This window comes from Amblyraja radiata, chromosome 12 (genome assembly GCF_010909765.2).
Source record: "Amblyraja radiata isolate CabotCenter1 chromosome 12, sAmbRad1.1.pri, whole genome shotgun sequence".
Lineage (NCBI taxonomy): Eukaryota > Metazoa > Chordata > Chondrichthyes > Rajiformes > Rajidae > Amblyraja > Amblyraja radiata.
This window is the reverse complement of record NC_045967.1, coordinates 9,878,569-9,983,714: the sequence shown is the minus strand read 5'-3', so window position 1 is coordinate 9,983,714 and position 105,146 is coordinate 9,878,569. Positions and strand designations below refer to the sequence as shown.

Genomic DNA, 105,146 nt, shown 5'->3' with positions numbered 1-105,146 from the left:
AGTAATGAAGATGTGTTACGAAGTCTTAAAGATTGTGTGGAAATATTGCACTGTATTTTTGTAATGCTTTCATGAAGCTTGCATGCCAAATTATTGCAAGCTATGGTGAAAGAAGAAACCATGATTTTTTTTAAATGTTATTGTTTTGAGTTATCTGGGCATCGTCAGATTTATTATCCACCCCTTAAAGCCCTTGACAAGGTGATGATGAGGCACTATCCTCAACCGCTGCAATCCTTCTGCTGCACATCCTCCCACAGTTCCAGAATTTAGACTGGGTGACAATAAAGAACATTTAGTATATGTCGAAGGTAGACACAAAATGCTGGAGTAACTCAGCTGGACAGGCAGTATCTCTGGAGAGATGCTGCCTCACCCGCTGAGTTACTCCAGCATTTTGTGTCTACCTTGTTTTCAAACCAGCATCTGCAGCTCTTTCTTACACATTTAGTATATGTCTATATGTCACTAAGGGAACTTGAAGTCTTGTTGGTCTTAAATATTGAAGTTGTGTGTTTGCGATACATTGCTAAGTAACTGCAATACAATTTATAAATGGAACACAAGGTGCTGATGAAGGGAATGGATGTCAAGGATGGTAATCCAGTGGACGCTTTTGTCTCAGCTGCCTGTATTCTTTGATCTGTATTCATCGAGACAAGTTGAGAACGTGTCATCACGCTCCAGAATTTGTCTTGTAGCAGATTGAGTAGCTTTGGAGGAGTGAGTGGGGAAATTTGCATAGAATCTGACACTTGTATAGCTACAGTATTGAGATGGCTGGTCCTGTAGAGTTCTGAGTCAATGGTGACTCCAGGTTGTTGATAGGGGAAGATTTAATGCCATTGAATTTGTGGGTGGATGGTTAGACACACACTTATTGGAGACTGCCAATGCCTGACCCTGCAGTGGAGTGAATGTTATTTGCCATATCTGCCTATGCCTGTGTTATATGCCTATAGGCTGTTTTATTTGCTAAAGAGTTTCAGATGAGATTGAACATTCTCTAATCATCAGGAAACATCTACAGATGGTTAAACCTTAGATACTGACCTAAGGAACTCCTGTGCAGCAATGGCCTGGGGATGGGATGAGTAGTGATCACCTTTGTGATGTACGACTTTGGCTATTAGAATGTTTTCCTGTCAATGTCCATTAATCTTAGTTGTATAGGGTTCCTTGATGGCACTCGTCAAATGTGCTCAGATATTGAAGGTAGACACAAAATGCTGGAGTAACTCAGCTGGACAGGCTGCATCTCTGGAGAGAAGGAATGGGTGACGTTTCAGGTCGAGACCCTTCTTCGGACTGATGTCAGGGGAGTGGGCGGGAGAAAGACAGAATGTAGTTGGAGACAGTAAGATGAGTGGGAGAACTGGGAAGGGGGAGGGGATAGAGAAGGAAAGCAAGGACTATTTAAAGTTAGAGGAGTCAATGTTCATACCGCTGTGGTGTAAACTACCCAAGCGAAATATGAGGTGCTGTTCCTCCAATTTGCGCTGGGCCTCACTCTGACAATGGAGGAGGCCCAGGACAGAGAGGTCAGATTGGGAATGGGAGGGGCGTTGAAGTGCTGAGCAGCCAGAGGATCAGGTAAGTTATGATGGACTGAGCGGAGGCGTTCAGCGAAACAATCGCCGAGCCTGTGCTTGGTCTCGCCGATGTAGAGAAGTTGACACCTGGAACAGTGGATAGGATACAGTAGATGAGGTTGGAGGAGGTACAAGTGAACCTCTGCCTCACCTGGAAAGACTGGGTCCTTGGATGGAGTCGAGGGGAGGAGGAAAAGGGACAGGTGTTGCATCTCCTGTGGTTACGGGGAAGGATCTGAGCAGTCACCATCACTATACCTCTTAAATTCTCCTTTTTGGTTCACGTTTCACAGTTTGGTTAGTGATGTGGGCACTGAAATCCCCAATCTGCATTCCATTCTGCCTTTGCTAATTTCAATGTTGCTTCATTGAGCACGGAGGAGCACTGATGCACTGAGTGGAGGACAGTGGATACAATCATGAGGTTTCCTTGATTTTGGTTTCAAATTTCCCAAGAACATGGTCCAAAGCTTCTCATCCCAGCACCAGAATTATTTCAGTTATCTCCGAGATAACAATTCACAACTGTGTGTACAAATGTTTATCACATTTTTTTATAATGCAACTTATTTCTGGCAAGGGCTGGGACGTCAGTTATCCTCGTGTAAAGACTAATCTTGCCTGCCCTTTTTTGGCTTCTTAATTAATATCCACGAGTTGATAATGAAAGGGGCTTGTATTTGACTTGTTCTTCGAAAGTACTCTGAAAGGTGAGGTTGTTTACCGTTAGATAACTGTACTCGTCATCTTTGGATCAACATCCATGGCCTATCATTCCGGGTTGGGATCATAGATTGTTCTATAGCAGGAGGAGGAAACAGGAAGCTGTTGAGGGTTAACCCATCTGGCTCAGTTGTAAAAGAAATCTTTAAAATATCCATCAAAGGAACAGGCTATTGAGCCCTTTCTTCAATCTAACTTTTATTCTCCGTCCTCTTTATCAGTCCAAGTCTAGTTTTGTTGTGAATGCCCTTTAATGGCAACCTAGTCCAGTTCCACTCTCCCCACACTGTTTAAACAAGTCTTCATTCTCTATGCTCTTTAATGCTCCTCACTGAAGAAAGTATTGTTTTGGCAAAAACTCAACAGATCATGGCACTAACATAGACCAGCAGTAATTTTGTTTTAAAATTCCCTCACCCATGTTAATTACTTTTAAAGCAGTGCTGGTGGAGGAAAAGATGGAGGTCGATTGTTGTTTGGCCTATTAAAGACGTGAGTAGTTAGATTCACCTGATTTAAAGTAGTCAGAATACCTCAAATGTAAAGACCTTTTGCAGCATGTCCAACTACATTCCAGGTTACTGGCATGTTCTATTATTTCTGCATTAAGTTACGATGGCCCAGTCCAGCTACATTCTTTGTGTTTATTGCCTTTAAAAAATGTCACAATCCCTCACCTATTTGTCCTTTAGTTGCTCTTTTCCGTTTGAAAGCGAAGGTCGGCCTTTTCCTGGTTGAGTTTCCCAATTTAACCAGATCTTTTTATTTTATAGTACAGACTTGCATCTTCTGGTGGCTTTCGTCAAATAACGCAAAATGACCCTTCCCCAATTTTTGCCATCTGTCATTTATCCACATTCCATCAACACTGCCCTGTGAAACACGTTCCTAATCTTCATAAACAGAATCATTTGCCCTTCATTATCCCACAAATATCTCTCTCCATCTGGGCAGTTCTGCTGAACAACGAGGCATTATTTTAGATTGTCTCTGAGGTGGTGGTGTGGTTCGTGTACGGATTTTACATTATTCATATTTACAAATTGCATCGTTAGATTTATTTTGTCATAGCTGGGCTCTTGTTAATTTTCAGCCAGTGTTGCAGGTTTTATATAAAGAGTCAATGAAATGGTCTGGTGTTTGTTGTCATGAATGGAGGTTGTAAATGAAAAACTCAAATCAAATGAAGATGTATTAAATGATGAAATTGTTGCTGTATCTGTCAACATTAAGTTCATGCTGGCTCTGTATCCCATCATCCATTCCCCTGCTCTCCCTGTAATCCTGTAAATTATTCTGTCTCCCTTTTAATTTCGCTTTGCATGCCTTTAATAGTTCTTCATCCACCACTCCTAAATGGCTTTTGGTGATGAAAGTAGCAGTTGTATTCTTAAGAGAGAATGTGTCTGATTAGTGGGGAGGCTACATGGAAAGCTATATCTCCAAGATGACTTTTCTTCTGCTGCTCAATTTCTAATGTAACTTTTAAGTGGTTTTCTAGTTCCCGATCGAAAACACATCATAATCACTCAGGCCTGCTTCATACCAATTGCGCTCCGTAATTTATCGATTGCATTGTATCCAATTAGCTTTGTGGAACCATGCGATATAGCAGTATTTGCCCTATTAAAAACTTTTGTTATCCTGTGCACTTGATTTTATTTATTGACCTATACCTGAGAACCTTGTTCAGCAGATCTAAACCTAAGCCCATTAATGGTGAAATAGCTAATAAATTGCATTTTGTAGCCTGCAATAAGATCTACTGCAGCTTTTCTTTAATTTTGTAAAATTGGACGCATATTTGTTTGCCAAAACCAACCAGAGTTTATCCGGCTATTTACACTCATACAGATCAAGTTTCCGTTTAACAAACATCTAAGTGCCTTAAATTGAAATCCTCTCTCCGTTCTTTCCATTAACATTTCCAATCTGCGGGGGGGGGGGAGGGGATATTATTTCTTGTTGATTTTAATATTGTCCGTAAACTGAAACCATTTCATTGGATGCAAATACTATTCATGTCCAGTGCACTGTATCTCTGCATGAGGATCTTGCCCATTTTTGCTAAGTTTTAACAATTATAGTTACTTGCTGCTATGCTGACGATCTCTCCTTGAAAGGAACAGGTATGCATACTGTTAAAGATTTTGACGATGGTTGTCATACTGATCACTAATCCAAAGTAGTGACTGATAATCGATAAATGCAGTTTAAATCTCACGAGAGAACACTTAGAATGGCATTCAAACTGGATTAGTTCACCAATGTCTGACAGGGAAAGGTTATTCTTTCCTTCTCTGGGTCTATGCCCACAGCCCCACATTAAGGTGGTTGACTCCCTTCTGCCCTCTGACAAAGCTGAGCATAGTTGTATCAACCCACCAGAAAGAATATTGATCCAGAATCAGATTCAGGTGTTGGGTGTATGGAACAAGCTGCCAGATGAGGTAGTTGAGGCTGGGACTATCCCAACGTTTAAGAAACAGACAGGTGCGTGGATAGGACAGGTTTGGAGAGATAAGGACCAACCGCAGGCAGATGGGACTGGTGCAGCTGGGACATGTTGGCCAGTGTTGGGCCGAAGGGCCTGTTTCCACACTATCACTCTATGACCATTTGGACAGACACTGGACTTGGCAACAATGCCTATCACCTAAGCATGAAAGGATATGGTGACAAGGTTTGGGAAGAGTCGTCAGCTATTGACCATGTGTTTGTAAGGCACATTACATCAGATCTTTTTGACATTAAACGTGCAAGTGGCTTTACCAAACTCATGTAAAGTTAATCATTTAAAAACTACTCATTAACTAGAAATCAATGTCACAATTACAATGTTACAGTTTTGGTATAATGCTTAGAGTTGGAGTGCATGGTCTGCCTACCTTTGAACCTCTGTTTAGAGCCACTAGTTTTTCTCATTGTATAATTTATGCGGTGTTTGGAAATTTTCACCTTTGTTCCCAAGACTGTACCGTTTAGCGTCTGTATTAGCTGTAGATCAGAGTTGGAAAACTTTAATTCAATCTCCAGAAAATTTCTCTTTAATAAATGTTTAAGAGTGAATCAGTTTGCATGCAGTGATGGAATGCATAATCAAAATTAGGATTCAAATTGTAAAATGTTCACTAATGTCAGATATTGAAGCGTTGCACCCTTGTTGAGATAAAATTGCCTTTGACATTTGACAAAATGCACCAAAAATATTGTTACATTCCCATTTTTATGTCATTAGTATTTTCAGTTTAAGTATCAGTGTTAATTGTGCCCACATCACTTGTCAGTGAATGTTTTTAATAAAAGTGTTTTGTCTTAAATTTGTTGTGTGCTTGTTAATGAAGTCCAGAATACAGTAACTAAATCCTTAAGGGGCTGTCCCACTTGGGCGACCTAATTGGCGAGTTTAGGAGAGTTTGAAAAAATGTCAGGTTCAAGACCTCCTTCAACTATGTAGAAGACCTCCTTCGACTACCTACGACTTCCCGAAGTTAGTCGGAGGTAGTCGAAGCTGGTCTTCAACATGTCATTTTTTCAAACTCTTAACTCGCCAATTAGGTTGCTCAAGTGGCGCAGCCCACTCACTCGCCCGGCTCCTCCCCCCCCCCCCCCCTCTTCTCATCTCCCTCCCTCTCCCCCCTCCCCTCTCCCCCCTCTCCTCTCTACCCGACCTCCTCTCCGTGTCCGCGGCCCGATCCTCTAACGCTGGCGGAAGCTTTTGGCAGTCCTCAGCAAAGAGGACTGCACTTGGTCTAGTACTTATTAAAACTGTGTGTGTGTGTGCGTGTATATGTGTCATTTCGCCTTTGATTCACATCCCCTCGAAAACCGGACGCCGAAACGGGGACATTTTTACATATTCCGGTAGTGATTTACCTCATGATTTCAAAAATCCCCTCATCTGTAAATTTGGTTCATTATTTCCTGAGTTTTTTTTTACTATAATTCTCAAATCTGACTTTTTTCAAATCTAACCGCTGGCCAGCTGTGACGTCACAATGCCTTTGCTCGTGGCCCACTTGGCTCATGGCCCTCTCCCCCCCTACTCTCCCTCCCACCCCTCTTTCCCCCCCCCCCCCCACTCCTCTTCTCCACCCACCTCTACCCCTCCCCTCTTTCCCCCTCCTCCCCCCCCACTCCTCTACCCCTCCTCTCTCCCCCTCCTTCCCCCCTCTGCCCTCCCACAACTCTACCCCCCTCCACTCCCCCTCCCTTCTCCCCTTCCTCTTCTCTCCCCCTCCCCTCTCCTCCCTCCCCCTCCTCTCTCTCCCCATCTGCTCCATCACCTCTACCCCCTCCAATCCACCACTCCCCCCTCTCCCCCCCCTTCTCTCCCCCCTCTCCTCTCCTCCCTCACCCCTCCTCTCCCTCCCACCCTCTGCCCCCCTCCCAACTAACCTCAACCCCTCTTCCAACCCCTCCTCCCCCCGTCCTCTCCCCTACTCCACCCCTCTCTCCCTTCCTCCAACCCCCCTCCCCTCTACCCCCCTCCTCTCCCTCTCCCCCCCTCCCCTCTACCCCCCCTCCCTCTCCCTTCCACCTTCTGCCCCCTTCCAACTAACCTCAACCCCCCTCTCCCCTCCTCCAACCACTTCTCCCCCCCACTCCTCCCATACCTCCTCTCCCCTCTACTCTCCCTCCCCCTCTGCCCTCCCACACCTCTACCCCCTCCCCCTCTCCACCACCTCCCCTCCCCTCCTCTCTCTCCGCCTCCCCCCTCACCCTCCCAACTACCGTCCTCCACCCCCTCCCCTCCTCCAACCCCCCCCTCCCTTTTCCCCCTTCCCCCTCTTTTCCCTATACCCCATTCCCCTCCATATCCCCTCCCGTCCCCCCCTCATCTTCTCCCCGTCCTCTCTCCCTGCCCGTCCTCTCCCCCTCCCCGTTCTCTCCCCCTGCCCGTCCTCTCCCCCTGCCCGTCCTCTCTCCCTGCCCGTCCTCTCCCCCTGCCCGTCCTCTCCCCCTGCCCGTCCTCTCTCCCTGCCCGTCCTCTCTCCCTGCCCGTCCTCTCTCCCTGCCCGTCCTCTCTCCCTCCCCCCGTCCTCTCTCCCTCCCCCGTCCTCTCTCCCTTCCCCCTTCTCCTCCCCTCCTCCTTCTCCTCCCCTCCTCCTTCTCCTCCCCTCCTCCTTCTCCTCCCCTCCTCTCTCTCCTTCCCCCCGTCCTCTCTCTCTCTCTCCCCCCCTCCCCTCCTCTCTCTCCCTCTCCCCCCCCTCCCCTCTCTGTCCCCCTCCATCCTCTCTCCACATTTAATGGGTGAGGACAGTTCCTGTGGGTTCCCCCGTTTACTGAACCCCACTGATTGCTAGTGTGCAGAGTGGGGGGTCACGGCCATAGTGGGACTGGGGCAGTGCCAGGCTGGGGGAAGGCTAAAGCATCTTCCACTGACAGGAAAATGCCTAACCCTAACCCTACCTCGCCCCGCTTCCAGAGCTGTCCAGGGCTGGAGCTGGAGCCGCTTTGGGACCGGCTGCGGGCTCTGTACGTGTGGCCCCGCAGCGCGTCCACCTCGGCCAACATGTCCTTCTGGATCATCGTGGTGATGATGGTGGGGAGCAGCACTGCCCTGCACGCCGCCCGAGCCGCCTTCAGCACCACCATAGCGCGGCTCCGTCGGACCGCCCGCACACTCGCTGCAACATTGGCCAGCCGACAGCCCGACCGACCACTCTCACCAATCACCGGCGGCCCGACAGCCCGACCGATCTTCCACAACATCCATCGGCCTACCGACAAGCCCGACCGACTGAATAACCGACTGACCCTAATCCTAGCTCTACATTTGTTATTTATCATTTTTATTTAACAGCTCACATCATAAATGATAAGATAAATCAATTGAAAAACAAAATGTTCAGCTAGGTTAGTGTGAGGAAAGAGTTAACAGACATGGTTGATTTAGACTAGGGATAGAAATATAACTTAGAAAGAAATAAGATGTCAGCAGAAGCCAGACTGCTAGTAGAATAGAAAGTAACGATATAAAGAACAGAGAAATTCTAGATAAAAAGTAGCAACAGAAATACTTCAGTAGAAGTTTGGGTGGGCGTTCCACGACGTTCTCGTGGGAATCTGGGTTTTATGTTATGATTGGAAGAAGCTCAATGGGTGTGAAAATAGTGAAAAGAAATGTATAAAGATAGAAGACATCCCGATCCTCGGTGTGCCTCTAGGGGACATCAGTGGAGAGGCACCTATTCTGCAGAATATGAAATTAATAAAAACACTTCTTTGTCTGAATTTGTCTCAAGAGCATTTGTGATTTTTGAATCTCACAACTTGGGGGCTCGTTTCCGAGATCCAATACTCTGGACAGCTGACGGGAGTAGACGGACGAAGGGAAGGTGCACCCTGCTGAGTTCAGCGGTCTCAGACTCATTGCTTGCCGTCAGCTGTTTGAGCAGTAGTATCCGGACCAAATAGAGACTCGGCAAAGAAGTGAGAGTGATAGGAGATCGCGAAAATCGAGTAATTCTCTGCATAGACCCCGGTAAGAAACTTTGACTATTACAGTATTACCTGGGCAATTTGATAAGAGATCGGAGAGGAATTCCAATCGAGAGAATGGGAAATGTAAATGAAAAACCTGAAAGGGAGGGGAAAGGCCGTAAGCCAAATCCCCGCATTCTGCCCAATAGTCCGTTGGGGCGAATGCTGAACCGCTGGGGGGCAGGAAATACTCAGGGGTTGGAGAAGACAACAATGATAAGGTATTGTTATTTTGAATGGCCAAAACACCCGATAAAAGGAGCTTCGGTCTGGTGGCCAGAGGATGGGTCAGATGAGGATTGGGTACAGCAGGCATTGAATGTATATGTGAAAAATAAACCCAATCCAATGATAAAAGAAACCACGTATGGGAAACGGGATGTAATCTGTTGAAATTAAAAGAAGAGGTTGAACAGTCAAATTCCTCTTCACCCTCATGGAATTTACTGGAGAACCTAGCTCCTCCCTATGTACATCAATTACCTGAAGTAGCGCCGCCAATTCAACCCCCGCCCCCACTCGTGGCGACGGGAGTGGAAGAGGTGACACCCGGGTCCGCTCTGGTGGTAAAGAGAAAGGTCAGGGTAAAACAAGAATTTAATGATGATGTTACTGACAGTGATGACACCGATAGTGACCTACCGGACCCCAGAAGTGAGAAAGAAAAGGGAATAAAGAGACAGGAGGCGGTCGGGGTAGATGAATTAAATCTCCCGTCACCAGGAGAGGGAGTCAGAAGGTCAGACAGAGTAAAAAGATCGGTAAAAACTAGACCCCTAAGAGAGGTACCCATGGGAGGACCCCAAGGGGGAATGGGGTTTGTTAATGTCTTTATTTATAGGTCCCTACCTGGTCGGTGTGGCAGCCTTTTTTCAGGGCTGCCCGTCGACCCGTCCTCGTGGCCTACCAGCGGGCTTGGAGCGCCGTTTCTTGGCGGGAACCACCCAGCACCTCGGCCTGGGTGGCGGCACAGCATTGGAGCGCTGGAGCGGGCGATGCCTTGCCTGGGTCGCCGCGCTGGAGCTCTGGCGAGCTGGACCGCCGTGAGCAACATCTCCGGGCTGCGGGTTTGCGGAGCGGAGAGGCGGCATGCGTAGAGGCGGCAAGGCGGCAGTGCGGAGAGCGGGCGCCGACTTTTTCATCTGGAGCCTGGGAGCGCCAAACCGGCGCGGCCTTGTCGGCTTCGGCAGCCGCGGGCTCCAACCAAGAAGCGGCCGTTCCAAGTGGCCCAGCCGCCAAAAGGACTCTCCCGACGCCGGGGCAAGACCACCCGGTGAGAACGGCCAGGGACATCGGGCCTCCGTACAGGCAATTGCGGTGGCCTCAATAGGCCTGACTTTGGGGTGAACATGGGGTGGGGACTGGACATTGTGCCTTCCTCCACAGTGCTATCCACTGTGGGGGGATGATTTTTTTGTCTAATTGTAGTCCTGTAGGTCTGTGTCCAAGATGGCTGCCGTGAAGAGAGAGTGGACGCTGGCGCGCTTTGGTTGCCGCTGCTCTCTTTTCACACTGTGTTTTTGATTTTCTGTTTTTGGATTGAATTCTGTTTTTAATTTGTGTCACTGTGATGTCTTTAATTACTTGTTTTATTCCGATTATATGTTTTTACTATGTAAGGTGTCCTTGAGATGTATGAAAGGCGCCCATTAAATAAAATTTATTATTATTATTATTAATGTCCCCTTAACTAGTACTGAAGTGAGGAATTTCAAGAAAGAAATGAAAAGCATCCTAGGGGATCCTTTAGGTCTGGCAGAGCAGTTAGATCAATTCCTTAGGCCAAACACTTATACATGGGAGGAGTTGATGGCCATTATAGGGAATCTATTCACATCAGAGGAGAGGCAAATGATTAGGGCAGCAGCAATGAAAAAGTGGGACCAGGAGAACCCACCAGGGCAGCAGAATGCGGCGGCAGCAGATAAATTCCCAGTACAAGAGCCAGATTGGGACAAGGGAACAGCAGTAGGACGAGGGAATATGAAGGACCTGCGGGATATAATTATAAAAGGGATAAGAGAGGCAGTACCCAAAGGACAGAATTTCGAACGAGCATTTGAGAATGGACAGCAGAAAGATGAGGCCCCGACAGTGTTCCTTCAGAGACTCAGGAAGAACATGCAACAGTATTCCGGAATAGACCCGGACTCAGGGGCAGGACAACAATTGCTTAGGGCCAATTTCGTGACCAAATCCTGGCCTGATGTAAGGAAGAAATTAGAAAAGATGGATGACTGGAATGAGAAACCACTACCTCAGTTGCTTACAGAGGCCCAGAAAGTGTACGTGCGGAGAGATGAGATAAAACAGAAGGGGAAGGCAATGATTATGTTGCAGGCAGTAGAAAAACAGCAAATAAGGAACAGATAGAGACAGGAAAGTTCCTGAGACAGGATGATAAGGGAGTTACTCCCGAAAGTAGCAGATAAGAAGACGGCAGAGGCCGCGAAAGGGGGATGTGATAGAAGACGGCAAAGGCCGGGGACAAGAGTGCAGGCAGGGAGAAAATATAAATTGAATAATCTATTTGAAGTAAGAATGAAACGAAGTGATTTGTTTGAAAACCGGTTTGGAACAAATGGTTGAAATGAGCAAGTTGTAAAATTGAACACAGACGCCCCCGTGGCGGAGGTGGGAATTCCCACTGTGTTTGGGCCGTAGGGGATTGCGAACAAGCTGCAAAAATGAACTCTTTGTATCCTGGTAACCTGAAAAAGAGAAGTTGTAAAAATCGTTTCTTGATGTTCTTTTAGATTTCTTGTCAGTAAAGTTAACTGGAAATAAGTTAATTGATGAAACATGACCAGCTTTTATGTTGTTTTATGGTAGACATACAAGTTGAGAAACACAGACAGAGAGAGAGAGAGAGAGAGAGACAGAGAGAGACAGAGAGAGACAGAGAGAGACAGAGAGAGAGAGAGAGAGAGAGAGACACAGACACAGTACGAGTAAGACAGTACCCCATTTCGACCGAGGGACGAAAAGGCTTACAACCAATCATTGAGAATTTATTAGAGGACGGGTTATTGGAACCATGAATGTCCCCCTACAATACTCCGATCCTACCAGTCAGAAAGACCGACGGGACGTTTAGACTCGTACAGGACTTGAGGGAACTGAACAAGGTGGTCCAAGCCCGACACCCGGTAGTGCCTAACCCTTACACCATCATGGGACGGATACCCCCAAGCCACAAATGGTTTAGTGTGGTAGATTTAAAGGATGCCTTCTGGAGCTGTCCGCTGGCAACAGAGAGTAGAGACTTATTCGCCTTTGAGTGGGAAAACCTAAAAACCGGGCGAAAGCAACAATTCCGGTGGGCGGTGCTCCCTCAAGGTTTTACAGAATCACCAAATTTATTCGGCCAAATTTTAGAGCAGGTATTGGAGGATTTCCCAGGACACGGGGAAACGCAACTATTACAGTATGTGGATGACCTCCTTTTGTCAGGAGAGAGAGAAGAGGAAGTAAGGGACGCCACAATAAGCCTGTTAAACTTCTTGGGAAGGAAGGGGTTAAGAGTGTCCCGTAACAAGCTTCAATTTATGAAACGAGAGGTAAAATATCTGGGACATCTGATAAGTGGAGGAAAGAGATGAATAAACCCCGAAAGGATAGCTGGGATCACGGGAGTACCACTACCAAAGAATAAGAAAGAGAACCAAAAATTCCTGGGATTGATAGGATACTGTCGACTGTGGATAGATGATTACTCCAGACAAGTGAAATTCCTGTATGATAAATTGGGAGAAGAAAAAGACAAAGTTCAGTGGACCCCAGAACAGGAGTTGGAATTTGGGAAATTAAAGAACAGTTTGATTACTGCTCCCGTGTTGGCTCTGCCCTCAGTAGAACGACCTTTCCACCTGTTTGTAAATTCAGACAAGGGGGTGGCACTAGGGGTACTCACCCAGAAAAGAGGGTGAAATCGACAGCCAGTGGCCTTCCTCTTGAAAATATTAGATCCAGTCTCCAGGGGATGGCCGGGATGCATACAAGCGGTAGCAGCTACCGCAATATTGGTGGAAGAGAATAGGAAATTAACCTTTGGAGGCACTCTGGTTGTTTCTACACCACACACAGTAAGAACCATACTCACTCAGAAATCCAACAGATGGTTAACAGACTAGACTTTTAAAGTATGAGGCCATCCTGATGGAAAAAGACGATTTGATGATAATTACGGATAAGAACCTTAACCCGTCCCAATTCCTGTATCCAGCAGAGAAACAGGGTGACAAGGAAGAGGGCCCAGTACACTGCTGTAGTGAAATAATAGATTTACAGACAAAAAGTAGAGAAGACTTAGAAGAGCAACCTCTGGCTGAGGGCAGCCGGTGGTTCATAGATGGATCCTCCAGGTGCATAGGTGGAAAAAGACATAGTGGGTACGGTATAGTGAACGGGGAAACTATGGAGGAAATTGAAAGCGGCAGGCTGTCTGGTAGTTGGTCAGCTCAATCTTGTGAATTATATGCATTAATGAGAGCTTTAGAATTATTGGAGGGGAAGGAAGGAACAGTATATACCGATTCAAACTACGCTTTTGGAGTAGTACACACCTTTGGGAAGATCTGGAAAGAGCGAGGAATGATAACAACTCGAGGTAAAGAACTAGCGCATGAGCAATTAATTGGTAGGACAGACACTGGAAGCCTTACAAAAACCAGAACGAATAGCCATAGCACATGTGGCAGGGCATCAGAAGGGTAACACCCTGGAGGCCAGAGGAAATAGGGCAGTGGATGAGGTTGCAAAAAGAGCAGCCACAGAACAGATGGTAGAAATGAAGTCACTAATACCGTTAAGGGAACCAGAGGAAAAGATACCTATCTTTAGTGAGAAAGAACAGGAAAACATGAAAGAAATGGGGGCTCAGCGTACTTCAAATGGGAAATGGTGGACACCAAATGGAAAGCAGCTATTGAACAAAGAAAATCATGAGAGCAGTCCCAGGAGGAGGACAACCATTAGCCGTTAGGCCCTTCCAAAGAATACATAGATTTTACCGAGCTGCCCCGGGTACGAACATGGAAGTACCTGTTAGTGGTAGTGGACCATTTCACCAGATGGGTAGAGGCATTCCCCACGGCAACTGCCACCTCACAGGCGGTAGCCAAGATATTATTAGAACAAATTATACCCAGATATGGGATTGTGGAAACAATAGACTCAGATAGAGGGACCCATTTTGCCTCCATAAACACATTAAATGATATGTGAAGCACTGGGAATAGAATGGAAATTGCATACACCATGGCATCCCCAGAGCTCAGGAAAGGTGGAAAGAATGAATGGCACCTTAAAGACCCAAATCACCAAGTTGATAGAGGAAACGAGACTCCCCTGGACTAAGTGCCTCCCGATAGCCCTGTTGAGAATCCGAACGGCACCTCGAAAAGACATAGGGATATCACCATATGAAATGTTATTCGGGCTCCCATACTTAGGGAAGATAGAAGGAGTCCCAACAATACAAGGGAACGATGTGTTCCTGAGGAACTGTTTACTGGCAGTGTCCCAATCTCTTGCAGAACTAAAAATTAAAGGATTGCTGGCCCAGAGCCCACCACTGGACTTCCCGATTCACTCAGTCAAGGCTGGAGACTGGGTATTAATAAAAACGTGGAAAGAAGAAAAGCTGCAACCTAAGTGGACTGGACCCTACCTGGTGTTACTAATCACCGAGACAGCAGTACGAACAAAAGAGAAAGGGTGGACTCACGCAAGTCGAGTTAAGGGTCCTGTGAAGGCCCCACCAGACGATATCAGCCCGTGGACTCTGCGCAAAGGAGAGGAACCATTGACTTTAATATTTACCAAGAACCCGCAGGAAAAATGAAGATTTCGTGTTGGTGGGTCGTGTGATGGGTGGTTACCCAACTTGTAAGTAATGTAACATGCATAAAAATCACAATACCACAGAATAGAAGGTCCACCACCATCCCATTTGATGTATGTAAAGGAAAATGGTGGTGCGGCTATAGAATGTATGTATGCACCCATCCATGTAAAGATTGGCACGTGGTGTTTACTTCATCAAAATATGGGTGGCATCGGACCGCCTATCAAACTGATAGGTGGAGAGTATATCAAAACCCGAACGAGAAATTACCAGGACGCGTATATGTGAGCATACAGAGTGTCCAAATACAGGAAAGTGGTAGGTATTGGATATGTGCAGATAAAACAGGGAAGGATGCATGTCTGAAGTTTGAGATAGAAGTAAAGTGAGATGGGAAGATGGTAAGATACGAGGATAGGGGAGAGGTGTTCAAGATAGATGACAGTCACAATAGGGATCCCGGGGCAACACCAGCACCACCAGTAGTCAGCAATGTCATCAGGGAAAATGAGTCTAAGGATCTGAAGATAATGATAGTAGCAGGAGAAACAGGATTAAGGCAATTGTATGAGAAGGGAATACCAACAGGGGGAAAAGGAGCCAACACCTGGCTTGCCTGGATGATGTACACAGCCAGAAGTATGCAACAAACCAATTGTTACGCCTGCACCGGAGCTAGGCCTCAGCTGGTCCCAGTACCATTTCCCCTGAATTGGGATAGAACACCTAGGGCTATGACATGTATACTACAGCTATTCACGAATCCCCTCTTACCAAAGAATGTGATATGCCAGAGTTATCATTACTTATTTCCGGCCAGCAATAACAATACGAAGGGCCGAAGGGAAGAACCTCGACCTCCTCCATTTACCATTCCTTTTGGGGAGGAGGGGTTTGAGTGCTATACAAGAAATAACCCAGAGGGACAGGACATGGGGGAGGTGCTCAACTGCAATAAGACGTATAACATAACGGCTGAGGTACAGGGGCCACTGTTCAATAGCTCCTGGCTGAAAAAGCAGATAGTCAGTAGAGCCAATGTCTGGTGGTGGTGCGGGGAGAATACCCTGTGGCCCCGGTTGCCAGGGTCATGGACGGGAACCTGTACCCTCATACAACTGATGATGCCCTTCACCATAGCAGTAGAACATGCTGTAGAACTCGATAAAGGAAGCCGACGACAAAAGAGAAAGGTGAGAGGATCATTCGACACACACATCTATATAGATGTGATAGGGGTGCCAAGAGGGGTACCCGATGAATTTAAAGCCAGAAATCAGATAGCTGCGGGCTTTGAGTCCATACTCTTCTGGTGGTCCACCGTTAATAAAAATGTGGACTGGATCAACTACTTATACTACAATCAACAACGCTTTATAAATTACACTTGAGATGCAGTTGAAGGATTAGCGGAACAACTGACAGCTACCAGCCATATGGCCTGGCAAAATCGCATGGCCTTGGACATGCTACTGGCTGAGAAGGGAGGGGTGTGTGTAATGTTTGGCGAACAATGTTGCACATTCATCCCCAACAACACTGCTCCGGATGGGTCAGTGTCAAGAGCCCTAGCAGGCCTCACCTCTCTGTCTATCGAATTGGCTGAGAACTCTGGAGTAGACACCTCCTGGACCGGGTTTCTAGACTCCTGGTTTGGGAAATGGAAGCACATCTTTACATCTGCCCTGACATCAGTAATAGTCATGGTAGGGTTATTGTGTTTGTTCGGATGTTGTATCATTCCCTGCGTACGGGGATTGGCTCAGCGATTGATAGAAACAGCCCTGACGAAGAACAGTGCTGCCACCATAATGGCCTTCAGAACACAGTATGACCAACGAGAGGAGGATAGGGTGGTGAAGGATAGGGTGGTGAAGAATCTGCTGCTAGCATTAGAAAAGGAGGAGATAGTGTAAATCAAGGGTGCGTAGCAAAAAGAAAAGGATGGATTGTGAGGAAAGAGTTAACAGACATGGTTGATTTAGACTAGGGATAGAAATATAACTTAGAAAGAAATAAGATGTCAGCAGAAGCCAGACTGCTCGTAGAATAGAAAGTAACAATATAAAGAACAGAGAGAAATTCTAGATAAAAAGTAGCAACAGAAATACTTCAGTAGAAGTTTGGGTGGACGTTCCACGACGTTCTCGTGGGAATCTGGGTTTTATGTTATGATTGGAAGAAGCTCAATGGGTGTGAAAATAGTGAAAAGAAATGTATAAAGATAGAAGACATCCCGATCCTCGGTGTGCCTCTAGGGGACATCAGTGGAGAGGCACCTATTCTGCAGAATATGAAATTAATAAAAACACTTCTTTGTCTGAATTTGTCTCAAGAGCATTTGTGATTTTTGAATCTCACAACTAGCATTACCTTTATTCCTTGGAAACCTTGCTATTGTTTTGATGTAATTAGGAGGCAGCCATGATCCCAGGTCCTCGCTGCCTAGCGACCATAAAACAAAGCACGGCATTGGTCAATTTGCATCTGACCTCAATGTCAAACGTGCGTTAATTGGACAATTACTACTCGGAAAATTGGAAGTTCTTCTCATATTTTTTTTAAATGTGCAGGTTTTGGTCTTGACGAGTTTCAGGTATGATTTATATAAAATTTTTACACAATATGTTAAAAATGCAGGTAGTTCCATGAGTTGGGTCACGAACTTGAACGAAAAAACTCCTCGGCCCACAGCCTACACCTAGCAAACAGCTAACAATGGCTTGTTTCTTTTAGCTTTTAGTTACTCTTTTGCATATCTTTCATTCATTTGTTCTATATCTCTGCGTCACTGTCTATATCTCTTGTTTCCCTTTTTCCTGACTAGTCTGAAGAGGAGCACAGGAACAGGCCCTTCAGCCCAATGTCTGTTCCAAATATATCAAAACCAACATCTGCCTTCACATATTCCATATCCTGCCACTTTCTGCATATCCATGTGCCTACACAAAGTGTCTTAAATTTCAGAATTGTATGTGCCTCAACTGCCACTCTGGAAATGTGTTCCAGATACCACCCTCCGTGTAAAAAAACAATTCCTTTAAACTTTGCCCCTCTCACCGTAAAGCCATGCCTTCTAGTCTTTGATATTTCCCACGTGGGGAAAAAAAAGTTCTGGCTGTCTGTATCTTTGGCCTATCCTATCAATTCCTGTCATCATTTCAGAGAACATTGAGTGTTCAACCTTCTTGGAGCTAAACAAAATAAAGTGCTGGAGTAACTCAGTGGGTCAGGCAGCATCTCTGAAGATGATGGATAGGTTACATTTCGGGTTGGGATCCTTTTTCAGACTGATTGTGGAGGGGGAGAGAAAGCTGGAGCCATGCTTTGCCTTGCCCCTATCTCTCTTCCAGCTTTCGCCCCTCCCAATTTTTGTTTGGGGTCTGCAGGGAAAGGTCCAGCTGTGGTCCCAAGACCCCAAGTCTCGAGCCGCAGGTGGAACCGCTTCAGGTGGCAGGGCCGGGCCCGGTTATGGCTAAACCGCAGGCGGTTCCCTGCCTGTCAACGGCGGGGACCGGCCTATGGCTCCGAACTCTGGGCCCACCGGAGCGCACAGGTTCCAGGCCCGGCTCCGGCCCGCAGGAGAAGAACCCCCTAACTCGCGGGTCCCATCCCGGACAATGGGCAGCGGCCTGCACCTGCACCCGGTCCTGGTCAAAGATCCCCGGTCGCTGGGGAACCGCGGGCCGGGCCGGGCAGCGACACCTTGGGGCAGCGGCCGGCACCTGCACCCGGTCCTGGTCAAAGATCCCCGGTCGCTGGGGAACCGTTGGCCGCCCCATATCGCGCTGCTGATTGGTCGCCCCGCCGCGGCGGGTCTGTCTGCACCAATGGGAGGCGGCGTGGTTCAGGAAAGCCGCACAGCGATTGGGTGAGAGAAGCTGGCCAACGGTGAGCGCTGTTTGGCTGCTGTGGAGGGCAAAGTCCTTTGGTGGTCGGAACCAAAGATCCGCTATAAGATCTTTGGTCGGAACGCTGGTGCGCAGTGAGGGCGCGATGGCGGCGGCGGCTGCTGCGACGACGAGGGCGGGGTGCGTGGTGGTGAGTGGCGGCTGGGCCCGCGGATGGGGCGAAGGATCGGGCTGTCACTGGGGCCAGGGGCGAAGGATCGGGCTGTCACTGGGGCCAGGGGCGAAGGATCGGGCTGTCACTGGGGCCAGGGGGTTGGCGATGTCCAGGTGTCCTGTGTCGAGCGCAGGGCCCGGTGTCAGGCCGGACCGGGCCGCCCAGAGGTCAGGCAGCCATGTGGAACATGTGTGGGATGGAACTGCAGATGCGGGTTTAGACAGACACAAAGTGCTGGAGTAACTCAGCGGGTCGGGCAGCACCTGTGGAGAGAAGGAACGGGGCTGATGTTTGGGGTCGGGTTCCTTCAGACTGAAGAGATGCTGCCTGTCCCGCTGTTACTCCAGCATCTCGCCGCCCGGGGAGCGGCTGCAGCGTGAGGTCCGACGGCTCGGGCTGTCATTTTTGCCCGGCCTTGGCCCCTGTTCACCGTCGCCGCCTCTGCACTGCCCTGGCTGCGGTGCTCGCAGAGATTCTCTGGGTGAATGAATGTCCAAGGCTAGGAATCGAGGCGTTGGGTGCAGAATGTATTTTTCTTGATGGAGAACGCTGTCTCCATCAAGAGATCCAGCGCGGAAACGCCCTTTGGCCAACCGAGCCTGCAGCGACCAGCGATCCCCACACATTAACACTAGGGGCAATTTACACTTATACCAAGCCAATTACTATATATACAGTCTGAAGAAGGGTTTCGGCCCGAAACGTCGCCTATTTCCTTCGCTCCATAGATGCTGCTGCACCCGCTGAGTTTCCCCAGCAATTTTGTGTACCTTCGATATTCCAGCATCTGCAGTTCCCTTTTGAATACTATATATACTATCTCCGTGTGGTAATCGACTGATGTCACCAATAGGCATTTCAGGAACTGAACCCACTGTAGGTCTTCAGTGTGGGAGGAAACGGAAGATATCGGCGAAAACCAAAAAGGTCACGGGGAGAACTTACAAACTACATACAAACAACACCCGTAGTTAGGATCGAAGGTACACAAAATTGCTGGGGAAACTCAGCGGGTGCAGCAGCATCTATGGAGCGAAGGAAATAGGCGACGTTTCGAGCCGAAACCCTTCTTCAGACTGATGGGGGGTGGGGAAAGAAAGAAGGAAAAGGGGAGGAGGAGGAGGAGCCCGAGGGCGGGCGGATGGGAGGGTGGGAGGAGACAGCTAGAGGGTTAAGGAAGGGGAGGAGACAGCACGGGCTAGCCAAATTGGGAGAATTCAATGTTAATGCCATAAGGACGCAAGGACCCCAGACGGAATATGAGGTGCTGTTCCTCCAATTTCCGCTGTTGCTCACTCTGGCAATGGAGGAGACCCAGGACAGAGAGGTCGCGAGAGGATCGAACCCGGGTCTTTGGCGCCGCAAGGCAGCAACTCTACCGCTGCATCACAGCGCCTGATTTTTAATCTGACTCAGGTCGGGTTCCCTGCAATATTTCCTCTCCTATCCTCGATATAATGCAGCTCCGCGATTCGGGTTCGATTCTGTGGTGCTGACTGTCTGTAGTTGCATCATAACGACGTGTGCTTCTCCGTTGCTTTGGTTTCCTTCCACACCCAATGATCAATTGGCAACTGTAGATTGATGGGATTATCTCACAGGTATGAGTGAACATGCAAGAGGTGACACGAGTAGGTGGCTCGGTGAGCAGGCATTGACTTGATGGGTTTAATAGCCTCTTGGATCAAATGTGAAATATGTTAGTTTTTGCTTAACCTCTTCCTCATCTGTAAAGCTGGAGCAGTGGGTGAGGGGGACGCCAACATGGCGGCGGAGTCGTGAAACTGCGAAGGAGTGCGCCGACGGGCCTGGTTCCGTGCTGTGTCTCGAAACTAAACTTAAAAACAACCAATAATAGTGCAAAAGATGCGGAGGAATTTGGGGTAGAGTGTTTGCAGGAGCAAAGACTTGTTGAGGGGCTTTAGCTGCTGGAGGTCGTTCGAGTCACATCGCAGATTCTAGAGGCCCATGGCTTCAGGGAGTGGTGGGGCTGAGGGTGGTGGGTGGCAGACTGTAGGTAAGGAAAAGGGGAACTCTAAGAGAGAGGCATCGAGCGAAAGACCCGAAATGTCAGGAGACGAAGGAAGTAAAGTTAGGAGAACTAGAATTATTGAAGAATTCGTCGTGCTGTTTAAAGTTAAAGGAACAAATCAAGGAGATGCAGGATTTAGAGCAGTGAATCCATTAAAAATTACCACCGCTTTGGAGAGCCAGATAGGCAGGGATTTTCAGGCCAAGATTCTGTATAATGGGATGTTAAGAGTTTGTTGCAAAGACAGAAAACAGTTTAATGATGCTAGGGGTGTGGGGAAATTGGTGGTCAAGGTGGAGAGTTTGGTCCCTAGAGGAAGACAGCAGGGAATAAAGGGAGTGGTGTATGGGATGTATGATGGCTTGTCTGAGAAGGAGATCTTAGAAAACGTTAAGGGGGCCCAGGTAATTGATGTTGTGAGATTTAAGAGTAGGAATGGAGTTAGGGACCCGCCGGTCCTGCTTACGTTCAAAGATGGAGTACTGCCACAGAGAGTGTTTCTTGGGAGTATGGCGTATCAAGTGAGGGAGTACATTAAACCACCGTTGCGCTGCTATAACTGTCAGAGGTTTGGACATGTTGCTGGGTCTTGTCGGGGTAAAAGAAAGTGCGGTGGAGATCATGCAATACAAAATTGCAAGGCAGAGGCTCCTAAGTGCCCTAAGTGTGATGGGGATCATGCAGCAGGGTTTCATGGTTGTGAGCGCTTTGTTCAGGCGAAGCGAGTGCAGGAAGTGAAGGATCAGAACAACGTGTCATATGCAGAGGCAGCTCAAAGGGTGGCTGGAGAACGCGGAGATGTGAGCGCTGGGACTAGAGTGGTGCTAGGAAGCCAGATCACTGTGCCAAACTTGCCGTCGGCTTTTCCATCTGACATGTTGATTTTTAATGAGTCATTTCTGTCTTTTGTTTCTGATGTGCTGGTAGGAGCTAAGAAAGCAGCTAACCGGTCAGATATCATCAGGTTAGTGGTGGGGGCAGCTGAAAGGTTCCTCAGTGTAAAGCAGTTGCCAGAAAAGTTGCATCAATACATGACGGAGAGTCAGTGTATGGAGAGGTCACAGTTGTCGAGAGCTAGCAGTATGGAGTATGTCAGCGAGGTGGATGATGGTGATCCTCATTAACACCGTAATGTTTTATATACTTCAATGGAACGTCCGGAGTCTGATTGGAAATGGTCAAGAGTTAAAGAGATTTGTTGATGAATTTAAAGAAGCATCAGAATTAATATGTATCCAAGAGACATGGTTAAAGCCCTGTCTAGATTTTGTAATCCCAGGTTATGAATGTGTGCAATTAGATAGGTCTGATAGATCAGGTGGGGGTTGAGCAACTTTTGTTAAGACTGGGTTGCAGTATAGGAAAGTTGACATTAATTCTAATCTTGAGGTTTTGGCTGTGGAGGTTTGGAGCAGCCAGAATTCTATCACTGTGATAAATTATTATAACCCCTGTCAACCCTTGATATTGTCAGATTTTGATGAGATAATGGAGAAGGTAAGGTGTCCTGTTATATGGATTGGAGATTTTAATGCGCATAATCCTTTATGGGGTAGTGATCACAGGGATTAAAATTGTGTTATTGTTGAAGAATTTCTAGACAAGTATGAGTTGGTATTGTTAAATGATGGAAGGCCGTCTAGGTATAATATTGTGAGAAACACCTGCAGCCACATGGATTTATCAATTGCTTCATCAAATTTAGCAAGAATTGGTGAATGGGATGTAATGGATAGATATACACTGGGTTGTGATCATTATCCAATTTTATGTAGGTTTGGTAGGGATTTGAGGAGAGAAGTGGAAAGTAAGTCCCTAGATATAACTTTTCTCAGGCCAAATGGGATAAATTCCAAGAGAAGGCTCTAAGTTTAGTTGGAGAGGTTAATAGTGAGGGTTCTGTAGATAGTTGGAATACTTCCATTAGTCTCATGATTCATGAGGCAGCTTGTTGTACTATTCCTGTGAAGCAGGAACCTAGGTCCCGTATGTCTGTTCCTTGGTGGAATAAAGAATGTGATGAAGCTGTAAGGAATAGGAATATAGCCCATCGAAAATTAAGAAAGTATCCAATTTTGGTCAATGCAATGGAGTACAAGCGGCTAAGGGCAGTAGCAAGACGAGTTGTAAAGGATGCAAAGAGGAATAGTTGGAGGAAGTTTTGTGGTACGCTAGGCCCGGAAACTCCAGTAAGGCATTTGTGGTCAGCTGTGCGTAGAGTGTCAGGAGTATATAAAAGAAGTTTGTTACCAGTGTTGCAGAAGGGTGAGGTGGTAGCAGTATCCAATAAGGAAAAAGCAGACATGTGGGTTGACAGTTTTCAAGCAGTGCATAGATCAGAGAGCATGGGAGTGGAGAGGTGTAGAAAGAGAACCGAGCTGATGGCAGTTAATCAGTGGAAGCTGGAGAGGAGTTTAGTAAATGATAATACCTTTAATCTGTTTTTTACCATAAAAGAGTTGAAGGATGCAATTATGTCTGGGGCAAATACCACCCCGGGGAGAGATAGGTTGTCGTATGAGTTATTTAAACATCTGGATGATACTGTACTTGATGAAATCTTAGCTTTGTTTAATACTGTGTGGGCAGAGGGTTATTTACCAAAGGAATGGAAACATGCAGTTCCTGCAAGTTACAGGACTGTATGTAAGAATTTAGTTCAAACTTTGACCTGTGGAGGGCAGTAATAGCAGCGTCTACACTGCTGGAATCCTACAAGAAGAAGAAGGAGCTGGAGCAGTGAGAACTGGAGTAATGCATTGAATCGTACCAAATTCACTCTTCACCCCCTACTCCCCCCCCCCCCCCCACCCTACATCAGTCTGAAGAAGGGTTTCGGCCCGAAACTTTGCCTATTTCCTTCGCTCCATAGATGCTGCTGCGCCCGCTGAGTTTCTCCAGTACTTTTGTCTACCAAATTCACTAGTTTAGTTTAGAGATACAGCGCGGAAACAGGTCCTTCAGCTTATCGAGTCCGTGCCAACCAGTGATCACCGCACATTAACACTATCCCACACACACTAAGGACAATTTACATTTATATCAATCCAATTAACCTACAAACCTTTGGAGTGTGGGAGGAAACCGAAGATCTGGGAGAAAATCCACGCAGTTACATGGGGAATGTACAAACTGAACAGACAGCACCTGTAGTCAGCAATGAACCCCGGGTCTCTGGCGCTGTAAGGCAGCAACTCTACCGCTGCGCTACCGTGCCGCACTGTACTTGTACAGGGCAGGAACGAGCACTGACGCAACATCCATGCCGACTAAAATATCCATCATGTCATAAAATATGCCGACCAATCTCAAATGTTTTAGACATTTCATTGTTTTGTTAAATTTCCACAATGCTAAGAACTTCAGTTTGTATAAATCTGAAGGATTTTGTTTTTCAGATTAATGATGATGAGCAAGGTTATGACCTCGATCTGTTTTGTATTCCTAAACATTATTCCAATGATCTGGAGCGAGTATTTATTCCTCATGGTTTAATCATGGACCGGTGAGTGGCCTTTCATGTATGTAATGGATCTTCAACTAAATCGTGCAACCAATGGGAAGCTAGTGGGAAGCCCGTTGCAGGATTTGAGCAGGACAGTTAGGGTCCAAAGTGTTCCTGTAAGGAAGAAAAATTCCTTGGACAGTGAGTCTAAAGAACCTTGGGTGTTGATATCGTGGGTTGGTTAAAACAAAAGCATGTGGCAGGGGTTGAGGAGTGGGTAAAATGGGGAATGCCCTCAAAGAGTGCTGGACGTGTAGGGGTTTTTTAAAGAAACTTGGGAGGGCAAAGATTGGGCATGAAATATTACTGTTGGACAAGATTAAGGAAAGTTCCAAAGTATTCATGTACATGGGAAAAGCTCTCCTCCTCTCTACATCCTAGCTGTGCAGCTGAGACATCCACAATGCCATAAACTTGCCTGTTGCTGCCTTCCTCGGAAGTCATGCTTGACATTATATTAATTGGCTTGATCTGTTTGAGAGGAGAATGGTCACGGGGTATACTGCTTATGATTCTTCACTGCTCTCCTGTCCAACACATGGCCTCTGTCTCCTCTTAACACTGGTTATCTTTCCTCTCCACTCTTAATCCTGATGCAGGGTTTCAAACCACGACATTGGGACTTTCCCCCCACAACTGCTGCTGGACCTCCCGCATTCCCTGCCAGCACCAACTGCTTCACCTCATGGTAGCCCCTTGTTTTTCTGTCAGTATAGCCTGTAATTATGAGATGGCTAGCTTGTTTAACATGTTTTGTTTCGGACACAGCAGGGAAACGATCCCTTCGGCCCACCTAGTCCACGCCGACCAGTGATCCCCACACACAAACGCTATCCTACACACACCAGGGCCAATTTACCATTTTAGTAAGCCAATTAACCTACGAACCTGTACATCTTTGGAATGTGGGAGGAAACCGGAGCATCCAGAGAAAACACACGCAGGTCACGGGGAGAACGTACAAACCTCATATTGACAACACCCATAGTCAGTATCGAACCTGGGTCTCTGGCGCTGTAAGGTAGTAACTCCACCGCTGCGCCATCATGATGTCATTATGTTCTCAGCGTCAGAATTCACAACCTTCCTCACAACCCACAATTTTACCAAATTATCTGTCGTCTGTAAACTTACTAATCAGCCTACCTACATTTTTGTTCAAATGATAGGTCCTCTCCCCCTCCTCTCGCCCCCTCTCTCTCTCTCTCTCTCCCCTCTCTCCCCCCCTCTCTCTCTCTCCCCCCTCTCTCTCTGCCCGTCTCTCTCTCCCCGTCTCTCTCTCCCCGTCTCTCTCTCCTCTCTCCTCTCTCTCTCTCCCCTCTCACCCCCTCTCTCTCTCTCTCTCTCTCTCTCCCCCTCTCTCTCTCCACCCTCTCTCTCTCTCCCCCCTCTCTATCCCCTCTCTATCCCCTCTCACCCCCCTCTCTCTCTCCTCTCTCTCTCCCCCCTCTCTCTCTCCCCCCTCTCTCTCTCTCCCCTCTCTCTCTCCCCCTCTCTCTCTCCCCTCTCTCTCTCTCCACCTCTCACTCTCCCCTCTCTCTCTCCATCTCTCTCTCTCCCCCTCTATCTCTCTCTCCCCCCTCTCTCACTCCCCCTGTCTCTCTCCTTACCCTCTCCTCTCTCTTCCCCCTCTCTCTCTCCCCTCTCCCCCTCTCTCTCCCCACCTCTCTCTCTCACCCCCCTCTCTCTCTTTCTCCCCCTCTCTCTCTCCCCCCTCTCTCTCTCTCCCCCTCTCTCTCTCTCTCTCTCTCTCTCTCCCCCCCTCTCTCTCTCCTCTCTCCCTCTCTCTCTCTCTCCCCCCCCTCTCTCTCTCTCTCTCCCTCTCTCACCCTCTCTTCCTCTCTCGCCCCCCTCTCTCTCCGCCCCCTCGCCCCCCCCTCTCTCTCTCTCTCTCTCTCTCTCTCTCTCTCTCTCCCTCTCTCCCCCTCTCTCCCCCTCTCTCTCTCCCTCTATTCTGTCCCCCCTTCTCTCTCTCACCCTCCTTCTCTCTCCCCCCCTTCTCTCTCCCCCCCTTCTCTCTCCCCCCCTTCTCTCCTCTCCCCCCTTCTTTCTTCTCCCCCCTTCTCTTCTCCCCCCTTCTCCGTCTCTCCCCCCCTTCTCTCCTCCATCTCCCTCTCTCTTCTCTCCCCCCTCTCATCTCTCACCCTCCTCTCTCATCTCCGCCCCCTCATCTCTCCTCCCCCCTCTCTCCCCCCCCTCTCTCCCCCCCCCTCTCTCTGCCCCTTTCTCTCAGCCTCTGACCCCTCTCTCTGCCCTCTCCCTCTCTCTACCCCCTCTTGGCCTCTGCCCTCTCTGTCTCTACCCCGGCCCCTCTCTAGCCGCGCCTGTGAGTTGGGGGCTATGCTTGAGTAGATAGGGCAGGGGATGGGGTAAAAGGAGCAAATTAATAATATTAATATAATATCAAGGGGGGTGGTTTGTGTGTGTGTGGGGGGGGGGGTGATTAGTGTGTGTGTGGGGGGGGGGTTAGCGTGTGTGGGGGGTTAGCGTGTGTGTGTGGGGGGTGGTTAGTGTGTGTGGGGTGGTTAGTGTGTGTGTGTGTGTGGTTAGTGTGTGTTGTTGGGGGTGGTTAGTGTGTGGTGAGGGGGGTGGTTTGTGTGTGTGGGGGTGGTTTTGTGTGTTTGTCTGTGGGTGTTGGTTAGTGTGTGTGTTGGGTGGTTAGTGTGTGTGTTGGGGGGGTGGTTAGTGTGTGTGTGTCTGTGGGGGGTGGTTGTGTGTGTGTTTGGGGTGGTGTGTTGTGTGTGTGGGGGTGTGTTTAGTTGGTGTGGGGGTTGGTTTGTTTGTGTGTGGGGGGTGGTTCGTGTGTGTGTGGGGGGTGTGGTTATTTTTTGTGTGTCTGTTGTTGGTTTGTTTGTGTTTTGTGTGTGGGGTGGGTTTAGTGTGTGTGTGGGGGTGTTAGTGTGTTGTTTTGGGGGGTTTTTTGTGTGTTTGGGGGTGTTAGTGGTGTTGTGTCTGTGGGGGGGTGGTTAGTGTGTGTGGTGGGGGGGTGGTTAGTGTGTCTGTGGGGGGTGGTTAGTGTGTGTCTGTGGGGGGTGGTTAGTGCGTGTGTGTCTGTGGGGGGTGGTTAGTGTGTGTGGGGGGTGGTTAGTGTGTGTGGGGGGTGGTTAGTGTGTGTGTGTGTGACGCCGCAGACCGCCCCCGCAACCGCGCGTTGAGAGGACGGGACCCAACAGGTCCCACTTGGTCCAGTGAATAGTTAAAATGGATACATTTGAATATTATTTAAGACCATCTACAATTTCATTTTCCCCGAAGGAGGCAGCGTCTTTCCCATGTAAATGTCCAGTCTATGCAGGGACCTGATCTTGCTCAGGAACTAAATCTTGTCTTTCTTCTCGTGTTGATTTCATGTAGACTGATTTTAGAATGAATCATAAAGTTGTGAATGCAAGTCTGTTTGTGTCCACAGGACTGAGCGTTTGGCAAAAGAAATAATGAAGGCCATGGGAGATCATCACATTGTTGCTCTCTGTGTACTCAAGGGTGGTTATAAGTTTTTTGCTGACCTTTTAGACTACATCAAAGCCTTGAATCGCAACAGTGACCAATCAATCCCAATGACGGTGGACTTCATTCGCTTAAAGAGTTACTGTGTAAGCATTTTTAATCAATTCTTTACTCCATATCTTGGCACAATGTACAACTGATGGGCTTTTTGGTTTTCCAAGTAATTGTGTCTTATTATTCAATAGATGCGAGTGTTACTTCCTGGATATGCGTCTACAGTCCATCACTTACCTGTCTTGCGGGTGGTGGGGATCAGTTTAATCCATGGTGCGGATGTTAAAAGTGGTCTGGGCAAGGAAGTTCAGGGAACTGAACCAGTGATGACATGTCTAAATCAAGCTAGTGTCTGAAATCTGAAGAAGGGTCCCAACTTGCAATGTTGACTGTCCGAGGTAGACACAAAATGCTGGAGTAACTCAGCGGGTGAGGCAGCATCTATGGAGAGAAGGAATGGGCGATGTTTCAGGTCATTGACTCTCCATTTCTGGTGCACATGTTAAGAGCTCTTGGCATTTGTGTTAGCAGAGATTGAAGTTTGGTTATCACATGGAAAAATTAATTGAAGTAAACAAGGTCTCTCGGGTTGTAAGGATTCGACCAGTGGAGTATGCAGAGTTTTAGACTCTCAATTCCTTAGTTACTATTGATGAACTGGATATGGAGGCAGAGTGTAATATGAGGCGATGACAGGAAATGGATGAAGGGAATGTTGCGATGAGGATATTTGTGCTTCCTGGAGAATATATTGTATGTGAATGTTGAGTGAATGGGAGGGTCTTTTAAAATAGACTTTACTGTGGGAAAGTGAGGGGTTATGTGTTTCAATGAGAGGAATCCAAAGACTATTACTTTGAGGGGAAAATGTTGAGGGTGTAAATAGCAAGTCGGCCTTTTTTGGAGTTTCGGATTTGGGTGGTGCTGTAATAATTGTTTGGCTATTGAAGGACCACAGCTAGAATAGAGTCAGAGGTACATAGCATCAAAGGAGGCCTTTCGGCCCACTGTATGCCGACCAACATGCACATCTACAAGTGTAGGAAGGAATTGCAGATGCTGTTTTAAACCGAAGATAGACACAAAATGCTGGAGTAACTTCGCGACAGGCAGCATCTCTGGTTAGAAGTGTATAACTCCATCCCCTTTGTCTCGTTTTCACACCTCACACTTCCTTATCTCTGTATCTCCCTCTCCCCTGACTTCAGTATGAAGAAGGGTCTCGACCCGAAAAGTAACCCATTCCTTCTACTCAGAGATGCTGCGTGTCCCGCTGAGTTACTCCAGCATTTTGTGTCTATGCCCATCTACACTACAGGTAGTTCTGCAATGACACATGTTTCCACTTGTCATGATGCGATTGATGAATTGGGTAATAATTTTTGTGTTATGTGGGGCTGAATTGCCTTTAACGTAATTTCAAAAGGGAACTAGAGAACCACATCAGTTACTTTACAAATTGACGAGGATGAAACCGCTGTTTTAGCTTTTAAAAAATTATAGAAAAAGAAACTGTTTCCATGTAACCTCCCTGCAGTTATCATCTCTTTATTATTATTTCTGTAATTGACAAGAATCACTACTATTGACACGTGAGCAATGATGCACTATTAAAAAAGCCTTTAGTATTTTTAGCTTGCAGTAACAAACAAACTTGTAGCTGTTAAAGAAGACCTTTATTTTTGAAAATCCTGCAAGGAAAACAAATTTAGTATGAGAGTCTGAAACTCTTTTATAAACCTCTGTAGTGGCCATTTGGCTTGTTTAGTGTGTCATTAATGATGGCATGTGTCTTTAAATTTTCGACTGCCCATTATATTGGGGGTGGGATTTATGACTTATTTTAGGGTGTGTTTGGAGCTAAGTTTCTTGCGCAGAAGCTTCGTTTTTAGTTTAGTTTTGGACGAGCATGGGGAACGTTTACCCTTCGACCATGCGAAGTGTAACGGAGACACAAAGAGTTTTCTAACGTTTAATGCGATAAGCTGGAGTTCGATGAAGATTATAGTGTACGAGTCAGAAGAAGTTTGGATGTACCTTATTGTTTTTCATCACCAATAAAGAATTTATTAATCAAAGGACTGTGTTTTGAAGATTTATCTCTGAAGAAGCTCTGAAGGTCCCCGACGGAGAGCTTGCATGCGTATGAAGACATTTCCCTTAACTATGTAGTCCATTTAGCGGCTAGAGGGAGTAATCTCTTGAACAAATCTGCCGCTACAACTTCTGTAAGGTCAACCTTCAACCCCAGCCTCCAAAGCTCGAGGGCTAAAGGGCACTGGTAAAATGTCATCATTGCTCTGGAGGCACAAATGAACAAACATCAGTGTGCTCCCTTGGGCCAGTGTGCTCCCTTGATGCCTAGCATCAAGGCTCTTGTTACATTCAGTAATGATTCATGAATGTGCTCAAAGAATTCTGGAAGAAATGCAAAAACCCCAGTGACTCTGGGGAACCTTTGGCCTGTGACTGCTCACATGACAAGAGCTTGGGTCACCTTGGTCAGCATGAGCCGAGGGGCCTGTTTCCATGCTGTATGACTAATTGGAACCCTTCACGTCATGTATTGGGAGCTTACAAGTCCAGTAAAAGGAGTAGAATATGAACTACTGTACGCACCTGTCCTATAACACAAGCTATCTCACCTTTCCCCAATCAATTGTTAAAACAGTATTCTTACATTTCCATCCAATTTGTTTTAATTTGCAGAATGATCAGTCGACAGGAGCGATCAAAGTGATCGGTGGAGATGACCTCTCGACCTTGACTGGAAAGGTGTGACAATGTTTGCAAGTGACGAGGAGGCGAGTGTGGAGGGAAGCACCTGTGGTGGCTCTCGTTGGCGTTGAAAGTTCTTTTAAATCATGCTAACATGTTAGCGTGTTTTAGATGGTCCATGCACCAGGGTTGTTCATTCATCTTCATAATCCTATAACATGGAATACGGGCCATTCAGCCCATTGTTTCCATGCTGGCACTTGGCCTGCAGTTAGAGCATAGCTTCCCTGCTGTTGTGTTCAGCCAGCACCCCGCTGATGAAAGAGTGCATCTCGGATTTCTTCTCATCTACATTATGCAGCTTTCTGGAACTAAGTCCCATTGAACTCATTCTGTGTGTGGAGATGGGAACATCAGCAGACAGGGTGGATTAGATACACTGATCACCGTCATAAAATGAACCAAGATAAATTAAGCTGACTTTTATTATAAACAACTTGTTGAGGCTGCTGCACTGAATGGACCTATGCTTATGAAATATCAGTTGTCCATGTCTCCAGAGGTGCTGCCTGACCCATTGAGCTACTCTAACACTTGTGACTTCCTGTACATGTGAGGATACTGGTGGAACTGTTGCATGATTAGTGTGCATGTTGCTTGGTCTTGCCTCTGGTGGGAGGTTACATGTCTCTGATATTGTTTACATATGCAAAAAAAAAGAATTTTAAACTATTTTTCTTTCTTGCCCTCTTCATATCCACCCATGGGAGACAGAATGTATTAATTGTTGAGGTCAGTAATTTTCTTTCTATTAAATCTCTGTGTTATTGTTAATGAATGTTTGAGATTGTGTTGCTTCCAGAGTGTACAAATTCTCCCAATGTGTGATCCTGCGCACACTCACACGGAGCTGCATTGATGAACGGAGATAATGTGATTCTGGAAATAGTGGAACAATCGGGGGTAACTTTCTATCTTGCGAATTGCTAGTCTCATGACATTGGGGTTGTGTTCCTGAAGTTACGTATGAGTTAAAGATTAAAATGGTAGAGGGTGCACTTCAAATCCATCCCGGTGAATGCAGACCTGGATCTTCTAAATGGTTTAGAGGAATGGGGACTGTTTGCACTTTTGCTGAAGAGGTAGAGAGCAGATTTAGTGAATGCTTTTGCAGTTTGAGTATTGAGTGAGAAAGCTTGTTTACTGTGAAATCAGTGACCATTGAATGCAGTGAGCAAATAAGCAGAAGCTAATGAGTTGTTTGCATTGTTACCATGCTTTCAACTTTGATTAGTGACCCATGAGACTCCATAGATTCATTCAACACAGAAACAGGCCCTTTGGCCAAACTCGTCCAGGCCGACTAACCAAAATGCCCCATCTAACCTAGTTATATTTGCCTGCGTTTGGTCCCATTTCCTTCTAAATCTTTCCTATATATGTATTTTTTCAATTGCCTGTTGTGTACCTGTTGTTATTGTACCTGCCTCAACTATCCCCTCTGGCAGTTCGTTCTATACACCTATGACCTTCTGAATGTGAAAGTTGCCCCTCATGTTCTTATTAAATCATTCCCTTCTCACCTTAAACTTACAGTGCATTCAGAAAGTATTCAGACCCCTACACGTTTTCCATATTTTGTTACGTTAAAGCCTTATTCTAAAATGGATTAAATTCATTTTCATTATCATCAATCTACACACATAACCCTATAATAAAAAAAAGTGAAAGCAGGTGTTTAGAATTTTTTGCAAAGTAATTAAGAAGAAATAACAAAAATATTACATTTGCATAAGTTTTCAGACCCTTTACTCAGTACTTTGTTGAGGCACTTTTGGCAGCGATTACAGCCTCAAGTCTTCTTGGGTATGACGCTACAAACTTGGCACACCTGTATTTGGGTAATTTCTCCCATTCTTCGCTGCAGATCCTCTCAAGCTCTGGATGAGGAGCGTCGATGCATAGTTATTTTCAGGTCCCTCCAGAGATGTTCGATCGGGTTCAAGTCCAGGCTCTGGCTAGGTCTCTCAAAGACATTCACAGACTTATCACAAAGCCACTCCTGCGTTGTCTTGGCTGTGTGCTTAGGGTCATTGTCCTGTTGGAAGGTTGTCCAGAATGCTCTGGAGCAGGCTTTCATCAAGGATCTCTCTGTACTTTGCTCCGTTCATCTTTCCCTCAATCCTGACTAGTCTCCCAGTTCCCATCGCTGAAAAACATCCCCACAGCATGATGCTGCCACCGCCATGCTTCACCGTAGGTATGGTATTGGCCAGGTGATGAACGGTGCCTGGTTTCCTCCAGACGTGACGCTTGGCATTCAGGCCAAAGAGTTCAATCTTGGTTTCATCAGACCAGAGAATCTTGTTTGTCATGGTCTAAGAGTTCTTTAGGTGCCTTTTGGCAAACTCCAAGCGGGCTGTTATGTGCCTTTTACTGAGGAGTGGCTTCCGTCTGGCCACTCTACCATAAAGGCCTGATTGGTGGAGTGCTGCAAATGTAGTTGTCCTTCTGGAAGGTTCTCCCATCTCCACAAAGGAACTCTGGAGCTCTGTCAGAGTGACCATCGGGTTCTTGGTCACCTCCCTGACCAAGGCTCTTCTCCCCTGATTGCTCAGTTTGGCCGGGCAGCCAGCTCTATGAAGAGTCCTGGTGGTTCTAAAGTTCTTCCATTTAAGAGGCCACTGCTCTTCAGGATCTGCTGCAGAAATTGTTTTATACCCTCCCACAAATTCGTGTCTTGACACAATCCTGTCTCGGAGGTCTACGGACAATTCCTTTGTCTTCATGGCTTGGTTTTTGCTCTACATACACTGTCAACTGTGGGACCTTATATAGACAGGTGTGTGCCTTTCCAAATCATGTCCAATCAATTTAATTTACCACTGGTGGACTCCAATCAATTTGTAGAAACATCTCAAGGATAATCAATGGAAACAGGATGAACCTGCTCAATTTTGAGTGTCATAGCTAAGGATCTGAATACTTATGTAAATGTGATATTTCAGTTATTTATTTTTAATTACTTTGCAAAAAAGTATAAACACCTATTTTCGCTTCTGTGTATTGTGTGTAGATTGATGATTAAAAAAAATAATTTAATCCATTTTAAAATAAGGCTGTAACGTAACAAAATGTGGAAAAAGTGAAGGGGTCTGAATACTTTCTGAATGCATTGTGTGTCCTCTGCTTCTTGATTGCCCTACTCTGGGTAAATGTCCCTGTGCATTCACCCTAACCTGCTAGTTATTTAATACACCTCTATAAGATCACCCCTCAGTCTTTTGCACTCCAAAGAACAAAGTTCTTCCCTGCCCAACTTCTCCCAATAGCTCAGGTCAACAGTCCTGTCAACATTTCCCTAAATCTTCTCTGCACTCTTCCCAGCTTGATGACATCCTTCCTAAAGCGTTGTGATCAAAACTAAACACAATACTCCAAGTGCAGCCTCACCAACGTCTTGTACAATTAAAAACGTAACATCCCAATTTCTATACTCATTATCCTGACTGATGAAGCCCAATGTATCAAAAGCCCTTGACTATCCTATCTACCTGTGATGCCACTTGCAAGGAACTATGTACCTGCACTCCTTGATCCCTCTGATCTACATCACTCCTCAAGGACCTGTGATTCACTGTGAAGGTCCTGTCCTGGTTTGACATTCACAAATGCAACCTCACACCTATCTGCATTAAACTCCATTGACCATTCCTCAGCTCACTTGCCCAGCTAATAAACAACCTGGTGTAATTCTTGATAACCATTTTCACTGTCTACAATGCCACTTAGTTTAGTGTCATCTGTAAACTTACTAATTATGCCTTGTACATTCTCATCCAAATCATTAATATAAACTACTAACAGCACCGATCCCTGAGGCACACCACTAGTCACAGGCCTCGAGTCTGAAAAAGAACCTTCCACCATCACTGTTTCCTTCCATGAAGCCAAAACTGCTGCTCAACAAACGAGGATATTGAGGTAAATACAGAGTCATTATATTGGGTGAACAAAGGTTTGTGTGACCCAATGCGTTACTCCAGTACTGTGTCTTTTTATGTAAACCAGCAGCTGCAGTTCCTTGTTTTAGAATTAGGAGACATTTTGGAGCTTGGGGCGCTCCCACCTGTGGGGGCGTGAAGTGTGAGTGGGCTTTGGTGGTGTGAGGTGGCCACAAGCACGCAGGTGCATTGTAGGCGTTTGCAGGACAGGGAGGGGGCAATGGCGACTAAATCAGTTCTGATGGAGAAAGATCAGTCTCTTCATCCGGGTCATTACATCGAGTTAACTGACTGGAGAGTAATCAGGAAGAGGAGTGGAGTAGTATCAGTGATGCAGGCATGGCAGAGGGACAAGATGGCACGGGTTATTGATTGTGGACGATCAGCCATGATCACAATGAATGGCGGTGCTGGCTCGAAGGGCCGAATGGCCTCCTCCTGCACCTATTTTCTATGTTTCTATGAAGGTGGGTTTTGCTTAGTGTGCATCAGCTCAGACCGCTGCTTTTATTTTCAGGATATTATTGATACGGGCAAAACGATGCAAACTTTGCTGAGCATGTTGCAAGGATACAAACCCAACATGGTGAAGGTGGTGAGGTAAGTTGGGGTTGCGTGAGTGAGCAGCATGGGATAAGGACTCGGTGTTACACTCACCATCTGACTTGGATCCAGGATTGTTATCCTGTACCTAGATCCAGTGAACAACTCATCAGCTAATTACCCCACTCTGCACTCATTAATCCAGAACAGTGCCGAGCACTGTCTTGCCCGTGTAGTGTTCAGCTTTCTGTCGCTCACCGAGCAGATTAAAGACGCTGTTTCACCACATTTATTGTAACAATGATGTGTGTTCCACCGTACATAACAGACAAGCTTCTCATCATTAATTACCTTCCAATGTGGAGAGGGCTGATGTTTATCTTGAAGTGTTCAAACTGGCATGTCATAAATGCTATTATGTACATTTTGCTGGTGTCTGTGGTGTTGAATCAATAATATCTGTCAGTGTTGCTGCATCATTCCAATTACACTCTCCTTTTATTAGTCTGCTGGTTAAACGAACTCCACGAAGCGTCGGGTATCGGCCAGATTGTGAGTATCGTTAAGTCACTGTATCTTGTTTGCTTTAACTGGGATGAAGCACTGGCCCAATTGGAGACACAAACACATACCTCACACCTCAAACCCTGGCTTCAAGCACCAAACGATGAATTCCTGTTTGGAGTCACAACTTACTGATCCAATGTGGGGGAAAAAAAATTTGATTTAAAAATTAATTTGCATCCGTTAAAGATAATGCTAAATGCTATAATATTTCTGGATCAGAGGCTTGGGGAAATAGGGAAACAAAGAACAATAGGTTTGGGAGGTCATGTGACTCTTGGCCTGTTCTGCCAATCGATGTGACAATGGCTAATCTATGATCTTAATTGGTAACAAAAGATAAACAGAGGAAGGAACTAGCCATTTAGAACGTGCCTGCCTCGCTGGGGTCATGCCTGGTTTATCTCCGCATTCCTTCCCCACCTACCACCACTATGTACAGCATTAAATGGAGCCCTCCTCATCTCTGCTCATTCAGCAGGGACCAGGTTAGGATGAATTTTACAGAGGAACATTTAATAAGCGAGTTCGATATTTCATCTGCGCATGCCCAGGTCATAGGTCACTCAAGATAAACATTCTCGGCAGCTGAGCTACTGCATGTATACAGACCTTCGTTTCATGAAAGATGGTGCCTGTCCCGCTGAGTTACTGCAGCATTTTGTGTGTATCTCCGTGGATGACTGATGTTTGGCTTACGCTGGCACCGAGGGGGTTAACCGAGAGCCACTGGATAAAGCAAGAGGTGCAGCTGACGGTCCCCGGCCCGTCGGGGAACGGCTTCTTCGGGAGGTGGAGCAGAGTTGAGCTGGAGTTGGCACTTCATCTCCTCACTGGCTGTAAGCCTGGACCGCCACTGCTCCGGGCCAGTGTCTCATCAGTCCAAGGCTATTGGTTAACCCGGTGGGACAGACAGAGTTGAGCTGGAGTTAGCGCTTCATCTCCACGCTGGCTGTAAGCCTGGGTCGCCACTGCTCCGGGCTGGTGTCCCGTCAGTCCAGGGCCACCCGAGATATCTCCATCCGCCCCCAGACAGGGATGGGACACTCGGGAGGGGACAGGGACGGTCCAGTAGCAATTCAACAGCGCTTGCTGCGCCGGAGACCCAGGTTCGATCCTGACCACGGATGAAATGCAGGCTGCCAAGAATGTCTATCCGCCGGTCCAGTCTCTCCCCGTCTCCCATTTGCATCTGCCCCCTCTCTCTCGCTGTTTCACCCTGCTCTCCTGCTACCTGGCACCCCCGTTCCTCAGATTAAATATATTTTTACACATGAATTATGAATAAAGATAAGAATTTATACACAGTTTATACAGCCAGCGCTTCGTTCTTTTTCTTTATCATGAATGACCCTTGACCAATCCCATGATTCCTTGCGTTTTTCGGAATACCAAACTCGCTTATTGTAATGTTTTGGCAGTGTCAGTCACATTGGTGAAGGGGTCTGTATCAAGCTGAGAGGGTGGGATCAGTTATTGCCACCTTTACTGACATCGCCTTATCTTGTTATTTATATTTACAATTTCTAAATGTGTCGCTAACTAAGAACTTTTCTTCCAGTCGTTGGATTTGAAGTTCCTGACAAATTTGTGGTTGGATATGCGCTTGATTATAATGAATACTTTAGGGATTTGAATGTAAGTAGAGACAAATTCATAATTGTAGATTCATGATTTATTAACTGTTGGCATCATTGTGCATGCATTTATTACTTTTATTGAATTAAAGATGAGATCTCCTTGGGTTTACAAAGGAAAAACTTGTGAATACTGGAAATCTAGTTTCCTTGCTGTTCCGGTTTCCTCCCAAGATACAAAGATGTGTGATCTATAGGTTAATTGGCCTCTAAATTGCCCCTAGTGTGGATGAGAAAGTGGGACAACACAGAAGTTGTGTGAACAGGAGATCGATGGTTGGCATAGACTTGGTGCACCAAAGGACTGTTTCCATGCTGTATCTCTAAACTAAATCAAAATAAAAACACAAGATACAGGGAAGACTCCTTAGACTGTACCTCCCAAACCCAACTGCAGGAGGGATAAGGACAGCAAAAGCATGGGGACCCCACCACCTGGAGGTTGCCCTAACCAACATTCCTGTGTTGATGCAATACGGAAAACTGGGAGCGATACATGCTGCTCTCTGGATTGATGCCTGTTGGGGTTGAGGGGCGAAGCCCAACTTTATCCAAACTCAGAATTGTGATATTGGGTCCTCCCATTCCTCGCTGCTCCCTGTCTAATATTATAATACTGACAGATAATGCTGGAAACACTCAACAGGTCCAAGAGCATAGGTAGAGAGAAAAGTAGCATTATGTTTCAGGGTCATAGTATATTTATGAAATAGTTGGAGGCTGTTCAGCCCATCGAGACTATGCTAGCTGTTGGAGTAGTTGCATTCCCACACGTATTTCTCTGTAATCTATTCCCTCTGATTCCGATGAACAAGCTGCTGATTCTCATACCCCCCCCCCCCCCACACCCATCTCCAACAGCAGCTTGTTAATCCAAATCCTTCCGTACTTCAAGCATTTCAACCTTTCAGATTTTAATCATCTGCAGCTTGAAACTTTTCAAATACAATGTTAAAGTTCTCTGAAAGGTCAGGACTACACTTGAAGTTCAAGGTGGTTTGGAGAGCGATTCGTGGTTAAATTGAAAAATTCTTGTTTCATAATTTTATAGTGTTTTAAGCATATTCAACAATTCTATTTTACATGAAACCTCACTAATCTCAACATATTCTGCCAACTTTGAACATTATAGGAATAGGAATACTTTATTGTCACATGTGACTAGGCACAGTGACGAGGCACACGTACACATTTCTTAGTTGCATTAGAAGTGTGTTACTTACTCTGTCGCTCCTCCTTGTTTTTAACATGAGAAATATGAATAGTCTGTTTAGACATTGTGCTGGTTCCTCCATTTTCCAGTCTTCCCATAGTGAAGACAGACGTCCCCACCCGTTTTAGTAACAAAGGAACCATCGCATTTGCCTCATCTGGTATTGTACTAACTTGTTCTGTTACATGCCCAAGCTTGGTGGCATTTGGAAATAGAAATTTCTTCCAAGCATACTAAAGATGATGGTTATGCCCACCTTGGTGTTCACTCACAGCAGCAGTGTTATAATCCCATGTGTCTACCTGTGCCCTCCGTTCAGATCGCTGGTCTCCTTGTAATAAAACGTAAATGATTAAGCACTTAAATTATTTCCATTTTCAGCCTATGTTTAGAGTCAGAGTTGGACAGCATGGAAACAGACCCTTTGGTCTTGACCCAAGACGTCACCTATTCCTTTTCTCAAGACGTTTGCTTGACCCACTGAGTTACTCCAGCTTTTTTGTGTCATCCTTTGGTCCAACTCGTCCACACCAACCAAGATGTATCGCTGAGCTCGTCCCATTAGTTTATTCTGCCTTAAACCCTTTCCCCATCTAGTTTTCAGGATGTATTCATATCATTTTGAATTCTTCCCTGTCTGAATCTGCTGTAAGTTTTCTTCGTACTGTCAAACCCTGGTCTCGGCAATGGGTTGGCAATGACCCCACATGGAAGTTTCGTACAGACAATTGATCAACAATCTGTCCAGCTTTCACTGGTTCTCCGCCCTGAGAATTGGCACAAGCAATCCAAAATGCCCTTGTCATATGTCCATTTGTGCACGTGTTTCTCTATTTGCTGTTTGGTGGTTCTATCTTGGTGGTTCTGCTGTTTAATTCTGTTCATTGGTGTTGGTGCAGTATTGGCTCTCTTCTCACCAAATGTTCAAATGTCAGTACTGATTGTGCTCAGCAACGAGTTTCTTTACAAATGGAGAATACTCTCTGCCCTTATTGATTCCTTTTTTCTGTTAATTCTCTTTTTCAGCATATTTGTGTAATCAGTGAAAAGGGAAAGGAAAAGTATAAGGCATGAGATTCATGGCATGTGAATGAAGGATTGGATATGTTGATTGGAACCTTCTGATGGCACTCTGAAGATACTTGTGCTCATTGCTGTGTACTTGTTGCTGTCTGTGAATCTAGATATTTAAAGGGCCCATCTTGAAGAAGTGTTTATTTTTGTACTGTAAAACATAAATCCAGACTATCAACAATTTGTGGCATTCCATTTCATTCATGTTCAGAAATGAATTAATGTTTTTAGACAAAATGACAGTGTTGGAGTTACTCAGCGGGTCGGACTGGAGAAGGGTCTCGACCCGAAACGTCACCCATTCCTTCTCTCCAGAGATGCTGCCTGTCCCGCAGAGTCACTCCAGCATTTTGTGTCTACATCTGCAGTTCTTTCCTACACATCTCTGGAGAACATGATTAGGTGACGTTTTGGGTCGGGACCCTAGTTCAGACTGATTGTGATTGTGGGGAGGGTGGGGGGAGAAGAAAGCTGGAAGAGAAGAGGGGCAAGACAAAGCCTATCAAGCAATAGGATACAGGTGATGGGGAGTTTTGATTGTTGGACAAAGGCCAGATATGAAAAGACAAGGTGTGACAAAAATACATTGAAGAGTTGTGATTTGTGATGCTGGAGGGGGGGAATGGAGGGAGCGGGGAGAAGTAGGTGCGGGTCCGGGAGGAGGGTGGTGGTATATATGGAAAATGTATTGCTGCTAGAGAAGAGACAAAGTGGTGGAGTAGCTCAACGGGTCAAGCAGCATCCCAGCAGAATGTTTTGGGTTGGGACACTTCTTCAGGCATGTTCCTCAATGTTCATCCTGTTGACATAAGCTGCTCAAGTTAAATAAGTCGTGTTGTTCCTCCAATTTCCATGTGACCTCACTGCCAATGGAGGATGAGAAAGGTTAGTGAAGGGATGGGAAAGGTTAGTGTAAGAGGAAAAAAATGGTTGGCAACAGGGAGATTCAGCAGGCCTTGGCAGATTGAATGCATGTTTGGTCTCACCGATATACAGAAGGCCACATCTGGAACACCAGATGTAGTGGAGCCCGTGAACCTTGCCTGGAAGGACTGATGAAGTCTCGGTGGAGGTGAGGGTGGAGGTATATAGATGTGTTACATCTCCCACATAGGCAGGGGGTTTTGGGTGGGATGGCATGAGTGAACGTGCAGAGGGAATAGTCAATACAGAAAGTGGAAAGATGTAATTGGTGGTGGGAGCATGTTAGAAGTGACTGAGATTTTGGAGAATAATGTGTAGGATGTGGAGGCTCGTGGGGTGACAGGTGAGGAATAGGAGAATGCTATCCTGGCCAGGGGAGGGCAAGCAGAACTGGTCATGGAGAAGACACTGGTGGGGTGAGGAATCACGTTTATTAAAAAAGCATTTTCTCAAATGTCCTAGTATGGACTCATCTAGGGAACAAATGGATGATTTGAGAGTAGGAAATAGTCACTGCAAGAGGCAGGAAGGAGGTTCAGTTCTGATAACATGGGACAGTTACCCAGGACAGAAAGGTTGGATTTGGAATGGGAGGGGGAGTTGAAGTGCTGAGCCACCGGAAGATCAGGTTGGTTATTGCGAACCGAGTGGAGGTGTTGGGTGAAGCGATGAAGGGTGGGGAGTAGGAGGATGGGGTGGGGAGTAGGTGGATGGGGTGGGGAGTAGGTGTAGGGGGATGGGGTGGGGAGTAGGTGTAGGGGGTGGGGAGTAGGTGGATGGGGTGGGGAGTAGGTGGGTGGGGAGTAAGTGGGTGGGGAGTAGGTGGGTGGGGAGGGGAGTAGGTGGGTGGGGTGGGGAGTAGGTGGATGGGGTGGGGAGTAGGTGGGTGGGGAGGGGAGTAGGTGGGTGGGGAGGGGAGTAAGTGGATGGGGTGGGGAGTAAGTGGATGGGGTGGGGCCCAATTGGGAACAATTTTGGTGGGCCCCAGGTTCCCAGCCAAGGTGTGTCAGCCCAGTTATTTAGTATATATTATGAAATTGTACACTAGGTGTTATGGATTATACACTGTGTGAATCTCTCCTGCTCTCTCCCGTTTGCCTGTCAGTAGCTCCGCTGGCTTCCAAACTTTACCGTAGCTGCTAATTATGTGATTGGACACAATGCCCTTGGAGACAGCGGCTGATTGGACGGGAGGAGATCTATTTGTTGATTGGACGGGAATTTTAAAGCAAGCTGGTTGGTGATTGGAAGCAACCCCCTTAGAGACAGCGTTTGATTGGCCGCCAAATAAAATTGTCAAATCTGTAACAAAAATCGCTAGTCGGTGCGAACTCAGTAGACTATCTGGTTGTATCTCCAAACTAAACAGTATAACATGCAGGTACATTCATTTAAAATTAAATGCAGTGATTATTTCACATGATTTCTCACTGTGTAAAGCTCAATATCTGACCAATTTCTGTTTAACACGTTTGGTCTGCCGTGAGCATTTTTCTCTCCCAAAACAGTTCAATTCTAGCAAACCGATCAACGAACCAGACAGCAGTTGGACGCAGTCATAGAACCATAGACAATAGGTGCGGGAGTAGAGGCCATTCGGCCCTTCGAGCTTGCACAGCCATTCAATATGATCATGGCTGATCATCCAACTCAGTATCCTGTATCTGCCTTCTCTCCATACCCCCTGATCCCTTTAGCCACAAGGGCCACATCTAACTCCCTCTTAAATATAGCCAACGAACTGGCCTCAACTACATTCTGTGGCAGAGAATTCCAGAGATTCCCCACTCTCTGTGTAAAAAATGTTTTTCTCATCTCAGTCTTAAAAGATTTCCCCTTTATCCTTAAACTGTGACCCCTTGTTCTGGACTTCCCCAACATCGGGAACAATCTTCCTGCATCTAGCCTGTCCAACCCCTTAAGAATTTTGTGGGTTTCTATAAGATCCCCCCTCAATCTTCTAAATTTTAGCGAGTACAAGCCGAGTCTATCCAGTCTTTCTTCATATGGAAGTCCTGACATCCCAAGAATCAGTCTGGTGAACCTTCTCTGTACTCCCTCTATGGCAAGAATGTCCTTCCTCAGATTAGGAGCCAAAACTGTACGCAATACTCCAGGTGTGGTCTCACCAAGACCCCGTACAACTGCAGTAGAACCTCCCTGCTCCTATACTCAAATCCTTTTGCTAGGAATGCTAACATACCATTCGCTTTCTTCACTGCCTGCTGCACCTGCATGCATTCCACTCTCTGGGCCCTCACCCCCTCATCTTCACCATGGATGTCCGGTCACTCTACACCTCCATCCCCCACCAGGATGGCCTCGGAGCCCTCCGGTTCTTCCTCGACCAGAGGAGCAACCTATACCCAGCCACTGACACTCTCCTCCACTTAGCGGAGTTGGTCCTCACCCTCAACAACTTTACATTTGACTCCTCCCATTTCCTCCAAACACAAGGCGTAGCTATGGGCACACGCATGGGCCCCAGCTACGCCTGCCTCTTTGTCGGGTACGTTGAACAATCCTTGTTCGAGACGTACCAGGGCCCCATCCCCGACCTCTACCTCCGTTACATTGACGACTGCTTTGGGGCCACCTCCTGCACCTACACACAACTGACTGACTTCATCCACTTCACCACCAACTTCCATCCGGCACTCCAATACACCTGGACGATTTCCGACACCTCCCTATCATTCCTTGACCTCACCATCTCAGGGGACAGACTCCTGACCGACATACATTACAAACCCACTGACTCACATGCCTATCTGGACTACACGTCTTCCCACCCTGCCCCCTGTAAAGACTCCATCCCCTACTCCCAATTCCTCCGCCTACGCCGCATCTGTTCCCAGGATGAGACATTCCACCCCAGGGCATCGGAAATGTCCTCGTTCTTCAGGGAACGGGGATTCCCCTCCGCCACCATAGATGAGGCTCACACCAGGGTCTCATCCATACCCCGTAACACTGCTCTCTCTCCCCATCCCCGCACTCGCAACAAGGGCAGAGTCCCTCTGGTCCTCACCTTTCACCCCACTAACCGCCAAATACAACACATAATCCTCCGCCATTTCCGCCACCTCCAACGTGACCCCACCACTCGCCACATCTTCCCATCTCCCCCCATATCTGCCTTCCGCAAAGACCGCTCCCTCCGCAACTCCCTCGTCAATTCTTCCCTTCCCTCCCGCACCACCCCCTCCCCGGGCACTTTCCGTTGTAACCGCAAGAAATGCAACACCTGTCCCTTCACCTCCCCCCTCGACTCCATTCAAGGACCCAAGCAGTCGTTCCAGGTGCGACAAAGGTTCACCTGTATCTCCTCCAACCTCATCTACTGCATCCGCTGCTCTAGATGTCAGCTGATTTACATCGGGGAGACCAAGCGTAGGTTGGGTGATCGTTTCACCGAACACCTCCGCTCAGTCCGCAATAACCTACCTGAACTCCCGGTGGCTCAGCACTTCAACTCCCCCTCCCATTCCCAATCCGACCTCTCTGTCCTGGGTCTCCTCCATTGCCAGAGTGCGCAACAGCGGAAATTGGAGGAACAGCACCTCATATTCCGTCTGGGGACCTTGCGTCCATATGGCATTAACATTGAATTCTCCCAATTTTGCTAGTCCTTGCTGTCTCCTCCCCTTCCTTAACCCTCTAGCTGTCTCCTCCCACCCTCCCATCCGCCCGCCCTCGGGCTCCTCCCCCTCCTCCTCTTTTCCTTCTTTCCCCACCCCCCATCAGTCTGAAGAAGGGTTTCGGCCCGAAACGTCGCCTATTTCCTTCGCTCCATAGATGCTGCTGCACCCGCTGAGTTTCCCCAGCAATTTTGTGTACCTTTGCCTACTTTCAATGACTGGTGTACCTTGACACCCAGGTCTCGTTGCATCTCCCCTTTTCCTAATCGGCCACCATTCAGATAATAGTCTACTTTCCTGTTTTTGCCACCAAAGTGGATAACCTCACATTTATTCTCATTATACTGCATCTGCCATGCATTTGCCCACTCACCGAGCCTAAACAAGTCACCCTGTAGCCTCCTAGTTTAGAGGGGTTTAAACGGTGGTGGTGAGTTTAAAGACATTCTCAACGTGTCATCGATTTACATTCCTCAGTAAATGTAATTGTGTTTTAAACAAGTATTATTGACGCCGCGTGAATTTTATTCAAAGGAACACGGCGTCATTAATACTCATCAAAACACAATAACATTTACTGAGGGTACACAAAATTGCTGGGGAAACTCAGCGGGTGCAGCAGCATCTATGGAGCGAAGGAAATAGGCGACGTTTCGGGCCGAAACCCTTCTTCAGACCCCGAAACGTCGCCTATTTCCTTCGCTCCATAGATGCTGCTGCACCCGCTGAGTTTCCCCAGCAATTTTGTGTACCTTCGATATTCCAGCATCTGCAGTTCCCTTTTGAACATTTACTGAGGAATGTGGATGGATGCAGATTGATATAACAACTTGTTAACAACTTCATGTTAAGAAGTGCTAACAGTACTAGTTAACAAATCGTTTGTGTCTGATGGCCGTGTTGTTATACATGGTCGTTTACAAAAAATCCGGATGGCGAATTAAAAAAATATATCTTTATTTAACAAAGAGAATTCGTATTCCCGTACGAAATACGGAACATTAGTGCGGGGCCCCCATTAGGGGCAATCGGTCAAATCGGCTTAAGGCCGGCCCTGGGGTGGGGAGGGGAAGGGACCGGGACCCTTGCCCGTCCATTGCCGGCACCCGCGGCGTTTCCGTGTGTCTTATCCGCAGTCAGCAGCAACACATCCGGTGCGTGGCTCAGTGCGCCGCACGAAGCGTTTGATTGGTCCGCCGCACGGGGTGGGCGGTGCTTCTTGAACGCGACGCTGATTGGTGGGTGGAGCTGCCAATGAGTGTGGCCACAGCGAGCTGTCGGCGCTACTCATTGGCCAGCGCGGCCACCTGCTACCCTGGCTGCCGCTGATTGGGCGCCGGTCGCGGAGGGGGCGCTGCGATTGGCGGCCGGGGCGGCGAGCGCGGGCGGGCGGGCCAGGGATGTGGGCGAGTCCGAGGCCCAGACGCCAGCGGTGTAAGTTAGGCCGCAGCTGCCGAGCCCGGGCCTCGGCTGGCAGGGTGCCCCGGGCCGGGCTCCGGCCATGGCCCATGAGAGGATGGAGCTGGAACTGGACCTGCCCGGCGCGCCGGCACCGAGCGACTGCGGTGGCCTGCGGCGTTCCAACAGCGCGCCGATGATCAGCGGCTTGAGGTAAGCGAGTGGCCGGCCGCGGGCTCCACCTGACCGGCCGGGACCGCGGCCCTCGCCTCCGTAAGGGGCCGATGGAGGGAGTCAGGAGGCCCCACGCTCGCCTGGCGTCGGCCCACAGAGCGGAGGGGCGTCCCCGGCTCACGGCCGTCAGTGAGGGAGGGAGGGCTGGCAACTCCCGACTCTGAGGGACGAGCGCACAAGGCGAGAGAGATTGTATAGCCACGGCTGTCATAGCAGCCAGACTGCGGGTAACGTTGCATCTCTTGTGGTTCTGAATGTTGCACCTCATGAGGTTTTATCAGAGTGGCTCTGAAAGTGCTGGAATCAGTGGCAACATCTCACATTGTTGGAGTCTGGCGAGAATGACGCCACCTTGAAGAAACGCAGTATTTCTTGACCATGCCATTGTAGGACATAGGACGATCAAGTGGGGAGCATAATGAATTTATGAAGTACAGTAAACCATTGGAATTGTCGTCAGGACAGAGAGCAGTGTCTGTAAGTTTTGATGGGCCTCTCAGGCGCCAGCGTGAAAGAGATCATCAAGAGGATGCTAAATATTCTGAGCGAATATTTGTAAACAGGGTGGCAGGGAGACAGGATGGAGTTGATGAGGCAGAACCTGATGCTCACGTTGATAACCAAGGATACAGGGGGGAAATGGGATGCTGACCTATTGTCTTGGATTGTGAGAAAGAGCCCTTCAAAGTAGTTGGATACTTAGATACATAGACAATAGGTGCAGGAGTAGGCCATTTGGCCCTTCGAACCAACACTGCCATTCACTGTGATCATGGCTGATCATCCACAATCAGTACCCCGTTCCTGCCTTCTCTCCATATCCCTTGATTCTGCTAGCCCTATTTAGCTCTCTTTTGAATGCATCCAGTGAATTGGCCTCCGCTGCCTTCTGAGGCAGATAATTCCACATTCTGAGTGAAAAGGTTTCTCCTCATCTGAGGTCAAAATGGCCTACCTCTTATTCTTAAACTGTGGCCCCTGGTTCCAACTCCCCCAACATCGGGAACATGTTTCCTGCATCTAGTGTGCCCAATCCCTTAATAATTGTATTCAAAAGGGAACTGCAGATGCTGGAATATTGAAGGTACACAAAATTGCTGGGGAAACTCAGCGGGTGCAGCAGCATCTATGGAGCGAAGAAACACAGTATTTCTTGACCGTGCCATTGTAGGACATAGGACGATCAAGTGGGGAGCATAATGAATTTATGAAGTACAGTAAACCATTGGAATTGTCGTCAGGACAGAGAGCAGCGTTTCCTTCGCTCCATAGATGCTGCTGCACCCGCTGAGTTTCCCCAGCAATTTTGTGTACCCTTAATAATTGTATATGTTTCTGTAAGATACTCTCTCCTTCTAAATTGCAGTGAATTCAAGCCCTGTCACACCATTCTTTCATCAGATGACAGTCCCGCCATACCGGGAATTAACCTCGTGAACCTACGCTGCTCTCCAAAAGCAAGAATGTTCTTCCTCAAATTAGGAGACCAAAACTGAACAGTTGTCTCTGAATTACTCACTGTACAATGTTTGAGAAATAATAGAATAGAAATAGGAAAGTAAAACAAATTACTGAATGGTTAACAATGTTGCAAGGGGGGCTTTGTCATTCTTAGGCCATTTAGAACAGGAGAATGGTGGTGCAGCTGAGAGGGGCAGAGAAGGCATGTTAATAGCAGCTGATCTGTTGGAAATAAAAAGAGCCGATGTAAGAAAGAGTGTGATGGGTCACACGAGAGAAGGAGGTGCAGATTGAGAATTGGTTAAGAAAGCAAGGTGTGAATAAACATTTTATTTGGTTATCCCAGGAATTGATGCTTGGGCCCCATCTATTCACAATCTTTCTGAACAGTTTGGTTGCATGTCATTGAAACTTGAATGTCATTCAAGTTTTGTTTTTAATACAAAATCAGGTAGGTTGTGAGCTATATATGCAAGTTGGTGATATGCAGAGTACTGCCCTGTTGACTACAAATTCAGAAGGTATGAGGAGGAGGTACAGCAGGTGTGAGAATGCGAGAGATTAAATGCACGTTTTTTTGCATCAGAACTGAAAATAAAACATTTAATGGTGACATTTGAGGAAATGTTGGTCAAAGTCACTGAGCTAACTCCAGGTGCAGCTAGCAAGCCAGAGGTGGAATGTCGTGGAAAGTCACCAGCTTGGCTCTGGGATGGCAGCTTGGCTCAGAAGGAAACACAGTTGATAGGAGTGATGGCTGCTGTTAAGTTCATTCAAACCCAGATAAATATTTGGATATTGTGGGGATCATGCTGGAACATGGCGTTGATATTGAAGATCAACGATGATCTTGATGAATGGCCAGATGCCTACTGATGCTCCTGATTATATGCCCAAAGGGCTATAAGATGCCAGGTGGAGTTATGAGATGCCACTACTTCAGCTTACATTGGGCTTTGTTGAACTTTCGAAGTACGAATGGGAAAGAGACTTGACAGGCAAGTGGAACTTGGAGTCACACTTCTGACAGGATGGAGGTGATCAATCTACCTTTGGTTTCTTCAATGTAGTGGAGACTGAATCATAGATTCTTACAGTGTGGAAACAGGCCCTTAGCCCAATTTCCTTACACCGACCAACATGTCTCATCTACACTAGTTCAACTTCCCTAATTGCTTGTCTAATTTCACCTTCTAAACGGCACCTCACCCGTATTTAATGATCTCATTAATCTCAGCCAGGGCACCTGCAATTTCCTCTCTAATTTCCCACAGCGTCCTCGGATATATTTGATCAAGCCTGGGATATATCTGATCAGGCCTGTTTTGTTTTTTTTGGTGCGATGTTTCTTCACCTGGGTGAACTGTTTGGGATCTCTGGATGGTGGAAAGGGGAAGAGTAAAGTGTCAGTTGAAACACAAAGTGCTGGAGGTACTCAGTGGGTCAGGCAGCATCCGTGGAGGGAAGGGCCATTAAAATGTGTTTGGACTGGTTCTTGGATAGGGAAGGTGTAGAAAGATATTGACCAAAAGTAGGTAAATTGGACATGTATGTAATCTTTGTGGTCGGCGTGGACGAGGTGGACCAAAGGGCCTCGCACTATGATTCTAATTATGATCTTGAATTAATTGTCTTGGTCGTGGAGATGGGATCAATTAAGACCTTGTAATATATTGGGGATGGAATAATTTATAGGGACAGGTGTGAGGAAGGAATTGATGCATTTGTACTTGGAGCTGGTGTAGACCTGGGCTGAATTACCTCCCACACTGACGATACCAAGTGTACTTGTATGTTGTTCACATACTGCAAAGATGTGCTGGAGATGTTCGACCTTTTCTTTGAATTAGGGGATGAGAGCACTACCAGGTTGTGAGTGTTGTTGAAGGCACAAATGGCAATGTGAATGTGAAAAATACAGAACAATAAGGAAATCAGCTTTTTGCAACAAGTTATGCTGCCCAAAAGGGTGCTGGAATTTTCAAAAGTGTACTGATTAAACCCAAAGGCCAAGGCATTCCCATTACTGAGAATAATTGTAAAACCCAAAGCAGCACGATGGGTTGAATCTTTCTGCGAATCTAGATTTCTTGTTGTAGGCAGTAAGAACAAATGATCGTTCAGAGGGTAATTTTGTTTTTCTTTTAATGTTAATTATTCATTCAATTTAGTTAGGTGTGATTTATGAATGCTTAAACCAGAGTGTAGATAATTGGGTAATTCCTCTGTCAAAAAAGGCTGGTGACCACAGTGCAATAATGTGCATTTTGTATTTAACTGTCCATTCTCTATGCTGGAGAAATTGGCAAGCTATTATTTGGATGATGCTCTAGTTTCTGCTTCCTCTTTCCTTCAAACAATAAATGGATTTTGCTTTGGAGTAGACTGTTTTCTGCCAGTCTTTACTGTTGCTTGATTGTTTCTGTTACTAACTGTGTTTTGTGATTTCAAGGTGCTTTTGAACATTGCTGGTTGGATGTCAAATATGCAGAACATCACTCATTGTGATGTCAGAACTGTTGAATGGTTTGATTGTTACACAGCAGAAATTGCTTTACATGTTAACCAGGATACAGTCTGCTTGCAAGAAAGGTGGCATAATTAACACAAGGGAAGAGAAAGGAGCCTGCATATAGCTACTTTGCAAAGATATAAGTAGAAATGGAACCTGTGCTAAAACTGAAGTGAGTTTGCATTCACTGTTTCAAGGCAATAGGTTTGGAGAGAATCAAAGAGTGGAGGGAGGAATTTGGAAGAAGGATGGAAGGGATTGAGTAATGGAGGCAATTGGGAATGGTGGGATGAAGGATTTGGGGATAGCATTGAGGAAGAATATTTTAGAATGAAGCCAGGCTATGGGGATGTAATCATTAATGGCGTAATGAGGGTGGTGATATGCAAGTGAATGGAATTGGCAAAAGGAAAAAGTCTGCCTAACAGTGTATGATACCTTGAGGTATGAAGTAATGTGTGTAGTTTGAAATGACTAAAGTGGGGAACTTCTTGCATTCTGGAGATAGTTCACATTCTTGGGTTGAGCTGCTTGTCCTGTGATGAATGATTTGTATTCTGACTGGGCTTATATTTGCTGAGGTTTCGAAGGACGAGTTGATTTTTATTGGTATACTAGACCAAGTGGGACCCGTTGGGTCCCTGTCACACGGGAGGCCTGGTCCCCCAATGCAACCCGTTCCCCAACGCAATATTCCACCACTCACCCATAGCCCCACGGGAGGCCTGGTCCCCAACGCTCAATTTGCCTTATGCACCCTCCCTCATTTTTTAACTTTAAAAAAAATGCATTTGCACTTGCTAGCTGGCAGAACTCAGTGTACTGTGACTTTTAAAACAAAAATGCATTTGCACTTGCTAGCTGGCAGAACTCAGTGTACTGTGACTTTTAAAACAAAAACGCATTTGCACTTGCTAGCTAGCAGAACTCAGTGTACTGTGACTTTAAAAAAATGCATTTGCACTTGCTAGAGCGAGCAGAACTCAGTGTACTTGGATAGCAACAATGTTGCGAGCTGGGCTACAATCCCATTGTGACGTCACAGCTGTAAGCACTGGGAAAAAGCAGTTATATTTTCCAAGTTTCTGCACATTTGTGAACATTTTCATAAATAACTCGAGAAATAATACATGAAATTTTGAGATGGCGATTTTTTACTTCACAGCGTAAATCTCTATCAGAATATGTAAAAATTTAACCCGTTAGCACGTCATGTTTTCGAGGAGATGTGAAACGCACACAATCATCACACACACAAATAGAGAGAGGAGGGGGAGGAGATAGGTGGCGCGGTGGGTGAGGAGGAGGGGGAGAGGAGGAGGAGGGTGGGTGAGTGGGCTGCGAGCGGGCTAGCGGGGCCCATGGTGAGCGGGCTGCAAGGAGATCATAGGTGGGCACGATCTGAGGATGGTCAAAAGTAGCGGTGCGCCGGTCGATCGTGGCTTCCGCGAGGGGAAGCCCACCCACCCACGTGACAGACGATCGGGCGGGGGAGACGGAGAGGAGGTCGTCCCCCGTGACGGCCAGAGATCGCCAGGTGGGATCAGGATCACCAGCGGGAAAAGGCGTCATGATTCCCTGAGTCCCTGCGATCGATGGAGGAATCGCAGGTCTCCATAGACAGCCTCTCCCAGGGGTAGTAATGACCGCCACAGCCACCTTCCATGCCCCTCACCCACGCAGCGATAACGACCGCCGCCCCCACAGGGCTCTCGCTTAACTTTTTTTCCCTGTTGCCAGCCAGGCAACCTTGGCAGCTTTTTTGGTTGCCAAATGACAGTTTAGGTGGTCATTTAAGATGGCTTGCATGACGCGTGATCGGACGAAGTGCGTAGTTACGTCGGAATTATGCTCAATGAAGCATTCACATATTATTTCTGCTTCAAATAAAGTCACAAACTAACATATTCACCAATCAAGGCATGATATATACCACAATGACACGCAGCAAAATTATAATACAGTATCTCAACTCTTTTTACACATTGCAATTAATGCAATTTTTATTATATCTTTCTACTTCCAAACAAAAATGTGGTTGGATTATTCAGCGGTTTTAATGTTTCACGTGTTCACAATTTAATGAATCCATCTTTATGGATTAAAACAAATAATAACATTGGGAATTAAAACATATTTGATTGCATTACGTTATCAAACATAGTTAATGTTAGCTCTGAAGACATTTCCAGCACAATAGGATCGGGAGGGGGTGGGTGTGAATCAGTGCAGGATGGATAGATGGGGTGGGGGGGGGGGGCTTGAGAAGGTGATCGGTGCGGATTGGATGGATTGAGGCAGGGGAATTAATGTGTGTTGGTTGGAGTAGGTAAAATTGTGAGGGGAGAGTGCGGGGGATGACTGGGTTGAATGGGTTGGGGGGGGAATCTGTGCAGGATGGATGGGGGGAGCAATGCAAGATGAAGAGGTGGAGCAGTACAGGATGGATGGGAAGGGGGGTCAGTAAAGGATAAATTGTGGGACCAGTGTAGGATTGATGGGGAGTGGCAGGAGAATCAAAGCGAGGAGGATAGGGAGATCAGTGCAGGACGAATAGATTGGGGGGGGGGGGGGGGAGAGTAGATGAGGAGGGGACCACATGGGATGTCAGTGAGGACTGAATAGAGGCAGGAATGGGGATCAGTGCGGGATGGAGAGGAGGGGTCTCAGGATAAGGGGGCATACAAGAGAGGTAGAGGAAGGGGCAGAGGAGGTGGGAACGAAGGTCAGCGCTCCTTGGATAACACCGGCATCATCACTCAAATCGCTATCAAAATATGGAGGGGACCGGTAAACACAATATCTTGGCGGCCGCGCGCGCATGCGCACACTCACTCACACACATGCGCGCGAGGCTTCGGAGGCTTCCGTGAACGGTAATTTCAGCTCAATCCAGCGCTAAATACAGCTCAACTGCCTGTCTCGCCTACAGCCCTGTCTCAATCTTGACAGGGACAGGCAGAGTTGAGCTGGGTTTAGCGCTGCTTCTCTGCGCTGGCTGTGGGCACCGCTCCCGTCTGACCCCGACGTCTCTGGCCACACGGTTGTGGGAAAGATGCTAAGTGTGGCGTGACGGAGCGAATGACGGGCTCTGCACAGCAGCGGCAGCAGCGACGGCGGCTACATCTCCTCCCGCCCCCCGCCCGGCCTGATAAGGGCCGCTGCTGCCACTCCGCCAACGGTGCTTTCAAAACAGACCCTTGAAGGAGGGAGTTGTCGGTCAGTGGCGGTTCGGCAGCGATTGCAGCGCCGGAGACCGGGATCGATCCTGGCTCCAGTGCAGGTCTGCCGAGAGTGTTTTGGCACGTCTCCCTTCTCCAATCACCGCGCTCTATCCTCAGCCCCCCCCCACCCCCCACTCTACTTCCGCCTCTGACCGACACCTCCCTCCTCCAAGGGTCTGTTTTGAAAGCGCGGTTGGCGGAGTGGCAGCAGCGGCCGTTATCAGGCCGGGCGGGGTGCGGGAGGATGAGGAGATGGAGCCGTCGCCGCTGCTGCTGTGCGGGGCCCGTCATTCGCTCCGGCCCTCCATCACGCCACACTTTCCCACAGCCGTCGCCGACACAAAACGTCACGTTACTTTTCTCCAGCGATGCTGCCGGACCCGCGGAGTTACTCCCGTTTTTTGTGTCTATCTTCGGTATAAACCAAGTTGCCAAGCCGGGCAAAATGACTCGCCGTTTAGGTTGCCCGGTGGCACTTTGAGTGGTCAATGGCACCCGGGCAACCGCTAATTTCGAGCCCTGCTCCATGTTCTAGAAATTCAAGGAGCCCAGCGGAGCGCTCAGCAGTTTAAAAATGCTAAGTGAAGAATTTAAAGAAGTAAAAGTCAAGAAGCCAAGAAGTACAGAAGACAGAATGGGGGTGACGTCACTCGCAGCGTGAGCAGAGGCACGCTGTCAGATCCATTGTGACGTCATCTGCGAGACCATCTCGTTTATTTTCTAAGTTATTTGAGATTTATGAACATTTTCATATATTGGCTTCATCCTACTGTTTCTCAGGGACTTGTATGTCAGTGGTCTGCCACTGCACTGATGACAATATCTCCACAGAGCTCAGCTTTTGCCACTTATTTGAAGTCCTTTTAAAAGTATTTTGTTTCAGATTGATGTGAATTGATGTAAGGCCTTTAATCCAATCTTAATCCTGGATAGAGTGGATGTGGTGAAGATGTTTCCACTAGTGGGAGAGTCTAGGACCAGAGTTCATAGCCACAGAATTAAAGAACATTCCTTTGAGAAGAAGATCAGGAAGAATTTCTTTAGTCAGAGGAAGGTGAATCTGTGGAATTCATTGCCAAAGAAGGCTGTGAAGACCAAATCAATGGATATTTTAATGGCAGAGGTAGATAGATTCTTGATTAGTATGGGTGTCAGGGGTTATGGGGAGCAGGCAGGGAGATGGAGTTGAGAGGGAAAGATAAATCAGCCATGATTGAATGGCGTAGACTTGATAGGCCAAATGGCCTATCACATGAACTATCTTTTAATGTTGGTCAACCAGTATCTGAATCTGAACTATTTATAGGTTTTGGTGATGTGTGTATGATATACAATATAATACAATACAATTTATTTGTTATCATTTGAACCTCTTGAGGTTCAAACAAAATTTGGTTTCTCCTCATGATATCCTCCTCATGTTTGGTTGTTTCTTTTCTTTAGTGACAACTCTCAGATTTTTCAACCAGACGTTCTGCGCAGCCGGAGGAACAGCACAACGGTGGTGAACAGACATAGTCAGGTAAAGCTAAACACGGCCAGGTAAAGCCAGACAGGGCCAGGTAAAGCCACTGAGAGACATGTCAGGTAAAGGCAGACATAGTCAGTCATGTAAAGCCTCTGAGAGAACAGAGATTTATTCACCTGATACACAGCTTTATTTCCTTGGTCATATTTGAAATTCTAGAGTTTAAAAAAAAAATATCCAGTCATTCCTATACATATCTAAAAAATGTCTGTGAGTCCATTGATGTAGAACCCAAAGGCCATTCAGGGCCTTTATTCTCTTTATCATGCATCTGTACACTGAATGTCTCAATTGTAATCATGTATTGTCTTTCCGCTGACTGGTTAGCATGCAACAAAAGTTTTTCACTGTACCTCTGTACATGTGACAATAAATAAACCAAACTAAATTAAACCGACCCTCACAGTGAGTGAAATGTTGTTACCGATCAGTGTGGATATATAATCTCACGGACCATCAACACAGGTGCAGTTCATTCTGTGTTTTTATGCCCCTGCTCTACGTTTCACCCATGACTGTAGCTAAACACAGCTCCAATACCAGCGACAATTTCACTGACAGCATCGCTGTTGTTGTCAGAATCACGGATGGTGATGAATGGAGCCGGGATGATTAGGCACTAAAAAACTCTGAAAAAGGCAGGCAAAAAGGCAAAATAAAATTACAAAAAAGGCACGAAAAAGACTATTGACAAAAAAGGCATAAAAAAGCATTTATTTCCACCACCAAAATATGGTTAAAAATAATAATATAAAGGCCTGCCCCCCTAACGCGACTTTTTCGTGTTGAAAATCCAGCGGCGACCAGAACAATGTACGGCTCTTTGGGCGACTACGCACGACCATACAGGCTTCACACATGTCGTAGCGTCTTTCTGGTCGCCGCTGAATTGGAAGCAATAAACATAAGATCGCAGTGGAGGGACTTTTTCTGCATGATTTCACTGACGATCCTGATTGCAGCAGATTCTTCTTCTTCAATACAGTTGCCAATTTATTTTATTTTTTCAAAATTTGCAGCATAGTAGAGTACAGCAGAGAGCCATGTACCCCACCTAGTCAAAACGGGCTGAGGAGGTAGTGGAATCTTGGGTGCTATTTCCTTGAACAACTGCACACGTGACGGTACCTTGAGAAAGATTTTCTTGACATTGCCTAGGCCAGTGGTTCTCAAATGGGGTACGCGTACCCCTGGGGGTACGTGAAGGCACTCCAGGGGGTACGTGAGATTTTAAAATATAGGCCTACATATATGTAGGCCTATATTTTTGCGCTGGTTAGGGGGTACTTGGCTGAAAAAATATTTCACAGGGGGTACATCACTGAAAAAAGGTTGAGAACCACTGGCCTAGGTGATCGACATTTGGAAACAAGCTATCTGTCCTTGGCAATTTTATGAAGTCCTTGAGCTAAGCATGTCAAATGTAACATTTTGGGGAATAAAACTTTAAGTCACAAACAGAAGTGCATTCTCGTGTTTTATACCTTCTGGCCAAAGTACAACAAGTGAAGATGTAAACAACTGAGCAAAAGTTGAGCTGTTTGACTTCTCCAATACTTCCGATGTCAACAAATACTCCTTTGATGACCTGCCTCCAGTGTACCGATGACCACATTGGCAACATATCTCCCCGCAGCATCGGTTGTCTCGCCAATTGGGATCCATATTTTGTTGCATGCAACTTCATCTCTAATTTTCTGCACAACAATGTTGGACTTGCTGTCAACATAAATTTTGTCAACATAATGACTCGCTTGGTCTATGTTCCTCTGTGTAATTCTCTAAAAAACCTCTGAGGGATTTGTTTTTCAATTTCCGCAGTGGAATTCCAGCATCAATGAATGCCATATGTTCATTCAAATCAAGAATCACTCAAACTCAAATTTGCAACTGGAGCCAGCAATAAATGTCGTGAGGAGACAAGCTTGGGTATTTCGCTTGGATAGTCTACACCTCAGCGGTATCAACATTGACTTCTCTAATTTTAGATAGCCCTTGTCTTCTCCCTCCTCCCCATCCCCTTCCCAGCTCTCCTTCTAGTCCTACTGTCTCCGCCTCTTCCTTTCTTTTTCCTGCCCCCCCCATCTAATCTGAACAAGAATCTCGACCCGAAAAGTCGCCTATTCGTTCTCTCCATAGATGTTGCCTCACCCACTGTTTCTCCAACATTTTTTGGCTACCTTTGATTTTTTCAGCATCTGCAATTCTTTCTTAAATAGATCTTGGATCACCCTCTCACATTTTCCTTGTATGTCTTCACCTACATCGCCAGGAACTTCAGGCAACTTCATCTCAAATTTTCTGCACAACAATTTTGAAGTTGCTGTCAACATAATTTTTCCGTAATGATGACTCGCTTGGTATATGTTCCTCTGTGTATTTCCCTAAAAAACCTCTGAGAGATTTGTTTTCCAATTTCCACAGTGAAATTCCAGCATCAATGAATGTGTTGCACAGATCACTCAAACTCGGATTTGCGATTGGAGCCAGCAGTAAATGTTGTGAGGAGACAAGCTTGCATATTTCCTACCTTCTGTTTCTCTGCCACCAACTAGTGTTTAGCTGTCTTTACATGCATGGAGATTAAATATTTTTTCTCATAATTCACTGCTTTCTCACATGTTGCAAAACAGCACACAGTTGGCTGTAAAGAATATATCACTCCCGTACACTGTCACCAAATCGTTTTTTACAAGGCGTTGACTTTAGGCATTTTGACGATTGCAGGGGTAGATCCTACAGGAGCGGGGATGCAGACCTCTATAGGCAGGCCAAGTACTAGCTAAGAATAGGAATCAGAGCTGCCAAGGAAAGGTACCCTGAGAAGTTGAGGATCAAGTTCTCAGCAAATTATTCTTCACTGTGGAAGGGCTTGCAAGAAATCACAAGCTAAAAGAGGAAAACCCCCCGCTCCTTGGACAATCGTCAGCTGACCAACGACCTGAAGGAGTTCTACTGCAGTTTCGATAAACAGAAACTTAACCCTGAAACCCCCACACCCCATCCCCAACCAACACTTCACACCTACTCACAGCTTGACTCCAGTTTGAAAATGTGTGTCCCTTGAAGGCAGACAAGGGTGAAATTATTATGGGCAACAAGGAAATGGCAGAAGAGTTGAATAGGTACTTCGGATCTGTTTTCACTAAGGAAGACATAAACAATCTCCCAGATGTACTGGAGGACAGAGGATCTAAGGGGGCAGAGGAACTGAAATAAATTTTAATTGGGCGAGAAATAGTATTGGGTAGGCTAATGAGACTGAAGGATGATAAATCCCCTGGGCCTGATGGTCTGTATCCCAGGGTCCTCAGGGTGGTGGCTCCAGAAATAGTGGACGCATTGGTGATCATTTTCCAATGTTCAATAGATTCAGGATCAGTTCCTGTGGATTGGAGGATAGCTAATGTTATCCCACTTTTCAAGAAAGGAGCAAAAGAGAAAACGGGGAATTACAGACCAGTTAGCCTGACTTCGGAGATGGGAAAGATGCTGGAGTCAATTATTAAAGAGGTAATAATGGGGCATTTGGATAGCAGTAAAAGGAATAGTCAAAGTCAACATGGATTTATGAAAGGGAAATCATGCTTGACTAATCTTCTGGAATTTTTTGAGGATGTAACAAGTAAAATGGATGAAGAGGTGCCAGTGGATGTAGTGTATCTAGACTTTCAGAAAGCCTTTGATAAGGTCCCGCACGGGAGACTGGTGACTAAAATTAGAGCACATGGTATTGGGGGTAGGGTGTTGACATGGATAGAAAATTGGTTGGCAGACAGGAAGCAAAGAGTAGGAGTGAACGGGTCCTTTTCTGAATGGCAGGCAGTGGCGAATGGAGTGCCGCATGGCTCGGTGTTGATTTGGAAGAGGGAATTAGGAGCAACACTAGCAAGTTTGCGGATGACACAGCTGGGTGGCAGTGTGAACTGTGAAGAGGATGTTAGGAGGTTGCAGTGTGATCTGGACAGGTTGAGTGAGGGGCAGGTGCGTGGCAGATGCAGTATAATATAGATAAATGTGAGGTTATCCACTTTGGCAGCAAAAACAAGGGGGCAGATTATTATCCCAATGGGGTTAGGTTAGGTAAGGGGGAGGTGCAGCGAGACCTGGGTGTCCTTGTACACCGGTCACTGAAAGTTGGTTTACAGGTACAGCAGGCAGTGAAGAAAGCTAATGGAATGTTGGCCTTCATAACAAGAGGATTTCAGTATAGGAGTAAAGAGGTTCTTCTGCAGTTGTATAGAGCTCTGGTGAGACCACATCTGGAGTATTGTGTACAGTTTTGGTCTCCTAATTTGAGGAAGGACATCCTTGTGATTGAGGCAGTGCGGCGTAGGTTCACGAGATTGATCCCTGGGATGGCGGGACTGTCATATGAGGAAAGATTGAAAAGGCTGAATTGTATTCAGTGGAGTTTAGAAGGAGGAGGGGGGGATCTTATAGAAACATATAAAATTATAAAAGGACTGGACAAGCTAGATGCAGGAAAAATGTTCCCAATGTTGGGCGAGTTCAGAACCAGGGGCCACAGTCTTAGAATAAAGGGGAGGTCATTTAAGACTGAGGTGAGAAAAACCCTTTTCACCCAGAGAGTTGTCCTGGCACCAGAGTGCCAGTTCAGCCACCTCCGCCCGGTAGGCCTTCTCATCGTTATCGGAGATCACCACAGTGTCATCAGAAAACTTGATTATAGAGTTGGAACTGAACTTAGCCACACAGTCATGTGTGTACAGGGAGTGGAGTAGGGGGCTGAGGGCGCAACCCTGGGGGGACCCTGTGCTTGGGGTGAGGGACTTTGATGTATTTCCTCCCATCTTGACTACCTGGGGCCTGGCGGTGAGAAAGTCCAGGACCCAGGCACCCAGGGGGGTGTTGAGTCCCAATTCCAGCAGCTTCTCAGCAAGTCTGGTGGGGACTATCGTATTGAAGGCTGAAGTCTATGAACAGCATCCTAACATAGCCCCCCCCTCTGGCTATCAAGGTGAGAGAGAGCGGTGTGCAGAACCTGGGAGACCGCATCGTCCATGGATCTGTTTGGACGGTATGCAAATTGTAGCGGGTCCATGTTGCGAGGGAGGAAGGCGCAGAAGTGTTTCTTGACCAGCCTCTCAAAGCATTTCATGACTACCGAGGTGAGGGCCACCGGACGGTGGTCATTCAGAAGTTGGGGAGGCTTTTTTTTGTTCAGGGTGAGGGTTGAGGAAGTGGCGTTGTCTAACTTAACAAACTGGGGTCTGGTGGTTAGGAAGTCCAATATCCAGTTGCAGAGGGAGGGGTTGATGCCCAGGTCGTTGAGTTTGGTGATCAGTTTGGAGGGGATGATGGTGTTGAATGCTGAGCTAAAGTCGATGAACAGCATTCTCACGTAAGTGTCTCTGTTGTCAAGGTGGTAGAGGGAGGAGTGAAGTGCCGTGGAGATGGCATCCTCTGTACTCCTGTTCTTGCGGTAGGCGAACTGATGGGGGTCCAGTGTGGGAGGTAGGCAGCCTTTGAGGTGTGCCAGGACCAGCCTCTCCAAGCACTTAATGATGATGGGATTAAGTGCAACTGGGCGGAATTCGTTGAGGCTTGCCGCAGTGGAGTGTTTAGGCACCGTCACGATGGAGGTGATTTTAAGGCACATGGGGACAGCTGCTTGGGCAAGTGACAGGTTGAAGATGTCAGTCCAGACGTCTGCCAGCTGCGCAGCACAGACCCTGAGGACGCGCCCGGGGATTCCGTTAGGGCCAGCAGCCTTTCGTGCATTAATCCTGCTCAGTGCCACATACATGTCGATGGGGGTGAGTGTGAGGGGCTGGTGATCAGCAGGGAGCACAGCTCTGATGGCCATCACTTGATTGACCCTGTCAAAGCAGCCATAAAAGTGGTTAAGCTCCTCAAGGAAGGATGCGTCGCTGGATGTAGGGGTGGAGTTGGTGGGTTTGTAGTCCGTGATGGTCTGGATGCCTTGCCACATGCGTCGGGGGTCGGAGTTGTTCTTGAAGTGCTCCTCGATCCTTAGCTTGTAGCTGTGCTTGGCCTTCTTGATGCCCCTCCACAGGTTAGCCCTGGATGAACTGTAGGCTCGAGCATCGCCTGACCTGAAAGCGGTGTTGCATGCCTTCAGCGGTAGCCTGAGATCTCTGTTCATCCATGGCTTCTGATTCGGGAATGTGGTAATCCGTTTGAGGGAGGTGACACTGTCAATGGTGTAGTTGATAAAGTCCAAAACGGAGGAGGTATGTAAATCAATGTCCGTGTGGGAGTCAAGGGTGGCCTGAGTTGCAAACACACTCCAGTCAGTGTTTCCAAAATGCTGCTGACGTGCGGAGTCCACTCCCTCTGACCAAACTTTAAGTGTCCTCACTGTGGGTTTAACACGTCCGATGAGTGGAGAGTACTTTGGGAGCAGGAACAATGAGAGGTGATTAGATTATCCATGGTGGGGGAGAGGGATGGCTTCAGCTATCTGTATTACTAAAAGTCTGATCTTCAGCCAAACCTTAGGTTTACCAAAATGAGCTGTTTGGATCATCATTAAGAAGAAAGAGAGCACTGGTGAGCTTACTAATCGCAAAGGGACTGGCAGGCCAAGGAAGACCTCCACAGCTGATGACAGGAGTATTCTGTCAATTATAAAGAAAATCCCCAAACACCTGTCCGACAGATCAGAAACACTCTTCAGGAGTCAGGTGTGGATTTGTTAGTGGCCACTGTCTGCTGAAGACTTCATGAACCCCCCCAACTTCATGAACAGAAATACAGAGGCTACACTGCAAGATGCAAACCACTGGTTAGCTGCAAAAATAGGATGGACGGGTTACAGTTTGCCAAGAAGTACTTAAATGTCGGATGTGCAGGAGTGGGGCGCCATTGTGTATGGCTGGTCTGCCTGTAGTCTGTCTTTTTACCCTTTGTAGTGTTTAAACATTTTTTATTTTGGAGGTCTAGTCTTCTTATGTGGGGGGGGGGGGGGGGGGGGAAGGGGAAAACTATTTTCTCAGTCCTACCTGGTCGGAGATGCGGCTTTCCTCCGAGTCGCATCTTCGCTCTCTCCGTGCAGTCTGCCATCGGGATTGGAGCGGCGTTTCCTGCCGGGATCAACCGGGGACTACAGCTTCGGTGGTGGCACAGCGCTGGGACACCATCACGGAACGGGCGATGCCTTACGCGGGTCGCCATGTGGTAAGCTCCGGAGTGCTGTGACGGACGACTCCAACATCGGAGGAGCTGTGGCTGCGTGCGTCCAGCTGCGGGCGGCGCTGGATTTAAAACACCGTGGAGCCGAAATCGCCAGAGTCGGAGCTCCGACCGGCGCGGCCTGAGGACTTCGGTCTCTGGGGAAGAAGCGGGCGCTCCAGACATTCCAATCCGCTGTGGAGTGTTCACCCGACGCCGCAGTTCCATTTTCCCGGCAAGAGGGCCTGTAACATCGGGCCGCCGTTGTGGCGACTGTCTGCGGAGGCTATAAATAGGCCCCAACCTAGGGTGGACTAGGAGGAGGAGGACTGGACTTTTTGGTGCCTTCCCATACAGTGGAAAGTGTTGATTCTGTTGTAGGGGGACGTTCATGTTGAATCCTATAGTGTATTGTGTCTTTTTTTCTTTTTTCTTTTATATGGATGTATGGTAATCTAATTTCTTCTCTGTAAAGCACTTTGGCTTCAACGTGATTTGATTTAAAAGTGCTATATAAATAACAATTACTTACTTACTTAAAAGAGCAACCACAGTTCTGGAAAAAGGTCTTGTGGACAGATGAGATGAAGATTAACTTATATCGGAGTGATAGCAAGAGCAAAGTATGGAGGAGAGAAGGAACTGCCCAAGATCCAAAGCATACCACCTCATCTGTGAAACACGGTGGTGGGGGTGTTATAACCTGGGCATGTATGGCTGCTGAAGGTACTGGCTCACTTATCTTCATTGATGATACAACTGCTGATGGTTGTAGCATAATGAATTCTGAAGTGTATAGACACATCCCATCTGCTCAATTTCAAACAAATGCCTCAAAACTCATTGGCCGGCGGTTCATTCTACTGCAAGACAATGATCCCAAACATTTTGTTCCCAAACATTTTGGGATCATTGCTAAAGTAACAAAGGAGTTTTTCAAAGATAAAAAATGGTTAATTCTTGAGTGGCCAAGTCACTCACCCAGTCTGAAACCAAGTGATCAGGCTTTTTATATGCTGAAGAGAAAACTGAAGGGGACTACCCCCCAAAACAAGTTTAAGCTAAAGATGGCTGCTGGCAGAGCATCACCAGAGAAGACACCCAGCAACTGATGATGTCCATGAATCGCAGACTTCAAGCAGTCATTGCATACAAAGGATATGCAACAAAATACTAAACATGACTACTTTCATTTGTATGACATTGCTGTGTCCCAAACATTATGGTGCCCTGAAATGGGGGGAACTATGTATAAACACTGCTGTAATTTCTGCATGGTGAAACCAAAATGTATAAAAATGGCCTTTATTAAAATCTGACAATGTGCACTTTAACCACATGTGATTTTTTTTTTAATTACAAATCTCAAATTGTGGAGTACAGAGGCAAATTAATAAATTATGGTTCTTTTGTCCCAAACATTATGGAGGGCATTGTACCTGACCTAATGCCTCTTAAATTATTCTGTCATATCAACTTCCATCATTTCCCCCCGCATTCCAGACATCTACCACTCTCTGTGTAAGTAAAAAGCACATATCTCACCTTAAAACCTGTGCTTTCTTAGTATTTGATATCCACTCTGGGACAAAGACTTTGATTGTCTATCCTCATCATTTTAAATACTTTAAAATGACGAGGAAAAACAGTCCCATTTTGTCCAGTTGTAATGAAAAAGAATTGCAGATACTGGTTAGATCGACATAAAACACTAGAGTAACTCTGCGGGTCAGGCAACATCTTTGAAGAAAATGGATGGGAAATGATAGAAAGAAGATAGGAAAAATGGAAATAAAGCTCTTCTGCACCTTCTACAAAGCTTCTACATCCTATAATGTGATGATCAGAATTGCATGCAGTAGTCCAAATGTGGCCTAACCAAACTTTTATACAACTACATCATGACACCCTGACACTTCTACTCGATGTGTAGGAAGGAACTGCAAATGCTGGTTTAAACCGAAGATAGACACAAAATTCTGGAGTAATTCAGTGGGACAGGTAACATCTCTGGAGAGAAGAAATGGGTGAAGTTTTGGGTCAAGATCCTTCTTCAGACTTCAGCAGAAGAGGTTTACCAAGACGCCCGAAACGTCGCCTATTTCCTTCGCTCCATAGATGCTGCTGCACCCGCTGAGTTTCCCCAGCAATTTTGTGTACCTTCGATATTCCAGCATCTGCAGTTCCCTTTTGAACAGGTTTACCAAGATGTTGCCTGGATGATTAGCTATAAGGAGATGTTGGACAAAATGAGCACTAAAGGCTGGAGTAACTCAGCGGGTCTGGCAGCATCCCTGGAGAAAATGGATAGGTGACGTTTAGGCCACTTCTTCAGACTGAATTATTTATATCCATTTTATTTTTGAAAGAATGCCATATGGCTTCATTGGCATCCTATCTAATTGTGTTGCCACTATCAGGAAACTATGGACTTGCATCTTAAGATCAATGTTCCCAAGGGTCCTGCCATTTACTGTAGACAGGCAACCCCTGCATTTTGGCCATCCGGGTTATGGAATTCTTGCAGAATTCAGAAATCAATACCCCAAAATTTGAGATAAGGAATAAAATCCACGCTCACAGAACATGTGAAAAAGAAAGAATGAATAAACTCAATTTTTTTCATATAAATCCAAAGCATGACATAACTATTTTCTCGGAAGCACCCCCCCCCCCCAACCTCCCTCCGTAATATGGGGTTGACTGGACTTTCCTCTTGCTTTTGACTTCCCAATCTGCATCACCTCACACGTATGGATTAAATTCCGTGCCATTTCTCTGCTCGAATTTCAATCGATGGATATCCTGCTGTAATCTTTGACAGCCTTTACCATCCACACCAATGCTTATGTTACCTGCAAACCTACTAAATAAACCACTGTTATAAATAACAGTGATTATGAGTTCCGAATTACAAATAGTTACTTTTTAGAAATAAATTCATCGCATTTCACAAATCCTTTGCTCTGAGTTTAAAATATGTCCCTCCAGACCTTGAACCATTAGCTAATGGAATAGCAATCTATCTCTGTACCGTCTCTAAACCAGACATTATTTCATATGCCTCCTCCCAACCATCTTTGTTCCAAGGGGAACAACCTCGCTTCTCCACCTTTTAGCTGACTCCCTCATCCCAGGAAACATCCTTTTCTGCATCTTCTGTAGAAGTGTTATCGAAGGATGTGGTGACCAAAGCTGTGGTCTATCACGTGCTTTGTAACAAAACATTGTATTTTCTTCCTCCACATAAATCCCAAGATCTTGTTCACTTTATGAACTTCACTTGCACCTCCTATTTAGAACTCTTCCAGTTCCATCACACTGAAGAGCTTTGCCATTTCGACTGTTGTATTTTGTTATTCTCTCTTGCCTAGGGTATACCACTTCACAACTCTCCGATAAATTTTACCTGCCTATTTATTCATTTCAAAAGTTCATTTAAAAAACATTGACGTCTTTATCAACCTTATACTGTGTGAGCACATCAGTCATGTGCTCACCCAGGCACATATGATAATGAGATCCAGTCATCTTAGTCACCAATTGACAAAATGAGAGTAAATTCCTTCTGTGCAGGTCACAGTGAGCATGGGAGTGACATGAAGTTGCTGTCCAGAGACACCAGGGCTAGAAATGTATGCCAGGGAGATGAATGGAGCAGAGTTGGCGTAGTTGAGAAGTTATGCTCAATGATGGCTCTTTGCTGAGCTGCCCTTGAGATTATTTGGCCGTGTAATTGTTTATCTCAAGTTAATATCTCCTCTGTCCCCGGCCTGAACTTTCCTCCACTTACTCAGCATGAGATCTTAGAATACAATTTGTTTTAAATATTGCTGCTCTGTATAATTTGTAATAAAGATTTGGGGGTATTTATTCACATTTATCTTTTCCAGATCGTCCCTTCATCACCTGTTCGTATCCCGAGCAGCAGGCTGCATCAGATCAAACAGGTAAAGTGAACGTTGCCAGTACACTTCAACACCATTTCAAAGCCAAAAAGGTTCGGTCCTGGCAACAAGTCTTCAGTCACATTTGGGTTCAGCATGTGAGCAGTCAACATCTACCAGAGTGTAGGAAGGAATTGCAGATGCTGGTTTACACCAAAGATAGACTCAAAATGCCGGAGTAACTCAGCAGAACGGGCAGCATTAGGGCACTGTTCTGGTCAGTTGTCTCAATCTGTTGAAATAAAGAAATTCATTTATTCAAGGGATGGGGTTATTTGATTCCCAAGTGTTCTCCAGGTCTGAGGTGCCCTGAGACAGTTGCTGATGTGTTGCTTCACATTTCTCTCAGACACAATACAGTGTGGGATTTCCACATACAAGAAATGGGAGCCAGAGTTGACCACATGGCTGCAGGATAATGAGACTGGACAATCTCACTCTATTGTCTAATGAGATTGTGGCTGACCTGATCATTGGTCTCAGCTCAACATTTCACCTGACCCCTTTCCCCGTTGATTCTCCTGTAATACAACAATATGTGTCAATGTTGAATATAATAATGATTCAGGCTGGCAATGTCAGAAGACAGTTTTGCCCATCATGAAACGTTGGTAGATATGGGGTGTAATTTGTTGAATACCCCGACTCATTTGAAATCTATAAATCGCCTTCATGTTAAATGTAGAGTTTGTCTGAAGCCAATTGACCTACAAACCTGTACTTTCTACAGTTGTCATTAAACCATTAAGATTATTATAAAGTTAATATTCTGTCCTTTCCAGCAGTCAGTCAGAGACCAACAGATTCTAGAGACAATTAATAAAACTGACTTTCACGATGTTTGTTGATCGGCTATTGAAAAGTCTAGAATTAAATGTACTTGATGAAAATCCCTCATGAGCTACCTGACCCATGCAGAGAGTCCCTTCACATTGATCTATTTCCCGTAGCTCAGTATGTTCAGATGTTGCTCTCCCCAGATAACAAAGGTATAGGCTCCTAAAAAATCCTTCCTGACATGAGCATTCATGAAGTGGGAGGTCAGGCATTGCTGGGCTGTTGTGGATGGTAGGAACAGGGAGCAAGATTAAAAACGGCCCTGAGGGACAATTCTTTCACACACAGGATGTTGGGATATGGAACGAGCTGCCACAGGAGGTACTTAAAATAACAGCATTTAAGACAGGTACATGGATAGGAAAGATTTACAGGAATCATGGGCCAAACGCAGGCAAGTGGGACTAGCTCAGAATAGACATCTTGGTCAGCATGGATGAGTTGGGCCAAAGGGCTGATTTTGTGCTGTATAACTTTTGAGAGGTCAGAAGGCAGTAAAAATGCAGTAAATTAAAAGCAAAACATGCATTTTTAAGAATTTGTGGCTTGTTTATTTCAGAGACGCCACCCAAGCAAACAGTGTTTGTATTTCAATGACCTCTATTTGAAAAAAATGTATCCAGCTGGGGCCCTACATTTCCCTGTAGCAAGTGAAGCATTCCTAGTGACAAATATATAAAGCTCTTTATCGTAATAGAAATTTTGTTTTGAGATGCAGAGTGGAAATGGGCCCTTTGGTCCACCGAGTCCGCTCCGACCAACTAAATAGTTCTATGTTAAAGCGGAGCACCCGTAGTAAACCCACGTGGTCACAGGCAAACATGCAAACTCTACAGAAAGCACCAATAGTGAGGGTTGAACCCGGGTCTCTGGCGCTGTAAGGCAGCAACTCTACTGCTGCACCACTGTGAATAGCGATCCGTGAAGTGAAAGTAGGTGAACAAGGAGCCCTGTTTCTCAAACTCAACTCAACCAATCTTTGGTTTCTTTTTTATACAGGAAGAAGGAATGGATCTCATGAACAGAGAGACAGCACACGAGAGGTAAGACTGAAGAAAGGTGTTAAACATCTGTTAAATGCTGGAATGTTTGTGTTGAGACGAAAGGAAATTTCTGATATGTAGGCTGTGCGGTTGTTTGTGTCTGCGCTTGTTGACGGAGCCGTGTGCTTCATCCTGTTCCCAGCATGAGTTCCCTCATCTTTAGTCGTTGCTCAATACGGTTACTTGGTTATTGCATAAAGATGCTGAGGATTCCTGGTAAATGTGTTTTTTTCAGTGACGACAGACACAAAAAGCTGCAGTAACTCATCGGGTCAGGCAGCATCTCTGGAGAAAAGGAATAGGTGACTTTGCAGGTCGAGGCCCTTCTTCTGACTGAGAGTCAGGGGAAAGGGGAGCGAGAGATATAGACAGTACTTAGGACAAATGAATGGAAGAAATACAACAAGCAACAATAATCAAGAAATGTTTGAACCCACAATGGTCCATTGTTGGCTGTGGGATGGTGATAACGAGTTATACAAATAGAACTCAACAGGACAACAGCGAAACTAGTATGACGACTAGGGTGGGGAAGGAATGGAGAGAGAGGGAATGCAAGGGTTACTTGATGTTAGAGAAATCAATGTACCACTGTAAGCTGCCCAAGTGAAATATGAGATGCTTTGAGTGAATTATTTTTCACCTTTTTTTCCCCCTTGAATGCTTGTGGTAATTACTTTAAATCCCCACCTGGGCTTTTGACACTGTGCCAAGGAAATAGTTCCTTCCTGTTTACTGTATCTAGGCATCTCACAATGTTGTAAATCTCCTGCTGTATCCTCTTTCTTTCTTTCTTTTAAAATCTTTTTATTTTTTTCAAAAGCAAAAACATGACAACAAAAAAATAATGATAAACATAATGATATTGATACATAGGGATCAGGGTTACATTAATAACAGGTATAACCTAAATATGAGTCCAGTGTCAAAATACACCTTGAATATAGACCTCTTGGTCTCTATGTAAATATAGTTAAATGTTTAAAAGAGAACATATGTATAAAAACAAAAAGATTAAAAAGAAAAAAAGAGAAAAAACTAAAAAACATAACCCCCCTAAACTTAAAAAAAAATGCAAAACATAATCTGGGCTGCAAAGAATTTCAACTTTTTAAGTCCCTGTTTGTCGTCAAGTCCATTCCACCATATAAAGGTAAAATAATTATTATAACAGTTGGAGAGGGGGCAATTTATGTTGTATGAAAATGTTGAATAAATCTTCCCCAAGTCCTATCAAATTTAACCAAGGGTTCAACAATGTAACTCTTAATTTTTTTCTAAATTTAAACATGATATCGTTTCAGAGTACCAATGGAGTGTGGTCGGAGGATTAGAGTATTTCTATTTAAATAAAATAGATCTTCTGGCAATTAATGTGGTAAAAGCAATCAGCCGATGGGCGGAACGTGACAGATGAATAGAATCTAACATTGGTAGCTCAAAAATTGCAGTTGCAGGTTGTAAATCATTACCTAAAACTACAGAAATAGTATCAAAAATGTATTTCCAATATTTTTCTAAAAGTGGGTAAGACCAAAACATACGAGTCAATGAGGCCACTTCATAATTACATCTGTCACAGGTAGGATTTATATGACCATAAAAACGAGCTAACGTATCTTTTGACATATGAGCTCTGTGAACCACCTTGAATTGTATCAAAGTGTGTCTTGCACGCATTGAGGAAGTATTAACTAATTGAAAAATCCTCTCCCATTTCTCTATAGATAGAGAAATTTGAAGTTCTCTTTCCCAGTCATTCTCAATTTTATCAAATGTATCTTTTTTAAATTTCAAAATCCTCATAAATAGTCATTATTAAGCCCTTCTGATAATGGTTCAAATGTACAAAAAATTCCAAGATTTCGGGTTGATGTGGTAATGGAAAAAAGGGTAGAGTAGCCCAAAAAATGTCTAATTTGTAAATATCTAATGAACTGTGAGTTAGGTAGATTATATTTATTGGAGAGTTGTTCGAAAGACATAAAACAACCATCCAAAAACTAATCACGAAAAGCTACTAATCCCTTCCTCTTCCATAACAGAAAGGCTTGATTAGTACTAGAAGGTTGAAAGAAAAAATTAGATATGATAGGACTCGATAAGATAAAATCATACAATCCAAAATATTTACGAAATTGAAACCATATTCGGAGTGTATGTCTTATTATTGGGTTAGTCGTATATTTATTCAATCTCGTAATTGTAAAAGGTAACGAGGCCCCTAGAATAGAAGCCAGTGATAGCCCTTGCATAGAATCACGTTGAAGATTTATCCATCCTGGGCATTGGGTATCTTCTAAATCTTTTGTCCAAATCGTTAGATAGCGAGCATTAACTGCCCAATAGTAGAATCTAAGGTTCAGCAGTGCCAAACCACCTTTTTTATTTTATTTCTGTAAGTATTTTTTACCTAGTCTGGAATTTTTATTCTGCCATATATATGGATACATTTTGGAGTCAATAATATCAAAGAAAGATTTAGCAATAAAAATAGGTATTGTCTGAAATAAATACAATAATTTAGGTAAGATAAACATTTTAATAGCATTGATTCGGCCTATTAAAAGTAAGGACGTTGGTGACCATTTAGTGAACTGTTGTTTGATATGGTCAATTAGAGGCGTAAAATTGGCTTTAAATAAATCCTTGTGTTTCTTGGTAATCTTAATGCCTAAATAAGTAAAACATTCGGTAGTCAATCTAAATGGAAACGGTTCATAATTCAAAACTAGATTGTTTAATGGAAAAAGCTCACTCTTACTAAGATTTAATTTATAACCAAAAAAACTACTAAATTGATTAAGTAGAGCTACTATTGCCGGAATAGATTTCTCAGGGTTAGAGATGAATAATAACAGATCATCTGCATAAAGAGATAAGTTTGAGCCTGAAAAAAGGGGATCTCTGATTATTGGTAAGTACAGAAGCCTGAGGTATATGATATATCAGCTTGATCCAAGAAATACATTTTGGACCAATCTTAAATTTTTTAAGTGGATTGAATAAGTATTCCCATGCGACTCTATCAAACGCCTTCTCAGCATCAAGTGAAATGACACATTCTGAAGGGTTTTTTGACGCTGCATATACGATATTCATTAATCTCCTAACGTTAAAGTATGAGTAATGATTTTTAATAAAACCTGTCTGATCTTCAGTAATAATTTGCGGTAAAATATTTTCCAATCTCATAGCTAATATTTTGGAAAGAAATTTGGAATTTACATTTAACAGTGATATAGGTCTATATGATGTCACTTCAGTAGGATCTTTATCTTTTTTAAGAATTAAGGAAATAGTTGCTTCATAAAAGGATTGTGGTAATCTATTCATTAAAAAGGCTTCTTTAAAAACTTTGCGTAGCCAGGGAGAGTAAACTTGAGAAATACTTTTAAAATTCCACTGTAAACCCATCTAAACCAGGAGCTTTACCAGAATTCATCAAAAGGATTGCTTTCTGTATTTCTTCCTCCGTGATGGGTTCGTCTAACAACAGAGACTCTTTATGTGGTAAATTTGGCAATTTCAGTTTCTTTAAAAACTCATGCATTATATTGGAATCTAGGAAATTCTGATTGGTATAGGGAGGTATAAAATTCCTGAAAGGATTTATTAATTTCATCATGGTCTACAGTCAATTTACCATCCCGTTTACTCACTTCAGTAATCTGACGTTTGTCTGACACCGCTTTCAACTGATTGGCGAGTAATTTGCCAGATTTATCGCCATGTGTATAAAATTGACTTTTGGTTTTAAGTAACTGATTCTCAATCGGTGATACTAATAACAAATCATTTCTCAATTGAAGTTCAACTCTATTCTTATAGAGCTCTAGACTAGGAGCTTTTGAATATATTTTATCAATTTCTTTAATCTCATCAGCCAATTTCATTTTGAGTTTGGTTTTTTGATCCCGTGGAGTATGAAATAATTTGTCCACGAATATATGCCTTAAAAGCATCCCAGACTACACCATTGGTTATTTTTTCTGTAGAATTTGTTAAGATGAAAAAAGCAATCTGATCTTTAATAAAATTAACAAAATTTAGATCTTGAAGCAAAGTAGTATTAAATCGCCATTGTTTAGCACTAAACTTGGAATCAGGTAGTTTATTTGATAGTTTCAATGGTGCATGATCAAAAATAGCAATTGCATCGTACTCACATGCAATTGAAACTAGCTGAGAATCTATTATAAAGTAGTCAATCCTAGAGTAACTATGATATACATGAGAGAAAAAAGAAAATTATTTGTCATTTGCGTGTAGGAATCTCCAGACTTCTAACATTCCAGAGTCAAGTAAAAAAGAATTGATAAAACTAGCTGATTTATTTGGAAGCATATGATCAGTTGCAGACCTGTCCATCGAGGGGTTCAAACAGCAGTTAAAATCTCCACCCATTATTAAAAGATGTTCATTTAAATTAGGAAAAGATTCGATTTACTGTTTAAAAAAACTCAGGGTGATCAATATTAGGTGCATAAACATTGACCATAACAACTTTTTGGTTATGAAGAACACCAGTAATCATCAAAAATCTACCATATGGATCAGAAATTGTTTCATAATGAACAAACGAAATTGAGGAGAATAAAAATAGAGACTTTTAATAAAGGCAATTTTTGTACATTTTGGTTTCACCATGTAGAAATTACAGCAGTGTTTATACATACTCCCCACAAAGCAATGTCATGTAAATAAAAGTAGTCATGTTTGACTGCTTGAAGTCTGCATTTCATGGACATCACCAGTTGCTGGGTGTCTTCTCTGGTGATGCGCTGCCAGACCTATATTGCAGCCATCTTTAGCTTATGCTCGTTTTGGGGGGTAGTCCCCTTCAGTTTTCTCTTCAGCAGATAAAAAGCATGCTCAATTGGGTCCAGATCGGCTGACAACACCATACACAAAATTAAGGACCCCTGTACATAGAAATTGAAGAGTGATCCAAAAAAAGTAGAATATATCTTCCAGGAATATTATAAAGAATTATATACACAAACCTCTACAGTAGATGGGGAATCAATGAGGACTTTTTTTAAGTACAATAGATCTGCCCTGTATTGGAGAGACACAAAATAAAATAATCACAGCAGAAATATCTCTGGAGGAGATAGAGAAGACGATTGGTTGGATGAAAACAAACAAGGCCCCAGGCAGCGACGCTTTCCCTATAGAAGGGTATTAAATATTTCGGAATGAGCTGAACCCACTTCTTCTGAGAACCTTTAACTGGATTATTAAAGAAGGCAAGACACCCCCGTCATGGAAAGGGGCAATTATAATATTAATCCCCAAAGAGAACAAAGACAAAAAAAATTGTACCAACTACAATTCTAAATGTGGACTATAAATTATATTCTTCAATTATCTCCAAACGATTTGAAAAGTTCATGCCAGATTTAATTGATGAAGACCAGACTGGTTTTATAATAGGCAAACAAACACAGGACAGTATTAGAAGAACCATACATATAATACACAAGATTCAAAAGGAAAGTACGCGCGCTGTCCTGATAAGCCTAGATGCGGAAAAAGCTTTCGGTAGGGTTAATTGGGAATTCTTATATCAAACACTAGAAAGACTTGGCTTTACCGAAGATTCAATTCAAGTTATTAAAGCAATTTACAAGCAACCTACTGCAAGAGTAAAGGTGAATGGGTCCTTAACTGAGAGATTTGTATTAGGAAGAGGAACGAGACAGGGATGATGTCTTAGCCCTACCCTGTTTGCTATATATATTGAACCATTGCTCAAGCGATTTGTCAAGATAGGGAACTGAGGGAAGTAACTATAAGAGACAGAGAGCATAAAATTGGCCTTTATGCAGATTACGTAATGATGTATCTCACGGAAGTAAACACCTCCTTTCCAAGGATGATGGGAATCATAGAGAAATTTAATTTTTATGCAGGATATAAAGTGAATATTTCAAAAACTCAAACCCTCCTATTTAATTGTGCTCCTCCAGAAGAAATCAAGCAAAAGTGTAATATTAAATGGGATTCAAAATCAATCAAATACCTAGGGGTACATATAACAAAAAATATATCAATGTTGTATGGGGCCAATTATAATCACATCAACCAAAACATAAGAAATGATATAGAAAGATGGTCCACCTACCCAATGGATTTTAGTAGCAAGATAAATGTGGTGAAAATGAATATTTTGCCAAGGCTATTGTACTTGTTTCAATCTCTGCCAATAGAGGTACAGGTGCACAACCTTTTATCCGAAGATCCAAATAACGAAAACCTCCGAATAGCGGCCATTTTTTCGGTCCTTGAAGAAAGGTCCTTGAAAACGTTCACCGAGGGCGGCCTGCAGAGGTGACAGCGGAACCTCCGGTCGGTCCTCGAAGAAAGGGGTACTAAATCCCCATTCATAAAAGAGAAGGTGAGGGTATATTGCGCGGGAAGGTTAATAATTGACAATATGCTGCTGCCTGCCCGCTGAGTTAAAAAGTTCCCACGGTAGACTCACGATGAGTCTACCGTGGGAACTTTTTAACTCAGCGGGCAGGCAGCAGCATATTGTCAATTATTAACCTTCCCGCGCAATATACCCTCACCTTCTCTTTTATGAATGGGGATTTAGTACCCCTTTCTTCGAGGACCGACCGGAGGTTCCGCTGTCACCTCTGCAGGCCGCCCTCGGTGAACGTTTTCAAGCGCAAGCACGGAGATCCCAGAGACCCACAGCCAACAGCAGCCCAGCCCAGCCCCGCTCCAACTACAGAGGAAAACTGCAAACTGGCCGGAGACGTCAGGACCACCAGAAGCCGTTCCCCGAGCTGCGCCCCCTCATCGGGACACCGACCCCCAGGCCCACTGCAAGCACGGAGATCCCAGAGACCCACAGCCAGCAGCAGCCCAGCCCCGTTCCAACCAAAGATCGTTGGTTCCAACTACAGAGGAACCTGGGTTGCGGATGACGGGGCGCAGCTCGGGGCGTCGTAGGGGCCCATCGGGGAGCGGGTTCCTGTTGGTCCTGACGTCTCCGGCCACCTGCCATCCTCCGGGAACTGTACCGCCCTTGCAGGAGAGTGGGGTTGTTTGCAGTTGCAGAGGGAGGGGGCAAGGGCGGTACAGTTCCCAGTCTCAGATCCAGTCCAGGGGGGTGGCCGGAGACGTCAGGACCAACGGGACACCGACCCCCAGGCCCACTGCAAGCACGGAGATCCCAGAGACCCACAGCCAGCAGCAACTCCAGCCCAGCCCCGCTCCAACTCCAGGGGAACACGTAGGGGAAGAAGCTGATGGTGTGCAAGGTACGTCTTGTTCTTGGGGTGGCGGATGAGGGGGCGCAGCTCGGGCTGTGGGCAAACTGCCACTTGTCGCCGTAGCTGCCCATCGGGGAGCGGATTCCTCTGGAGTTGGAGGGGGAGGGGGGTATTGTGCTGTTTGATCGCCCCCTGCTATCCCAGGGACAGGGAGACACAGCGGCGTTTTAGACTGGTGGGCAATCACTTCCAAAGTTCTGCCCACACAGTCAGTACACCTCTCCTACACTGGATTTCATACAAACATTTATTCTGCAAGAAAAAACTACATTGAAGACACAAACTCGCGACCGAGTAACTGCCAGGATCGAGGCGCAAACTCGCGACCTAGCTCGGGGATTCAAGAATCCCCGAGCTAGGCCACCTAAGGGCATGTAGCCCCGCTAGGATGACATGAGTGCGAGAGGTGATTCAATGCTGCGGGCACATTTACAAATTCAGGAATTCATTCAACACACTGCATTTCATACAGACATTTATTCTGCAAGAAAAAACGACATTGATGACTCAAACTCGCGACCGAGTAACTGCCGGGAACAAGGCGCAAACTCGCGACCTTGCGGATATGAGCCGAGCACTCTACCACTGAGCCAGCCATTAAAATCTACGCTAAAAAATTTCCATTCCGAAGACCGACAAATTCTGAATTACGAAAAGTGTCTGGTCCCAAGGCTTTCGGATAAAAGGTTGTGCACCTGTACCATTAAAACAATTCACAGAATGGGATAAATTAATATCTAGATTTATTTGGGGAGGAAAGTAGGCCAGAGTTCGATACACTACACTCCAGTTGCCAAAGGACAAAGGTGGAATGGCACTTCCAAATTTTAGGAATTATTTCTATGCAGCCCAACTTCGACCACTAATTAATTGGTGTGAGGACAGCTATATAGCTGGGTGGAAAGAGATTGAGACATATATCCCTGACTTCCACATCCACACACTCTTGGGAGAAAATGCACTTCCTGGACATATCAGGAGTATAATCGATCCAATAACGACATTTACTTTAGAAACCTGGTTCACTCTTACGAGACAATTTAAACTGAATAAAGGACAAAATGTTTTAAGATGTATAGCTCTGGATAGTGAATTTAAACCAGGGATGTATGACTCAACATTTAAAGAGTGGATGAAGAAAGGGATGACTGCATTTTGTACTGTTACTGAAAATGGAGACCTAAGAAGTTTTCAAGATTTGAAGGATAGATTTGCACTTCGGAACCAAGACTTGTTTAGATACCTCCAACTGAGAGATTATTACAATAAAAAAGTAAAAAAGGGAGGCACTAGAAGAAAAGAATCCAGTGGTAGAAGTGATAGTTAATGCGTATCATCAAAAAACATCAAGGATTATTTCTAAACGCTACCATAGTTTAATGGAATGTCAAGCTAAAACTACATTTTATGTAAAATTTAAGTGGGAACAGGAATTGAACATCACAATATCAGAAGAAGAATGACATCATATGTGTGTAACACTACAGACATCCACTAATTCACAAAAATGGAGAGAAGTTAATTGGAACATTTTGATTTGTTTCTTTATTACGCCCAACATAAAAAGCAAGCAAATTCTAAGGCAGCAAACATGCTGGAGGCAATGTGGCCAAATAGACGCAAATCATGCACATATCTTCTGGAGTTGCCCAAAAATAGAACCATTTTGGGACAGAGTGAATTCAGAATTAAAGGAGGTATTAGGATATATAGTCTCCAAGAAGTGTTTCATTTTATACCTGGGTAATATAACTACAGTGGTGCTGAAGGAAGATCATTACTTGGTTAAAATCCTACTCACAGCTGGCAGAAAGGCCATTACAAGAAACTGGCTTGCAGCAGACACACCCAGACTTAGACAATGGTTAGACATAGTACAGGAAATATTTGTCATGGAGAAAATGACATGTTCTCTAAGAGTGAAAGAAGACGAGTAACAGAAAATGGGAAAAATGGATTATGTATAGAAATAAAGACATCAACACTATAATTTTATTGACAATAATGTAAGTTATTGGAAAATGTTTTAATAAGAAAATAGTTCTGTATACTGCATCATTAATTGTAAACTGGACTCCCCGCTGCACTGTTGTATGTTTCACTGCATTGTTGTATGTTTCGTTGTTATATTTGTGTTTTATTTATGTATGCATAAAAGCAATAAATACTAAAGTGAAAAAAAAGATCGGGTGATTGGCCACTTAAGAATTGAGAATTTTTTAGATTTGTAAAACTCCTTTGTTGTTTTAGCAGCATGTTTGGGATCATTGTCTTGCTGTAGAATGAACCGCCAGCCAATGAATTTTGAGGCATTTGTTTGAACTTCAGCAGATAGGATGTGTCTATACACTTGATAATTCATTATGCTACAACCATCAGCAGTTGTATCATCAATGAAGATAAGTGAGCCAGTACCTTCAGCAGCCATACATGCTCAGGTCATAACACCCCCACCACCGTGTTTCACAGATGAGGTGGTATGCTTTGGATCTTGGGCAGTTCCTTCTCTCCTTCATTCTTTGCACTTGCCATCACTCTGATATGTTAAATCTTCGTCTCATTTGTCCACCCAACTGTAACCTGGCCATCCTATTTTTGCGGCTAACCAGTGGTTTGCATCTTGCAGTGTAGCCTCTGTATTTCTGTTCATGAAGTCTTCTGAGTGGATTTGTCATTGACAAATCCACACCTGACTCCTGAAGAGTGTTTCTGATCTGTCGGACAGGTGTTTGGAGATTTTTCTTTATGATAGAGAGAATTCTTCTGTCATCAGCTATGGAGGTCTTCCTTGGCCTTGCCAGTTCCTTTGCAATTAGTAAGCTCACCAGTGCTCTCTTTCTTCTTAATGATGTTCCAAACAGTTGATTTTGGTAAGCCAAATGTCTCTAACAGTTTTATTCTTGTTTCTCAATAATAGCTTCTTTGACTTTCATTGGAACTATGTACAAACACGCCTGTAATTTCCACACGGTGAAACCAAAATGTATAAAAATACCAATTTATTTTGAAAAATAGTTGATTCATTTCGAGTCAATTGCTTGAACATTACTTATTTCTTGTTCCCTGAGATTGGCTCTGATCTCACTCGCTTCCCTCTGCCTCTAACCTGACTTTGAAATGACTAAAAACCCATTGCACATGATATATTTTGTTTAACAAAGGCAGGGACAATCTTGTGAATGGTTTTTAAGTGTATGTGTTGACTCTGGGCTTGCTTTTTGTACAGGGGAGTGCAAGCTGCAATGCAGATGAGCGTGTCATGGGAAGAGAGCTTGAACCTGGTGAGTGACTGGCAGTGGGTGAAATGCTCCAATTATTCATGCTCTTGAAGATTTGCTGCACCTGTGATTACATCCAATGCTCGGGCACTGATACATTCCTTGATTTGTCTGCATATGCCTGAGTCATGCATTTTTTACTGTTCCTCTTCAATTAATTTTTTGGGTTGTGAGTTCTAATTTAACTGTAATCAGATAAATAGGAGTCGCTTCTCACTCTAATCCCTGGGAATGAACTCCTTTCAGTTTCATCGAGCATGCAGCTTTGTGTAATATTATTGAAATGGCTCACAAACCCAAAATAATATAAATCACCGAATGATTGGGGATTTGGTCGGCCACTGAGGTAGATATGCTGTACTGCACTGAAAGTTCAGGCATCTAACTCTGTATTGTTTAGTTTATTATTGTCACGTGTACAGAGGTACAATTAAAAATTTTTTGTTGCATGCTATCCAGTCTGCTGAAAGACAATACATCATCACAATCAAGCCACTGATATAGGACACAGGGCATAACATTTGGTGTAAGATAAAGTCTGATTAAAGACAGTTCTAAATTCTCCAGTCAGTAAGATGGGAGGGTCAGGACTACTCTCTAGTTGGTGAGTGGACGGTTCAGTTGCCTGGTAACAGCTGGGAAGAAACTGTCCCTGAATCTGGAAGTATGAGTTTTCAAACTTCTGTACCTCTTGTTTGATGGGAGAGGGGAGATGAGGGAGTGGCCAGGATGAAACTCGTCCTTGGTTATGTTGGTGACCTTGCCGAGGCAGCGGGAAGTGTAGATGGAACTGAAAGTCTCAATTTGTAGACAACTATTGTAGCAAACCTTTAACTAGTAATCAGCCCACCACATCCATGCCAACATTTCTGCCCATCTACACGGCCAGCATTGTCCATATCCTTCTCTGACTTCCATTTTTAAATGGTTTCCTAAATGCCTCTTGAGAGTACTGAATGTATCTAATTTCACAATCTCTTCTGGCAGTTAGTTTCAGATATCAACCACTCTGTGTAAGAAGTCCTCAGATACTTTTAAAAACGCCTCATTTTAAATCTGTCCTCTTATTTCTGATACTCCTACCATGGGAAAATGATTTGGACTCTCCTTACATTCTTCTAATAAATTGTTCTCTCAGCTAATACTCGGCCTTTTTCGCTCCATTCCTGCCTTTCCAATCTCTCTAATTAAGAGGAGAGATTAATTAAATCCTCCAATCTTTACAGGACAATATCCTGGTGATCTCCCTGCACTGTCTGCAGCACATTTACGTCCTACCTATAGAGAGGTCATAATTACATGCAATATTGCAAGTGTGCTCTATCCAGTATGTTGAAAAGTTGCAACATGATGCTCACTCTTATATGCTATGTCCCACTTATAAAAGCAAGCATGCCACATGCCCTCTTCCTCAGTAACGCAGCGTGTGTTGCCACTTACAATGGACTGCAGGCCAAAGAGTTGGGTTCTGTGCTGTATACCTCAGACGTAGACTTTAGGTCTCTTTGTTCATCAACATTCCTTTGTGTCCGACCATTTACTGTATATCTCCCACCCTACTCCCAAAATGCCTCGTGTTTAAATGTCTTTCAGACATTAGTATAAATGTACAACTTTTGTGATCATGCAAGTTTTTCCTTCAGCTCCAATGGGTGTTCTTTGAATGAGAGAATCATACAGCATGGGAACAGGCCATTGTGCCCAATGTTTCCAGCATCCAGCCTATGGTCCATAGTCACCTATACCACTCATCTACATGCTGCATAAACATTGTCAGTGACCCAGCTTCCACCACCAGTCACTCTCTTGGCAGTGCCGCCTTGATGGTGATTGCAACAGCAGTTTTCTCTTTCGACGTTTTTAGCACAGAGAATGAAAGAGGAAGAAAGATTCTAAGGGGAATAAGAGGCAACGGTGGCTGACAAGGGAAGTTAGGGACGGTATAAAACTAAAAGAAAATATGTATAACATAGCAAAGAGTAGCGAGAAGCCAGAGGATTGGGAAACTTTCAAAGGACATCAGAAGGTAACAAAAATGGCAATACGAGGTGAAAAGATGAAGTACAAAGGTAAGCTCGCCAAGAATATAAAGAAGGATAGTAAAATCTTCTTTAGGTATGTTAAGAGAAAAATATAGTAAAGACAAATGGGGTCCCTTGAAGGCAGGAACAGGTGAAATTATTATGGGGAACAAGGAAATGGCAGAAGAGTTGAACAGGTACTTTGTTTGTGTCTTCCCTAGTGAAGACAGAACCAACCTGCCAGATGTACTGGAAGACAGATGATCTACGGAGATAGAGGAACTGAATGAAATTTGCATTAGGCGAGAAATAGTATTGGATAGACTGATGGGACTGAAGGCTAATAAATCCCCAGGGCCTGATGGTCTGCATCCCAGGGTACTCAAGGAGGTGGCTCTAGAAATTGTGGATGCATTGGTGATCGTTTTCCAGTTCCATAGATTCAGGACCTTATCCTTTGATAAGGTCCTACACAGGAGATTAGTGGGCAAAATCAGAGCACATGGTATCGGGGGCAGGGTATGGATAGAGAATTGGTTGTCAGACGGGAAACAAAGAGTAGGAATAAACGGGTCCCTGTCAGAATGGCAGGCAGTGGCGAGTGGAGTGCCGCAAGGCTCGGTGCTGGGGATGCAACTATATACAATATATATGAATGATTTAGATGATGGTATAAAAAATAACACTAGCAAATTTGCAGATGACACAAAGCTGGGTGGCAGTGTGAACTGCGAAGAGGATGCTAGGAGGTTGCAGGGTGACTTAGACAGGTTGAGTGAGTGGGCAGACGCATGTCAGATGCAGTATAATGTAGATAAATGTGAGGTTATCCACTTTGGCGGCAAGAACAAGGAGGCAGATTATTATCTCAATGGTGTCAGATTAGGAAAAAGGGAAGTGCAACGAGACCTGGGTGCCCTTGTACATCAGTCACTGAAAGTAAACATGCAAGTACAGCAGGCAGTGAAGAAAGCTAATGGCATGTTGACCTTCATAAGGAGAGGATTTGAGTAGGAGTAAAGAGGTCCTTCTGCAGTTGTACAGGGTCCTGGTGAGACCACATCTGGAGTATTGTGTGCAATTTTGATCTCCTTATCTGAGGAAGGACATCCTTGCTATTGAGGCAGTGCAGAGTAGGTTCACTAAGTTAATCGCCGGGATGGCTGGATTGTCATTTGAGGAAAGAATGGAAAGACGGGGCTTGTGTTCACTGGAAATTAGAAGGATGAGAAGGCATCTTATAGAAACATATAACATTATTAGGGGACTAGACAAGCTAGATGCAGGAAAAATTTTCCCAATGTTGGGGGAGTCCAGACCCAGGGACCACAGTCTAAGAATAAAGGGGAGGCCATTTAAACAGATGAGAAAAATGTTATCACCCAGAGAGTTGCGAATTTGTAGAATTCTCTGCCACAGAAGGCAGTGGAGGCCAATTCACTGGATGAATTTAAAAGAGAGTTAGATAGAGCTCTAGGAACTAGCGAATCAAGGGGTATGGTGAGAAGGCAGGCACGGGTTACTGATTGTGGATGATTGATCAGTCATGATCACAATGAATGGCGGTGCTGGCTCGAAGGGCCGAATGGGCTCCTCCTGCACCAACAGTGCTTTCAGAAAGTATTCAGACCCCTTCACTTTTTCCACAATTTGTTACGTTACAGCATTATTTTAAAATGGATTATATTCATTTTTTTTATCATCAATCTACACACAATACCCCAGAATGAAGAAGTGAAAAAAGGTGTTTAGAAATTTTTGCAAAGTAATTAAAAAGAAATAACTGAAATATCACATTTACATAAGTATTCAGACCCTGCTATGACACTCAAAATTGAGCCTAGGTTCATCCTGTTTCCATTAATTATCCTTGAGATGTTTCTGCAACTTGATTGGAGTCCACCAGTGGTAAATTAAATTGATTGGACATGATTTGGAAAGGTACACACCTGTCTATATAAGGTCCCACAGTTGACAGTGCATGTCAGAGCAAAAACCAAGCCATGAAGACGAAGGAATTGTCCGTAGACTTCCGAGACAAGATTGTGTCGAGACACAGATCTGGGGGAATGGTATCAAATAATTTTGGCAGCATTGCAGGTCCTGAAGAACATAGTGGCCTCCGTCATTCTTAAATGGAAGAACTTTGGAACCACCAGGACTCTTCATAGAGCTGGCCGCCGAGCCAAACTGAGCAATTGGGGGAGAAGGGCCTTGGTCAGGGAGGTGACCAAGAACCCGATGGTCACTCTGACAGAGCTCCAGAGTTCCTCTGTGGAGATGGGAGAACCATCCAGAAGGACAACTATATCTGCAGCACTCCACCAATTAGGCCTTTATGGTAGAGTGGCCAGACGGAAGCCATTCCTCAGTAAAAGGCACATGACAGCCCGCTTGGAGTTTGCCAAAAGTCACCTAAAGGACTCTCAGACCATGACAAACAAGATTCTCTGGTCTGATGAAACCAAGATTGAACTCTTTGGCCTGAATGCCAAGGTTCACATCTGGAGGAAACCACGCACCGCTCATCACCTGGCCAATACCATACCTACGGTGAAGCATGGTGGTGGCAGCATCATGCTGTGGGGATACATTTCAGTGACAGGAACTGGGAGACTAGTCAGGATCGAGGGAAAGATGAACGGAGCAAAGTACATAGAGATCCTTGATGAAAACCTGCTCCAGAGCGTTCTGGACCTCAGACTGGGGCGGAGGTTCACCTTCCAACAGGACAACGACCCTAAGCACACAGCCAAGTCAACACAGGAGTGACCATAACAAGCTGTGAATGTCCTTGAGTGGCCCAGCCAGAGCCCGGACTTGAACCCGATCGAACATCTCTGGAGGTACTTAAAATTAGCTGTGCATCGACGCTCCCCATCCAACCTGACAGAGCTTTAGAGGATCTGCAGAGAAGATTGGGAGAAATTACACAAATACAGGTTTGCCAAGCTTGTAGCATCATACCCACGAAAACGTGAGGCTGTAATCACTGCCAATGGTTCCTCAATAAAGTACTGAATAAGGGTCTGAATACTTATGAAAAGATGATATTTCAGTTATTTATTTTTAATTACTTTGCAAAAATTTCTAAATACCTGTTTTTAGAAGTTTTTCTAGTTTTAGAAACTAGAGAGAAGTTTTTTTGGCCTTCCATCACAGCAATGTGATGGATGTTTATGTAAAATATGTTGTGTCTTGGGTCTATTTGTTTGTAATGTATGGCTGCAGAAACGGCATTTCGTTTGGACCTCAAGGGGTCCAAATGACAATAAATTGAATTGAATTGAATTGAATTTTACTTCTTCATTCTGGGGTATTGTGTGTAGATTGATAAAATGTTTTAATCCATTTTAGAATAAGGCTGTAACATTACAAATTGTGGCAAAAGTGAAGGGGTCTGAATACTTCCTGAATGCACTGTATTTTCTTTGTTTCTTGGTGAGCTGGTGATTGATGTTTGTTGTTTATGGTTTGGATCTATAACTGGGCAGCAGCATAACTACAAGCTAGTTGTTGGCCCCTGCTTTGCCACCCCTTCACCCCCTCCCCCGACACCAGTCCCTCCCCCTGGAGGTATTCACCATAACATGGTGAAAATAGATTTGCTCTGTTCCCTTTAAAATGCTTATGATATAGTTGTGTAGAGGACACTTAGTTTGATGAATGCTCCTATTGCAATACAGCCTGTTGCAGAGATGACTGCCTGTGCAACAGCCTGACATTGACCAAACCCGGAGAGAGCATGGGTCCAGTTTGGATATTCTGTGATACATTAATATAGCGTATTCTGTACCCCACAGAGTGACAACGACTTGGATAAATCTGCCTCACCAAAGCGCATTGACTTCATTCCAGTCTCACCAGCTCCGTCACCAACCAGAGGCATCGGCAAGGTAGGAGCTGAAACAGAGTCTGTCCTCTCTGTTTATTGAGAAAGAGCAGTCATTTGGTCCAACTCTCTATTGAGTAAACTTGCGATGAAGAGCTTGGATTGCTGACTGTATGTCAGCAGATGTGATGATGATGATGATGGACACTGCTTCATCCGATGCACGGTTCTCGGCGCTTGAGTGGAAGGAGAGAAATGGGGGTGTGCAGAACTCACAGCATGCTAGGCAGGGAGGCGGGGTGTGGGTATGCTGGCGAGGAACGGGGTAAATGGGGGCTGGTTGGGGTTGGTGAGCACCGTCTGGGTTCCAGCTTCGCTGGTTCCAGTGATGGATGGTGCCGGGGAAGAGATGAGTGAAGGAATGAGCTGCTGATATTTTACTGTTTGAAGATCTCCCACATTAGCAACGTGAAGATTTCAATCTTGGTTCTGTGCTGTGTTCACTGGCTCCTGTTCACTTAGTCATACAGCATGGAAACAGACTCTTCGGTCTAACTTCCCACGCCGACCAAGATGCCCCATCAATGCTAGTCCCACCTGCCCGTGTTTGGCCCATATCCCTCTAAACCTTTCCTATCCATGTCCCTGTCCAGATGTCTTGAATGTTGAATCCATGGACCTGCCTCAACTACCTCCTCTGACAGCTCATTCCATACACCCCAACACCCTCTCTGCAAAAACATTACAGGGAACAGAAAACATCCAAATTGGTCTTTCCTTTGGAAAAACTGCCAACAATTTTGACACAAGATTTTCATTGGGAACTGCTTAAATTTTTGAGCTTGAGATTCTGGTTTTAGACCTTGCCTCCTGTAACGATGAAGGTACTACCCAGAACACCAGCTGCAACTTGTTGCCACCATGATTGTAATTTCTGTACCCGAAAGTGATCCAGACAGCTGCAACTCCCCCTTCAGTTATTCCATTTTACTTGTTCTGTGTAGAGCAGAGTTTGCCATCAGTTTGATAAACAGAGGTTCACCAAATTGCACGCTGTCCTTGTCTGCTAAAGATTCTGGCAAGAATATTTACTTTAACCTTTCGCACAGTCTTCCTTTGGGTAGCACGGTGGTGCAGCGGTAGAGTTGCTGTCTTACAGCGGCAGAGACCCATATTTGATCCTGACTACGGGTGCTGTCTGTACTGAGTTTGTACATTTGTCTTGTGACCTGCGTGGGTTTTCTCCGGAAGCTCCGGTTTCCTCCAACACTCCAAAGAGGTGCAGGTTTGTAGGCTAATTGGCGTGGTATAAAGGTAAATTGTCCCTAGTGTGTTTGGAACTAGTGTTAATGTGCAGGGATAGCTGGTCGGCGCAGACACGGTGGCCGAAGGGCCTGTTTCCGCTCTGTATCTCTAAACTAAACTAAACCTAACAAGTAGTTTGGTGCAACATTGTAAATCAAGTTCAAGTTCAAGTTCAAGTTAGTTTATTGTCATGTGTCCCTGTATAGGACAATGAAATTCTTGCTTTGCTTAAGCACACAGAAAATAGTAGGCATTTACTACAAAACAGATAAATGTGTCCATATACCATGATATAAATATATACACACATGAATAAATAAACTGATAGTGCAAATAACAGAAAGTGGTTGGTAATAATCAGAGTTTTGTCCGAGCCAGGTTTAATAGCCTGATGGCTGAGGGGAAGTAACTATTCCTGAACCTGGTTGTTGCAGTCTTCAGGCTCCTGTACCTTCTACCTGAAGGTAGCAGGGAGATGAGTGTGTGGCCCGGATGGTGTGGGTCTTTCATGATACTGCCAGCCTTTTTGAGGCAGCGACTGCGATAGATCCCCTCGATGGAAGGAAGGTCAGAGCCGATGATGGACTGGGCAGTGTTTACTACTTTTTGTAGTCTTTTCCTTTCCAGGGCGCTCAAATTGCCGAACCAAGCCACGATGCAACCGGTCAGCATGCTCTCGACTGTGCACCTGTAGAAATTAGAGAGAGTCTTCCTTGACAATCCGACTCTCCGTAATCTTCTCAGGAAGTAGAGGCGCTGATGTGCTTTTTTGATGATTGCATTAGTGTTCTCGGACCAGGAAAGATCTTCAGAGATGTGCACGCCCAGGAATTTGAAGCTCTTGACCCTTTCAACCATCGACCCGTTGATATAAATGGGGCTGTGGGTCCCCCTCCTACTCCTTCCAAAGTCCACAATCAGTTCCTTGGTTTTGCTGGTGTTGAGGGCCAGGTTATTGCGCTGGCACCATATGGACAGTTGCTCGATCTCTCTTCTGTACTCTGACTCATCCCCATCAGTGATACGCCCCACAATAGTGGTGTCGTCAGCGAACTTGATGATGGAGTTCGCACTGTGGTTCGCTACGCAGTCATGGGTATAGAGTGAGTACAGCAGGGGGCTGAGCACGCAGCCTTGAGGTGCTCCCGTGCTGATTGTTATTGAGGCTGACACATTTCCACCAATACGAACAGACTGTGGTCTGTGGACGAGGAAGTCGAGGATCCAGTTGCAGAGGGATGCGCAGAGACCCAGTTCTGCGAGTTTGGTAACCAGTTTGGAGGGGATGATTGTGTTAAATGCCGAGCTGTAATCAATGAATAACAGCCTGACATATGAGTTTTTGTTGTCCAAGTGGTCCAGTGCGGAGTGGAGGGCCAGCGAGATCGCATCCACCGTTGATCTGTTGTGGCGGTACGCGAACTGCAGTGGGTCCAGGTTTTTGTCGATGTAGGAGTTGATTTGCTCCATGATCAACCTCTCAAAGCACTTCATCACCACCGCCGTTAGTGCCACTGGTCGATAGTCATTGAGGCATGTCACCTTACTCTTCTTGGGCACCGGTATAATTGATGCCCTTTTAAAGCAGGTGGGGACCTCAGACCTCAGAAGTGAGAGATTGAAAATGTCCGTAAAAACCCCCGCCAGTTGGTCCGCACAGGTTTTTAGAACACGGCCGGGTATACCATCAGGACCAGGTGCTTTTCGGGGGTTCACCCCTCTGAAGGATTTCCTGACATCGGCCTCTGTGACTGAGACTGAAATGCCATCGCAGCGAATGGGGGATCGGGAAGGCACATCAGTATTCTCCCTGTCAAAGCGTGCGTAAAATGCATTGAGCTCGTCAGGGAGTGATGTTACACCGGCATTCGAGCTGCCTCCTGGTTTTGCCTTGTAGGAGGTGATTGCATTCAGACCCTGCCACAGCTGCCGAACATCTGTCTCGTCCTCCAGTTTGGAGCAGAAGTCCCTTTTGGCCTTTCTGATGGCCTTACCAAGGTCGTATCTGGTCTTCATGTAGGCCACTGTATCATCGGAGGTGAATGCCCTGTGTCTGGACTTCAGGAGAGTGCGGATCTCAAAGTTCATCCAAGGTTTCTGATTGGGAAACACTCGGAAGGTTTTTGTAGGGATGCAGTCCTCCACACATTTCTTTATGAAGTCTGTAACGACTGTGGCGTATTCGTTCAAGTCCGTTGCCGAGTCCTTGAACATTGCCCAGTCTACAGACTCCAAACAGTCCTGGAGTTGTTCTTCTGCCCCCCCCGACCAGCTCTGTGCTGTCCTCACTTCTGGGGGTGCGCTCTTTAATTGCTGCTTGTAGGCAGGAAGAAGCAGCACCGCGGTATGGTCGGATTTACCGAAGTGAGGGCGAGGGATAGAACGATAGGCATTCTTGATGGTGGTGTAGCAGTGGTCGAGGGTGTTTGGTCCTCTGGTGCAGCAGGAGACATGTTGGTGGAAGTTGGGGAGTGATTTCTTGAGGTTCGCCTTATTGAAGTCCCCAGCAATGGTGGTAAATGCCTCGGGGTAAGACGTCTGGTGTTTGTTGACCACGGCCTGCAGCTCCTCCAGTGCCAGACGGACGTCTGCCTGGGGTGGGATGTAGACCGCGGTCAGGATAACGGAGGTGAATTCTCTCGGGAGGTAGAAGGGACGGCACTTCACCGCCAGATGTTCGAGGTGTGGAGAGCATGAGTTGGACAGGACTGCCACGTCGGAACACCACGCAGAGTTGACCATGAGGCAGACGCCCCCTCCTCTCCCTTTCCCAGATGCCAGGGTACGGTCCATGCGGTGGATGGAGAACCCTTCAGGCTGGACCGCTGAGTCTGGGGAGCTGGGGGTGAGCCATGTCTCTGTGAAACAGAACACAGAGCATTCCCTCAGCTCCCTTTGATAAAGCAGTCTTGCCCTTAAGTCCTCCACTTTGTTTTCAAGGGACTGTACATTAGCCAGTAGGATAGTAGGGAGAGGGGGCCGGAGGCCCCTGCGCTTCATTCTGACCTGAAGTCCTGCCCGACGGCCACGTTTCCGGACACAATGGAGGCTTCCCCTTTGTTTCCAGGTACTGTGTTTGCTGTACCTGCTGTTTCTGCGGACCTGCGCTGGAACGGGGATTCCCTCACAGACGGCAGCTCCAGCTCCGTAACGAACAGGGGTTCCCTCAAAGTCGGCAACTGCAGCTCCGTTGTTGCTGGGAGATCCAGCCCGTCGGCTCTGGGGGTCATCCCGGGGTTTCAAGGTACAGTACCTGTGATCCGCAGTCGGGTCGGGAGTTCCACAGCCAGTGTGGGAAAGTTTAAAGTCCTGGATTCCCGCAGCTGCGGGAGCTCGCGAAATTGCGAGAGCCTTGAGGATCTCAATCAGCTTGTCCGAAACGGCACCGATATCTGCCGTTTTTCTGATCCAGGTAAGTTGTTGGAAGTTGTAGTTGAGCCTTTTATTTTCCGGAGCTCCGCAAAAGTCGCCGCAGGCAGGCGCCATCTTGACCAGTCCAAGAAAAAAAAATGGAGCTGTTATAAGATTTGCTCATACTCACTGGTCTTCAAGTAGCTCAGGATATTCTGAAATACTCTAAAGATAAATCTAGATTATTTTTTACTATTTTCGGATTTTTATTTGACAAATTTTCCTTCATCTCTCACTATCTTTCTCTCTTCCTCTGTTTAATCACGTGAGTGAAGAAGATGGAGGTATAACAAAAGTAGCAGGACTAAAATGGTCAGTGAAAGTTGGCTGAAATCTCTTTAAAAATGGTTGGAGAAAGTCCACTTCAGTCCAACTCAACCTATGGCAAGAGGGACATTCTTTGTTAACAATGTAGTGTTAAGCCCAAGTTCACTTCATAATAATTGATTTGTATAATTGTACTTGAGAATTGTGTGTGCCTGTGCCTGCACGCATTATGGCGGTGTTGGAAGTGCTTGTGAAATGTTTTGGATTAATTGTCACTTTTCCTCCTTCATGTCCTACAGCAATGCTTCTCACCTTCCCTGCAGATTTTTGTCAGTAGTAATGGGCTCCCTCCAAGTCCCAACCCCAGCCCAACACGCAGGTTTGCCACGTAAGTGTTACTCTAGAAGAAAGTTTACAGTAATTCTTTGAACAAATGCAAGATTGGCTGAGAGTGGCATGTATGTTTTATTTTTCACTGTGGGGTCGTGGGCAGGGGAAGAATTTATTCTGTTACTGTCATATGAAATGTGCTTTTCCGAAAAACAATGCCAGTGTTAAAGGCAGCACTCTGGAAAAAGGGAGTGATTAATACTGTTATAGTCAGACTTCCTCTGCTTCATTGATGTTCTACGTTGAATGGGACATCGGGTAAAGGTAGAGTTAACACAGAGACAATCTGCAGCAAAACGTTTTGTTCAACTGGTATTGAATGTTAGACCCGCATTGCTATACTGGGGTCATATCTAGCCTCTATGCTATTGCAAGGGGTAAGGACACTGAGCAAATATAAAACAGAGGTAAAGGAAAGGATGGTGCCTATCTGTCAACTACAGAAGGCTTGATGCATGATCTGAGAGAAGGCTGTAAGATGGTGAAAATGGTGGAGTGAGAGAAGGGGGGAGTCAGATATAGACCATGTGAAAATGAGAGATGGATGGAAATCAGCAATGTGTAGGAAGAGGACCAGAGGAGCATAGAAACAATCAGTGCTCCATCTGTAGACTTGGATTATTGAGTGCAGTTCTGGTCGCCCCATTACAGGGAGGATGTCGAAGCTTTGGAGAAATGCAGAAGAGGTTTACCTGGGTAGCTCTGCTGGTGATGGATGGAATTCAGTCCCTTGCGAGGGAAGACATAGGGACTGATGAGTTAGAGTCACTGTGGATTGAGTTGCGGAATTGCAGAGGCAAGAAGACACTAATTGGTGTTATCTACAGACCCCCAAATAGTAGCCCGGATGTAGGGTGTAAGTTGCAGCAGGAGTTAAAACTGGCATGTAACAAAGGTAATGCCACTGAGATGATGGGGGATTTCAATATGCAGTTAGACTGGGAAAATCAGGTTGGTTCAGGACCCCAAGAAAGAGAGTTTGTAGAATGCCTCCGAGATGGATTCTTAGAGCAGCTTGTAATGAAGCCGACCAGAGAAAAAGCAATTTTGGATTTAGTGTTGTCCAATGAACCAGATTTGATAAGAGAACTCGAGGTAAAGGAACCGCTTGGAGGTAGTGATCATAATATGATTAGTTTTCATCTGCAATTTGAGAAGGAGAAGGATAAATCGGAAGTGTCAGTGATGCAATTGAACAAAGGGGACTATGAAGGCATGAGAGGGGAGCTGCCCAAGGTAGACTGGAAAGGGTTCATAGCAGGAATGACGGTGGAACACCATGGCAGAATTTTCTGGGCATAATCCGGAAGACGCAGGATCATTTCATTCCAAAAAGGAAGAAAGATTCTAAGGGGAGTAGGAGGCAACCGTGGCTGACAAGAGAAGTTAGGGATAGAATAAAATTAAAGGAAAAGATGTATAACATAGCAAAGAGTAGTCGGAAGCCAGAGGATTGGGAAACTTTCATAGGACAACAGAAACGGCAAACTTATACACGTGGGAACTCGTTTAAACACGTGAACATAAACTTGAAATCTCGTAAGAAAACTCTGAGTTTGATTTCTTCTTTCACTCGGGATCACTCGTGGGTGGACTCGCACCGTGAGATGGGGCTATAAGGAATACACAAACAATTTCCCAGAAGTACTGGAGGACAGAGGATCAAAGGGGGTAGAGGAACTGAAAGAAATTATTAGGCGAGAAATAGTATTGGGTAGGCTAATGGGACTGAAGGATGATCAATCTCCTGGGCCTGATGGTCTGCATCCCAGGGTCCTCAGGGAGGTAGCTCTAGAAATAGTGGAAGCACTGGTGATCATTTTCCAATGTTCAATAGATTCAGGATCAGTTCCTGTGGATTGGAGGATAGTTAATGTTATCCCACTTTTCAAGAAAGGAGCGAGAGAGAAAACGGGGAATTGCACACCAGTTAGCATGACTTCGATGGTGGGAAAGATGCTGGAGTCAATCATTAAAGTGGTAATAATGGGGCATTTGGATAGCAGTAAAAGGATTAGTCCAAGTCATCATGGATTTATGAAAGGAAAATCATGCTTGACTAATCTGAAATTTTTTTGGGGATGTGACAAGCAAAATGGATGAAGGGGAGCCAGTGGATGTAGTGTATCTAGACTGTCAGAAAGCCTTTGATAAGGTGCCGCATGGGAGACTGGTAACTAAAATTAGAGCACATGGTATTGGGGGTAGGGTGTTGACGTGGATAGAAAATTGGTTGGCAGACAGGAAGCAAAGAGTATGAGTGAACGGGTCCTTTTCAGAATGGCAGGCACTGGCGAGTGGAGTGCCGCAAGGCTCGGTGTAGGGACCACAACTGTTTACCATATATATTAATGATTTGAAGAGGGAATTAGGAGCAACACTAGCAAGTTTGCAGATGACACAAAGCTGGGTGGCAGTGTGAACTGTGAAGAGGATGTTAGGAGGTTGCAGGGTGACCTGGACAGGTTGAGTGTGTGGGCAGATGCGTGGCAGATGCAGTATAATATAGATAAATGTGAGGTTATCCACGTTGGTGGCAAAAAACAAGGGGGCAGATTATTATCTTAATGGGGTTAGGTAAGGGGGAGGTACAGCGAGACCTGCGTGTCCTTGTACACCGGTCACTGAAAGTTGGCGTGCAGGTACAGCAGGCAGTGAAGAAAGCTAATGGAATGTTGGCCTTCATAACAAGAGGATTTCAGTATAGGAGTAGAGAGGTTCTTCTGCAGTTGTATAGGGCTCTGGTAAGACCACATCTGGAGTATTGTGTACAGTTTTGGTCTCCTAATTTGAGGAAAGACATTCTTGTGATTGAGGTAGTGCAGCATAGGTTCACGAGATTGATCCCTGGGATGGCGGGACTGTCATATGAGGAAAGATTGAAAGGACTAGGCTTGTATTCACTGGAGTTTAGAAGGATGAGGGGGAATCTTATAAAAATATATAAAATTATAAAAGGACTGGACAAGCTAGATGCAGGAAAAATGTCCCCAATGTTGAGTGAGTCCAGAACCAGGGGCCACAGTCTTAGAATAAAAGGGAGGCTATTTAAGACTGAGGTGAGAAAAAACTTTTTCACCCAGAGAGTTGTGAATTTGTGGAATTCCCTGCCACAGAGGGCAGTGGAGGCCAAATCACTGGATGGATTTAAGAGAGAGTTAGATCTCTAGGGGCTGGTGGAATCGAGGGATATGGGGAGAAGGCAGGCACGGGTTATTGATTGGGGGCGGTCAGCCATGATCACAATGAATGGCGGTGCTGGCTCGAAGGGCCGAATGGACACCTGCACCTATTTTATATGTTTCTAATGTTTGGGACACATGGCATCACAAGTGTTTGTAATTGCTCGGGTGTGTTTAATTGCCTCCTTAATTCAGGTACAAGAGAGCTCTCAGCACCTAGCCTTTCCTCCAGTCTTTCTATCACCTTTGGAAACTTTTATTGCTGTTTATCAACATGGGGGACAAAGTTGTACCAATGAAAGTCAAAGAAGCCATTATTGAGAAACAAGAACAAAACTGTTAGAGACATTAGGCTTACCAAAATCAACTGTTTGGAACATCATTAAGAAGAAAGGAAGCACTGGTGAGCTTACTAATTGCAAAGGGACTGACAGGCCAAGGAAGACCTCCACAGCTGATGACAGAAGAATTCTCTCTATAATAAAGAAAAATCCCCAAACATCTGTCCGACAGATCAGAAATGCTCTTCAGGAGTCGGGTGTGGATTTGTCAATGACCACTTTCCGCAGAAGACTTCATGAACAGAAATACAGAGGCTACACTGCAAGATGCAAACCACTGGTTAGCCGCAAAAATAGGATGGCCGGGTTACAGTTTGCCAAAAAGTATTTAAAAGAGAAACCAGAAAAATTCTGCTAAAAGTTTTTGTGGACAGATGAGTCGAAGATTTAACATATCAGAGTGATGGCAAGAGCAAAGTATGGAGGAGAGAAGGAACTGCCCAAGATCCAAAGCAGACCACCTCATCTGTGAAACACAGTGGTGGGGGGGGGGGGGGGGGGGGGGGTGTTATGGCCTGAGCATGTATGGCTGTTGAACGTACTGGCTCACTTATCTTCATTGATGATACAACTGCTGATGGTAGTAGCATAATGAATTCTCAAGTGTTAGACACATCCAATTTGCTCAAGTTCAAACAAATGCCTCAAAACTCATTGGCTGGCGGTTCATTCTACAGCAAGACCATGATCCCAAACATACTGCTAAAGCAACAAAGAAGTTTTTCAAAGCTAAAAAATGGTCAATTCTTGAGTGGCCAATCACCCGATCGGAACCCAATTGAGCATGCCTTTTATATGCTGAAGAGAAAACTGAAGGGGACTAGCCCCCAAAACAAGCATACGGTAAAGATGGCTGCAATACAGGCCTGGCAGAGCATCACCGGAGAAGACACCCAGCAACTGGTGATGTCCATGAATCGCAGACTTCAAGCTGTCATTGCGTGCAAAGAATATGCAACAAAATACTAAACATGACTACTTTCATTTACGACATTGCTGTGTCCTAAACACTATGGTGTCCTGAAATTAGGGGGGGGGGGGGGGGGTGGGGGGTGACTATGTATAAACACTGCTGTAATTTCTACATGGTGAAACCAAAATGTATAAAAAATGGCTTTTAAATTAAATTAAAATCTGACAATGTGCATGTTAATCACATATGATTTTTGTTTTTAATTACAAATCTCAAATTGTGGAGTACAGAGGCAAGTAAATAAATGATGGGCCTTTGTCCCAAACATTATGGAGGGCATTGTAGCTGTGGCCAGTGTCTCTGCAGTTTACACCTTGTCAAAGATCATGTTTGCCTCATCCAGAACAAGAGTATTTGGAGAGCTTTGTGAGCCCGTCCACCGTCAACAGGGCTTTCCATTACTGAGCATGAAGGCATTGTGGCTAACACCCTTGTCGGGTATGAGGCTTGAAGCTCAGGCTCCACGGCCATGAATCTCCAATGTTCTACCTCTATTCTCACAGTGAGCCTCCTCAGTGTGAGTGTGTTGGTGCAGTTCCTGGCCAGAGACATCAGCACTGGTGCAGGGTAGTCTCTGGGCAGAGATGGTGACACTGGTACGGTGTAGTCTCTGGGCTGTTATGGTGACCCTGGTGCGGTGTGGTATCCGGGCTTTGATGGTGACACTGGTGCAATGTTGTCTCTGGACAGAGATGGTGACACTAGTACGTCAACAGTACTGATGTCAAGGTCTTCATTAAAGCACTGTTGCTGTAAGAACCTTTCAGCCATCTGCAGAAATGCTATAATTCCAAGTAAAATGTAGTTTTTTTATTTTGTGTGTTGAGAAATAATTCTTTCAGCATAAATTAATTTGTCATTATAGTTTATCGCAAGGTTGGCCACAATGATTTCTTTCCCTAGTACAAATACTCTGCTGCTCGGTGGGAAGCCGTCACACAGAGGAGACATCTTCTATCGAGACAATTCATTGCCCCAGAGTCCATCAAGGCCTCTACATCCCGGGTTCATGGGGAGGGCTTGCTTTTGGTCATGTGCTAATTCTGGACCTGTAAAGTTACTGAGACAAGCGTTGGTTCTAACTTGTTCATCTCCATTGTGCATTCAGTAGGAGAAGTCAGAGCCCTATCAACTGCATCAGGCCCAGTGTGCTGGGGCCATTGAAACGAAAAGGTAAATGATCCAAATGTTGGTTTTCCTATTTAACATATGATTTAGTTCTGTTTGTTTACATTCTGAGGCAATGTAAATTATGTTCTGAAGAGCACAGACTCGAATCCGACACTCTTAACGAGGCCCCTCAGCTGGTTGGGTGCTTGGAGATGGTTCTATGGCACTGTTTGAAGAAGTTTACATCAACATTTCAGTCCCGATCAACAGCATTCATTCACTCTCAGAATGGGGGGGGGGGGATCAGCAGCATTTATTGACCTTGAGAGGAGGCGGAGACCTGTTGGTGAGGTCATCAACAGGTGAGGTGCTGAAGGGAAGGAGCTTTCAGATGTAGGCCAATGAAAGAACAGGCTTATAGTTCCCAGTCAGGACACTGTGTGACGGGGCTTCTGGACTGGTGGCGGTCCCATGCACTCATTCACCTCATTAGTCATCGGAGCAGATTTAGGCCATTTGGTCCATCGATTCTACTCCGCCGTTCAGTCAAGGCTGATCTATCCCTCTCAACTCCATTCTCCTGCCATCTCCCCATAGTCTTTGACACCCTCGCCCTGTCCTTGTGATGGATTTGGAGACATAAGGAACTGTAGATGCTGGAATCTAGAGTAAAACACACAGTGCTGGAAGAACTCAGCTGGTCAGGTAGCATCTGTGGAGGGAATGGCCAGCCAACATTTTAGATGGGACCTCTATTCAGACTGGTAGAGAATGCAGGTTTGGGACTTTATTCAGACTGGTAGAGGATGCAGGAGGTGCTGGTGGAGTAGCCTGGCTGAGTAATTGTACACAGCACCCAGTGCAGCAAATGTGCTGATGCTACAGGGAGTGGATGGATGTCCATCGTACACTGTTAGGCTGCACACAAGGCCAGGGAGAAGGAATAGTTGCAGTGATTTGGTTGCAGCAGCTGCTTCTGCCACACAAGATCACTGTAGTGCCATTTTCTTGCCATGAACCCCTTGATATATTGATATTCAGACTGAAGTAGTGTCCCGACCCAAACATCCTCTATCCATTCCCTCCACAGATGCTGTCCGACCTGCTGAGTTCCTCCAGCACTTTGTTCTTTGCTGAAGATTGCACATCTACAATGTCTTATCTGTCTGCTGTATTGTTCTGTTCCAAGTTCTCATCAGACAGTTTTTATTCTGCTTTCTTGCTTCAATAATGGAGTCACATTTGCTTCCATTCAATTTGTAGGAATCTTTCCAGAATCTGTTTTTTTTTTAAATTGGAAGATGATAACTAGAGTATTCACTGTCCCCATAATCATCTCTTTCACATTGTTGTACAGCACCGGGCTCTGGGGTTAATCAGATTTCAGGCACTTAAACGTCTCCAGTAGTTTTCCCCTGTATTAATTTATTTTCATTCCTTATTTGGCTGAAGTTTCTCTGGGAGGTTTTCAATGTTACTCATGATTACGCTCACAAGATATTTGATTGCTCTGCCATCCCTTTTCCCTATCGTCATGTCTGTTCGTAAATGACGTTTGCTCGCACTGTCTGTTAATTTCACATACAACTCCTGCAGTCCCATTGTGATTCATTCTAATTGTCTGATATCTTTAGTTACATATTTCTTAGTCATCCTTTGCTGAATGCTAAACCTGGATGGGTTGGGCTGGTTTTCGGAGTGGAAGTGGCTGTGGGAGGGGTCTGATGGATATGCAGTATTTAGTGGGGGCAGGGACAGGAACAATGGGGGTAACAGTTTGCTTTGTTGCCAATGATGACTGTCACCAGAGGGCACAGGTTTAGGGAAGGGGTAAGAAATGCATAACCAGAAATCTTTAACCTGTACATTCAGAATTTCACCTCTTCATTAGCATGAATTTGACTTTTTAGTTTAGAGATATACCATGTAAACAGGCCCATTACCCCACCGGGTTCACACAAACTGTTCTCACTAGTTCTTCTCATCCACTCTCCACACACCAGGGGCAATTTTATAGAGGCCAACTAACCAACAAAAACCTGCACATATTTGGGATGTGGGAGGAAACCTAAGCACTCACATGGTCACAGGGCGAACTTGTAAACTCCACACAGTCAACAACGAAGGTTTGGACCAAACCCGGGTCTCTGGCATTGTGAGGTAGCGGCACTACCAGCTGCACCACTCAGCCACCCTTCATTAATATGACTTAAGTTTTAAAGTTCCCAATAAATACTACATTAGCCTTGTTACATGAATCTCTAATTTATTTGCAATCCCCTGCATCACAACTACAGGTGTGATCTCATTCACTCCTTGATCCTGAATGGTGATGATGGGGGATTCAGCAATGGATTTAGTGACTAGATGTTCTCGTTGGCAATTGTCCCTAGTTCTTGTCTGCCAAGAATATGGTTCAGTGTTGCTGCATGTTGGGGACAGATCTTCCACCTCCCTGACTTGCTGCAGTGAATATTTTATTCATGATCTCACAAACAGCAGTGAGAAGAATTAAACATAGCCTGGGTTATGTGGAGTGAATCAACTCTTTGTATTCAGAACTCCTTCCATTGAGTTGTAGGTGGCTGCATGATGCCATGTCGCCCACAGACCATCAACGCACCTTCCTTCATTGTGCTCCTGCAGTGTTCCACCTAAGTGCTCATTAGAGGCATGAGCAACTTCGCAAAGCCCATCCATGGAGTTCTTCAGTGCCCGTAAACAGCACTGTGATAAAGAACAGTGATATGGGTGAAGGTGTGTGTGTTTGCTCCAGTGCATCAAGGATAAACTCACTGCCACAGCTTCCTTGGCTGCATCAGAGAGAAATGGTGCAGACTCGGTGCAACGGCACTCTGAAAGCTCAAGCGTCACTCCCTGGGTCTGTTCTGGAGTCCGGCCTGCACCTTCCTACTCAAGGACATGAACCTTTGGATTCAGGGTGTGGGTCCCTGGTTCAAAGCCCCGAGTGTTTGCAGAGGGGCGTGTTATCTGCAGTTCTGATGATCCATCTCTGTTTTGTCTCAGGTGAGATGGATGTAGAAAGCCAACCAAAGCGACTTTTCCAAGGAACTGCAACCATGCTGCCATCGGATGCCTCCCATTCGCCAGAACATGACTCCTGGTGAGAAGGCATTCCTTCCTGGGATGGACTATTATTTATTTCCTAACATATTTGGGGGATTTCTCTCTGCTGCTGCCAGGCAGCAGTGTTGTGCTCGATTACCTATGTAGTTTGGGGAGTATCTGTAGTCGCCCACTTACCAACTGTTGCATTCCAGCAAAAGCAACACGCTGCTGCCTGCCCTACCTGCCTCTAATGAGACCATGGCTGATCAGACTGTAACCTCCACCTCCTTGTGTTACCTTGACGTCTGTTGCTTCATCTACCTTCAATACGTAATCCTTAATTAAATAATGATCTCCAATTCTAGATTCTGTCACAAGCCGAAACATGCTCACACATCCACCCTTTCCAGACCTCTCTCTCTGCTCTGAACTCCATTCAGTAGAGGCCAAACCTGCCCAGACTTTCTTCACAAGGCAGCCCACTCACTCACCCCTGCCCTGCAGATGTGGTGTCTCTGCGGCCCTGCAGATGTGACCACATCCCTGTCTTGCAGATGTGAAGAGTATACCTGTGTATATCCATCGTAGTAAATCTCAGTTATCCCAAATTATGGACAGAAATAACCCAATGTTCCTGCTGCTGAAAGCTTGTTGGCATTTGGATAATGTTTGTAATTGATGATACTTAATTTGCAGCCCGATACCGAGCAGTGACGTGTTCCTGCGCGTCTCTGCAGACTGCTTGGCCGGCGGCGTCAGCAACGGTGACTCGGGGCCCGAGTCCCTGGCCAGATCCAGTGCAGTCCGAGCACCTGCCTCCTGCTTGTCCTTCACTACAGATCCCGAATGTTCACCAAAGTGACCCCGACCTCCCGATGGAACGTTGGAATGAGAGAGTTTGGAAGCAGAGTACATCCATAGTAATATGATGTCAAATGTGCAGTGCCATTAATATGTCATTGTATATCAGGATCTCCGTGTAAAGAACTGATTGTAGAAATTCTGAGAAACATTTTCTCCTTTTTTTAAATATTTTCCCCCTGAGATTGCGCATTTACTTTTTACTTCAGGACGTGGGGTCAGAGACGGTGAATGGTGTCCCAGCAGCGAGCCAGAGGGGAAAGCTCTAACGGCAGGCCGACTGAGGGAAACTGAGGCTGCACCTCTTTCACTTGCAACCTCCCGTTTTTATGGATAGTACTAACTGGAAAGGCTTTTGACTTGAATTTATTTTTAAGCCATTGTCAACCAGGATTCTGTGCTTTTCTCAAATGAGCACAGTTGTTGAGAGCAGGGCTGGCAGCCGTATTTCATGGTGGGAGAGATGGCCGTGAGCATCGAAGGTCTCTGACTTCCAAGAGTTCTTTTGTACAGACCTGGTTACTTTAGTGTGTTTCTTTTTTGAATGTTGCAAAAGCACCTTTTGCAGCCTGGCCTTGCCTGTGGGTCGGGCTGCCGCCGAGTGTTCCTACCTACCCTGTAACAATGTGCATAGTGTAACATACCGCAGCGGTTACAGGATCAGCCTAATTTAATATTGTGCTTCACAGCTCTCCAAGACAGCAGCAACCTACATTGCTTGGTATGTGTATAATTCACAGATCCTTCAAACAGATTACATGCTTTTGGCAAAATAAATTATTAGTTTATTGAGCTACAATGTGATTTTTAAAACTCTGATTTTTCTCCAATTGTGTTTATGTGCATTTAATTCTGCCCCACTGCAGCTTTTGTTGACCTTGGCTCCACGTACAGGAGACCAGTTAGTACAATTAGTTTTGCGTGTCTATGGACATGGAGGAAATGCAGAAAGGTGGATATCCGGATATCCTGAACGTGTGGTTGTGTGATGGTGCAGTGATGGGGAATATTGTGTGGATTGGTCAGTCCCAAAGCCTGGATCGGTGCAGATTTCCACAGAGCAAACTATATTTACATCCTGACTATGGTGCTGTCTGTACGGAGTTTGTACGTTCTTCCTATGACCGCGTGGGTTTTCTCAGAAATCTTCGGTTTCCACCCACACTCCAAAGTTGTGCAGGCTTGTAGTTAATTGGCTTGGTATAAGTGTAAATTGTCCCTAGTGTGTGTTAGTGTGCGGGAAATCACTGGTCGGTGCAGACTCAGTGGGCCGAAGGGCCTGTTTCTGCGCTGTATCTCGAAACTAAATTAAACACTGCCGAATATCCACTGCACGGTGGATGGCACTGACAAAGGTCTCACCCAGACGGTCCCTGCTCCTAAGCAGAAGAAGTCTTTGCCACGGCTCCTGATCTGTGCATCTGTCACTCCCCCGTTTACAGTTGGCATTCTAGGACTGGTGCAGCCCGTGCTGCAGCGATGTAGTCTGAAGTTGAGGAAACGGAAGGCTGAGCCGGTTTCTGCCTCTCCTCTCCCCTCCTGTCCCATCCAGAGGGATACCTGAACATGGTGCCAGGAGGTGTTGGCAACTTTGGGTAGACTTCAGCAGGTGGCCTTGCTTCCCCTCCAGGAGCCAGTTCTAAGCTGTGCTACTCAGTGACATGACCGCCTGTAACGATGGAGGTCGTGCGATGCAGAGCTGGGGAGTTTGTATCTCGCACTTGATAAGTGTGGACTGGGGGCACCTTGCGTGTGGGAGGTTGAGTCAATGTAATATTACTGGTGACATGAGAAACTGTGGATGCTGGAATATTGATCAAAGCATAAAGTACTGGAGGAACTCCAAAGGTCAGTCAGCATCTGTTGAGGGAATGGACAGATGACATTTTGGGTCGGGACCTTTCTTCAGACATGAAGAAAGATGGAAGAGATGAAGGTGGGACAAAGCTATGCCAATGTCAGGTGGAAACAAGTGAACAGGTGGTGTTGGTATTGGCTGAGGGGTGGAGTAAGTGACAAAGGCTGGAGGTGAAAAGAGGAGTGATAGTAATGCCTGAGGGAGGGATGTGTGTGGAAGCCTGCAACTCAATTCTATGACCACTCCAGTCCACTCCTCTGTACACTCGGCTCCAATCCCGGCAGCAAAACACATTTGTAAACGTGTTGTCTTGTAAAACCCATCATAAACAACAACAAAAACGTTCAGTGTATATATATTTAAAAAAATCAAACAAATAAATGGATAATTGTAGTGCAAAGTCAAAAATAATGTCCCCAAGTCTAAATAGTTCTGAGCCTATTTTGAGGTTGTACTGTTTAATAGTCTGATGGCTGCAGGGAATAATCTCCTACTGAGCTTGGCCGTTACAGTTTTCAGGTTCCTATGAGAATGTGGTCTCTGATGCTGGCTGCCTTTTTGAGATAGCGAGTCCTGTAGATCTCTTCGATGGTGAGGAGGTCTGTGCCCATGATAGACAGGGCAGTGTTCACCATTTTTGCAATCTTCTTTGTTCCTGGGCGTTCGAGTTGCCGAACCTGGCTGTGATGCAACCAGTCAATATGCTCGCTACTGTACACACTGTACTGTAGCGAGCTGTACAAGTACAAGTTCAAGAGATTCATCGTCGACATACCGAATCTCCTCAATCTTCGAAGAAAGTGAAGACGTTGAGCTTTCTTTATCAATGTGCTAGGTCCAGGTCAGATCTTCAGAGATATGCACCTCCAGCAATTTGAAACTTTTGACTGTCTCCACCACCACCCCGTCAATGGAAGACAGGTTTGTGGATCCTCGTCCTTCCTCTTCTAAAATTTCACAATATGTTCCTTGGTTTTACTGATGTTGAGAGCAAGGTGGTTGTTCTGGCACCATTTGATCAGTCACACGTTCACAAGTTATAGGAGTAGAATTAGGCCATTCGGCCCATCGAGTCTACTCCGCCATTTAATCATGGCTGATCTCTGCCTCCTAATCCCATTTTTCTGCCTTCTCCCCCTAACCCTTGACACCTGTTCTAATCAAGGATTTGTCTATCTCTGCTTTCAAAATATCCACTGACTTTGCCGCCATAGCCCTATGTGACATTGAATTCCACAGATTAACTACCCTCTGACTAAAGAAGTTCCTCCTCACCTCCTTTCTAAAAGAGCGCCCTTTAATTCTGATGCTATAACCTCTGGTCCTAGACTCTCCCACCAGTGGAAACATTCTTTCCACATCCTTTCATGCCTTTCATTATTTTGTAAGTTTCAATGAGCCCCCCCCTCAACCTTCTAAACTCCAGCGAGTACAGGCCCAGTGCTATCAAACTCTCATCATATTCCTGGAATCATTCTTGTAAATTCTTAAATATAGTTAAGTGTTTAAAAGAGAACATTTATACATATAAAAACAAAAAGACAAAAAGAAAAAAGAGAAAAAAGAAAAAACAAAACCCCGCTAAACTAGAAAAAAAAAGCAAAACAGAATCTGAGCTGCAAATAATTTCCACAATTTAAGTCCCTGTTTGTCATCAAGTCCATTCCACCGTATAAAGGGAAAATAATTATTATAACAGTTGGAGAGGGGACATAATAATGTTGGACAATTCCCCAAGTCCTATCAAATTTAACCAAGGGTTCAACAATGTCACTCCTAATTTTTTTCTAAATTTAAACATGATATCGTTTCAGAGTACCAATGGAGTGTGGTCGGAGGATTAATAATATAATAATAATGAATGGGGATTTATATAGCGCCTTTCTAATACTCAAGGCGCTTTAACATGCATTACCCCTCCGTCCACCACCAATCACTCACACACATTCACACACAGGCAAAGGTGGGTGAAGTGTCTTGCCCAAGGACACAACGACAGTATGCACTCCAAGCGGGATTCGAACCGGCTACCGGCTACCGGATTAGAGTCTTTCCATTTAAATGAGATAGATCTTCTGGCAATTAATGTGGTAAAAGCAATCAGCCGATGGGTGGAACGGGACAGATGACTAGAATCTAACATTGGTAGCCCAAAAATTACAGTAATGGGATGAGGTTGTAAATCAATACCTAAAACTACAGAAATAGTATCAAAAATGTCTTTCCAATATTTTTCCAAAAGTGGGCAGGACCAAAACATGAGTCAATGAGGCCACTTCAGAATTACATCTGTCACAGGTAGGATTTATATGACCATAAAAACGAGCTAACGTATCTTTTGACATATGAGCTCTGTGAACCACCTTGAATTGTATCAAAATGTGTCTTGCACACATTGAGGAAGTATTAACTAATTGAAGATAGGGAAATTTGTTCTCTTTGCCAGTCATTCTTAATTTTCTCAAATATCTATTTTTAATTTCAAAATCAACTCATAAATAGTCATTATTAAGCAAAGGTTCAAATGTAAAAATGTTTCCAAGATTTCGGGTTGATGTGGTAATGGGAAAAAAGGGTAGAGCAGCCCTCAAATGTCTAATTTGTAAATATCTAATGAACTGTGAGTTAGGTAGATTATATTTATTGGAGAGTTGTTCAAAAGACATAAAACAACCATCCAAAAACAAATCACGAAAAGCTACTAATCCCTTCCTCTTCCATAACAGAAAGGCCTGATCACTACTAGAAGGTTGGAAGAAAAAATTAGATATGATAGGACTCGATAAGATAAAATCATTCAATCCAAAAAACTTACGAAATTGAAACCATATTCAGAGTGTATGTTGGGTTAGTCGTTTATTTATTTATTCAATCTCGTAATTGTAAAAGGTAACAAGGCCCCTAGAATAGAAGCCAATGATAGCCGTTGCATAGAATCATGTTCAAGATGTATCCATCCTGAGCATTGGGTTTCTTCTAAATCTTTTGTCCAAAACGTTAGATAGCGAGCATTAACTGCCCAATAGTAGAATCTAAGGTTCGGCAGTGCCAAACCACCGTCTTTTTTTGATTTCTGTAAGTATTTTTTACTTAGTCTGCAATTTTTATTCTGCCATATATATGAAGACATTTTGGAGTCAATAATATCAAAGAAAGATTTAGCAATAAAAATTGGTATTGTCTGAAATAAATACAAAAATTTAGGTAAAATAAACATTTTAATAGCATTGATTCGGCCTATTAAAGATAAGGACAATGGTGACCATTTAGTGAACTGTTGTTTGATATGGTCGATTAGAGGCGTAAAATTGGCTTTAAATAAATCCTTGTGTTTCTTGGTAATCTTAATGTCTAAATAAGTAAAACATTTGGTAGTCAATCTAAATGGAAACTGTCCATAATCCGAAACTAGATTGTTTAATGGAAAAAGCTAAGATTTAGTTTATAACCAGAAAAACTACTAAATTGATTAAGTAGAGCTACTATTGCCGGAATAGATTTCTCAGGGTTAGGGATGAATAATAACAGATCATCTGCATAAAGAGATAGTTTATGTGTCTTATTCCCACGGACAATACCAAAACTATTAGGGGATTCCCTAATAGCGGTGGCCAAAGGTTCCAAAGCGATATCAAACAGTAAAGGACTTAAAGGACAGCCCTGTCTAGTTCCTCGAAAGAGCCTGAAAAAAGGGGATCTCTGATTATTGGCAAGTACAGAAGCCTGAGGTATATGATATATCAGCTTGATCCAAGAGATAAATTTTGGACCAATCTTAAATTTTTCAAGTGTATTGAATAAGTATTCCCAACCTACTCTATCAAACGCCTTCTCAGCATCAAGTGAAATGACATATTCTGAAATTTTATTTGACGCTGTATATACGATATTCATTAATCTCCTAACGTTAAAGTATGAGTAATGATTTTAAATAAAACCTGTCTGATCTTCAGTAATAATTTGCGGTGAAATATTTTCCAATCTCATAACTAATACTTTGGAAATAATTTTGGAATTTACATTTAACAGTGATATAGGTCCATATGATGTCACTTCAGTAGGATCTTTATCTTTTTTAAGAATGAAAGAAATAGATGCTTCATAGAAGGATTGTGGTAATCTATTCATTAAAAAGGCTTCTTTAAAAACCTTGCATAGCCAGGGAGACAGTAAACTTGAGAAATACTTTAAAAATTCCACTGTAAACCCATCTAAACCAGGAGCTTTACCAGAATTCATCAAAAGGATTGCTTTCTGTATTTCTTCCTCCGTGATGTGTTCATCTAACAACAGAGACTCATTATGTGGTAAATTTGGCAAGTTCAGTTTTTAAAAAACTTATGCATTATATTGGAATCTGTAGTTAATTCTGATTGGTATAGGGAGGTATAAAATTCCTGAAAGGATTTATTAATTTCATCATGGTCTACAGTCAACGTACGATCCCGTTTACTCACTTTAGTAATCTGACGTTTGGCGACTAATTTACCAGATTTATCGCCATGTATATAAAATTGACTTTTGATTTTAAGTAACTGATTCTCAAT

The 105,146-nt window shown here is 45.1% G+C and overlaps 2 protein-coding genes across 2 annotated transcripts; both read left to right on the top strand.

Annotated features, from left to right (window-relative positions):
- Positions 1 to 18,613: 18,613 nt before the first annotated feature.
- Positions 18,614 to 39,686, top strand: hprt1 (hypoxanthine phosphoribosyltransferase 1). Its single transcript, XM_033030193.1, has 9 exons — positions 18,614 to 18,690; positions 24,145 to 24,251; positions 27,661 to 27,844; positions 30,462 to 30,527; positions 31,245 to 31,262; positions 34,992 to 35,074; positions 35,523 to 35,569; positions 37,143 to 37,219; positions 39,458 to 39,686. Exons 1-9 carry the CDS (start codon positions 18,646 to 18,648, stop codon positions 39,503 to 39,505), a joined length of 675 nt encoding a protein of 224 aa, XP_032886084.1. The 5' UTR covers positions 18,614 to 18,645; the 3' UTR covers positions 39,506 to 39,686.
- Positions 39,687 to 45,419: 5,733 nt separating this feature from the next.
- On the top strand, positions 45,420 to 99,540 carry LOC116978909 (protein FAM122A-like). The gene is made up of 10 exons (XM_033030192.1): positions 45,420 to 45,681; positions 54,343 to 54,421; positions 65,479 to 65,535; positions 67,369 to 67,412; positions 77,928 to 77,982; positions 83,804 to 83,896; positions 89,115 to 89,203; positions 94,810 to 94,874; positions 97,839 to 97,935; positions 98,577 to 99,540. The coding sequence occupies exons 1-10, from the start codon at positions 45,572 to 45,574 to the stop codon at positions 98,740 to 98,742; spliced, it is 855 nt and encodes a 284-aa protein (XP_032886083.1). The 5' UTR covers positions 45,420 to 45,571; the 3' UTR covers positions 98,743 to 99,540.
- Positions 99,541 to 105,146: the final 5,606 nt, after the last annotated feature.

What these genes read in the sequence shown, in the direction of transcription:
- LOC116978909 (XM_033030192.1), top strand. Translation starts at nt 45,572, where the DNA reads ATGGCCCATGAGAGGATGGAGCTGGAACTGGACCTGCCCGGCGCGCCG. An exon ending in GGCTGCATCAGATCAAACAG is followed by an intron (nt 65,536 to 67,368) that starts GTAAAGTGAACG and finishes TTTTTTATACAG; the next exon opens with GAAGAAGGAATGGATCTCAT. An exon ending in TCGCCAGAACATGACTCCTG is followed by an intron (nt 97,936 to 98,576) that starts GTGAGAAGGCAT and finishes CTTAATTTGCAG; the next exon opens with CCCGATACCGAGCAGTGACG.
- hprt1 (XM_033030193.1), top strand. Translation starts at nt 18,646, where the DNA reads ATGGCGGCGGCGGCTGCTGCGACGACGAGGGCGGGGTGCGTGGTG. An exon ending in TTCGCTTAAAGAGTTACTGT is followed by an intron (nt 27,845 to 30,461) that starts GTAAGCATTTTT and finishes TTTAATTTGCAG; the next exon opens with AATGATCAGTCGACAGGAGC. An exon ending in AACATGGTGAAGGTGGTGAG is followed by an intron (nt 35,075 to 35,522) that starts GTAAGTTGGGGT and finishes TCCTTTTATTAG; the next exon opens with TCTGCTGGTTAAACGAACTC.